General features: G+C 44.5%; 3 protein-coding genes and 2 pseudogenes across 3 annotated transcripts; 4 read left to right on the top strand and 1 right to left on the bottom strand.

Moving 5' to 3' along the window:
* The first annotated feature begins 2,957 nt into the window (after window positions 1–2,957).
* Window positions 2,958–15,897, top strand: LOC140193763 (uncharacterized; annotated as a pseudogene).
* A 942-nt stretch (window positions 15,898–16,839) lies between these two features.
* On the top strand, window positions 16,840–27,360 carry LOC140193764 (uncharacterized; annotated as a pseudogene).
* A 19,213-nt stretch (window positions 27,361–46,573) lies between these two features.
* Window positions 46,574–64,516, bottom strand: LOC140193760 (uncharacterized). Its single transcript, XM_072250929.1, has 3 exons — window positions 64,433–64,516; window positions 56,364–56,528; window positions 46,574–49,467 (listed from the first exon to the last, which is right to left on the bottom strand). Exon 3 carries the CDS (start codon window positions 49,114–49,116, stop codon window positions 48,079–48,081), a length of 1,038 nt encoding a protein of 345 aa, XP_072107030.1. The 5' UTR covers window positions 49,117–49,467; window positions 56,364–56,528; window positions 64,433–64,516; the 3' UTR covers window positions 46,574–48,078.
* A 16,354-nt stretch (window positions 64,517–80,870) lies between these two features.
* On the top strand, window positions 80,871–84,248 carry LOC140193759 (uncharacterized). Its single transcript, XM_072250928.1, has one exon. The coding sequence runs from the start codon at window positions 80,905–80,907 to the stop codon at window positions 82,267–82,269; it is 1,365 nt and encodes a 454-aa protein (XP_072107029.1). The 5' UTR covers window positions 80,871–80,904; the 3' UTR covers window positions 82,270–84,248.
* Window positions 84,249–119,596: 35,348 nt separating this feature from the next.
* LOC140193765 (peptidyl-prolyl cis-trans isomerase-like) lies at window positions 119,597–121,070 on the top strand. Its single transcript, XM_072250932.1, has one exon. It carries the CDS (start codon window positions 119,746–119,748, stop codon window positions 120,247–120,249), a length of 504 nt encoding a protein of 167 aa, XP_072107033.1. The 5' UTR covers window positions 119,597–119,745; the 3' UTR covers window positions 120,250–121,070.
* The last annotated feature ends 23,109 nt before the right edge of the window (window positions 121,071–144,179 follow it).

Raw genomic sequence — 144,179 nt, forward strand, 5'->3', positions numbered from 1 at the left:
CAGTGACCAGGGTTCAGTCCTGGGTGCGATGAGCAGCCGCAAGAACTGGAGAATCTGACAGTGACAGTCCCTCATGAACCTGCAGCTGCCTTCAGTCACCAGATCTGTACATTATAAAAGTACATTGAGCTGATATATGTCAAAACAATAACTGTAACAAAGCATTATGGCTGCAGAGAAAGTGCAGTGCAGATAGACATATGGTGCAGGGTCACGTCGAGTTACATTGTGAGGTCGAGTCCATTTTATCGAACTGGAGACCATTCATTTGGTTTATAACCGCAGACAGGAAGCCGTCCTTAAGCCTGGTGGTTCGCGCTTTAAGGCTTTTGTATCTCTTCCCCGATGGGGGAGCGGGTTTGCAGCAAGAATGTCCAGGTTGTGAGGATCTTTGTGTACATAGCCTGCTTTTCCGAGGCAGGGGAAGTGTAGGAAGAGTCCATGGAGGGGAGGCTTGTTTCTCGGATGTTCTCTGCTCTCCAAAGTTCTCTGCAGTTCCTTGCAGTCATGGGCAGAGCAGCAGCCATACGAAGTCGTGAAGTATCGACAAGAAGCTCAGAGACCTCGGCCTTCACCCTGCCTTGTGTAGCTGGATCCTGGACTTCCTGTCAGATCGCCGGCAGGTGGTAAGAGTGTGCTCCCTCACCTCTGTTTCTCTGACCCTCAGCACACATACCCCACAGCGTTCTCTCCTTGGCCCTCTCTGTGCACCCATGAATTGTGTCGCCACCCACAGCTCCAATCTGCCAATTAAGTTGGCTGAGGACACTACATTAATTGGCCTAATCTCAAATAATAACGAGGCAGCCTGCAGAGAAGAAGTCATCACCCCGACACAGTGGTGTCAAGAAAACAACCTCTCCCTCATGGTGACAAAAACAAAGGAGCTGGTTGTGGACTACAGGAGGAATGGAGACAGGGATCAAATTCAACACTTCCAAGTCTGTTATCGCACATTTTAATTTTGATCATGACAGAATGTACTGTATTTTATATATTGTTAATGACATAAATCATATTTATATATTGCTACTGACAGCGAATCGTATAATTTGTGTTCCGTGTGTTATCTGAATGTACTTGCCTGCGATGCTGCCACAAGTCAGTGTTTCTCTGTGCCTGCACCTTCCCGTACTTGTGCACTTGGCAATAAATTCAACAGGACCTGAGAAATCTCAGTGAGATTTGATTAGTGATGATCATCTTGGCAGCTCGGTAGGTCGAATGTATGAGACAGTACACTGTTAAACTCAAAACACTGAACAGTGGTGATGATCAGAGGGATCTTAGACTCCAAGCTCATCGCTCCCTGAAAGAGACTGCACAGATTGATCGGGTGGTTAAGAAGGCAAATGACGTGGTTGTCTTTATTAGTTGAAGCACTGAGTTGAAAAGTCGGGAAGTTGTGTTGCGGCTGTTGCGAGCCTGCGGTCGGACTGTGACTGTGTCTTTAAGAGCGCCGGAGTGAGGAGGCGGTGCTATGACGTCAGTCACAGGCTGACGGCGCTGACTGTGGATTTAACCATAAGAGAGAGAGAGCGATCTGCAGACAGGCAGTCGGCCAGTCTAAAGAGAGAGAGAGAGAGAGAGGGACTGGAAAAGCTGATAGCTTCAGTTTGTCACAGCTGAGGCTTGGAACTCTCCTATGCTCTTGATCATCGGTACAGGGAACCACAACGAATGTGTGTGGCTATCACTTCGTATAATCCATAGGAGTGAATTTTTGGAATATTTTGGGGGACCGCTTGTGTTAACCCTTGCCTGGGTGTGTTGTGTGGTAACCCCTGGAAGACGGTATTCCTGTGACAGGTCACTTTCGCTGATAACTTGTATGTGGACGGATTCAACGGATAAGAACTTCGAAGACGGCTATTTTGATGTAACGGCCTTTTCTCTACGTTTCACCCTGGATTACAAATATCTCTCTCCCATCATTTATTCCGTGGATTACTGAATTTTCCTACTTTACCATCTGAAGACTCTAAGCTTTGTTCCCTCAGACTCGATAGTTTGGGAGTTATATTTACACATATATACACATAACACTGTAAACTTTCCTTTATTTCGTTAAGTTACTACATTATAAGTAGATACTAGTAAAAATAGTGGATTTAACATCAAAACCAGATTCCAGTGTGAACTGTATTGCTGCTGGTTCGTTTCTAAATCGTTACAGTTCATAACACAGCTTTATAAAACTAGTTAGACCACATCTGGAGTATCTCATACAGTTCTGGTCGCCCCCATTCTCGGAAGGATGTCGGGACTTTGGAGAGGGCGCAGAAGAAGTTTACCAGGATACTGCCTGGATTAGAGGGCATGAGCTGTAACGAGAGGTTGGACACCCAGGGCGGCGCAGGCTGAGGCGAGACTGGAATGACGTTTATAAGATGATGAGAGGAATAGATAGAGTGGACAGACAATATATTTTTCCTGAGGGTTGAAATGTCTAATACATTTAAGGTGAGAGGAGATGTGAGGGGCAAGTTTGTTTATTTCCACAGAGTGATGGGTAGCTGGAATGCTTTGCCTGGGGTGGGGTTGGAGGGTAGGAGGAGGAGGAGGAGGAGGAGAAGGAAGAGAGAGAGAGAGAGAGAGAGAGAGAGACACACACACACACACACACACACACACACACACACACACACACACACACACACACACCGGTCACGTGATCCCGTTCGCCCCTCCCATTTAACCACAGATGGGCAGTATCTGCGCGTCTGTTTCCGAGGCCCCGCCCTCCGGATGATGCAATAATCACTTCGAGCATGCTCACAATGCTGGTTGGGCAGTGTTTTCTTCCCTGCTCAGTGCCGAAGCGGGTCGTCTGCGGATTTGGGAAAGCGTCCTCGCTTTCTCAGTCGGAGACCCGGGCGTCGGGATCACTGTTTGCGGGCCGAAGATGTCACTTTCCCATCTGTGAGTATAGAGACCGATCCCGAGCGGGGAGATCCGATGTTGGCCGTGAGCCCGGAACTGAGGGCCGATTACTCATTTAGTACCCAGTTATCTGGGCTCGTCAAAAATGCGCAGACTTCACTGAATCTGCATTGAACGATTCAAACCAGCAGCCCAGGCTGTCTATTTCCGCAGAATTGAAATGGCAGTCCCGCCAACAGGTCACGTGAGGCTGCTTCCCGCAGATTTGCCCCGCCCTCTGCTGTGCGACGCAAGATCACGTGTTATTGTCTCAAAGACCCAGGATGTGTGGTGATGCTTCGTCCATATTGTGTTGGGAAATCTGATGTTGGCCACTGAGTCCCGTTAACTTCTCCCAACTCGCCTCGATTCCTGAGGCTCCTCGCATTTGTCCTTGAGCATTATGGCTGTTGTGTCTTCTCCCTGACTAGGGTGGGTGAGAAAGAACGTCCCAGGTTGAGGGGATGTTTGATTTCACTGCCTGCTTACCGAGGGACTGGGAAGTCTAGGGGAGAGAATGGTTTCTGTGATGTGCTGATCTGTATCCAAAAGTCTCTGCAGTTCCTCACAGTCACGGGCAGAGTCGTTACCATGCAAGGGGTTGAAGTGTCCTGATGGGAAACTTTCTATGGTGTGCTGATAAAAATTTGGTGAGGGTCAAATTGTAAATGCCAAAGTTCTTATTGTTTGTTCTAACTTCGTCATTTTAAGATCTTTTATATGGTAGTGTTTACTATTAATTCTGTATCTGTGTATTGCTGGAGAACCATCATTGATTCTTCTTGAACTCTTCTCCACCTGGTTCCATTTGCTCATTCCCTGCCCATCTTGTTCAACCTCTGTCCAGTCTCTCTCTCCCCCAACTTCAGTGATGTATATCAACCATCTGGGTCAACCTTGGTCCACCCTGCATTACACCTCTTCAATGATATATATCAGCAATCTTTCTTCTAACACTTGTCTTCATTGTGAGTGTTCTTTTACAGCTTTGGCCTCGCTGAGTTATTTCTGGAATCAGTTTTTGTGAGCTGGAATGCCAAAGGGTCATCAGGTTCCAGTTCTGTTGTGCATTGGTGTGGAGGTGCTAGTTATTGAACTGTGACTGGCTGACACACTGCAGCATTTTACTGGCAGCAAAGAGTACTGGGAGATGTTGGTGCTTGGGCTATAATCCTGTGATTGGCATTCCAGGGATATGGAACTATTGGTGTTTTGGCTTTGACATTGTTCACTGCTTCTACAGATGGGGCTGGGTGGTCATCCTTATGCAATGAAGCAGAAATTTCAAGCAGCTGGACATTGGTTGTGGGGGAATCCCTGACTGCACCACCCAGTCTGAGATGTGGGGATGATGTGTGAGACTCTCGGTGTGGGTAAGTGGCAGGTCCAGCTGTGTGGCTCTGTGAGGTTGGGTCCTGGGATATCACAGTTTTAGATCCAAGTAAAATGGACCCAGGTTTATGAGGTGTTGAACGAATATTTCTGGTCTGGGATCAAATGTTCATATCTGGAGTTCCTTTGGAAGAAATGGCTGTTAATCTGAGGAGCGAATGAGTTTGTATTCCATCCCTCACAAGGAGAGGCTGTGATCAAATGGGCTGTTCTGTGTTTACACCAGTAGAAATAGACCTGGGGGTTCAGTGTTCAAACTGTGTATGGAAATTCCTCCTCACTGTCACCTGTCTGTCAGGCAGTGGAAATCAAACAGGAACTCACGTTGCTGGCAGTCTGCACTAAAAATGGAAAATTGTGAATGCATTCTGACAGAAGATTGTGAACCTGAATTGTTAAATTTGATGCTCTGCCCACAGCAGCTTCTCTCCTGTTGGGCGATTCCGGTGATTCCAGTTTCTTTTTATTACGTTCACCCTGGAATGGTTTACATTTCCTGATTGTCTGTTATACGTGAAAATGTGTTCAGTGTAGTTGTTGCTCACAAGGTTCACATGAGTAATCTCAGAAATGATCAGCTTTATGAATGAGGAGCATTTAACGGGGTGGTGAAAGCAGGTGTGTGGTTAAGTAAACTGACTGAATGCTGAAAAGCCTGGATACAATGGACATGGAGAGGACGTTTCCATTACACGGAGAGTCTGATTTGACAGCACAGTCTCAGAATAAAGAAACTGAGATGAGAAAAATTTCTTCAGCCAAAAGATGGCTGATGCGTGGAATTTGTTGCCACTGAGTGTGGTTGAGGCTGTCATTTGTGTGTATTTAGGGCAAAGATTAATATATTCATGATTGCTAAGTAGCTTCAGGGTTACAGGAGGAAGGCAGGAATATGGTGTTGGAATAAATCTCAGCCATGGTTGAGTGCTGGAGCAAACTCGATGGATCAAATCACCTAATTCTGTTCCTCCATCTCATATCTTACCATGACTGAACGATGAGTCCTTCCTATCCCAAATCAAGTCTTGTGACTTGTCAGGGACAATTACAGATTTGTTCACTGAGATCATTATATTTGTCTTCAATGTTTAGATTTCAGTGAGCAGAAATATTTTGTTCTCCTTTGTATTGTTGACATGCTTCATTATCTTTCATGTTAAAGTTAGACCTGCGGTGAGAGTTTTATTGGAAGAAAAACCCACAACTGGAAGTGAACCATGACTGAAGACGAGGGAACAGCAGCAAGTGAACCAGCCCGAGGACTGAGAGCACAAACTAGAGAGAACCCATCTGACTCAAGGTTTCCATTGATTCACCAGGAGAAAGTTTGGTGAGTCTCATTTACTCAGACACTGGTCCTTTAGACATTACATATCTGTACAAAGTAAGGTAGGGAATAGTTGAGGTGAGAATGAATGTGCCCAGAAATATCAGTTATGCCTCTGTCAGACCCAGTTGCAATCACTCCAGGTCTGGTAATATTCTGTCAGTATCCCAGCTCTTTAAACTCATGCACATTCTCTCAGTGTTTGCTCATTTGAAGAACTTGCATCTTCTGAAGTAGCTTTTGGCCGGTTCTAAGTGTGGAGAGGGAAAGATGGGTGCTTATATTTACTATCTTGCAAAAAGAGGTAATTCTTTGAAATTACTTGCTGCAAACTCACTACCCAAACTCTGGAGAACTCCACGAGGCACAGGGCCTCGACTCCAATAAACAGCTTCCTATCATCATCATCTGCTTCCTATCGTCCAGCTGTTCCCAACAAATATAATTCCTCTCAGTGATCAACTATCAGAATGATTCACTCACTTTTAGATGAACGGGTACCTACACTGTTGGGGTGTTTAGATTGCCGGGAGACAAGGACCACAGGGACGAGAGGTCTTCAGTTAACTGATATGAACCTGTCTTTACCCTGCTGGCAATTCCGGTTTATATCAGTAAAACTGTTGTTTCTGAAAATACAAAACAACGAGACACTGCACTGACTGAACCACCCCAGACCAGATCACTCTGGGAAGTCCTCCTCAGAAACATTGGAGCTTTGTGACCCAACTCGAGACAAGCACCACACTGCCCACTCTACGGACAACATGGCAGAGCAGGGTATCTTGCAGGGGACTTTAAATCACACAATGTTGGTTCATTAATGAAACCCATTAGGTTTCCTTCGCTCACTCCCCGAAATCATTAAAAAACTCCATTAAACAGCTTTCCAGTACAAACATTCACCCATATGTGACGTCATTCTGATGCCCCCACATAAAACCATAAAACATAGGAGCAAAATTAGGCCATTTGGCCCATTGCTCCTGTTCTGCCATTTATTCATGCCTGTTCCAATTTTCCTCATTCCCAGTCTCCTTCCTTCTCCCCATAAACCATCATCAATCAAGAATCTAGGAACCTCTGCCTTTGATATCCATAAGTACTTGGCATTCACAGCATCTCATGACAAAGAATTCCATAGATTCACCACTCTTTGGCTGAAGAAATTCCCCCCATATCCTTTCTAAAAGAATGCCCGCCTATCCCCTTTAATCTGAGGTTGTGTCCTCTGGTCCTGGACTCTCCCAACACAGGAAACATCCTCTCCACATCCACTCCATCAAGGCCATTCACCATTTGATAGGATTCAAAGAAATCATCCTTTATTCCTCTGAATACAGGTCCAGAGCCATCAAATATTCTCATGTGACAGGCCATTCAATTCTGTACTCATTTTCGTAAACCTCCTTTGAACTCTCTCCAGTATTAGCACATCCGTTCTGAGATAAGGGGCCCAAAACTGCTGAGAATAATCCAGGAGCTTTGTGAAGTCTCAACATTACATCCTCACTTTTATATTTAGTTTTGTATTTATATTTTATATTCTTGAACTGAATGCAAATATCATACTTGCCTTCCTCACTAAAGACTGAATGCACAAATTAACCTTTAGGGAATCCTGCACAAGGGCTCCCAAGTCCATTTGCACCTCAGATTTTTTTTGTACATTCTCTCCATTTAGAGAATAGCCAACCCTTTCATTTCTTCTAGCAAAGTGTATAATCATGCACCTCCGGACACAGTATTCCATCTGCCATTTCCTTGCCCATTTTCCTGATCTTTCTCTAGCCTCCCTACTTCTCCAAAATGACCTGTCCTTCCACCTATCTTTAAATTCCCTGCAAACTTTGCAACAAAGCCATCAATTCCATCATCCAAATCATTGGCATATAACATGAAAAGAATTGTTCCCAACATAGACCCCTGTGGAACTCCACTAGGAACCGGTAGCAAGCCAGAAAAGGCTGTCTCTATTCCCACTCGCTTCCTCCTGCCAATCAGTCACTACCTTTTCCCTGTAATAACATAGGCTCAGAGTTTGTTAAGGGTTCTCACGTGTGGCACCTTGTCAAAGGCCTGAAAATCCAAGTACACAACATCAACCAATTCTCCTTTGTCTACCCTGCGTATTATTTCTTCAAAGCATTCCAACAAATTTATCAGACAAGATTTTCCCTTGAGGAAACAATGCTGACTCCGGACTATTTTATCTTGTGCCTCCAAGTACCTCGAACTCACATCCTTAACAATCGACTCCAACATCTTCCCAACCACTGTCAGATTGAGTGGCCTATAGTTTCCTGTTTTCTGCCTCTCTCCCTTCTTAAAGAGAGGAGTGACATTTGCAATATTCCATTCTTCCAGAGCCATTCCTGAATCAAGTGATTCTTGAAGGATCATTACTAATGCCTCCACGATCTCTCTGGCCACCTCTTTCAGAACTGTGGGCATAAACCATCAGGTCCAGGTGACTTATCTGCCTTCAGATCTTCAGTTTCCTGAGAACCTTCTCTTTTGCTGTGGTCCTTTCTGTACAGGTCCCACCTTCACTGGAAGAGAGCCATGGAACAAAAAATCTTACCCCTCTCCTTCCCTCCTCCCACCACAAGCCTGATGTCATGCATGGGTTTGCTACACCAGGGTCTGGCGTCATGTGTATGATTCCTTATGTTAGGGTTCCCCAAACTTCTTTGCACCGTGGACCGGTTTAATATCGGCCGACGGGGGAGGGTGTAGGGGGGATGTTCAAGTTCAACATTGTGTGACAGGGAATGAGGAAAGGTGCAGCTGACTCATATCACCAAATCATATCATTTCCATTCTCTCTGTGTCCTTCATCCTCACTCTCTCTCATCTCCAGTGGTCTGCGTCCCAGTGGTTGGGGACCACTGCCTTACATCTGTGGGTTTGTTTCTCTTGTTTGTGCTGTTTAATATTTTTTATTCCATTCAGACAAGGGAGACACATCCAGATCTGTCACATTCTCTCATTGTGGGTGGGGATTTTTTTCATTGACTCTATTCCACTGTTACAAATTGCCGAAGGGCAGCCAATGTTTCGAGGTATATAGCCCTATTAATGCAAGAAGGAAGCCTTTTCTGTTTTTCTGGGCTTCTCAAACATTTGTACACTTCAGTGAAATCTTCCTCCAGAAGTTCCAGAGGAGAAGCTCAGTCTGTCTAATATTTCCACACAATTAAAGTGGGGAATCGTTTATTATTGTCATGTACCGAGGTTTAATGAAAATCTTGTCTTGCATACCATCCTCTCAGATCAACAAATTACAACAGTAGAAAATAGTAAAACATTAACAGAGTGTAACAAAGCATTATGGTTACAGAGAAAATCCACTGCAGGTGGACATATGGTGCAAGGTCACGTCGACTTACATTATGAAGTGAAGAGTCCATCTTATAATGCTGAGGAATATTCAGTTTGCTTATAACAGCAGAATGGAAAATGTCCCTAGGTCTGGTGGTATGTTTTCTGTTCTTTTGTTTTCATTTATCTTCGACCTGATGGGTGGTTGATAATCGATAATGTCTGGTCTGGAGTTCTGGGAATCTTTAATTATGTTGGCTGATTTACTGAGGCTGCAGGAAGTATAGAGAGAGTATAGAGAGAGGCTTGTTTCCATGATGTGTCCACAGTTCTATTTCTTGAAGTCAAAAGAAGAGAATAGCTGTGCAAAGGTGTGAAGTATCCGGATGGGATACTTTTTATGGTGTAAGCTTAAATTTGCCGGATCAATAACCACACTACAAACAGTTCTTTACTTTATCCTTTTCACCAGTTTATTTGTTCGAACTCAGCCGGCGAGAAGCTCAGAGCCAAGCATCAGAGGGACACAACTCCTCTCCCTCTGGCTGCTCATGATGAATCTCTGTCTAACATGCAGAAACGTTACAGTTATAGAACTAACGAAACAAAGAGCACTTTAGTTCAACTGGTAATCCCACCAAGGCTGTGGAGCAAAACTTAATTTCTTAGATAAGAGAGTCCACTAAATCAGGGTTTTAAATACAAATGAATGTTCTGTCCAATCCTTATTAGTTATTCTCTTTCGTTAGACACTTTGTTCAATTCGTGTCTCATGAGAACTCAACTCTACATAACGTTCCCAAGAGATATCTGTGAGTCGTTAATCTAAACAAGCTGCAAGCAGATTCCTCAGTGAAGGACAAAACAGAAATTTGCACACTATCCAGAACAGAGCACACATAAGTTTGGACTTAGTTTTAACCCATTATTTACAAGAGTCCAAGAATCATTTCTTACATCCCCCAATACCCTTAAAACTTCATCACCAGAGTGTTGTAGCAGATAGTTGCCTTTCTGACTGAAAACCTGTGACTAGTGGTGTGCCACAGTGCAGGATCTGTTGTTGTTTGTCATCTCTATCAGTAACCTGGATGATAGTGTGGTTAACTGGATCAGCAAATTTGTGGATGACACCAGGACTGGTGGTGCAGTGGACAGTGAGGAAGACTATCATGGCTTGCAGTGCGATCTGGACTGCTGGAAAAAATGGTTTGAGAAATGGAAAATGGAATTTAATGCAGACAAGTGTGAGGTGTTGTGCTTTGGTAGGACGTACCAGGGTAGGTCTTACACGGTGACTGGTAGGGCACTGAGAAGTATTGTAGAAGACATGGATATGGGAATACAGGTCTATATTTCACTGAAAATGGTGTCACAGTTCAATAGGGATGGAAAGAAAGATTTTGGCACATCGGCTTTCACAAACGAAAGTGCTAAGTAGAGGAGATGGATGTTATGTTGACATTGTACAAGACATTGGTGAGGCATAATATGGAGTATTGTGTGCAGTTTTCATCACCAACCTACAGGAAAGATGTAAAAGAGTTTGAAAGAGTTCAGAGGAAATTCGCAAGGGTTTTGCCAGGTCTAGAGGTCTTGGGTTATAAGGAGAGATTGAACGGGTCTGGGCTTTATTCCTTGGAATGTAGAGAGTGAGGGGAGATTTGATGGAGGTGTGCCAAAATTATGAGGGTTATAGATGGGGTAAATGCAAGCTGGCTTTTTCCACTGAGATTGGTTGGGACTACAGCCAGGGCCATGGGTTAAGGGTGAAAGGTGACACATTAAGGGGAAAATGAGGGGAAACTTCTTCACACAGACGGTCATCCAGATGTGGAATGAGTAGACAGCCCAACTGTTGCATGCAAGCTCAATTTCAACATTTAGGAGGTTTGTATAGGTCCCTGGATATTCGGGGTACAGGGGTAAACAGTTTAAATAGTTCAACACAAACTAGATGGGCCAAAGGGCCTGTTTCTGTGTTGTACTTTTCTATGACTCTGTGACAAGGTCATGAAATAATACTAATATCAATGTAATTCCTTTTAACAGCTGTGCGGACCAACCATTCATCGGGGCAGGAAATGTTTACATGGCTTTATAACTGTGGCACTTCACATTGACAGTAGATAATAGAAAATCCCAGCTGCAGGTCAACAAAGGCTATTTGTGTGAGAGTGTTTCAGTTACGGTGGGGCCAGGCACCCATGCAGCTCAGTGGGAACAGGGAATATTACCAATGGAGAGTGTTAAACTGAGCCAAGTCACAGATTGGAGATGCAGAAATGTCTGATTCTTATAGAGACAGGAAGAGCTTCAGGAAATTGATGGTCATTCCAGATACCAGCACTGTGCCCAGTTAAAAGATGATTTCTCTCTCCAACTTGTGTTGAACTTTACTGTAACAGTGTGATGCCAGATCACAACTGGACAACTCCAATGATCTAGTCTTAAATGTTGTCCTTCACTCATTGATGGATTTTATAAATCATTTTTCAGGTTAAAAACGACAAGGAATATATCTACGGGAATCTCAAACACAACACACCAGTGTTGCTGTCTCTGTCCAGATATTTAAGAAGTGGAGCAAGGGATTCACTCGATCATCCTTCCTGCTCAGACTGTGGGGAGGGATTTACTCAATCATCTGACTGACTGGCAGGCCTGTCAGTTTACACAGGGGAGAGGCCGTTCACCTTTTCAGACTGTGGGGATTCAAGGTCAATTCATGAAGTTACATCAGCAAGTTCACACTGGGACAAGTCCACTCACCTGTTCTGTGGGTGAGAAGGGATTCAGTTGGTCATCCCAACTGTGGACACACCAGTCAGTTCACACTGGGCAGAGGCTGGTCATCTGCTGAATTTGTGGGGAAAGATTCACTCAGTCATCTGACCTAATGGCTCACCAGCGAGTTCGCACTGGGGAGTGACCGTTCACCTGCTCGGACTGTGGGAAGGGATTCACTCAGTCATCTCATCTACTGAGACACCAGTCAGTTCACACTGGAGAGTGGCCATTCTACTGCTCAGTCTGTGGGAAGGGATTCACTCAGTCACCTGAACTGAAGGTACATCAGAGTTCACACTGGGGAGAGGCCATTCATATGCTCAGACTATGGGAAGAGATTCACAACGTTAGCTACCTTACAAGCACACCAGCGAGTTCACACTGGGGAGAGGCCGTTCACCTGCTCAGTCTGTGGGAAGGGATTCACTCAGTCATCTCAACTGATGGTACATCAGCGAGTTCACACTGGGGAGAGGCCGTTCACCTGCTCAGTCTGTGGGAAGGGATTCACTCAGTCGTCTAAAGTGCTGAGACACCAGTCAGTTCACACTGGGGTGTGGCCATTCACCTGCTCAGAGTGTGGGAAGGGATTCACTGAATCATCCTCCGTACAGAGACACCAGTCAGTTCACACTGGGAAGTGGCAGTTCACCTGCTCAGACTGTGGGAAGGGATTCATTTCGTCATCTCAACTGAAGATACATCAGCGAGTTCACACTGGGGAGAGGCCGTTCACCTGCTCAGACTGTGAGAAGGGATTCATTTTGTCATCCCAACTGAAGGTACATCAAAGAGTTCACAATGGGGAGAGGCCATTCGCCTGCTCAGACTGTGGAAAGAGATTCACTTCGTCATATCACCTACTGAGACATCAGTCAGTTCACACCGGAGAGTGGCCATTCACCTGCTCAGTTTGTGAGAAAGGATTCACTTCATCATATCACCTACAGAAACACCAGTCAGCCCACACAGGGAAATGACTGTTCACCTGCTCAGTCTGTGGAAAGGGATTCACTCATTCAGCTCAACTGAAGTTACATCAGCGAGTTCACACTGGGGAGAGGCCATTCTCCTGCTCTGAATGTGGGAAGCGATTCACTCAGTTATCTAACCTTATGTAACTCTCGCTTCAGCTGGCAGCTTAAAATAGGGGGTGATAGCCCCCCAGCCCAGCAAAACTTAAGAAATCTCATTTGGGTGGATGCTGCGTAATGTGTCCCCTGTTACAAATCAGTACCACGAAATAATAAACAGTACACAATATGTGATTAAATGAATGAGATTTAAAATTCTTACTTTGACTATAGAGTTAGTAAAGAAAACAAAAATAAAGAAAATGGGCCCACTCTCTTCATTCGCATCTTCTCATCTCTCCCCAGCAAAAGACCATGAAATCTCTCTTCCAGACTCACAAGAAAGAACATTTCTGTCATTGGATAGCCCCGCACTCCAAAACCCTGTTATCTCTAGTCGTAACCTAAACATTGCTGCTTCAGAGAAACCATTACCTCAGCAGTGAAACATTAGAGAAAGGCCGTTACATGAGCAGTGAAACCTACAGCGTGTTACACTTGTGACACACGACCGGGTTCACACTGGGAGAAAGTTTCAATAAGCTGCATGCTCGATATTTGTCCATCATTGTTTCTCAAAGCAATTTCGAGAGTGACTGTCGGTGCTGAACTCTGCAATTATTGCTGCTGGTCACCACACCCAGTTCTGCACCCTGGTCACTGGGCATGGGAGGAGTTTCTTCTGCTGCATATTCACCTTTAATGGGACTGGAGTTTAATATTCTGGATCTGAGACAAATAAATCAGTTCCATTTTAAACTCTGTCTCTAGTACTTAATGAATTTATAACATACCTAGTGTACAGTAGAGAGTTGACTCAGGCCGGCTGGACCCTGCCAGTGATTCTGTTCCACAACAGTCCTTTTCAATCCTTCCCTGTTGTTCACCTCTTGCTCTCCCTGTGGTGATGGGTTTCAAACAGTCACCACTCTGTGAGTTAAGAGGTTTCCCTTGAATTTTCTGCAGACTGAAGAAGTCAAGCTGACTGCAGTTCTGTCTGAGATATTCTTTGCCCCTCGTATCTCTGGGCTGAGGAAGAATGACATTGGTAGTTAACCTCCTTAATCATGACTCATTTCCACATTATCGGTCATTTTCCCTGTTTGTAAAGGGTTGTTAGAAAACACCACAGTCCTCTAAAGACATGGGAACAGAATGGGAAACCATCAGTTGGATGTTCAATGGAGCAGGGTCAGAAACCGGAGGTGGGTCTGCACAGGGCAGAGTTTGAGGCTCTGGACGATGGTCAGGGTAAGAATGTACAATGAGGAGAAGGGAATCAGCAGTGGGGCTTGGCAATGTATGTCAGAGTAGCAACATTTGGAAGCTGATTGACAGGGAAAATAATTTGTTTGTCTGACTGATGACACAAACAATGACTATGGTGAGGTGCTCCACTAGTTGAGGAACATGTGTGTGTTGGGAATGGTTTTATCTATTGAGGGAGTTGTTCCTGCTTGTGTATCCTGTAATATTATATCTGAATGGTTATTATGGATTGTCCTGTCTGAAATAATGTATTGATTATCATATAATTTGTAAGATTTTGACTCTAAAACCGGACCAGGCATAACCGTCCATAGTGAAATCCCTGCGATCTGAGCAGACGAGGTGTCAACGAGAAAGCGTCCAAAGACTGGCTCAAAGTTGGAGACGTCTTCCCAGAAACAGAATGTTTCCTTGTCGCAATGCAGGACCAGGTGGTTAAGACAAAGACATCAAAAAATTGGCAGTAAAAAACTAACAAATTCAAGACGATAAAAGTAGAATATATCATGTGAAACCAGAAAATATCCCACACATTACAGTATCCTGCAACAGTTTAATTCAGTCTTACACGGGTACAATCAAGTGACAAACATTTTTCACCAAAATATTGCTTTAACATATAAAATTATGAAACATTCTATGGGTTATTATAAATACAATCCTAATCCAGTTTTGGAGTCTATTACGGCCAATCCATGATTAGAGATGTGGCAACACCTGGAGCCCGTCCGGATCTAATATTACAGGATAATAGGGATAGTCATTCCGAACACACACAACACATGAAAATCAAATAGTGAGAAACAGCAGAAATATGCTAACCTTAAAGAGGAAAATGAAAGGCTATGGTACACGAGCAGGGTATACATTGTCCTATTTGTAATATACACGACTGGCATCATTCCAAAGTCACCACACAACAGCATTAAACAATTCGACCCGCACGACAATATTTATGTAAATCTCCAGACAGCCACAATACACAACACCATCAGAATCGGCCGAGAGTTCCAAGCGATTGAGAAATCAGTGGGCTTGTCCGTGTCCATACCGCGATTTTTATCAGTTTGAGCTGAGATAAAAAATAAAAATAAACATGCGATTCCACTGGAGTGAATGCAGAGGAGAGTCAACACGCAATCTGATCGGATGGAATTTTATTAGAAATCAGGAAGTGAGATGACATTATTTTCCTTGAAGCAGAGCAGGCATCGGAGGTTTCGGTGAAAATTTGCACAATTATGCATGGGTTCTGCGGTGTTAAACATTCCTCCGTAACATCGTTGTCTAATGCGATGGACAAGTGCAAGCTTTACTGTAAGTTCGTGTAGACTGTTGACTTTTTTTTCCACTTCATTCTTATGCAAAAGACGAAAGTAACTAATGAGTTGCATTTTTGCCGATTTGCTCCTGAATGTCCCCAGAACCTGTCTCGCTTTCTCAGACCGAGAAGGGTCTGGCGGTGACGAGAACGGGAATATGGTGGAAAACTGAAAATAAAAGGTAGGATGAGTTTAATAATCGGTAGGAGAGGAGGTGGCGGGGTGCGGGTGTCGGAGACTCTGTTCCTGTGCTGTGTTTCTCTCGGGCTCGAAACCAGATTTACTCTCCCCGCTGCCAATTCCTCCGATGATCATTGGTTCTGTAGAGTCAAGATCGAAAACATTGCAACCGCCGCCGAGAAGAGCTTAGTTATTTTGTTTATTAATTAGTTGAATAATTGACCTGAGCGGATATTTCGTTACGCTGATGAACTGCTCTCTGAACTTGGACTGTTACCCCAAAAATAAAAGTGTTTGTGCAGCAACTTAATATCATCAGCATGTCTCCTGACTGTTCAAATATGTATTCCGAATAGTTGTAATTACTTGGATCCAATCGGGCAATGGTGAAGTAATGAAATTCGGCAACACTCACCGACCACAGGGTGATGAAGCTTCCGGAGATGGTGAGAAGTAAGATCACAGACCTCCTCCTGCTCTCCATCTCCGGGTCACTGCGGTTCTCCGCCTTGCTCTGACCCCTCAGCCCCTTACGGACGCGACTAGTCACTAAAATGTGTCTGACTGTCAGGGCGTTGAACAGTAGTATTAACACGAACGGGTGTGATGGCGTTAGGACGGTAGAAAACCACCGATATCCCCCCCCCCCCCCCCCCCCCGGGATCCGTATCGTGGCCCGGCTTTCGAATACAGTCCCAGTTGATCACTTTCGCGGGACGATATATAAAGAAGTTAGACATATCTTTAAAACAGAGCAGAACGCCGGTTGTTGTCAGAACCACAGCCGCAGTTTTCCCGGTGCAATATTTTATTTTCCACTTCTGGCAACAAATGGCGACAAACCGATCAAATGTAAAAGGGACGGTAAACCAGACCGAACAGTCTGTGACTGCCTCTCCCAGGACAGAGATCACACTGCACACGGGGGTGATGTCCAGGAAAGTCCGGGGAAGTAATAATAACCGACCCGCCACAATATCACCGCAAAAACGATGGTCAGTAATCCGCCGCTGCCGTGGCCACCAGGTAGCGAGTGGTGCGGGTGGAGAGGCCGCACTTTCCCCGGGACAGGATCACCGTCGCCACTAAATTCACTGGGAAACAACAGAGAGAGCGAGTGAGTTGCTGTCTGTCCGCTCCGTGGGTCTCGGGGCAGGGACATGCTGGAAATGGAGAACAGCTCATTCCCGAAGGTTTAAAAACGCGGAAGGCGGCGATCGCCGGCGCCTCAAAGGTGCCGATGCCGGGAGAAACGTTCCGGTCCGGGGCGCTGCACGGAGAGCAGGTTTCGGGAAGGAGGCCGGGAACGCTTTGGAAAATTAGTGTAATTCTCTGTCCATCGGGTTTCTGACTGATATGCAAAGCCGGGAAAGCCTCGGCAACTTTCTCAGCGACAATGATTCCCGCGATCCGGTCACATCTGTTCACATTGTCCGGTACCGCTCAGCCCCGCTGTCTCCGACTTTCCATGGACAGTTTCCAAAGCTCGTTGCAGATTTACTTCCCCCGTTCACAGGCATCGATCTCCTCCTCGGCTTCCGCCCACACGGACCCGGCTCGGCTCGCTTATTTTAAATTCTGCAAGTACTCTTCGCCGCGGCTCCTTCACACTCTGTCAGGGGATCGGATCAAAAAGATCCCGTGTTGGTTTTATTTAATATTCTCTCTGACCCGAATTACTGCAGCGTTACTCTAAATGTTCCAGTGCTGATGGTCCCGAAGCGGAGTGTCGCCTGTAACTTACCCCGTCTGACCTGTATCGGACCCCGCTGTGTCGGCTCTGAACTCCCGCTTCACTCCATCGATATCAGGGCGTGGAAACAAACCCCGGGAAACAAAAACCCACAGACACCCTTATTTAATTTTTCCAAACTCCCGAAACCCTCGGGTCTAATATACAGTTGGTTTCATTTTCAGGATATAAATATACATTTTTTTGTCAATAGTAGACTGAGGAATATTTATTTGGTCCATCAGCCAAATTGTTGACAGTTTGGGAACAACTGGGCTCCAAGCACCGGTCCCTACAACACCGACTGGGACATCTTGCAGGCCCAAGAAGGGTCGTGTTATTCCAGTGGCCACACATTGTAATTTCACGTCCCATTCCCATTCTGATATATCTGTCCACGGCCTCCTGTACTGTCAAGATGAAGCCACACTCAAGTTGCAGGAACAATACCTCATATTCCGTCTGGGTAGCCTCCAACCCTATGGCATGTATATTGACCACTCTAACTTCCGTTCATGCTCCTCTTCCCCTTCACACCCTATCCGTTATTTATGTTTTTAAAATATATTTGTTATTTTCCCCTTTTTTTCTCTCTCTCGTTTTTCTCCCTCTCACTATAACTCCTTGCCTGCTGTCCACCCTCCGGGATTCCCTCCCGCCTTCTCTCTCCCCAGGCTTCTCCTCCCAAGGTCCTCTCCCTCCTCCAGCCTCGTATCCCTTTTGCCAATCAACTTTCCAGCTCTTTGATCCACCCCTCCCCTCCTGTCTTCTCCTGTCATTTTGGATCTTCCCTCTCTCCCTCCTACTTTCAAATCTCTTACTATCTCTTCTTCAGTTTCTCCTGACGAAGGTCTCGGCCCGAAACGTCGACTGTAACTCTTCCTATAGATGCTGCCTGGCCTGCTGCGTTCCACCAGCGTTTTTTTGTGTGTCTTTCTTGTTCCTCCGAATTGTTTTGAGCTGTGAAATTGTTTTTATCAGAAATAACCATGGAGACTGAAATTTTCTGTTGAAATGTTGTCCTTCACCCACTGACGGGCTTTGTAAACTTTTAACAGTGTAGTAAAGTCAAAGGATTTGTGTATGTGAATCACAAACACAACAGCCCGTAAGTTCCGCTGTATCTGTCAGTTCACCAGCGCTTGAATGCCGCCGATCCTTGAATGTGGAGGCGGAGATGCTGGAGAAGACAGCGCCCCACTCGCTACAAGGAGAGCCCGATCACGTGTCCATGTCCGTGATCTGATTGGATACATTGCCATGACGTTGCTAGCAGTGTGATGTCATTCACTGTCTCTCAGTTTGGAAGGGATTCAGTCGGCCGTCGCAGATACACCAACAGCTTCGCACTGGGAAGCGGCCGTTCACCTGCTCCGTGTGTGCGAAAAGACTCATTCAGTTAACCCACCTTGTGTTGCTCCGGTGAGTTCACAATAAATAGAGGACACATTTCTGTCCGGAGTGAGCAAAGAGTTTTACTCAATCATCCCAGCTGCTGCAACATCAGCAACTTCACATCAGGGAGGAAAATCAGTCCTGGGAAAAGCCTCTGGCTATCCACACAACCAATGCCTCTCATTATCTTATACACCTGCATGAATTTCCTGCATGATTTTCTCCAGACGGAATAAGACGATGGGCTCACTGTGGTTTTCACGTTCTTCGGGGCTCCGGACTAAGGCGGTTAAACTCCTCCTTCCCTGCTCTTTTCAACTTTTGGTGTCATTTTCACTAATTTCAAAGGACTGTGCCTCAGACAGCTGGGTTGTTGCAATGCACTGCTAAAGTCTGACAGCAGACTAACGAGTGAATCTTCGATGGAGCAGAGTCAGAAACTCTGTTACCAGCCTGAGTCAGGACTTTGGGGCTCCAGGAAGAGATGGGAACTAGAGTTTACAAGGAGGAGGAGGAAGAGGAATCAGATCAGCAGGATGCGGCTAAAATGAAAGATCAGAAACATTTGGAAACTGGTTGATCGAAAAAAAGTGTTTAATTTCTGCAAAATACTGGTGGAAATCAACAGATCAGGCAGTCAATGCGGAGAAGAATAAATGGGCAGCGTTCAGGCCGAGCCCCTTCAGCATGCATTGGCTGTGTACTCCTCTGCTTAGTTGCTGCCTGAACTGCAGAGTTCCTCCAGCATTTTATGTGTATATGTCTGCATTTCCAGCAACAGCAGAATCTCTTATGTTTTATATCTGCATTTGTAAGAAAGTTCTACTTTGGCATTAAACACGCGGAAAGTTTGCTGATATTAATTGTATTGTTTTAAGGGAGTGCTTTCTGCGTTAAAAGAGGTGCTGAGTTTTCTACACAAAAAAAACTGGGGTTTGTACTTGGACCGGTGCTTGCAGAAACTTTCAATGGCACCGTGATTAACTTGAAAGCTCAGCGTAACAGCTTTCGCTGTCGCTGAAGCACCGATCGAATGCGCAGGCGTCAGGGTTGCAGATGGTCCCGAATATCACGCATGCGCAGTACACAAAAGGCCTCGGATATCGCTGCTGGTAAGTGTTTCTGCGTGCGACCGTTTTCACCACCGACTGAGGGGCAATTGCTGTGAATCCGGACACTATGACCCCGCAATCCCGGGACAGTCCTGTTCTCTTCCCTCTCTCAGCCCCACGATCCCTACCCTGACCCCAGGGAGCTTCCGGCTGATGAGGGAATGGGAGCCGATGGATCTCTCAGACAGAGCTGAGCTCCAGCTGTCTAAGTGCAATGATTAGGAATTTGGAGAAAGGGAACAAAATCTTTTACATCACCAGTTGAGAAAATCACCTTTGTTCTACCTCCAATCACAAACAAGAGAAAATCTGCAGATGCTGGAAATGCAAGCAACACCCATAAATTGCCGGAATTCTGCATTAGTACACTTTTCCATAGATGCTGCCTGGCCTGCTGAGTTCCTCCAGCATTTTGTGTGTGTTGCTTGTTTCACCTCATCTTGTTCTGGACCTTTCTACCCGTGAGGACATGTTTTGACCCATTCACTCTGTGAAGATAATGATATCAAACACCTTTGTCCTGGGCAACAAATAGCTTTCACATCACAAATGTGCCAGACTCCAATGAGACAGACTACTGCGCCTCCCTTTATATTCATTGGCATTACCATCAATGAGTTCACCACATTTGGGGGAGGGTTCAGGGGAAATATTTATGTACAATACAGAAACTGGTGTTACCTGTGTGTATTGCGGTGATGCAAAAGTTGCTGGACAATTTGCAACTGGGAAGAAGTGTAGTGATATGTGGAAATCTGACTTTTTGAAGCGTATTTTAGCAAGCAAAGCACATATGGACAATGTGCAAAAGCTCTGGTGAGAAAATCCTTCATTACCCATTACAGGCCTGCTACATAGGTTGTGTGAGAGTGCAGATGAACTCGATCAAACCCGGAGGAGATCAAAGTTCCTATTGACAGTGATTTGCCAGCTGTTAAAATGAATACCTCTCTGGATAAAATTCACTGTGCACGTTGTCACTGGGTGAAAAATGCACAGTACAAGATTTATGTGCACACTGGTTGTTACAAATTACAGGTGACATTGGTGGGAAGGTGGGGAGACCTCCAGTGTCCCTGATGCCTTCACCTACAAGATGTGCATCCAGCTACAGCTTGTAACCCTTCACTCTAAGGAGTTGGAGCTGGAAATGAATGAATTCTGGATCATCCGGGAGTTTGAGGGGCTGGGCGATAGCTATGACATGAAGAGAGGTGATTTTCACCCAAGGTGCAGGACACAGGAAACTGGGTGAGCATCAGGAAGTGGAATGAGTTTTAATAGCCATCGCAGAGTACTCTTGTGGTCATCCCCCACAACAAGAGGTGGACCACTTTAGAAACTGTTGGGGGGATTACCTGGCAGAGGAAAGTCAAAAGGGTGATAGGGGATTTGTTAGTTAGGGAAACAGAACAAGAGTGGCTAATATCCTAGTGGTAAGGCTTGCTAGTGCTAGTGTGGGGGGAGGGGTGATGTGGTTAACAAAAGTTGTAGGGGGAAAGGGAGCCAGAATGACAGAACAGATATTGGAGAGGGTGAATTAAATTGAATTTATTACATACATCCTTCATATACATGAGGAGTAGAAATCTTTATGTTATGTCTCTGTCTCAATGTGCAATGTGTAATTTATAATAAATAGTTTGTACATAGGACAGTCAATATAACAGAGAAATCAATTAATTAGTCTGATGGCCTGGTGGAAGATGATATTCTGGAGCCTGTTGGTCCTTTTGCTGTGGTACCTTTTCCTGAATGTTAAACAGCAGGAACAGTTTGTAGTTGTGTGATTCAGGTCCCCAATATCCTTTGGGCCCTTTTTACGCACCTGTCTCTGTAAACGTCCTGAATATTGGGATGTTCACATCTACAGATGCGCTGGGCTGTCCGCACCACTCTCTGCAGGTTTCTGCGAATAAGGGAAGTACAGTTCCCATACCAGGCAGTGATGCAGCCAGTCAGGATGCTCTCAATTGTGTCCCTGTAGAATGTTCTTGGGATTTGGGGCTCCACCACAAACTTCTTCATCCATCTGAGGTGAAAGAGGTGCTGTTGTGCTCTTTTCACAACACAGCCAGTATGTACAGACCATGTGAGATCCTTGATGATGTTTATGCCAAGGAATTTAAAGCTGTTCACCCTCTCAACCCCAGATCCACTGATGTCAATCGGGGTTAGCCTGTCTCCATTCCTCCTGTTGTCCACAATCAGCTCCTTTGTTTTTGTGACAATCAGGGAGAGTTTGTTTTCTTGACACCAGTCAGATGTTGTTCAGACGTCACATAGAGTAAGCAATCAAATGTTCGAGCATGGTGCAATGAATGTGCAGAGCTGTGTATATCACAATGCATGAAGCATTGTACGAAATCCAGAGGAGCACAGGACAGGGAATTCTGATATTGTAGCCATTATTGGGACTTGGTTGCATGCAACAGTCTGAGGGATTTAGAGGAACAAATTTGTAGAGAGATCGCAGACCATGCCAAGAAACGAAGGTGGAGTCAGTAAGTGATTTTAACTTTACATATATTGACTGGGACTCCCATACTGTCAAAGGACTAGACGGGGTAGAGTTTGTCAAATGTGCCCTTAGTCAGTATGTAGAATTCCTGATGTAGAAGTGTGCAATGAGCTGTTAGGAAATGATCCAGGGCTGGTGACAGAAGTTAGTGATCATAATGCCATGAAATTCAAAGTAAAGATAAAAAAAAAGGTCTGGACCATGGGTTGAGGTTCTAAATTGCAGAAAGGTCAATCTTGATGGTATCAGAAAGGATCTGACAAGTGTGGTTTGGGACAGGCTGTTTTCTGGCAAAGGAGTACTTGGTAAGTGGGAGGCCTTCAGAAGTGAAATTTTGAGGGTGTAGAGTTTGTATGTGCCTGCCAAAATAAAAGTTGAAAGGTAACTGGTGCAGGGAACTTTGGTTTTCAAGAGATATTGAGGCCCGGGATATTTTGTTCCTCGAAATGCCTCAGACTGTTGGGTGCTACCAAAACTCATTAATCAATATCATAATTCCATGCCCTGAGCCCATCTGACTTTTCTTTAGTCATCTGCTGTAGGTTTCTAAAAGCTTCCCAATAGTTTTTGCTCTATATTTTGCCATCCCTTTGGCTTTTCTGTTGGTTCGGCATCTCATTTCAGCCACGGTTGTGTCCTCCTGCCTTTCCAATGCTTCTTTTGGATGTATCGATCACTCAGCTCCCGAATTGCTCCCAGAAATTCCAGACATTGCTGCTCCATTGTCACTCCTACCTCTACCCTTCCAAACAAGTTTGGCCAGCTTCTCTGTCATAGAAACATGGAGAAGTTCAGTTTGGAAACAGGCTATTTGGCCCATTTAGTCAATGCCAAAAAAACATTTAAGTTGTCTAATGCAGCTACCTGCACCGGGACCATTGCCCTCCATACCCCTACCATCCAGACCCCCATCTGAACTTCTTTGAAATGGTGAAGCTGACCTCATATTCACCACTTGAGCTGGCATTTCATTCCACACACTCACGACCATTTCAGCGAAGAGCTTTTCCAAATATTCCCATTAAATTTTCACCTTCACCACTTCCCCACAACTTCTGGTTGTCATCCCACCGACCTCACTGGAAAAAGCTGCTTGCATTTACCCTATCTATACCCTCATAATTGTGTATACTTCTAACAAATCCTCAAAGCAATGCATAATTTCCTTGTTTATGTTCAGAGCCTTATTCAGATGTATAAGATGATGAGGGGCATTGTTTGTGTGGATAGACAGAGTTTTATTCCCAGGGCTGAAATGGCTAACACGAGGGGCCATAGTTTTAAGGTACTTGGAGATAGATACCGAGGGGATGTCAGGGGTAAGTGTTTTACACAGAGAGTGGTGGTAGTGTGGAATGCACTGCCGGAATTTGTGCGAGAGGGTTTCAGTAACTGTGGGGCCAGGTCACAGATTGGAGATGACAGAAATGCCCCATTCTTACAGAGATAGGAAGAGCATCAGAGAATTTGATGGTCATTACAGATACCAGCACTGTGCCCAGTTAGATGATCTCTCCTTCCAACTTGGGTTGAACTTCACTGTAACAGCGTGATATCAGATCACACCTTGACAACTCAAGTGATGTCATCTGAAATGTCGTCCTACACCCATTGATGGATTTTGTAAATCTTTTTACAGGTTAAAACTGACAAGGAATTTGTCTACGGGAACGTTGAACACAACACGCTAGTTTTGCTGTCTCTGTCCAGATATTTAAGAAGTGGAGCAAAGGATTCACTCCATCATCCTTCCTGCTCAGACTGTGGGGAGGGATTCACTCGCTCATCTGACCGACTGGCACGCCCGTCATCTTACACGGGTGAGTTCCCACTCATCTGCTCAGACAGTGGGAATGGATTCACTCAGTCATTTCAACTGAAGGTACATCAGCAAGTTCACACTGGGCAAGGCCATTCACCTGTTCTGTGTGTGAGAAGGGATTCAGTCAGTCTTCCCACCTGTGGACGCACCAGTCAGTTCTCACTGGGCAGAGGCTGGTCATCTGCTGAATTTGTGGGGAAGGATTCACTCGGTCATCTGACCTAATGGCTCACAAGCGAGTTCACACCGGGGAGGGACGGTTCACCTGCTCGGACTGTGGGAAGGGATTCACTTGCTCATCTAAACTGAAGGTACATCAGCGAGTTCACACTGGGGAGAGGCCATTCACCTGCTCAGACTGTGGGAAGGGATTCACTTGCTCATCTAAACTGAAGGTACATCAGCGAGTTCACACTGGGGAGCGGCCGTTCACCTGCTCAGACTGTGAGAAGAGATTCACTTGCTCATCCCAACTGAAGGTACATCAACGAGTTCACACTGGGGAGAGGCCGTTCACCTGCTCAGACTGTGGGGAGGGATTCACTTTGTCATCTCAGCTACTGAGACACCAGTTAGTTCACACCGGAGAGCTACCATTCACCTGTTCAGACTGTGGGAAAGGATTCACTCGGTTATCTAAACTAAAGGTACATCAGAGAGTTCACACTGGAGAGAGGCCATTCACCTGCTCAGACTGTGGGATGGGATTCACTTGCTCATCTAATCTGAAGATACACCAGTCAGTTCACAGTGGAGAGAGGCCGTTCGCCTGCTCAGACTGTGGGAAGGGATTCACTCGGTCATCTCAACTGAAGATACATCAAAGAGTTCACACTGGAGAGAGACCATTCACATGCTCAGTCTGTGGGAAGGCATTTGCTCGGTCATGTCAACTGAAGGCACATCAGAGAGTTCACACTGGAGAGAGGCCATTTACCTGCTCAGACTGTGGGAAAGGATTCTCTCAGTCATCCACCCTAATATCTCACCAGCGAGTTCACACTGGGGAGCGGCTGTTCACCTGCTCGGACTGTGGGAAAGGATTCACTTCATCATATCAACTGAAGGTGCATCAGCGAATTCACACTGGGGAGAGACCGTTCATCTGCTCAGAGTGTGGGAAAGGATTCAGTCAGTCATCCAACCTACAAGCACACCGGTCAGTTCACACAGGGGAGAGGCCATTCACCTGCTTAGTGTGTGGGAAGAGATTCACTCGGTCATCTAAACTGAAGGCACATCAGAGAGTTCACACTGGGGAGAGGCCATTCACCTGCTCAGACTGTGGGAAGGGATTCATTCAGTCATCCACCCTAATGGCGCACCAGCGAGTTCACACTGGGGAGCGGCCGTTCACCTGCTTGGAATGTGGGAAGGGATTCACTTCATCATCTCAACTGAAGGAACATCAGCGAGTTCACACTGGAGAGAAGCCATTCACCTGCTCAGAGTGTGGGAAAGGATTCACTCAGTCATCCCACCTACAAGCACACCAGTCAGTTCACACTGGGGAGAGGCCGTTCACCTGCTCAGACTGTGGGAAGAGATTTACTTGGTCATCTCAACTGCAGAGACACCAGCAAGTTCACACTGGGTAGAGGCCGTTCCCCTGCTGTGAATGTGGGAAAGGATTCACTCAGTCACCTAACCTTGTGTAACTCTCGCTTCAGCTAGCAGCTTAATATAGGGGGTGATAGCCCCCCCAGCCGAGCCAAACTTAAGAAATCTCGTTTGGGAGGATGCTGCGTGATCTGTCCCCTGTTACCATCAGTACCCTGAAATAACAAACAGACAACAATATGTGATTAAACAATTAAGCTTTATAATTCTTACTTTGACTATATGGTTAGCGAAGAACAAAAAGGGCCCACTCTCTCCATTCGCATCTTCTCATCTCTCGCTGGCAAAAGACCACAAAAATCTCTCTTCCAGACTCACAAGAAAGAACATTTCACTCATTGGATTGCTCCGCACTCCAAAACCCTGTTATCTCTAGTTGTAACCTAAACATTGCTGCTACAGAGAAACCATTACCTCAGCAGTGAAACACTGCACCGAGGCCGTTACATTAGCAGTGAAACCTTACAGCATGTTACACTTGTGACATACTGCTGGGTTCACACTGGGGAGAAAGTTTCAATAAGCTGCATGCTGGATATTTGTCCATCACCATTGCTGAATGCAATTTCGAGACTGACTGTCGGTGCTGAACTCTGTAATTATTGCTGCTGCTCACCACACCCAGTCCTGCACCCTGGTCACTGGGCATGGGAGGAGTTTCTTCTGCTGCATATTCACCTTTAAAGGGACTGCATCTGAGACAAATAAATCAGTTCTATTTTAAACTCTGTGTCAGGGACTTAGTGAATTTATAACTCACCTAGTGTTCAGTAGAGAGTCAGCTCAGGCTGGCTGGACCCTGCCAGTGATTCTGTTCCATGACAGTCCTTTTAAGTCCTCTGCTGTTGTTCATCTCTCGCTCTCCCTGTGGGATGGGTTCCAAACAGTCACCACTCTGTGGGTGAAGAGGTTTCCCTTGAATTTTCTGCAGGCTGAACAAGTCGAGCTGACTGCAGTTCTATCTGAGATATCCTTCGCCTCTCAAATCTCTGGGCTGAGGAAGAATGACATTGGGAGTTAACCTCCTTATTCAGGGCTCATTTCCACATTACATGTCATTTTCTGTGCTTCTAAAGGGTTGTTAGAAAAAACCACTGTCCTCTAAAGTCTGAAATCAGAATGGGAAACCATTAGTTGGATGTTCAACAGAGCAGGGTCAGAAACCAGCGGCAGGTCTGCACAGGGCAGAGTTTGAGGCTCTGGACGATGTTCAGGGTAAGAACGTATGATGAGGAGAAGGGAATCAGCAGCGGGGCGTGGCAATGAATGACAGAGTAGCAACATTTGGAAGCTGATTGACAGAGAAAATAATTTGGTTATCTGACTAGTGACGCAAACAATGCCTGTGGTGAGGTGCTCCATTGGTCGAGGAACGTGTGTGTTGGGAATGGTTTTATCTATTGAGGGAGTTGTTCCCACTTGTTTATCCTGTAATATTATATCTGAATGGTTATTATGGATTGTCCTGTCTGAAATAATGTATTGATTATCATATAATTTGTAAGATTTTGACTCTAAAACCGGACCAGGCTTGAATTTATGGTGCCTTTATGAAGTGATGGAGGGCATTTAAAGCAAGATTTAAATATATACTTAGAAGTTTTATCTGACTGTTGTGTGATTTTTTTTTCATGTGTGTTCTTTCCAAGGTAGTGTTAATCTAAATGGGTTTGAGTGTAAATAGTCTTTTCTAAAGTTATTTACCTTTGAAATGGATTGAAATGGGACAAAGATATTTTCACTTTAAAAAAGCTAATGTTGGTATTGATGAAAGTGTTTATTGCCTTCGTTGTATTTGTTAACTATTGAGCTCTGTTTGGCAAGAGTTTTTTTAAGCCTTGAACTAAATTTTGTCAAAGTTTTTCCCTATTTCGCACTACTTTCTATTTTCTTTGCTTGTTGATATTCCAGATACGTGGGTATCAAGAGTCCCGAGGAAGGGTCTTGGCCTGAAATGTTAATTCCCATCCCTAGATGCTGCCTGACATGCTGAGCACCTCCAGCACTTTGTGTGTAGTTCTCTAGATTTCTAGTATCTGCAGGTCCTCTCGTTTCCCAGATACATTTCTTGTAAGAACAAGCCAGTATTGGGGTTGTGTGTGGCTCTGTTTGTAAAATATTAAATAAAATCATTAGAAAGAGGTGGCATAGGGTTGGAAGGTGTAGAATCTGTGGGTAGAATTAAGGAGCAATAAATGTAAAAAAAAATCCCTGATGGGAATTGTATGGAGACCTCCAAACAGTAGTAAGTGTGCGGTCCACTGATTACACAGGGAGGTAGAAAATGTGTGCCAAAAGGGCAATGTTACAATAGTCATGGGGGATTGTCATGCAGGTGATTAGGAAAATTAGGACGGTGTTGATCTCAAGAGGAGGAATTCCTGGAATGCCTACAAGATGCTTTTTTAGAGCAGCTCGAGTTTGAGCCCACTTGGGGCTCAGCTATTCTGGATTGGTTGTTGTAATGAACTGGTATTAATGAGGTCACTTAAGTTCAAAGAACCCTTAGGGGCAAGTGATCTTAATATTATCAAATTCACCCTGACCTTCAAGAAGGAGAAGCTAAAGTCAGATGTGGAATAAAGTGAATTAGAGATGCATGAGAGAAAAATTGGTCAAAATTGATTTAAAAAGAACACGGGCAGGGATGAAAACAAAGCAGCAATGGCTGGAATTTCTGGAAGCAATTCGGAAGGCACAGGATATATACAAACCCCATTTCCAGAAAAGTTGGGATATTTTCCAAAATGCAATAAAAAACGAAAATCTGTGATATGTTAATTCGCATGAACCTTTATTTAACTGACAAAAGTACCACCGTGAGAGAGTCCAGTTCCATCCCCACAATATCACTCGCCTTACGGAAGAGTTTGTTGATTCTGTTGGTGTCTGCTACCCTCAGCCTGCTGCCCCAGCACACAACAGCAAACATGATAGCACTGGCCACCACTGATACGTAGAACATCCTCAGCATCGTCTGGCAGATGTTAAAGGACCTCAGTCTCCTCAGGAAATAGAGACGGCTCTGACCCTTCTTGTAGACAGCCTCAGTGTTCTTTAACCAGTCCAGTTTATTGTCAATTCATATTCCCAGGTATTTGTAATCCTCCACCATATCCACACTGACCCCCTGGATGGAAACAGGGGTCACCGGTACCTTAGCTCTCCTCAGGTCTACCACCAGCTCCTTAGTCTTTTTCACATTAAGCTGCAGATAATTCTGTTCACACCATGTGACAAAGTTTCCTACTGTAGCCCTGTACTCAGCCTCATCTCCCCTGCTGATGCATCCAAATATGGCAGAGTCATCCGAAAACTTCTGAAGATGACAAGATTCTGTGCAGTAGTTGAAGTCTGAAGTGTAAATGGTGAAGAGAAAGGGAGACAAGACAGTCCTCTGTGGAGCCCCAGTGCTGCTGATCACTCTGTCGGACACACAGTGTTGCAATCACACATACTGTGGTCTGCCAGTCAGGTAGTCAAGAATCCATGATACCAGGGAAGCATCCACCTGCATCACTGTTAGCTTCTCCCCCAGCAGAGCAGGGCGGATGGTGTTGAACACATTGGAGAAGTCAAAAAAACATGACCCTCACAGTGCTCGCTGGCTTGTCCAGGTGGGCGCAGACACGGTTCAGCAGGTAGACGATGGCATCCTCAACTCCTAGTCGGGGCTGGTAGGCGAACTGGAGGGGATTTAAGTGTGGCCTGACCATAGGCCAGAGCAGCTCCAGAACAAGACTCTCCAGGGTCTTCATGATGTGGGAGGTCAATGCCACCGGTCTGTAGTCATTGAGGCCGCTGGGGCGCGGCGTCTTCGGCACAGGGATGAGGCAGGACGTCTTCCACAGTACAGGAACCCTCCAGAGCCTCAAGCTCAGGCTGAATACATGGCAAAGTATTCCACATAGCTGACGGGCACAGGCTTTGAGCACCCTGGTACTGACACCATCCGGTCCTGCAGCCTTGCTTGGGTTGAGACGTTTCAGCTGTCCTCTCACCTGTTCAATCGTGAAGCCCACTGTGGTGGTTTTTTGTGGGGGTGGGGTATGGTCATGACAGCAGGGTGGGGGACTGTGAGGAGGGGTAGGAGGGGAGAGTGGAATATGTGTTGGTTGGGAGCCGAGAACAGATGGCTCTTGTGGGGGATGGGCAGGGGTCACAATGTCAAATGTTAAAGAACAGGTTAAGTTCATTGGCCCTGTCCCCACTGCCTTCAGCTCCTCTGTTGTTAGTTTGCCGGAACCCAGTGATGGTCCTCATCCCCCTCCAGACCTCTCTCATGTTGTTCTGCTGGAGTTTCCACTCAAGCTTCCTCCTGTACATGTCTTTAGCCTCCCTGATCCTGGCTTTCAGGTCCCTCTGTATTGCCCTCAGCTCCTCCCTATTTCCACCTCTAAACACCCTCTTTTTAGCGTTCAGGATGTCCTTAATGTCCTTTGTCACCCATGGCTTGTTATTTGAATAACAAAGGATAGTTCTCGTCAGAACATTGCAGATGGATTGCATAGGTGAGCTAGCCAGTAATATTAAAGAGGATACCAAATTTTTCTTCAAGTATTTCTTCTCTTCTTCATGTGCCTTGTGCGTTATACACATGGGCGAACATGGCTCTCCACCTTGAATGATCCCTCGCAGCGTCAGTGATATCTCGCACACTTAGATCTGTTAGTCCTTTCACAGTGTCCATATATTTTCTTCTTTGCCTTCCTCTACCGTGTTTCCCAGGCACATGGACTTGTAATGTGAGGCATTCTATTTCTGATGACATGGCCCAGGAATTCAAATTTCCTCTTATTTAATGTTCTCATGAAATATCTTTTTGTATGGGCACGTTGGAGTACTGACTCATTAGTTACCCTGTATGATATTTTCAGCATTCTTCTAAGAAACCACATTTCTGTTGCTTCTAAGTTTCTTTGGAGTTCTGGTGTAAATGTCCATGTTTCAGAAGCATACTGCAAGATTGACCAGATGTAACATTTTAGTAGCCTAAGTCTTGTTGTCATAGAAATGTGTCTGTTGGTAAAAATAGGTTTCATTTTTTGGAAGTTGGTTTTGGCAATGGCAATTCTTTTTGTCTCTACTTTACTTCTACCATCTTGTGATATAAAACTACCAAGGTAATTAAAGCTGGTCTTTTGTTCAATCTCTTTGTTTCCTATGTACAATTGGCAGTTGGGAGTATCCTGCTGTTTTGATATTACCATACAGTTTGTTTTTATACAGTTGATGGTTAGACCAGAATCTGCACTTCTTTGGACTACTTTGTCTAGGACGATATGTAGGTTTTCTGCAGCACTTGCTATTAAGGTGGTATCGTCTGCATATCTTATATTGTTGATGTTAATTAACACCTCCAATTTTATCCCATCTAGGTCTTCTATTTCTCTGAGAATCATTTCACTATAGGTATTAAATAATTCTGTTGAGGCAACACATCCCTGTCTAACTCCTCATTGAATTTTAGTCCAACTGCTTATATTACCATCAATTTTCACTACCGCTGTTTGATTCCAATATAAATTTTGAAGCAGTTGTTGGTCCCTTCAGGTACATGCAGTGTAAAAGAGAGGCAGAAGTGGATATCGGACCACTGAAAAATGATGCTGGAGAGGTAGTAATGGGGTGGGGGTGCAAGGTGATGGCAGATAAACCGAATAAGTATTGTACATCACTCTTATCTGTGGAAGACATTGGCAGGAATATGGAAGTCCCAGATGCCAGTGGTCAGAAAGTGTAGTTACTTTGCTCGGGAGAAGGTTCTCAGGAAACAGAGATGGCCTGAAGGTAAATAGGTCACCTGGACCAGATGGTGTACACCCCAGAGATCTGAAAGAGGTGGCTGAAGAGATGTGGAGGCATTAGCAATGATTTTTCAAGAATCGTTAAGGAAATTATATCCTAAGAAGTTTTTTCCTTCACTACTCCCCCTCTCCCAGTTTCACCTATCACCTACCACTTCTTCAACCGCTCTTACCCCCACGCTTCTTCCTCTGACGTCTCATCTTTTTTTTCCCAGTCCTGATGAAGGGTCTTGGCCGAAACATTGACTGCTCACTATTTCCCATATATGATGCCTGGCCTCCTTGGTTCCTCCAGTATTTTGTGTATGTGTTGCTTGGATTTCCAGCATCCACGGATCTTCTCCCGTCCTTGATAAAAACAAAAGCGGGGTCATATAATATAGCAAGAAAATTGTGGGAAGTTAGAGGATTGGGAAGGTTTTACATACCCAACAAGAGACAACTTAAAAAAAAACACACAGGAGAGACAAGATGAAAAATTAAGGTATGTGTGCCAATAATATCAAGTATCCAAAGTTTTTCAGATATATAAAGAGTAAGAGAGAGGCAAGAGCTGATATTGAACCTCTGGAAGATGATGCTGGCGAGTTAGTAATAAAGCAAAGAAACAGCGACTGAATGTAATAAGTATTTTCCGTCAATCTTCACTGTGTAAGACACTAGCAGTATAAGACCATAAGACATAGGAGCAGAATTAGGCCATTCAGCCCCATCAAGTCTGCTCTGCCGTTCTATCACGGCTGATCCCGGTTCTCACTCAACCCCATGCACCTGCCTCCTCGGCATATCCTGTAATGCCCTGACTGATCAGCAAACTATTAGCTTCTGCCTTAAATGTACCCACAGACTTGGCCCCATCGTCGTATGTGTCAGAGAATTCCACAGATTCACTGCTCTCTGACTAAATAAAATCCTCCTTAACTACTCTAAAAGTTTGCTCCTCCGTTTTGAGGATTTAACACCACCCCCACCCGCATTTACTAAACATAGCTCAGTGCAGGAGTACAGGCCCAAGGCTGGCAAACGTTCCGCGTATCTTAACCCCTTCATTCCTGGAATAATCTTCGTACAGGCCCAAGGCTGGCAAACGCTCCGCGTATCTTAACCCCTTCATTCCTGGAATAATCTTCGTACAGGCCCAAGGCTGGCAAACGCTCCGCGTATCTTAACCCCTTCATTCCTGGAATAATCTTCGTACAGGCCCAAGGCTGGCAAACGCTCTGCGTATCTTAACCCCTTCATTCCTGGAATAATCTTCGTACAGGCCCAAGGCTGGCAAATGCTCCGCATATCTTAACCCCTTCATTCCTGGAATAATCTTCTTGAACATCCTCGGGACTCTCTCCAATGACAACACACCTTTTCTGAGATACGGGTCCCAAATACTCTAAGTTCGGCCTAAGTAGCGTCTTATAAAGTGCCAGCATTATCTTCTTGCTCATATATTCTGCTTCAGTTTAAATGCCAGCATTGCATTTGCCGCCGTTACCACAGGCTCAACCTGCATTGAACCTTCTGGAACTCCTGCCCAAGGACTCATATTTCCTTCTGCACTTCTGTTGTTTGAACCTTCTCCCCAATCAGATAATAGTTCACTATTGTTCCCTTTGCCAAAATGCATTATCGTACATTTCCCAATATTGTAATCCATCTGCCAATTTTTTGCCCATTCTTCAAAAGTGTCTGTGTCCTGCTGCAATCGCATTCCTTCCTCAGCACTACCGACGCCTCCACCTATCTCTGTATCATCTGCAAATCTTGCCACAAATCCATCAGTTCCATTATCCACATCACCGACAAACAATGTGAAAAGTAGCAGACCGAATACTGACCCCTGAAGACCACTAGTCACTGCCAGCCAACCGGAAAAGGCTCCTTTTATTCCCACTCGCTGCCTCTTGACTGTCAGCCATTCCTCTATCCATGCCAGTATTTCTTCTGATTATTATCCTGTTAAGTAGTCACACGAGACTGCTTATCAGATGCCTTCTGAAAATCCAAATAACTGATATCCACTGTCTCTCATTTGTCCATCCTGCTTATGACTTCCTCGAAGAACTCTAACAGATTTGTCGGGCAGGATTTCCCTGTACAGACGCTATGCTGGCTTTGGCTTATTTTATCATTAGTCTCCTAGTACCCCGAAAGCTCATCTGTTATAATAGACTCCAACGTTTTCCCAGGCACTGATGTTCGGCTAACTGGACAATAATTTGCTCTCTTCTGCCTTCCTCCCTTCTCAAAGAGTGGATTGACATTTGCAATCTTCCTGTCCTCTGGGACCATGCCAGAGTCAAGTGATTCTTGACAGGTCATGACCAATGCATCTGTTATCTCTTCAGCAACCTCTCTCAGGACTCTGGGATGTAGTCCATCTGATCCAGGCGACTTATCCACTTTAAGAACCTGAGTTTGCCCAGCTCATTTTCCTTTGTAATAGCAATGGCACTCACTCCTGCTTCTGACACTCATGCATCTCAGGCACACTGCCAGTGTCTTCCACAGAGAAGACGGATGCAAAGTACCTATCAAGTTCATCTACCATCTCTTCCCCATTTCTACCTCATGAGCATCATTTTCCAGTGGTCCAATATCAACTCTCGCCTCCCTTTCGCATTTTTATAATGGTTTATATTATTGTCTAGTTTGCCCTCATATTTCACCTTTCCCCTTCATATAGCTTTTTTTTTGCCTGTTGTTGGATTTTAAAAGCTACCCAATTATCTAACTTCCTACTTACTTTTGCTACCTTATATGCACTTTCCTTGGTTTTTGTACAGTCCTTAACTTACGACCATAAGATATAGGAGCAGAATTAGGCCATTTGGCCCATCAAAGCTGCTTTGCCATTTGATCATGACTGATCCCTTCCCATCTCAGCCTCAATCTCCTGCCTTCTCCCCATAACCCCTCATGCCCTGACTAATCAAGGATCTATCAAGCTCTGCCTTAGATATACCCGATGACTTGGCCTCCACTCCCATCTGCGGCGATGAATTCCACAGATTCACCAACCTCTGGCAAAAGAAATTCCTCCTCAGCTCCGTTCTAAATGGGTGCCCCTTGTTTCCATGGGTGCCACCTGGCCTGCTGAGTTCCTCCAGCACTCCGTGCATGCAGCTGAATTTGAGAGCTGGAATATTCATTATCATTGCCTAACATGGCACTCTTCAGTCTTTCAGTCTTTATCTTCCTTCATCAGCCACGGTAGCCTAGCCCTGCTCTACCTGCTGAACCATGTCTACACTCACCTGGACAAGCCAGCGAGCACTGTGAGGGTCATGTTTTTTGACTTCTCCAGTGCGTTCAACACCATCCGCCCTGCTCTGCTGGGGGAGAAGCTGACAGTGATACAGATGGATGCTTCCCTGGGGTCAGGGATTCTTGATTAGCTGACTGGCAGACCACAGTACGTGTGCTTGCAACACTGTGTGTCCGACAGAGTGATCAGCAGCACTGGGGCTCCACAGGGGACTATCTCGTCTCCCTTTCACTTCACCATTTACACCTCGGACTTCAACTACTGCACAGAGTCTTGTCATCTTCAGAAGTTTTCGGATGACTCTGCCATAGTTGGATGCATCAGCAAGGGAGATGAGGCTGAGTACAGGGCTACGGTAGGAAACTTTGTCACATGGTGTGAGCAGAATTATCTGCAGCTTAATGTGAAAAAGACTAAGGAGCTGGTGGTAGACCTGAGGAGATCTAAGGTACCGGTGACCCCTGTGTCCATCCAGGGGGTCAGTGTGGAAATGGTGGGGGATTAAAAATACCTGGGGACATGACCCTCACAGTACTCGTTGGCTTGTCCAGGTGGGTGTAGACATGGTTCAGCAGGTAGACGATGGCATCCTCAACTCCTAGTCGAGGCTAGTAGTGAACTGGAGAGGATCTAAGTGTGGCCTGACCATAGGCCGGAGCAGCTCCAGAACATGTCTCTCCAGGGTCTTCATGATGTGGGAGGTCAATGCCACCGGTCTGTAATCATTGAGGCCGCTGGGGCATGGCGTCTTCGGCACAGGGACGAGACAGGACATCTTCCACAGTACAGGAACCCTCCGGAGCCTCAGGCTCATGTTGAATACATGGCGAAGTACTCCACATAGCTGAGAGGCACAGGCTTTTAGCACCCTGGTACTGACACCATCCGGTCCTGCAGCCTTGCTTGGGTTGAGACGTTTCAGCTGTCTTCTCACCTGTTCAATCGTGAAGCCCGCTGTGGTGGTTTTTTGTGGGGGTGGGGTATGGTCATGACAGCAGGGTGGGGAACTGTGAGGAGGGGTAGGATGGGAGAGTGGAAAATGTGTTGGTTGGGGGCCGACAACAGATGGCTCATGTGGGGGATGGGCAGGGGTCACAATGTCAAATCCGTTAAAGAATAGGATAAGTTCGTTGGCCCTGTCCACACTGCCTTCAGCTCCTCTGTTGCTGGTTTGCCGAAACCTAGTAAAAGGCATTCAAAAGGACATATGGTGCATTGGCCTTTATCAATCGCGGAATTGAATTTAGGAGCCAAGAGGTAATGTTGCAGCTATATAGGACCCTGGTCAGACCCCACTTGGAGTACTGTGCTCAGTCCTGGTTGCCTGACAACAGGAAGGATGTGGAAACCATAGAAAGGGTGCAGAGGAGATTTACAAGGATGTTGCCTGGATTGGGGAGCATGCTCTATGAGAATAGGTTGAGGGAACTTGGCCTTTTCTCCTTGGAGTGACGGAGGAGAGGTTACAGTGGGACTTTGATAGGATGCAAAACTTGGCTGAGAAGTGACAGATGGAGGATGAGAGGTGACCTGATAGGGGTGTACAAGATGATGAGAGGCATTGATTTTGTAGATAGTCAGAGGCTTTTCCGAAGGCTGAAATGGCTACCACAAGAATACACAGGTTTAAGGTCCTGGGGAGTACAGAGGAGATGTCATGGGTAAATTTTTTACTCAGAGGGCAGTGAGTGCATGGAATAGGCTGCCGGCAATGGTGGTGGAGGCGGATATGATAGGGTCTTTTAAGAGACTTTTGGATAGGTACATGGAGCTTAGAAAAACAAAGGGCTATGGGTAACCCTAGTAATTTCTAAGGTAGGGACATGTTCGACAGAACTTTGTGGGCAGAAGGGCTTGTATTGTGTTTTATGTTTCTATGAACATACATTTTGTGTCAGTAACAGATTTGGAAATGTTGGATTTGGTCTCTCAGCCAAATTGTTGACACAGTTTGGGAACAACTGGGCTCCGAGCACCGGTCCCTACAACACCGACTGGGACATCCTGCAGGCCTGGGGAGCGCCTGGTTATTCCTTGTATTTGAACACACAGAGAGCAGGAAGGCCACTCGGCCCTTCCACACCGTCCTGTCATTCAATAAGACCCCGAGCACCCAAACACCTCTCCCATCCCCACTTTTCCCGGACCATTGGCCCCGCTCGCAGGGCAACAGTCTGCCGGTGTTTGCCCCCCAATGTGGTGAATCACCACCACCGTGGGCTCAGACATTTCCACAGATGAGCCCCTCCTGTCCCCACCGGGACAAACATCCTGTCCGCCCCCTCTCTCACCGTCTTCATCCTCTCCCTCCCCGGGGAACCGGCATCAAACCGACGGGCCGAGCGGTCTCCTCCTACCTCTCAGCGATACATCAGACTCCGGCCGCAGGAGACGCTTCACAAACGCCCCAACTTCCCTCGGAGGGAAATGGAAATAAATCAGAAAGCGGACATTTACTTTGGGATTTGTTCCGCTTTAACGGGCAGTCGGTCTGCTGCAGGAGACGGGGTAACGCCCTCTCGGCTGGTCCGCCTCCACTATTGGGTGTAATCAGTGATTGACATCCCATCGCACCAATGGGAATAGCGCAGCTTTGCAATCAATTCAATAATTCCTCTGTTGACTGTTCGGGGGGGGGGGCGGCTCGTGCTCAGTAGCTTAGCCGTTAAACCGAAAAAGCTCGAGCACAGCAGCGCGTGTGTGACGTAAGGCACTGTGCTCGTGACAGCAGATGCCGATACGGGGAGTCCATGGGTGACGTCAGGCGCGTGGGGGAGGGGCTGCTGTGTGACGTCACGTGAGGGGGAGCGCTTCAATTTTAAACACCTTTTGTTGGGTCCGATCTGGAACAACAAAATTAAATTCGGGTTTCATCGGGAGCGGATCCGGTGTTGTGAGATGTGTCCGGCTGTGCCGTGTTGTTGGTGGAGTGGGCAGCGGGGTGTTTGTCTCCGGGCTCTCCTCAGCCCCGGTTTTCACTTTGCGACCGAGCCCGGGCCGTGGATCAATTCCTTGTGGTTCTGCAGGGGGTTTGGGGCGAAGGGACAGTCTGTCTGTCTGTCTGTCTGTCTGTGTGGGTCGGGGTTATGAGTGGGTCCCGGGACAAATTAACTTGTAAACACCGGACCATCTGGTGAATTGGATCAGACAGCTTCGCTCGCCTGTCCTTTCAGGAAACAACACTTCTCTCTTCATATTAATGACTGTCTAAACTTGCTGTGAACAAGATTCTGTGTTACAAGATTGTGAGTTACAGAGTCTAGGACAGCTGTCACCGTCATGGGCTGCGAGTGCAGACAGGGATTGGGGTCACTGAGCTGTGCATCAGAGAAGGACACGGGTTTGTACAGCCTCCTGTGGGGTAGAAATGTCCACACGGTGAATTCGGATCTGCTGGCACAGCGGGAGTCTGAAAGGGAAAGGGAATGGGGAAGGGGCTGAGCAGAGAGTTTTAACAGGGGTGGAGGGGTACAGGAGCTGTCTGATAGATCGTTTTAATTGTTTTTTATAATCTGACAGATGGTGACTGAGAAAGAAGCTTGTTGACGGAGGATACCTGGAGGCGAGCACCAAGTGCCTCTGGTGAAGAGTAAACCTGCAACCTCGAGGACAGTGAGGAAATGGTCGGTGGAGGCTTATGAGCCGCTCCAGGGTCGTTTTGAGGTGACAGACTGGCAGGCACTCTGTGAGCCACATGGAGAGGATATTGATGGGTTCACAGAGTGCATCACTGAATACATGAACTTCTGTGTGGACTGCAATGTTCCGACAAGAACTGTCCTTTGTTATTCAAATAACAACCATGTGTAACAAAGGACATTAAGGACATCCTGAACGCTAAAAAGAGGGCGTTTAGAGATGGAAATAGGGAGGAGCTGAGGGCAATACAGAGGGACCTGAAAGCCAGGATCAGGGAGGCTAAAGACATATACAGGAGGAAGCTTGAGTGGAAACTCCAGCAGAACAACATGAGAGAGGTCTGGAGGGTGATGAGGACCATCACTGGGTTTCGGCAAACTAGCAGCAGAGTAGCTGAAGACAGTGTGGACAGGGCCAATGAACTTAACCTGTTCTTTAACAGATTTGACATTGTGACCACTGCCCATCCCCCACATGAGTCGTCTGTTGTCGGCCCCCAACCAACACATGTTCCACTCTCCCCTCCTACCCCTCCTCACTGTCCCCCACCCTGCTCTCATGACCATACCCTGCCCCAACACGAAACCACCACGGTGGGCTTCACGGCTGAACAGGTGAGAAGACAGCTGAAACATCTCAACCCAAGCAAGGCTGCAGGACCGGATGGTGTCAGCTCCAGGGTGCTCAAAACCTATGCCCCTCAGCTATGTGGAGTACTTTGCCATGTATTCAACCTGAGCCTGAGGCTCCGGAGGGTTCTTGTACTGAGGAAGACGTCCTGCCTCGTTCCTGTGCCAAAGACACCGCGCCCCAGCGGCCTCAATGACTACAGACCGGTGGCATTGACCTCCCACATCATGAAGACCCTGGAGAGACATGTTCTGGAGCTGCTCCAGCCTATGGTCAGGCCACACTTAGACCCCCTCCAGTTCGCCTACCAGCCCCGACTAGGAGTTGAGAATGCCATCGTCTACCTGCTGAATTGTGTTTACGCCCACCTGGACAAGCCAGCGAGCACACTGAGGGTCATGTTTTTTGACTTCTCCAGTGCGTTCAGCACCATCCGCCCTGCTCTGCTGGGGGAGAAGCTGACAGCGATGCAGGTGGATGCTTCCCTGGGATCATGGATTCTTGATTACCTGACTGGCAGAACACAGTACGTGTGCTTGCAACACCGTGCGTCCAACAGTGATCAGCAGCACTGGGGCTCCACGGGGGACTGTCTTGTCTCCCTTTCTCTTCACCATTTACACCTTGGACTTCAACTACTGCACAGAGTCTTGTCATCTTCAGAAGTTTTCGGATGACTCTGCCATAGTTGGATGCATCAGCAAGGGAGTTGAGGCTGAGTACAGGGCTACGGTAGGAACCTTTGTCACATGGTGTGAGCAGAATTATCTGCAGCTTAATGTGAAAAAGACTAAGGAGCTGGTGGTAGACTTGAGGAGAGCTAAGGTACCAGTGACCCCTGTTTCCATCCAGGGGGTCAGTGCGGACATGGTGGAGGATTACAGATACCTGGGGATACGAATTGACAATAAACTGGACTGGTCAAAGAACACTGAGGCTGTCTACAAGAAGGGTCAGAGCCGTCTCTATTTCCTGAGGAGACTGAGGTCCTTTAACATCCGCTGGACGATGCTGAGGATGTTCTACGAGTCTGTGGTGGCCAGTGCTATCATGTTTGCTGTTGTGTGCTGGGGCAGCAGGCTGAGGGTAGCAGACACCAACAGAATCAACAAACTCATTTGTAAGGCCAGTGATGTTGTAGGGATGGAACTGGACTCTCTCACAGTGGTGTCTGAAAAGAGGATGCTGTCTAAGTTGCATGCCATCTTGGTCAATGTCTCCCATCCACTACATAATGTACTGGTTGGGCACAGGAGTACATTCAGCCAGAGAATCATTCCTCCGAGATGCAGCACAGAGCATCATAGGAAGTCATTCCTGCCTGTGGCCATCAAACTTTACAACTCCTCCCTTGGAGGGTCAGACACCCTGAGCCGATAGGCTGGTCCTGGACTTATTTCGTAATTTAATGGCATAATTTACATATTACTGTTTAACTATTTATGATTCTATTACTATTTATTATTTATGGTGCAACTGTAACAAAAACCAATTTCCCCCAGGATCAATAAAGTATGACTATGAATCAGGAATTGAATTGAATTGACTTTATTTCTTACATCCATGAGGAGTAAAAATCTTTACGTTACGTCTCCATGTAAATGTGCAACGTCCAATCATAGTAATTTATAATAGTTTATAATAAATAAAACAGACAATGTAATATAGAGTACACTCAAGTCAGCGTGAGTTCATCAGTCTGACGGCCTGGTGGAAGAAGCTGTCCCGGAGCCTGTTGGTCCTGGCTTTTATGTTGCGGTACCACTTCCCGGATGGTATCAGGAGAGTGACAGTGTTGTGATTTCCTGTGTCACGGGTACAGACAGTCGTCTCAAGTGAGGAGTTTGTGTGGAGATGCAGCTTCCCTGGAGGTGGAGGAAAGAGGACACACCAACAGGTGGAACCAGCTGTGGGAAGACATGGTTTGTCAGGTCTGACGATGAGCTGAATGTACCATAACCTTCAGACTGAATCAGAAAACCATTCTGAGGGTATTTGAAATGTCAGAAGCAGGGGAGATGTGATCACATGTGCAGAGGGCAGGGGTTGTGTCTCCATCAGAGCCTTGGTGAGATGGTTCAAGTTACAATGTGCAGGAATGAAAACACAGTGTTTGGGGCCGGATTTAATCATTGATTCTGACACAGTGAGAGGGTTAGTTTTGCTGTAAGGAAGCAATGTTAATGGAAGATGACACAGGAACTTCATCAATTGCCAGTTGTTTAGCAGAAGTGACCAATTTGTATGTTACCTCGACAGAAACAGATATTCACAGTGGTGACAAAGGGGTTCAGTCTGGTTTAGTTCAGGTTGGAGAGGGGTGAGGGGTTGTGAAATCAATGCCTTGCGGTGCCACCATCGTTAATTTGTCATGTCCGGAGTGGTGGATCACACAGCACGGAAACAGGTCTTTGGCCGGCCATACCTGTTCTGACCATCCACTCACTGTCTACACTGGTTCCATTTATCAGCACTCGGTTCATAGCCGACTGTATCTCGACAGTTTCAATGCTCATCCACTTCGTAATGTTGTGAAGGGACCTGTCTCCACCACCACCTCGGGCAGTGTGTTCCAGATTTCAGCTACCCTCTGAGTGAAAAATCACTTCCTCAGATCCCTCTAAACCTCTTCGTCCTCTGTTTAAATCTGTGCCCTCTGATCAGTGACACCTCTGTCCCAGGATCGTGGCCGACATGGGCATCAGTGAGGCCTTTGACAAGGTTCAGCATGGTAAGTTGCTGTGGAAAGTTAGATCACGTGGGATCCAGGGAGAGCTGGCTGACTGGATGCACAGTTGTCTTGATGGTAGGAAGCAGAGAGTGATGGTGGGAGGCTGTTTATTGGACTCAAGGCCCAGCCCAGTGGGGTTCCCCAGGGTTACAACCATTGCTCTCGTTATTTATTGACATTTAATTATTTAGTGGTCTCAACCACGAGCTGCTCTAAAAAACCATCTTGTAGGCATTCTAGGAATTCCTCCTCTTGAGACCAACACCATTCTAACTTTCCTAATCACCTGCATGAGAATCCCCCATGACTATTGTAACATTGTCCTTTTGGCACGCATTCCCTCATTTCCTATCTCCTATTGTAATTTGAGGCCCAAGTACTTACTACTGTTTGGGGGTCTCTATACGATTCCCATCAGGGATTTTTTTTTACATGTGCTGTTCCTTCATTCTACCTACAGATTCTACACCTTCCAACCCTATGCCACTTCTTTATAATGATTTTATTTAATATTTTACTAATAGATCCACACAACCCCACGACCAGCTTGTTCTTTCAAGAAACATACAAGTATCTGGGAAACAAGAGGACCTGCAGATGCTAGAAATCTAGAGAACTACACACAAAGTGCCGGAGGAGTTCAGCATGTCAGGCAGCATCTATGGATGGGAATCAACATTTCAGGCCAAGACCCTTCATCGGGACTCTTGATATCCATGTATCTGGAAGATCCACAAGCAAAGAAAATAGAAAGTAGTGCGAAATAGGGAAAACCTTTGACAAAATTTAGTTGAAGGCTTTAAAAAACCTGCCAAACAGTTCAATAGTTAACAAATACAACAAAGACAATAAACACTTTTATCAATACCAACATTGATTTTTTTTAATATAAAAAATATCTTGGTCTCATTTCAATCAGTAAAATTTAAAGATAAATAAGAACTGAAATGATATTTACGCTCAAACCCACTTAGATTAACACTACCTTGGACAGGAGCTAGAGAAGTAACACACATGAAAAAAATATCACACAAAGGTCAGATACAATTTCTAAGTATATATTTTCATCAAAAATGAACACGATTCAGCACTCCATGTGTGTTTCTGCAATCGTGATAAGAAATACAGACCAGAAAACTTCAATGAGAGGACAACTCAGAAAAATGAATCATCACTATGGAAGAAAACATTAACCAGTGGAATGAGTACGACCCTCCATGGGAGACATCCCAATGATCTGAGCAGACCAGATGGTGACAAGGAAGCTTCGAGAACCTGACTGAGAGTTGGAGACCTCTTCCCAGAAACAGAGGGGTTCCTTGCAGAAATACAGGACAAGCTGGTTAACAAAAGGAAAAAAAATTGAGAATACATGAAATACACACAAACACGGTGGGAGGAGAAGATGGCGGCACGCCGGCGTGTGCACAGCCCTCCGGTGAAAAATGATATTGTATCTGTTAAATAGGGGCCGTGGACAACTCTGATTTGATGGAGAGGAACGTGAAAGCACAGAGGAACATCTGGAGAAATTTATGAAATGCCCATTTGCTGCTGTCATTACTGTGTGGTCAGGAATCTTTCGGAGGGTAGGCCTCAAAATCCCCGGCGTTGCCTGCTTTTGCCGACCGAGAAGGAGGTCGAATCGTTCGGACAGAGATGGCGCTCAGTACTCAGTGTCAGAGAGCTGATCAGAGCTCGAAGTTTTCGGTTGACTCAGAGTCAGATTGTGGTCGGCATAGCAGGGAGAGTTTTTCTTCCTTCTCTCATCTGCGTGAGATGTGGGACATTTGAGAAACTTTGAACTTTACTGTGCTCACGGATTTCTTCATCAAGTTATGGTATTGTTACACTGTTTGTAACTATATGTTATAATTATGTGGTTTTGTCAGTTTTTTCAGTCTTGGTTTGTCCTGTGTTTTTTGATATCACACTGGAGGAAATAATGTATCATTTCTTAAGGCATGCATTACTAAATGACAATAAAAGAGGACTACATGTCTTCATAATCATATAAAAACAAGGCAGTAAGTTCAGAAAATGCCAAGAGAAACCAGACACAATCCAACACATTCCAGGATCCTGCAGCAGTTTAACTCAATCTGATTACTTGCAAAGGTACAATCAAATGGCAAATAATATTCACAAAAATCTTGCTTTAAAATACAAACTCATGAAGGCCCTCCATCACTTCATAAAGGCATCAGATTTCAAGCCTGACCCAGTTCAGTCAAAATATTACAAATTATATGATAATCAATACATTATTTCAGATAGGACAATCCATAATAACCATCCGGATATAATATTACAGGATAAACAAGCAGGAACAACTCCCTCAATAGATAAAACCATTCCCCACACACACATTCCTCAACCAGTGGAGCACCTCACCACAGGCATTGTTTGTGTGATCAGTCAGACAACTGAAAGATTTTCTCTCTCAATCAGCTTCCAAATGTTGTTACTCTGTCATTCGTTACCACGCCCCACTGCTGATTCCCTTCTCCTCATCATACGTTCTAACCCCGATCCCCATCCAGATCCCCAAAATCTGCCCTGTGCAGACCTGCCTCTGGTTTCTGACCCTGCTTCATTGAACATCCAACGGATGGTTTCCCATTCTGCTTTCAGTCTTTAGAGGACCATGGTGCTTTCTAACAACCCTTTAGAAGCAGGAAAAATGACCCATAATGTGGAAATGAGTCGTCATTACGGAGGTTAATGACCAATGTCATTCTTCCTCAGCCCAGAGATTTCGGGGCGGAGAACATCTCAGACAGAACTGCAGTCAGCTCGACTTCTTCAGTCTGCAGAAAATTCAAGGGAAACCTCTTCACCCACAGAGTGGTGACTGTTTGGAACCCATCACCACAGGGAGAGCGAGAGATGAACAACAGGGGAGGATTTCAAAGGGCCGTTGTGGAACTGAATCACTGGCAGGGTCCAGCCGGCCTGAGTTGACTCTCTACTGTACACTAGGTGTGTTATAAATTCACTAAGTACCGGAAACAGAGTTTAAAATAAACTGATTTGTTTGTCTCAGATCCAGAATATTAAACTCCAGTCCCATTAAAGGTGAATATGCAGCAGAAGAAACTCCTCCCATGCCCAGTGACCAGGGTGCAGAACTGGGTGTGGTGAGCAGCAGCAATAGTTGCAGAGTTCAGCACCGACAGTCACTCTCGAAATTGCATTCAGCAACGGTGATGGACAAATATCCAGCATGCAGCTTATTGAAACTTTCTCCCCAGTGTGAACCCGGTAGTGTGTCACAAGTATAACATACTGTAAGGTTTCACTGCTCATGTAACGGCCTCTCGGCAATGTTTCACTGCTGAGGTAATGGTTTCTCTGTAGCAGCAATATTTAGGTTACGACTGGAGATAACAGGGTTTTGGAGTACGGGGCTATCCAATGACAGAAATGTTCTTCCTTGAGTCTGGAAGAGGGATTTTCGTGGTCTTTTGTTGGGGAGAAATGAGAAGATGCGAATGGAGAGAGTGGGCCCTTTTTCTTTTTCTTTTTGTTTACTTCACTAACCATATAGAACCATAGAACACTACCACACAGAATCAGGCCTTTTGGCCCTTCTTGGCTCTGCTGAACCATTTTTCTGCCTCGTCCCACTGACCTGCACCTGGACCAATTTAGCACATTATCATCCAGATCATTGATATAGATGACAAATAACAATGGACCCAGCACTGATCCCTGTGGCACACCACTAGTCACAGGCCACCACTCAGAGAGCATTCCTCTACTACCACACTCTGGCTTCTTCCATTGAGCCAATGTTTAATCTAATTTACCACCTCTCCATGTATACCTAGCGACTGAATTTTCCTAACTAACCTCCCATGTGGGATCTTGTCAAAGGCCTTACTGAAGTCCATGTACACAATATCCACTGCCTTCCCTTCATCCACTTTCTGGTAACCTCCTCGAAAAACTCTGACAGATTGGTTAAACATGACCTACCACGCACAAAGCCATGTTGACTCTCCCTAATAAGTCCCTGTCTATCCAAATACTTGTAGATCCTTATCTTTTAGTACTCCTTCCAATAACTTACCTACTACCGACGTCAAACTTACCGGCCTATAATTTTCCAGATTACTTTCAGAACCTTTTTTAAACAACGGAACAACATGAGCCACTCTCCAATCCTCCGGCACCTCACTGGTGGATACCAACATTTTAAATATATCTGCCAGGGCCCCTGCAATTTCAACACTAGTCTCCTTCAAGATCCGAGGGAATACCCTGCCAGGTTCTGGGGATTTATCCACTCTAATTTGCCTCAGCAAGCACCTCCTCCTTTTCAATCTGTACAGTTTCCATGATCTCACTACTTGTTTCCCTTAATTCCATAGACTTCATGCCAATTTCCTTAGTAAATACAGACGCAAAAAAAACATTTAAGATCTCCCCCATTTCTTTTGGTTCTACACATAGCCGACCACTCTGATCTTCAAGAGGACCAACTTTATCCCTTACAATCCTTTCACTCTTAATATACCTGTAAAAGCTCTTTGGATTATCCTTCACCTTGACTGCCAAGGCAACCTCATGTCTTCTTTTAGCCCTCCTGATTTCTTTCTTAAGTTTTTTTTGCACTTTTTATACTCCTCTAGCACCTTATTTGCTCCGTTTCCTATACATGTCATACAACTCTCCCTTCTTCTTTATCAGAGCTCCAATATCCTTTGAGAACCAAGGTTCCTTATTCCTATTCACTTTGCCTTTAATCCTGACAGGATCATACAAACTCTGCACTCTCAAAACTTTCTCCTTTGAAGGCTTCCCACTTACCAATCACACCCTTGCCAGAGAACAAACTGTCCCAATCCATGCTTTTTGGATCCTTTCTCATTTCTTCAAATTTCGCCTTTTTCCAGTTTAGAACCTTAAACCGAGTACCAGATCTATCGTTATCCATGATCAAGTTGAAACTAATGGTGTTATGATCACTGGAACCAAAGTGCTCCCCTATACACACTTCCGTCGCCAATCCTAACTCATTTCCGAATGGGAGATCTAATATTGCATCCTCTCTAGTTGGTACCTCCATATATTGATTTAGAAAACTTTCCAGAACACATTTTACAAGCTCTAACCTGTCTAGACCTTTAACAGTATGAGAGACCCAATCAATATGTGGAAAATTAAAATCCCCTCCCACCACAACTTATTTTTGCTTCCTGCAGTTGTCTATCTCTCTGCAGATATGCTCCTCCAAGTCTCGTTGACTACTGGGTGGTCTGTAATACAATCCCACTAATGTGGCCATACCTTGCTTGTTTCTCAGCTCCACCCATATGGACTCAGTAGACAAGCCCTCTAATCTGTCCTGCCTGAGCACTGCTGTAATACTTTCCCTGACTAGCAATACCACGTCCCCACCCTTCATTCCTCTGCCTCTATATGTCTGAAACATCGGAACCCTGGAACATTAAGCTGCCAGTCCTGCCCATCCTGCAGACAAGTTTCACTAATTGCTATAACGTCATAATTCCATGAGCCAATCCACGCCCTCAGCTTGTCAGCCTTCCACACAATACTCCTTGCATTGAAATAGACACACCTCAGAAGATTGTTTTCACCATTCACAACCCTTCTAATTGCGGCTTTGCACGAGCTTTTAACATCATTTATTTTCACTCCCACTCCACTATCTGCTCTGGCACTCTGGTTCCCATCCCCCTGCAAACCTAGTTTAAACCCTCCCCAATAGCACTAACAAACCTCCCCACAAGGATACCAGTCCCCTTGTAGTTCAGGTGTAACCCGTCTCTCTTGTACAGGTCCCACCTGCCCCAGAAGAGATCCCAATGATCCTGAAATCTGAAACCCTGCCCCCTACACCAGTTCCTCAGCCTCAGTCAAAGTAAGAATTATAAAGCTCAATCGTTTAATCATATATTGTGTACTGTTTATTATTTCCGGGTACTGATTTGTAACAGAGGACACATCACACAGCATCCACCCAAACGAGATTTCATAAGTTTGGCCGGGCTGGGGGCTATCACCCCCTATATTAAGCTGCGAGCTGAAGCGAGAGTTACATAAGGTTAGATGACTGAGTGAATCCTTTCCCACATTCACAGCAGGGGAACGGCCTCTCCCCAGTGTGAACTCAGTCATGCACATTTGGTTGATTTGGCTGAGAGATTCTCTTCCCAATGTCTGAGCAGGTGAACGGCCTCTACCCAGTGTGAAGTCGCTGGTGTCTCAGTAGGTGGAATGACCGAGTGAATCCTTTCCCACATTCTGAGCAGGTGAACGGCCTCTCCCCAGCGTGAACTGACTGGTGTCCCTTCAGTTGAGATGACTGAGTGAATCCCTTCCCACACACTGAGCAGGTGAACGGCCTCTCCCCAGTGTGAACTGACTTGTGTACAAGTAGGTGGGATGACCGACTGAATCCCTTCCCACAGTCTGAGCAGGTGAACGGCAGCTCCCCAGTGTGAAATCGCTGATGTCCCTTCAGATGAGATGAGTAAGTGAATCCCTTCCCACAGTCTGAGCAGGTGAACGGCCTCTCCCCAGTGTGAACTTGCTGATGTCCCTTCAGATGAGATGAGTAAGTGAATCCCTTCCCACAGTCCAAGCAGGTGAACGGCAGCTCCCCTGTGTGAACTCGCTGGTGTGCCTTTAGGTTGGATGACCAAGTGAACCCCTTCCCACACACTGAGCAGGTGAATGGCCTCTCCCCAGTGTGAACTCTCTGATGTACCTTCAGTTTAGATGACTGAGTGAATCCCTTCCCACAGTCTGAGCATTTGAACGGCCTCTCCCCAGTATGAACTGACGTGTGTACCAGTAGGTCGGATGACCGAGTGAATCCCTTCCCACAGTCTGAGCAGGTGAACGGCTTCTCACCGGTGTGAAATCGCTGATGTCCCTTCAGTTCAGATGACGAAGTGAATCCCTTCCCACAGTCCGAGCAGGTGAACGGCCGCTCCCCAGTGTGAAATCGCTGATGTATCTTCAGTTGAGATGACGAACTGAATCCCTTCCCACAGTCTGAGCAAGTGAATGGCCTCTCTCCAGTGTGAACTCTCTGATGTAGCTTCAGTTTAGATGAGCAAGTAAATCCCTTCCCACAGTCCGGGCAGGTGAACGGCCGCTCCCCGGTGTGAACTGACTGGTGTCTCAGTAGGGCGGATGACCGAGTGAATCCCTTCCCACAGTCTGAGCAGGTGAACAGCTGCTCTCCAGTGTGAACTCGCTGGTGAGCCATTAGGTCAGATGACCTAGTGAATCCTTCCCCACAAATTCAGCAGATTACCAACATCTGCCCAGTGTGAACTGACTGGTGTGTCCACAGGTGGGAAGACCGACTGAATCCCTTCTCACTCACAGAACAGGTGAAGGGCCTCGTCCCAGTGTGAACTTGCTAATGTACCTTCAGTTGAGATGACCGACTGAATCCATTCCCACAGTCTGAGCCCTGTGTAAAATGACGAGCGTGCCAGTCAGTCAGATGATCGAGTGAATCCCTTGCTCCACTTCTTAAATATCTGGACAGAGACAGCAAAACTAGCGTGTTGTGTTCAAGATTCCCGTAGACAAATTCCCTTTCATTTTTAACCTGTAAAAAGATTTACAAAATCCATCAATGGGTGCAGGACAACATTTCAGATGAGATCACTTGAGCTGTCAAGGTGTGATCTGGCATCACACTGTTACAGTGAAGTTCAACCCAAGTTAGAGCAAGGAATCATCTTCTAACTGCGCACAGTGATGGTATCTGGAATGACCATCAAATTCTCTGATGTTCTTCCTGTCTCTATGAGAATGGGTTCAGAGGAGATCTGAGGGGTAAGTTTTGTTACGCAGAGAGTGCTGAGTGTGTGGAATGGGCTGCTGGCAACGGTGGCAGAGGTGGATACAATAGGGCCTTTTAAGAGACCCCTGGACAGGTATATGGAGCTCAGAAAATTAGAGGTAATTTCTCAGGTATGGACATATTCGGCACAGCTTTGTGGGCCAGAGAGCCCGTGTTATGGGGTAGTTTTTTTTTCTATGTTTCTACCATCCCCAATCTGTGACCTGGCTCAGTTTGACTCTCTCCATTGGTATTATTCCCTCTTCCCACTGAGCTGCATGGGTGCCTGGCCCCACAGTAACTGAAACACTCTCACACGAATAGCCTTTGTTAACATGCAGCTGGAATTTTCTTTTATGTATTATTAACTTAAAGTGCCACAGTTTTAACACCATATAAACAATTCCTGCTGAGATGAATGGTTGGTCCGCACAGCTAGTAAAAGGACTTAAAGTGAGTTTTTGTATTATTTCAGGTTCTTGTCACAGTCATAGAATAATACAATACAGAAACAGGCCCTTTGGCCCACCTGGTTGGTGCCGAGCTACTTAAACTTTCTACTGCCATACCCCTACCATCCAGGTACCTGTACAAACCTCTGAAATGTTCAACTTGAGCTTGCAGGCACCGGGTGTGCTGGCTGCTCATTCCACACCTGCATGACGGTCTGTGTGAAGACGTTTCCCCTCATGTTCCCCTACCCTTTCACCTTTCACCCTTGACCCATGGCCTCTGGTTGTAGCCCACCCAATCCCAGTGGAGAAAGCCAGCTTGCATTTACCCTATCTATGCACCTCTGTCACAATCAAATCTCCCCTCAATCTTCCACATTCCAAGCAATAAAGTCCTGATCTGTTCAATCTTTCCTAATAACCCAAGTCCTCCAGACCTGGCAACATGCTTGTGAATTTTTTCTGAACTCTTTCAACCTCTTTTACATCTTTCCTGTAGGTAGGTGACCACAACTGCAAACAAGACTCCAAATTAGGCCTCACCAATGTCTTCTACAAGTCAACATAACATCCATAGGATCGGAAGAAGCTGCAGAAGATCGTGAACACGGCGCAGCGCATCACACAAACCAATCTTCCGTCCTTGGACTCACTTTACACCGCACACTGTCGGAACAGTGCTGCCGGGATAATCAAGGACACGACCCACCCAGCCAACAGACTTTTCGTCCCTCTTCCCTCCGGGAGAAGGTTCAGGAGCTTGAAGACTCGTACGGCCAGATTTGGGAACAGTTTCTTTCCAACTGTGTTTAACCAACACCCCCGACTCCCCACACTCGCACAAGCCAAACTTACCACTAGAATATTAGACCTCTGCTAGTTTAAATTCCTGAACTAACAAATCCCTTGTCACCGCTTTGACTTTCCTCTGCCAGGTAATTTCCCGACCCCGAGCAGTTTCTAAAGTGGCCCACCTGTTGTTATGCAGGATAGCATCAAGAGTACTCTGCGATGGCTATTTAACCTCATTCCCCTTCCTGACTCTCACCCAGTTTCCTGTGTCCTGCACCTTGAGTGTAACTCACCTCTCTTCATGTTATATCTATCAACCCCTCCAACTCCTGGATGATCCGGAATTCATCCATCTCAAGTTCCAACTCCTTAAAGTGCAGGGTTACAAGCTGCAGCTGGATGCACATCTTGTAGGTCAGTGGTCCCCAGCCACCGGGCCATGGACCGGTACCGGGCCGCGAGGCAACGATATGATTTGGCGATATGAGTCAGCTGCACCCTTCCTCATTCTCTATCATGCCCACTGCTCTGCTGAACTTGCACGCATGAGAGGTCAAACCGCACACGTCATCCATGTCAGCACGGGAAGAAGATCGACTCCTCGAGCTTGCAAATGACGGTGGGCTGAAAAGTACGTTTGACATAACATCTCTGCCGGCATTCCGGATCAAAGTCAAGGCTGAATATCTTGGGATAGCCACGAAAGCACGAAAAACGTTGATTCCATTTCCAACATATCTCTGCAAAGAGGGGTTTTCTGCAATGAATGCAATGAAAACTAAATTGTGGAATAGACTGGACATAAGGAACCCCCTTCGAATATCGCTGTCTCCCATCACCCCTCGATGGCACCGTCTTGTTGCAGGGAAACAAGCCCAGGGCTCCCATTGATTCAGCGATATTGGTGTGTTGCAATGATTTTATATGTTCATACGGGGAAAATATGTGCTGTGTGTTTAATATCCAAACGTTACTTAAAATGTTATGATGACTTACAAGTGACTTATAATTGACTTATCACTATATAACAGTAATATAAAGTAAAAGCTGGAATGATACGATAAATACCCAGCCTATGTAAAGTAGAAATAATGTATGTACAGCATAGTTTCACTGAACAGAATCGCCAAAAACAATTTGTAGAAAAAAAATCGGTACGTACACGCATGCACACACAAGTGCCCGTGCAAGGCTTCATGGTCATTGTAGTCTTTCTCAGAGTAAACACAACTTATTTGACTGCTATCCTTGTCCCTTGGTAACTCTACCCCGCCCCACCCCCAGTCGGCCGGTCCACAAGAGTATTGTCAATAATAAACCAGTCTGCGGTGCAAAAAAGATTGGGAACCCCTGTTGCAGGTGAGGGCATCAAGGACACTGGAGGTCTCCCCACCTTCCCACCAATGTCCCTTCTAATTGGTAATGACCAGTGTGCACAAAAATCTTGTACTGTGCATTTTTTCCACCCAGTGACAAAATGTGCACAGTGAATTTTATATAGAGAGGTATTCATTTTTACAGCTAGCAAATCACTGGCACTAAGAACTTTGATCTCCTTTGGGTTCGATTGGGTTCATCTGCACTCTCACACAACCTATCTCGTAGGCCTGTTAACGGGTAATGAAGGATTTTCTCACAAGAGCCTTTGCACACTGTCCAAGTGCACCCAGTGCTCCTGAACCCCAATCCTCCCAGTGCTCAGATACGGTGGCTGCTCGGGTAAAAGAGATCCACACAGGGAATACTGAGGATTATTCCGAGACAGGGAGGGAAGAATCCAATAAAACCCCAGAGTTAATGGCTCCACAAAGACAATTGCCCACCCAAATGCTGCCCAATCCACGAGCAGGAGGAGGGACAGCCCTCAGTGATTCCTCTGTATGCACCCTGGAAGCCTTAAGAAATGATAATGATCATGAATCAGGCCCCAGATAGAAAAGAAAAACCAGTGCAGTTTGTTCAGTATGTCCACAGTACAACACAAATGTATAAAGTGACACCGCAAGATTTATTCTGTCTCTGCTGCACGATTCTCTGAGCTGAGAAGGGGGAAATGAAAGGCAGAATTGAGATACCAAACCTATCAGGAGTTACCAGTGGGAAACCATAATGAGAATGAACAGACAGACCGGATTATTCAAGCCTTGGAAAGGGCCCTCCGGCAACCTGTAAACATCACTAAAGTACTTGAATGCAAACCTAAGCCTGGGGAATCGGGACCAGACTATTGGGAGCGATTTGTGGCCTGCTACGGCACTTTCACAGGAGACCAAGCCTTTAATGATGGGAATCCGTCTGCCCAGTTTGATGTCTTACTGCTCCAATGCTTACCAACTAAGTTAGCCAACATGATTAAAACAAATAATATGGATTGGCCTGACAGTGAACAAAATCGAATGCGACGAGCTTTGACATACTATTGCGAGCCGACTTTCGAATCCTGATCAACCCCGAAGGGCACTAATATTAAAGGTGAATATGTTCAGCAGGGTGAAGGACGCGAGCAAGCTATATCTGGGGATCAGAAATGGGAACAAAAACCTACCAAGGGACAGGTGGGGACAACAATCCATATAGAAATTGACAAGCAAGGATGCTTCCTACCATGAGTACCACCCCTCGGGAAGAGCCCAATGTAATATTGCAAGTTGCTGGAATTCCAATTCTGTTTATGATTGATATGGGGGCAACCACAACCACTCTCAACCAGGTATCGAAAAATAGTATTGGAAAAGGGATTCCAGCTATCAGATTCTACAATCACTCTGTCTGGGTTTGAAGGCACAGAACGTACGTATTCACGTACCCAGCCACTGAAGGTGGAATTCCAGGGGGACCCAGTGTGTGGTTTCATTTACAGTCACCACCAGTCTGAGGTGTAATCAAGCAGGGAGAGACTTGCTCTAACCATTGTAAGTCAAGATTCTCTGCACAGACAGGATAGCACTCTGGGACCTCTCCGAGGGAAGAAACTGGAGTTCCTTGCCTACACCCTGACGAAACAAGTCCCCAGCACCAAGGGAGACTGGCAAGACTCTGCCGCGGGCCAACTCCGATACTGGAAGGAGTCTGAGGTGAAGACGGGACATCTGGTAAGGCACACTTTTAATATTGACTGAACCCAAGATGTTATACCCCATCTCTGGGCAATTTCAGGCCATGAAGTCGGCCACACCAACTGCTCCCTATCCGGATCACCGTGAGAGAAGGACAGACTCTCCCACCCATTTCGCAACATCCCCTCAATCCCGAGGCAATATTTTATGAGGATGGAAGCTCTTTGTGAATCCAGCACGATATTCTGGCTATGCAATAGTGACGGACAGTGAAATAGTTGAGCAAGCCTCTTTTGAGGCAGCTGCCTCCACCCAGAAGGCTGAGCTGCTTGCTCCGACTCATGCCTGTATCCTTGCAACAGACAAAAGTGCGAACGTTTACACAGATTCCCGTTATGCATTTGGAGTTGTACATAAATAATCTTCCGGAAATTGTACATGACTACGGGCCAACTAACCAAAATTCTCCAAGCATTACATTCGCAGGTATGGCAGGCTTACAAGGAAGAGAACTACCCCACAGAGAGGAGTGACTATCCCACCATAGAACTTGGGAATTTTGTCCTGATCAAGAACTGGAATTGAGGGAAACTCGGACCTCGGTGGAGAGGACCATATCAGGAGTTACTGACCACTCCCACGCTGTGAAACTGAAGGGGCAATCTCAGTGGATACATCAAACAGACAACAAACGTGTTACTGAAGGAACTGAGTAGAAGGACTCTCTTGGACTAAAGGAAAATGTATTGGCTGATAGTGGTGTTCGTGTTTACATCTTTGAGAGGGCTCACCCCAGCATCTGGGGCTCCCATGTTAACACCTTTCTGTCACACCTGTGCCAAACAGGTAGAAGTAGGGGCCTGCTGGGTTTGTGGTGAAATTCCCCAGCATGGTAAAACTATGATTCCAATGTCAGTAATCACGCTCAACCAGACTGAGGAACTCCCAGCCTGGGCTTTCTCAAATATCACCCGGGGAAGTGAGGTGAGGAACTGTGGTCCAGTCAGAGATGACTGTGGCTGTCAGTGTTTTGAGGGATGGTATCTCGGGCCCCCACCAAACAGAACTTCCTATACTGGGAAACATGCATCCTGGCCATACTTGCAGGTGCCCAACAGCGGAGAGGAATAACTGAGACTGAGCGATTTTGGATGATCGCTTTTCTCTCCTATGGAGTAGCCAGGAATTCATGAGAGAGAATCAATTTGGCTACAGCACTTGAGGAGCTGGCCACAATACTGCAGGGGCCCTGACAGAAACACAGGCCCAAGTAACAGAAATATCCACTGAAATGACTGCAATCTGGCAAACAGTCGTACAGAATCGTATGGCTTTAGGTTTTATCCTGGCTGAGAAAGGGGGAACCTGTGCTATTATTTACACAGAATGCTGCACCTATATCCCTCATGAATCTACTAACATTACATCCCTCTCCGAGCACACTGCCAAGGAGATTGACAGCATCAAGGAAGTAGGGCAGGATTTACACGGGTTCACCGAAGGGTCGAAATGGTGGTCTTCGAAGGTCTGTTCGGTAATATGTGGGGCGAGATATTGCATTATGGCCGAATAGTTGTACATATGATTGTTATCATTACTGATGTATACTGTTTTTACCCACTGATAAGTCAATGCTGTACTCGGTTACTTTCTCTGTAAAAAAAATACTGCTTTGTTGATGATGTAATGATGAAAAGGAGGGAATGATAAAGTATGTAAAAGGATTAACACTTCGTTAAACAATAGCAGCTTGTTTTCTGAAAGAAACTGCTGATGATCAACAGATGTGCTGAGCCATGCTGAGCCATATTTCTTCTTGAGGGTCACTAGCTAGGGTTTCAGGATGCTTATCTCCCTGTGCACTCATATGTAGATTTAGGACAGCTTCAGTCTGTTCTGTGTGTGTAAGCCATTATGACTATTTTGTAATTTGTCTTTAGGGGCTGTCATGTAGTAAATAACTTTGGCTCCAGCCTGTCTTGTGTGGGGGGTATCTGGACAGATATACCTGTGGTGTAAGGGGAATTGTTAGTCAGTTACTGGATAGGGCAGGTATAGTCATAGACTGTTCCTGTTTGAGCGACGAACTGAGTAAGCCCCAGGTGCTTGGAAAAATGAGTTTGTACTTATACAGTCTCTGAGTGACTTTAACCGGATTCAACTTCCACAGAATGTGAGTGGTTTTAAAGGGCTGGGCTGCTGGAAACACATTACCAGACCTGGAGTGATTGTAACTGGGTCTGACAGAGGCATAACTGGTACTTCTGGGCACATTCAGTCTCACTCCAACTATTTCCTACCTTCCTTTGTACAGGTATGTAATGCCTAAAGGACCAGTGTTTGAGTAAATGAGACTCACCAAACTTTCTCCTGATGAATCACTGGATCCTCCAAATCAGATGGGTTCTCTCCAGTTAATGCTCAAAATCCTCGGGCTGGTTCAGATGTTGTTGTTCCCTCATTTGAGTCGTGGTTTGCTTCCAGTTGGGGTTTTCTTCCAATGAATCTCTCACCGCAGGTCTAACTGTAACACGAAAGGTAATGAAGCACATTAACAATAAAAAGGAGAACCAAACATTTCTGCTTAATGTTACTAAGAACAAAACTCAGAAAGCTAAACATTGAAGGCAGGTATAATGATCTCAGTGAACAATCTTTTATGTCCCTCACACGTCACAAAACGATATGGCATAAGACATGGTGAGACATAAGAGACAGGAACAGAATTAGGTGATTCAATCCATCTTGTCTGCCCCACCACTCAACCATGGCTGAGTTTTATTCCAACCCCATATTCCTGCCTTCCTCCTGTAACCCTGAAGCTACTTAGCAATCATGAATATATTAATCTCTGTTATAAAATTACTCAAATGGCAGCCTCAACCAACCTCTGCGGCAACCAATTCCACAGATCAGATATCTTTAGGCCAAAAAATTTTCCTCATCTCAGTTTTAAAGGGAAACATTTTTATTCTGAGACTGTGCTGTCAGATCAGACTCTCTGTCTAATGGGGACATCCTCTCCATATCCACTGTGTCCAGGCTTTTCAGCATTCGGTAGGTTTACTTAACCATACATCCCTCCTCCAGCTGCTCGAAATTTCTGCTTCATTGCAGAAGGACGACCATCCATCCCCATCTGTAGAAGCACTAACCAAAGTCAAAGCCAAAACACCAACCGTTCCATATGCCTGGAATGTAGATCACAGGATTATAGCCGAAGCACCAACTCTCCCAGTACTCTTTGCTGCCAGTAAAATGCTGCAGTGTGTCAGCCAGTCACAGTTCAATAACTAGCACCTCCACACCAATGCACAACAGAACTGGAACCTGATGACCCTCTGGCATTCCAGCTAACAAAACCGATTCTGGAAATAACTCAGCAAGGCCAAATGTGCAAAAGAACACTTCACAATGAAGACAAAGGGTAAAAGAAAGATTGCTGATATATAACATTGAGGTGGTGGGATACAGGGTGGACCGAGGTTGACCCAGATGGTTGATGCATACCACTGAAGCGGGCGGCAGGAGACTAAACAGAGGTTGAACAAGATGGGCAGGGATGAGCAGAAGGAACCAGGTGGGAGAAGGGATCAAGGACGATCACTGATACACAGATACTGAATTAATCGCACATAATAAAAGCTCATAAAATGACATAGTTAGAACAAACAATAAGAATTTTGGCATATGCCCTTTGACCCTCACCAAATTTTTATCAACACACCATAGAAAGTTTCCCACCCGGACTCTTCACACTTTGTATGGTAACTACTCTGCCTGTGACTGCGAGGAACAGCAGAGAACTTTGGATACAGATCAGCACATCACAGAAACCATTCTCTCCCCCAAGACTTCCCAGTCCCTCGGTAAAGTAGGCAGTGAAATCAAAGATCCCCAAAACCTGGGACGTTCTCCTTTCTCACCCACTCTAGTCGGGGAGAAGACACAAGATCCATAAAGCTTCAGGACAAATGCGAGGAGCCTCAGGAAATGAGGCGAGTTGGGGGAAGTTAACAGGACTCGGTGGCCAACATCAGATTTCCCCAACGCAACATGGAGGAAGCATCACCACCCATCCGGTGACTGAAGGACACACCATATGAATTTGCGTCACAAAGCGGAGGGTGGGGCAGATCTGCGGCACACAGCCTCACTGAAGCTGTTGGCGGGAATTCTGCGGAAATAGGCAGCCTGGGCTCCTGGTTTGGATCGTTCAATGCAGATTAAGTGAAGTCGACACATTTTTTGAAGAGCCCAGATAACTGGGTACTAAATGAGTAATTGGCTTTCGGTTCAGGGCTCACCGCCAACATCAGATCTCCCCGCTCGGGATCGGTCTCAATACACACCGATGGGAAAGTGATATCTTTGGCCCACAGACAGTGATCCCAACCCCTGGCACCCCGACCCAGGAGGCGAAGACACTTTCCCAATCCTGCAGATGATCCAGTCCAGTCCAGCACTGAGCGGAAAGGAAAACACGGCTCACCCGGAGACTGTGAGCATGCACAAAGGGCTTGTTACATCTGTGGTTAAATGCGACGGGCAAATGGGATCACGTGACTGGTGGGGGTCTCCCATCAACCCAAGCAGAGCATTCCAGCTACTCACTACTCTGTGGAAAGAAACAAACTTGCCGCTCACATCTCCTCTCACCTTAAATGTGTTAGACATTTCAACCTCCAGGAAAAATATATTGTCTGTCCACTCTATCTATTCCTCTCGTAATCTTATAAACGTTCATCCAGTCTCAGCCCAGCCTGCGCCGCTCTGGAGAAAACAACACAAGTTTGTCCAACCTCTCGTTATAGCTCATGCCCTCTAATCTAGACAATATCCTGGTAAACCTCTTTTACACCCTCTACTATTATTCTGACATTTCACATTCTTAAAATAAAGTACTGATCCTAACTGACCTGAGACTGGGAATGTTTTCTTGGATTAAATGTCAGGAATTGTGTAAAACTGAGTATTTGGCTATGGTGTATGTAAACTTCTGACGTCAACAGCAGCCATTAATATAAAAAAGAAAATTTGCTAGCATAGCAAACAGAAAAAATGACAAATTTTCTGTTCTCATTGATGAATCAAAAAGCCTGAGCATTAAGACCGCACAAATAGTTTATTTGAAACGTGATAAGGAAGGTGATCCCCATTTTATGTTTTTAGATCTAATTGAACTGCCTGATCAGAAAGCTGCAACTATTGTTAAGCATCTTTTGAATTGTCTCAAGAACCATGGGTTTGATGACTCTTACTTGAAACAGAACCTTGTAGCATTTGCTAGTAATGGGGCGAATGTAATGCCTGGTGTCAAATCTGGTGTTGCTACAATTCTCAAGGAACATAACCCTGATGTGACAAATTGGCACGGTCTTAATCACAGATTAGAACTTGCAGTAAGTGATTCAGTGAGAGAAGTTCATAGAATGAATCATTTTCAATCATTTATCAACAAATTCTACTCTGTTTACAGCAGATCACCTCTAAATCAAAAGGAACTGTCTGAATGTGCCTCTCAATGAGAACTACAAATTTGCGAAATAGGCCGTGTTCTGGGCACCAGGTGTGTGGCTAGCTCATTTCGAACAGTTTCAGCAGTGTGACAAAATTATGAAGCACTGTGTTTTCATTTTGAAAAAGCAATGAAGAATGAAACAGGATCTGTGAGTGACAGAAAAACCTATGAAGGTCTGTTGAAAAGATTCTTCAGGACAGTTTCTATTGGACTGAGCTCTAACGTATGACACGTTGCATGAACTTGGTTTACTGTCAGAGTGTTTACAGAAACGCACTACTACGACTGTTTATGCAGACAAACTGACCCAATGGATCAGAAGATCACTGCATGGACTGAAAGACCAACCTGGTACAAAAACTCTAGAAGCTCAAGAGGCAGTTGAAAAGGGGAAGTTTGGAGAAATTACCTCAACAACCAACAACAAAATTGTCTCCATTAACTATCGACAATTTCTTGCTCGTCTTATAAACGACTTGCAGCATCTTATTTTCACGGCAACATCCTTGAAAGGTTCTCAAACTTCTAAAGCTCAAAGTATGTATTAATTCCCAGCCAAATGAAATGTGTGTCCTTGATAAAGATAACTGGCCTGCTAAAATACTGCTTAATTTTTTTTTCCAAGTCAAGTCGTATTTTATCATCATTTCGACCATAAACTGCTGGTACAGTACACAGTAAAAACGAGACAACGTTTCTCCAGGATTCTGGTGCTATGTAAAACAACACAAAACTACACTAGACAATGTGAGACAGCAAAGGCTACCCTAGACTACATAAAAACAACATTAAAAAACTGCACTAGACTACAGCCCTGCACAGGACTACATAAAGTGTGCAAAAACAGTGCAGGGCAGTACAATAATTTATAAACAAGACAATAGGCACAGTAGCGGACAAATAACAATATAATAATAAATGATGTGAATGTCAGTCTGGACTCTGGGTATTGAGGAGTCTGATGGCTTGGGGGAAGAAGCTGTTACGCAGTCTTGTCGTGTGAGCCCGGATGCTTCGGTACCTTCTGCCTGATGGAGAATGATGGAGAAGCTGCAATATCATCTCTCTGTAAGAGGTTTAAGCTTTCTTCTTCCTGTGTAATAAATGCCTTCAGAGATTATGTGGAGGATCGTGGACGCTGCATCCCCCAAGATTTACGCCCATTACTGAGCTGTTCACAAGTTATTCCTATTAGTACTGCTGAGTGTGAGAGAGGATTCAGTCACATCAACTTTATAATAACAACAACACAGTCAAGGCCTCTCATAGATCATGTATCAGCACTTATGTTTGTTAAACTACACAGACCTCCTCTAGTTCAGTGGAATCCTGAGCCGTATGTCACAACATGGCTGCAGTACCACAGATCAGATCAGCAGATGACACCAGGACAAGAGTTGCTTCAGACCCACGAACACATATTACACCTGACCCTTTGTGGAAATTATTGTGAAACTTCTCATTGGTGGCATTTGGTAAGTAGGTAATTACTTTTAAATTGGTAAAATACATGATTAGTGTCTTTTTCTTTACTTGCTTGATAATTATATTTTATGATATTTGGGAGTGCAACCGTGTAATACTTTGTCATATTATTAAATTATTATATGTTTTATTGTACCAGTTACACACTGAAATGTACTGATAGGCTATACTATTGTTAATGTTTTAACTATCACTATATTTCTGTGGAGCTCTGGAATTGATATATTTCTTTCATCTTGGTTTACCATTATACCAGCGCCAAAGAAGAAGAATGTGGGCTGCCTTAAGGACTATTGCCCGGTAGCACTTACATCGACAGTGATGAAATGCTTTGGGAGGTTGGTTGTGACTGAAATGAACTCCCGCCTCAGCAAGGACCTGAACCCACTGCAATTTGCCAATCGTCACAATAGGTCAACGGCAGACGCAATCCCCACGGCTCTTCACACGGTTTTAGACCACCTGGACAACACAAGCATCTACGTCAGGCTGCTGTTCATCGACTACAGCTCCGCATTTTATACCATCATTCCCAAATCCTAATTGAGAAGTTGCAGAACCTGGGCCTCTGTAATTGTATTCTCATCTTCCTAACCAGAAGAACATAGTCTGTGCAGATTGGTAATAACATATCCTCTTCGCTGACGATCAACACTGGCGCACCTCAGGGGTGTGTGCTTAGCCCACCGCTCTACTCTCTGTATACACATGACTGTGTGGCTGGGCACAGCTCAAACACCATTTACAAATTTACCGACAATACAACCATTGTTGGTCGAATCTCAGGTGGTGACGAGGGGGCGTACAGGAGTGAGATATGCCAGCTAGTGGAATGGTGCCACAGCAACAACCTGGCACTCAATGTCAGTAAGACGAAAGCGCTGATCATGGACTTCAGGAAGAGTAAGACGGGGGAACACGTACCAATCATCATAAGAGTGATCATAAGTGGAGAGAGTGAGTAGCTTTAAATTCCTGGGCATCAAGATCCCTGAGGATCTAACGTGGTCCCAGCATATCGATGTAGTCATAAAGAAGGTAAGACAGCAGCTGTACTTTATTAGGAGTTTGAAGCGCTTTGGCATGACAACAAACAAGCTCAAAATCCTCTATAGCTGCACTGTGGGGAGCATTTGGACAGGCTGCATCACTGTCTGGTATGGAGGGGCTACTGCACAGAACCGTGAGAAGCTGCAGAAGGTTGTAAATCTAGTCAGCTCCATCTTGGGTACTAGCCTACAAAGTATCCGGACATCTTTAGGAAACGGTGTCTCATAAAGGCAGCATCCATTATAAAGGACCTCCAGCACCCAGGGTATGCCCTTTTCTCACTGTTACCATCAGTCAGGAGATACAGAAGCCTGAAGGCACACACTCAGCGATTCAGGAACAGCTTCTTCCCCTCTGTCATCTGATTCCTGAATGGACTTTGAAAGCTTTGGACACTACCTCACTTTTTAATATACATCATTTCTGTTTTTACACATCTTTAACAATCTATTCAACCAATTTTTTGAGGAAATTACCAGTAGGCTAGACAAGGGAGATGCAGTGGATGTTGTATATTTGGATTTTCAGAAGGCCTTTGACAAGGTGCCACATATGAGGCTGCTTAACAAGATAAGAGCCCATGGAATTACAGGAAAGTTACATACATGGATAGAGCATTGGCTGATTGGCAGGAAACAGAGAGTGGGAATAAAGGGATCCTATTCTGGTTGGCTGCCGGTTACCAGTGGTGTTCCCCAGGGATCAGTGTTGGGGCTGCTTCTTTTTACATTGTACATCAACGATTTGGATTATGGAATAGAGGGCTTTGTGGCTAAGTTTGCTGACGATACGAAGATAGGTGGAAGGGCTGGTAGTGCTGAGGAAACGGAGAGTCTGCAGAGAGACTTGGATAGATTGGAAGAATGGGCAGAGAAGTGGCAAATGAAGTACAATGTTGGAAAGTGTATGGTTATGCACTTTGGCAGAAAAAATAAACAGGCAGACTATTATTTAAATGGGGAAAGAATTCAAAGTTCTGAGATGCAACGGGACTTGGGAGTCCTCGTACAGGATTCCCTTAAAGTTAACCTCCAGGTTGAGTCGGTAGTGAAGAAGGCGAATGCAATGTTGGCATTCATTTCTAGAGGAATAGCGTATAGGAGCAGGGCTGTGATGTTGAAGCTCTATAAGGTGCTGGTGAGACCTCACTTGGAGTACTGTGGGCAGTTTTGGTCTCCTTATTTAAGAAAGGATGTGCTGACGTTGGAGAGGGTACAGAGAAGATTCACTAGAATGATTCCAGGAATGAGAGGGTTAACATATGAGGAACGTTTGTCCGCTCTTGGACTGTATTCCTTGGAGTTTAGAAGAATGAGGGGAGACCTCATAGAAACATTTCGAATGTTAAAGGCATGGACAGAGTGGATGTGGCAAAGTTGTTTCCCATGATGGGGGAGTCTAGTACGAGAGGGCATGACTTCAGGATTGAAGGGCGCCCTTTCAGAACAGAAATGCAAAAAAATTTTTTTAGTCAGAGAGTGGTGAATCTATGGAATTTGTTGCCACGGGCAGCAGTGGAGGCCAAGTCATTGGGTGTCTTTAAGGCAGAGATTGATAGGTATCTGAGTAGCCAGGGCATCAAAGGTTATGGTGAGAAGGTGGGGCAGTGGGACTAAATAGGATAAAATAGATCAGCTCATGATAAAATGGCGGAGCAGACTCGATGGGCCGAATGGCCTACTTCTGCTCCTTTGTCTTATGGTCTTATGGTCTATTCATTATGCATAATAATTTAGTTTTTTATTTATTATGTTTTAATTTATTATCTATGCCAGAATATATATTCATGTATTGCATTCAACTGCTGTTGCTGAGTCAAACAAATTTCACTTCAATTGCCTGTGATAATAAATCTGATTTTGACATAATAAGATATATATATATATATATATATATATATACCACACTCAATTTGTTTACCTATTCATTACTCGAATGGGGCAAGGAGGTTGCCCAGTACATGAAATCAGCAGGTACACAAACTGGGTGAGAGAGGGGATATAGGAAATGGCAAGTATTTTGTCAGCTCCGGCACCTAAAACAATTAGCACTGCACCCCTGCTGAAAGGACATCCCACTTTCTAACAACCGCCCCCTTTCAGGCCTAGGGTCCCACATCTTTCCGACCACTCACCCCACACCCACAGTCCACCCGTAACCTCTACCCACACACAGACAGATCCCCTTCACCCCAAACCCCCTCCCAGCCTGGGAACCACAACTGACTGATCCCACAGCCCGGGCTCGGGCGCAAAGCTAAAACCGGGGCTGCGGGACCGGAGAGCCCGGAGTCTGCAGCCGTCCGGCAGAACTCGGTCCCGGCCCTTTCCAACTGCAGCAAACCCCCGATTTACACAAACTCCATTACTCACCTCCCCGATAGCAGAACCGCCGGCGACAACTGTGCTGGGCACCGGGCCGACGGTCAGCAGGATATTCGCCGCAGCACCACCCGTGGACGGAGGTCCGTGCAGCGCCGCCGGTGGCCGGAGGTTCATGCAGCACCACTGGTGGCCGGAGGTTCATGCAGCGCCACCAGTAGCCGGAGGTCCATGCAGCGCCGCCGGCGGCCGGAGGTCCACGGAGCGCCACGAGTGGCCGGAGGTCCTTGCAGCGCCACTGGTGGCCGGATGCGGGAGGGACAACGGAGAGGTAGATCACAAACACGACAAAGTCTGCAGATGCTGGAAATCCAGAGCAACACAAACAAAATGCTGGCGGAACTCAGCAGTCCGGGCAGCTCCTATCGAAAAGAGTTAACAGTCGACGTTTCCAGTTGAACTGAGGACTGAGATGGAATGAGGGAAATATCTGAATAAAATCGGGGCGGGCGAGGAAATGCCGAGGTGGAAGGTGATAGGTGAAGCCAGGTTGGTGGGAAAGCTCAAGAGCAGAAGAAAATAGAATCTAATAGGAGAGGAGAGTGGAGAATAGGAGAAAGGGATGGAGCAGTGGATCCAGAGAGAAGTGTTCAACAGGTGAGAGGACGTGAAAAGTCAGAGAGGAAGAGAGGGAGTGGGAGGGAGAGGTGAGGGGGAGATTTGTTCATCGGAAGGAGAAATCGATATTCATGCCATCAGGTTGGAGGGTACCCAGACGGAATATGAGGCGCTGATCCTGGACCCTGAGAGTGGCCTCATCTTGGCAGAAGAGGAGGCGATGGGTTGACACGTCGCAACGGGAATGGGAATCGGAATGAAAATGTTTGGACACCGGGAAGTCCCGCTCGGAGCAGATAGTTCAAAGGTTAATTAATTATCAAAGCAGATATCCATAAACAGCTCTGAGTTTTTTTTTTCTTCTCCAGTGAGCCACGGAACAAAGAACATGAAAGTCGTTCAGAGAGAAACATCAAACTCCCACCCAACCCCCGCATAAAAAGGAACAGCATCCCGATCAACAACCCCCAAAACCCACCCCTCCCACAAATGGGAACAATAACATCGATCCCCCAGTAAAAACAACCCGACCCCGCACAACTGCGGAGGAGCCGGTGTCACCGGTGTAGAGGAGCCGCATCGGGAGCAGCGGACACAACGGGCGACCCCGGAAGATTCACAGGTGAAGGGTCGCCTCACCTGGAAGGATGTTTGGACAACGGAGAGAGTTCGGCCGTCCGGCCCTTTCACTGTGACCCCCGAACTCACATCAAACCCGTCCAAACGAATCTGGGTGAACTTTAATGACCAATAAATATAATTCCTCTCTTTGATCAGCTGTCTGAATGATTCCCTGACTCTGAGAGGAAGGGGTATCTATGGTCCACATTGTCAGGGTGTTGAGTTTACCAGGAGACAAAGACTGCAGGGACGGGAGGTTTTCTGGTCACTAATACACTGTGTGTGGACCCCGCTGGCAATTCTGGTGTTGTGACCCGAATCGAGACAAACACCACGCTGCCCACTCCACCAACAACACGGCACAGCCGGACACATAACAGGGGACTTTACATCTCACAACACTGGATTCAGTGATGAAACCCGTGATTAATGTTGTTGTCCCACTGAAATCATAAGAAATGTCCATTCAGGTGTTTTTAAATACAAGCGCTCCCCCACAGGTGACGTCACACATGGTTTCCCCTCGCGCGTAACCGACGTCACACATGAGCTGCTGTGCTCGCGCTGAAACAGTTGAACGGCGGAGCTACCGACCACGAGACCCCTCCACCCACAACCTCCGCTGCGCTGTAGTCATTGGCCCGAGGCGATGTCAATCACTGTTTCCGCCCAATAGCGGAGCCGGACCGACCGAGAGGGCGTTACCCCGTTGATTCTGATCTCTCCGTCAAGGCGGGATAAACCTGAAAGTAAATGTCCGCTTTCTGATTTATTTCCATTTCCCTCCGAGGGAAGTTGGGGCGTTTGTGAAGCGTCTCCTGCGGCCGGAGTCTGATGTATCGCTGAGAGGTAGGAGGAGACCGCTCGGCCCGTCGGTTTGATGCCGGTTCCCCGGGGAGGGAGAGGATGAAGACGGTGAGAGAGGGGGCGGACAGGATGTTTGTCCCGGTGGGGACAGGAGGGGCTCATCTGTGGAAATGTCTGAGCCCACGGTGGTGGTGATTCACCACATTGGGGGGCAAACACCGGCAGACTGTTGCCCTGCAAGCGGGGCCAATGGTCCGGGCAAAGTGACAATTATTTGTGTTTTGTTGAGATTGTACCGGGAATATGGTGTAAAATCCCGCTCCCCACACTAACACGGGTTATACAGACCAAAGAACAAACTGCCGGAGGAACTCAGTGGGTCGGGCAGCATCTGTGGAGGGAAATGGACCGTCAACATTTCGGGCCGAGACCCTCCCTCTGGACTGAGAGGGGACGGGAAATAGTCCGAGAAAAGAGGTGAGGGGTGGGGATGGGGCAAGAGCTGGGGAGTGAGAGGTGGATCCAGGTGAGGGGGAGGTGGGAAGGTGGAAATAGTGACAGGGGTGGGAGGTGAGTGGTTGGGGCAACACGGGGCTGCAGAAGATGGAAATTAATTGCATAGAGGGTTAACAAAGAGTTAGAGAGTATTTGTTATAGAGAGTGCAATGAAGATTCACCAGATCTTCTGCAGCTTCTTTCGATATTTTCCATGGATGCTGCCTGGCCTGCTGAGTTTCTCCAGCATTTTGCATGTGTTGCTTGTTCTGGACCTTTCTACCCCTGAGGACATGTTTTGACTCATTCTCTCTGAGAAGATAATGATATCAAACATCTTTACCATGGGGAAATATTTAGCTTTCATATCACAAATGTGCCCTTCCCTTCATATTCATTGGTATTGACATCAATTAGTTCACCACCGTCAGTCACTTGGGGGAGGGTTCAGGGGAGATATTTACATACGATGGGTGATTGATATGTTCATGGCCTAAGGTAGAAGGAGTCAATCTTAGAAAACCTAGCACATGTATTTTTCAACATAGTCCCATCCTACATTTACACACTTAGTCCAGCAGTCATGGAGGATACGGTCCCTTCTTTGTAGAAGTCGGCGTCTTGGACCTGCAGAAGTAGTTGACAGCAGGGGTGATTGGTAAGTTTGTGGCCTAGGGTAGAAGTTGATGAGTTATTAACTTCAAACTTTCTGTATAATCACTCAAAGAGTTGTGCATGTAATGACAGCTGTATAACATCTCATTCTACCTTAGACCACGAACTTATCAATCACCACTCGTACAATACAGAAACTCCTGTTACCTGTGTTGATTGTGGTGATGCAAAAGTTGCTGGAGAATTTGCAAGTGGGAATAGGTGGAGTGATATTTGGAAATATGATTTTTTAAACGTCATTTGGCAAGCAAATCACATATGGAACGTGTGCAAAAGCTCTGGTGAGAAAATCCTTCAATACCCGTCATAGGCCTGTTATAGGGTTTGTGTGAGTGTGGGGATGAACTTGATCAAACCCAGAGGAGATCAAAGTTCTTATTGATAGTGATTGGCTAGCTATTAAAACGAATAACTCTCTACATAAAATTCACTGTGCACATTTTGTCACTGGGTAAAAAAAATACACAACAAAAGTTTTACATGCGCGCTGGTAATTACAAATTAGAGTGGACATTGGTGGGAAGGTGGGGAGATCTCCAGTGTCCCTGATGCCCTCACCTACAAGATATGTATCCAGCTGCAGCTTGTAACCCTGCACTTTAAGGGATCATCCAGGAGTTGGAGGGGGTGATAGATATGACATGAAGAGAGGTGAGTTACACCCAAGGTGCAGGACACAAGAAACTGGGTGAGAGTCAGGAAGGGGAATGAGGTTCAATAGCCATCGCAGAGTACCCTTGTTGCTATCCCACAATACAACAAGGTGGGGGGGGGGGAGATTACCTGGCAGAGGAAAGTCAAGGCGGTGATAGGGGATTCATTAGTTAGGGGAACAGAACAAGAGGGGACTAATATCCCAGTGGTAAGGCTTGCTAGTGCTGGTGTGGGGAGAGGGGGTGATGTGGTTAATATAAATTGTAGGGGGAATGGGAGCCTGAATGAGAGAACAGATAGTGGAGAGAGTGAATTGAATTGAATTGACTTTATTACATACATCCTTCCTATACATGAGGAGTGGAAATCTTTACGTTACGTCTCCATCTAAATGTGCAATGTGTAATTTATAGTAATTTATAATACATAGTTTGTCCATAGGACAGTCAATATAACATAGAAATGCAATTGTATCAGCATGAATCAATCAGTCTGATGGCTTGGTGGAAGATGATGTCCCGGAGCCTGTTGGTCCTTTTGCTGTGGTCCCTTTTCCTGGCTGATAGCAGCAGGAACAGTTTGTGGTTGTGGTGAATGGGGTCCCCAATATCCTTTAGGCCCTTTTTACACACCTGTCTCTGTAAATGTCCTGAATAGTGGGAAGTTCACATCTACAGATCCCATACCAGGCAGTGATGCAGCCAGTCAGGATGCTCTCAATTGCGTCCCAGTAGAAAGTTCTCAGGATTTGGGGCCCCATCCCAAACTTCTTCAACCATCTGAGGTGAAAGAGGAGCTGTTGTGCTCTTTTCACAACACAGCGGGTATGTACAGACCATGTGAGATCCTTGGTGATGTTTATGCCAAGGAACTTAAAGCTGTTCACCCTCTCAACCCCACATCCATTGATGTCAATGGGGTTAGCCTGTCTCCATTCCTCCTGTCGTCCACAATCAGTTCCTTTGTTTTTGTGACAATGAGGGAGAGGTTGTTTTCTTGACACCAGTCAGATGTTGTTCAGACCTCAGATAGAGTCAGCAATCAAATGGTTGAGCATGGTGCGATGAATGTGCTGAGCTGTGTATATCACAATGCAAGAAGCATCGCAGGAAAGCCAGATGAGCTCAGGACAGGGAATTATTGGTACTTGCTTGCACCCAACAGCCTGAGGGATTTAGAGGAACAAATTTGTAGGGAGATTGCAGACCATGTCAAGAAACAAAGTTTGATTCAGTAAGTGATTTAACTTTCCATATATTGACTGGGACTCCCATGCTGTAAAAGGACTAGATGAGGTAGAGTTTGTCAAATGTGCCCTTAATCAGTACATACAATTCCTGATGTAGAAAGGTGCAATAAGCTGTTAGGAAATGATCCAGGGCTGGTGACAGAAATTAGTGATCATAATGCCATGAGATTCAAAGTGAATATTGGAAAAGAGAGGTCTGGACCAAGGGTTGAGGTTCTAAATTGAAGAAAGGTCAATTTTGATGGTATCAGAAAGGATCTGACAAGTCTGGATTGGAACAGGCTGTTTTCTGGCAAATGAGTACTTTGTAAGTGGGAGGCCTTCAGAAGATGTACAGTTTGTAGGTGCCTGCCAAAATAAAAGTTGAAAGGTAACCGGTGCAGGGAAACTTGGTTTTCAGGCAATATTGAGACCCCAAATATTTTGTTCCTCTAAATGCCTCAGGCTGTTGGGTGCTGCCAAGACTCATTAATGACTACAATATCATAATTTCACGCCCTGAGCTCAGCTGACTTTTTTTTGGGTCATCTTCTGTTGGTTTCTGAAAGCTTTCCAATAGTTTTTTGCTCATTATTTGCCCTCTCTTTGACTTTGATGTTTGCTTTGGCTTCTGATTTCAGCCATGGTTGTCTCCTCCTGCCTTTCCACTGCTTCCACTTTTTTGGGATGTATTGATCACTCAGCTTCTGAATTGCTCCCAGAAACTCCAGCCATTGCTGTTCCGTTGTCACTCCTACCTTTTCTCTTCCAAACAGGTTTATCCAGCGTCTCTGTCATGGAAACCTGAAGTAGTTCAGTACAGAAACAGGCTATTTGACCCATCTAGTCAATGCCGAAAAAACATTTAAGCTGTCTAATGCAACCACTTGCACCGGGACCATCGCCCTCCATACCACTACCATCCAGGTACCTATCAAACTTCTTTTAATGGTGAAATCGAGCTCATGTTCACCACTTGTGCTGACATCTCATTGCATACTCTCACGACCAGTTCAGTAAAGAGCTTTTCCACATGTTCCCATTAAATTTTCACCATCCCCACTTCCCCATGACCTGTGGTTGTAGTCCCACCCAACCCCAGTGGAGAAAGCTGTTTGCATTTACCGTATCTATACCTTCATACTGTTGTGTACGTCTAACAAATCTTCAAAGCAATGTATAATTTCATTGTTTATGTTCAGAGCCTTTTTTAGGTGTATAGCATAATGAGGGGCATTGATGGTGTGGATAGCCGGAGTTTTTTTTTCCCCCAGGGCTGAAATGGCTAACACGAGAGGTCATGGTTTTAAGGTGCCTGGAAATAGATACCAAGGCGATGTCATGGGTATGTTTTATTACACAGAGAGTGGTGGGTGCGTGGAATGCACTGCCAGCAGTGGTTGTCGAGGCAGATACATAGGAGCTTAGAAAAATATCTGGCCATACGCTAGGGAAATTCTAGGCAGTTTCTCGAGTAAGTTACATGGTTGGCACAACATTGTGGGCTGAATGGCCTGGAATATGCTGTAGATTTCTATGTTTTATGTTGAGCAGCAAAATAACTTTGGCTCTTCCACAATCCTCTGATAACTCCCCCATCACTAAGGATGATTTAATTATCTCTGCTGGGGCCCCAACAATTTCTGCACTTGCCTCCCGTAAGGTCCAAGGGAGCACCTTGTCTTGCCCTGGAGATTTATCCACCCTAATCTGCCACAGGATGGCAAACATCTCCTCTTCTTTAATCAGTACATGGTCCACGATTTTAATGCCGCTTTTCCACACTCCCATAGACCCATCTCCTGAGTAAATAGAGACGAAAATAATAATTGAGATCTACCTCATCTACTTTGTTTCCACACGTAGATTGCCATTCTCGTCTTCCAGGGGACCAACTGTGTGCCTTGCAATCCTTTTGCTCTCAATCTATCTCTAGAATCCCTGAGGATTATCCTTCATCTTTTCTGTGAGGGCAATCTCATGCCTTATTTTAGCAATCCTGATTTGTTTCTTACTTGTTCTCTTGCATTTCTTATACTCCATAAGAATCTACCTGCCTATCTCTGTTATGCAACTCCATTTTGTTCTTCACCAGGGTCTCAATATCTCTTGAAAACCAAGAGATACAGTTTCTAACTTTACGTTTTATTCTGACAAGCACATACCCGCATTGTACTCTCAAAATTTCATTTGAAGGCCTCCCATTTACCAAGCACAGTTTTGCCATAAAGCAGCCTGTCCCAGTACGCAGTTGCCAGATCCTAGTGTCATAATTCCAGTGTTGTTCCATGCCGTGAACACATCCGCCTTTTCTACGATGCTCCCTGTATTGAAATATACAGGATTGAGCATATTCACTGCACCATGCTCAACGTTTTCATTCCTGACTTTGTCTGAGGACTGAACAACATATGTCTTCACAACCCCTCCACTATCTGTTCTGTTATTCATGGTTCCATTCCCCCTGCAACTTTAGTTTAACTCCTCCTTCCCCCACCTCCCACCATGCAGCTCTATCACCCCTTTGTGCTTCTTCTCCCAGATCAATAAAAAGGAGGTGCATACCAGGTACAGGCAGATAGGAACAAATAGAAATACAGGAAATTCAAGTGAACACTTATGAAAGAAATAAAAGAAGGCATGAGGTTGCCCCAGCAGACAAGGTGAAGGAGAATCCTCAGGGATTCTGCAGATATGTTAAAAGCAAAAAGATTGCAGGGAAAAAAAATAATCCTCTTCAAGATCAGGATATTAATCCATATGAGGAGACAAAATATATGGGGAGATTTTAAATATTATTTTTGCATCTGTATTTACTCAGGAGATGGTCACAGGGTCTATAGAATTGAGGCAAAGCAGCATCAACTTCATGGACCCTGTACAGATTACAGAGGTGGAGGTGTTTGTTGTCTTAAAGCACATTAGCGTGGATAAATCCCCAGGGCCTGACAAGTTGTTCCCTGGGACTCTGCTGAAGACAAGTGCAGAAATTGTCAGGGCCCAAGCACAGATATATAAATCATCCTTAGTGACAGGTGAGGTACTGGGGGATTGGAGGACAGCCAATGTTGTTCCGCTGTTCAAGAAAGGCTCTGAAAGTAAACTAAGAAATTGTACGTTGGTGAGCTTGACATCAGTAGGGGAAAAGTTTGGAAGGTTATATGCAGGAACTGGATATGTAAGTATTTGGATAGATGTTGACTGATGCAGGATAGGCAACATGGCTTTGTGCATGGTAGTTCATGTCTAACAAATGTCTAACCAACAAGAGTCTCTCGAGGAAATTATGAGGAAAGTGGATGAAGGCAAGGCAGTGGATGTTGTCTACATGGACTTTAGCAAGGCACTTGACAGAGTCTCATATGGGAGGTTGGTCAAGAAGGTTCAGTCATTCAACATTCAAAATGAGATAGTAAATTGAATGAGACACTGTCTTTGGGAGAAGCCAGACTGTGGAAGCAGATGGTTGCCTCTCTGACTGGAAGCCTGTGACTAGTGGTGTGCAATAGGGATCAGTGCTGGATCTGTTGTTGTTTGTCATCTATATCAGTAATCTGGATGATAGTGTGGTTAACTGGATCAGCAAAGTTGTGGATGGCACCGAGATTGGTGGTGTAGTGGACAGCGAGGAAGACTACATGGCTTGCAATACGATCTGGACCCACTGGAAAAATGGGTTGAGGAATGGAAAATGGAAGTTAATGCAGACAAATGTGAGGTGTGGCACATTGGTAGAACCTACCAGGGTAGGTCTTACACAGTGACCAGTAGGGCACTGAGATGTGTTGTAGAAGAAATGAATCTGGGAATACGTAGAACATAGAATAGTACAGCACAGTACAGGCCCTTCAGCCCACAATGTTGTGCTGACCCTTAAACCCTGCATCCCATATAACCCCCCACCTTAAATTCCTCCATATAGCTGTCTAGTAGTCTCTTAAATTTCACTAGTGTATCTGCCTCCACCAATGACTCAGGCAGTGCATTCCACGCACCAACAACTCTGAGTAAAAAACCTTCCTCTGATATCCCCCTTGAACTTCCCACCCCTTACCTTAAAGCCATGTCCTCTTGTATTGAGCAGTGGTACCCTGGGGAAGAGGAGCTGGCTGTCCACTCTATCTATTCCTCTTAATATCTTGTATACCTCTACAGTTCGATAGGGACGGAAAGTAAGATTTTGGCACATTGGTCTTCATAAACTGAAGTACTGAGTGCTGGAGATGGATGTTATGTTGACTTTGTAGAAGACATTGGTGAGGCCTAATTTGGAGTATTGTGTGCAGTTTTGGTCACCAACATAGAGGAAGATGTAGAAGAAAGTTTAACCGAAGGATCAGAGGTGCCACTTCTGATTTTCTCAAAATTTAAGCAAGATATAGCTTGAGAAAACTATTGAAATGTAGTGGGAGGATTGACCTCTTTCCAATTCAGTAAGATATATCTTCTAGCCATTAATGTGAGGAATGCAATCATCCGGCAGGCTGAAGGGGATAAGTAACCCAAAAATTGCAGTAATGGGGTGAGGTTGTAAATCAATGTACAAAACATGTGGAAATAATATCAAAGATATTTTTCCAATATTTATCCAAAAAAGGGCAAGACCAGAGCATATGAGTCAAAGAAGCAACTTCAGAATGACATGTATCACAAATAGGGCTGATATGAGAATAAAAACGAACTAATTTATCTTTAGACACATGAGCCCTATGTACCACCTTAAATTGTATCAATATATGTTTAGCACATAAAGAGGACAGGTTAACTAATTGAAAAATTTCCCCCATTTTTCTGTATGTAAATGAAGTTGAAGTTCACTGTCCCATTCAGTCTTAATTTTATCAGATATACCTGAATTTATTTTCAGAATCAAATCATAAATGCTTGCTATTAAAGCCTTCTGATAAGGATTTAAATCTATTTTTTTTCCCGTGATATCAAATAGATATGAAGTTGGAAATGTAGGTAGCTTGGTATTTTAAAAGTTTCTAATTTGTAAATATCTGAAAAATTGAGATCTAGGCAAATTATATTTATTAGATAACTGTTCAAAAGACATAAAACAGTTATTCAAAAATAAATCACAAAAGCTTAATCTACCCTTCATTTTCCATACCAAAAAAGCTTGATCTATAACAGATGGTTGAAAGAAAAGTTTAGATATAATAGGGCTTGATAAAATAATTTTTTTCAAACCAAAAAATTTACGAAATTGAAACCATATTCGTATCGTGTGCTTAATTATTGGATTAACCATTTGTTTATTTAATTTAGAAAGAACAAATGGAAGAGAAGTCCCGAAAATGGAAGTCAGAGAAAACCCTTGTAAGGATTTACATTCCAGGTTTACCCATTGTGGGGTCAAAGTTATATCCAAATCTTGTGTCCAAAATATTAAATATCCAATATTAATTGCCCAATAGTAAAATCTAAAATTCGGCAATGCTAAACCACCATCCTTTTTAGACTTCTGTAAATATTTTTTACTTAGTCTAGGATTTTTATTTTGCCATATATATGAAGAAATTTTAGAATCTAAAGTATCAAAAAAGGATTTAGAAGTGAAAATTGGTAATGCTTGAAACAAGGATAAAAATTTAGGTAGGACAATATTCTCAATAGCATTAATTCGACCAAGCATTGATAGAAACAATGGGGATCATTTAATAAACAATTGTTTAACCTGATGAATTAAAGGTAAAAAAATGCTTGAATAAATCGTTATGTTTCTTAGTAATTTTAACATCCAGATGAGTAAAGTAATCAGTAACCAATCTGAATGGTGAACATCTATAAATTGGAACCTGCATATTTAAAGGGAAGAGTTCACTCTTATTAAGGTTTAATTTGCAGCCAGAAAAATTACTAAACTGATCAAGCAAAGATATTACTGCCGGAATAGAATTTTCGGGGTTAGAGATATATAATAATAAATCATCAGCATATGTATAATATTATAATAACTTGTGTATAAATAAAATATGTATAAATAACTTATGCATTTCATTCCACCGAGTGATACCAAATACATTAGATGATTCACGAATAGCAATGGCCAAAGGTTCCAAAGCAATATCAAATAACAGTGGACTAAGAGGACAGCCTTGCCTGGTGCCGCGAAACAACTGAGAAAGGGGAGATCTTTGATTATTGGTAAATATCGATGCCAAAGGGGTAAGGCATTAATTTAATCCAAGATATAAATATCGGACTAAAATTTAATTTCTCAAGCGTAGTAAATCAATATGTCCATTCAACTCTGTCAAACGCTTTCTCAGCATCAGGTGAAATGACACATTCTGGAATTCTAGATGAAGGGGTATAAGCAATATTCATTAGTCTCCTAATATTAAAAAATGAATAATGATTTTTAATGAATCCAGTCTGATTAACAGAAATAATTTGAGGCAATACCTTCTCCAGTATAGTTACTACTATTTTAGAAAAAACTCTTGGAATCCACATTCAACAGGGATATAGGCCTATATGATGCACACTCAGTAGGGTCTTTATCTTTTTTAAGAATTAAAGAAACAGTAGCGCCGTAAAAGGATTGTTGTAATTTACCATTAGATAACGCATCCTTAAAAATTCTATAGAGCCAAGGTGAGAGAATATTAGAAAACGATTTAAAATTTTCTACAGTATAACCACCCAAACCAAGTGCTTTACCTGAATTCATTGAAGAAATAGCATTTCTAATTTTATCTTCAGTAATGGGAGCTTCTAATACTAAACGTTCATTGAATGATAATTTTGGGAAATTCAGTTTTCTTAAAAATTACAGGAAATTTTGATTGGTATAGTGAAGTGTAAAATTCTTGAAAGGATTTATTTATCTCATCATGGTCAATGGTCAAGGTACCATCTCTTTTACGAATCTTAAGAATCTGACGTTTGACCAAAGCAGTTTTCAATTGATTGGACAGAAATTTACCAGATTTATCACCATGTACATGGAACTGACTCCTAGTTTTAATTAATTGATTTTCGATCGAGGATGTTAGTAATAAACTATTATTACTAACTTGACTTCGGTTAAATTTGAAGAAACTTGGAGATCATTTATTCAACATTGTCATATGATGTAGTTTGACCTTTTTCAAATCTTTTTTAAATTAAAAATATAAGGATAGTGGAGTGGAGTTGATGACATTAATGATTGTACCTAATGTAATATGTTAGCCCGACTTTTTAGTTTAGTCTAGTTTAGCTTAGCTTAATTTAATGTGTGTCATGGTCCGGTCCGTGGACTCAGGACTCCGGGTCTTACAGCTGTCCCTTGTTTGACTAAATCAAAGGCACCTGATTCCCATCTTTTGGCTTGCAATATAAGTAGCCTTGGCATTGAGTTTTGGCTGCCGGTTTTTCTTGTCAGTTCCCCTTGGAGCAACCTGCTGATGAAACCATTTGTGATCTCTAGGCCTGGTTGGAGGACCAATGCTTCATGGAGCCTTGTTGCCACTTGTAGGAGTAGTCTTAGGATAAGTCCCGGATCTATGTCAATGTTCTGTCATGTTAGTATCGTGTTAAAGATGAGTCCCGGCTTGTCGAAGGACAAGTCCCGGCTCTATGTTGATGTTTAGTTCCCAGTCTGTCTGAGCTCCAAGAAGCCAAGCCCCGCCGATCCCGCAGCCAAGCTCCAAGAAGCCAAGCCCCGACGATCCCGCAGCCTCAAGCCAGGCCCCGCCGATCCCGCAGCCAAGCTCCAAGAAGCCAAGCCCCGCCGATCCCACAGCCAAGCTCCAAGAAGCCAAGCCCCGCTGATCCCACAGCCAAGCTCCAAGAAGCCAAGCCCCGACGATCCCGCAGCCTCAAGCCAGGCCCCGCCGATCCCGCAGCCTCAAGCCAGGCCCCGCCGATCCCGCAGCCAAGCTCCAAGAAGCCAAGCCCCGCCGATCCCGCAGCCAAGCTCCAAGAACCCAAGCCCCGACGATCCCGCAGCCTCAAGCCAGGCCCCGACGATCCCGCAGCCAAGCTCCAAGAAGCCAAGCCCCGCCGATCCCGCAGCCAAGCTCCAAGAAGCCAAGCCCCGACGATCCCGCAGCCTCAAGCCAGGCCCCGACGATCCCGCAGCCTCAAGACCCAAGACCCCAGACCCCAGCCTCAAGCCACATCAAGTCCTTGCCTGGTTCTGGGTCCTTGTCCAGTCTCGGGCTCGGAGTCCAAGCCTTGTCTCCTAGTCCATGGTTCCAAGTCCTGGTCCCGCTTTCCCTAGCCCAAGTTTGCGTTCTTATCCCTACTACTTGCCTGAATTCTGTCACGTCCCTACTCTAGTCAAGTCCTGTTCCTTGTACTTCAGTGTCTGTGTCTTGCATCTGGGTCCGTTCCCAGCACCCCCTTGTGACAGAGCAATCCAGCCCCTCACAGGGCAACAGCAAGACAGCCTGATTTACCCCACTGAGGTGAAGACAAGACATGAACCCCCCCCCCCCCGCCCCCAGGGCAACAGCAAGAAGGCCTGACTTACCCCACAGAGGCAAGGGCAAGAAGAGACAAACACCAAAGAACAACAGACAGCTCTATCTCTGCTCCAGGGTAGCTCCAAGGCTCAGTTCAGCCAGCAACCCCAGCTGGCTACAGAAACAGCCGGATCCCTACCTAGCTCAGAGTGGCTGGCAGCCACACAGCTGGCACGGGAAACAGTCGAATCCATATCGCAAACACTACTCCAACAAGTGGCAACAGGGCTTCATGAAGCAGTGGTCCTCCAACCAGGCCTAGAGATCACAAATGGTTTTATCAGCAGGTTGCTCTAGGGGGGACCAACAAGACAAACCAGCAGACCACACTCAATCCCAAGGCTACATATATTACAAGCCCAAAGATGGGAATCAGGTGCCTTTGATTTAGTCAAACAAGGGACAGCTGTAAGACCCGGAGTCCTGAGTCCACGGACCGGACCATGAACCGGAAAGCGGACTTCACGGACCGGACCACGACAATCCTCCCCTTTTACGGGAGCCTCCGGGCGACTGAAGAGGTTCTCCCGGACTAAGGACAACTAGAGTGGTTGGGTGAGAGGTTTTGGCACTAGGGAATCCTGGATGGCGAGAGTTCATCTCCAATGTCTGTGTCGCTGGGTCCATGGTTGGCTGGTTCCTTCTGTCACAAGGGGGTGCTGGGAACAGACCCAAATGCAAGACACAGACACTGAAGGACAAGGAACAGGACTTGACCAGACTAGGGACGTGACAGGATTCAGGCAAGGAGCAGGAACAAGAACGCAGACTTGGGCAAGGGAAAGCGGGACCAGGACTAGGAACCATGGACTAGGAGACAAGGCTTGGACTCCGAGCCCGAGACTGGACAAGAACCCAGAACCTGGGTCTTGCCTCGGGCTCGGACCCCAGAACCAGGCGAGGACATTACATGGCTTGAGGCTGGGGTCTTCGGTCTTGAGGCTTGGCTGCGGGATCCTTGAGGCTTGGGTTCTTGGAGCTTGGCTGCGGGATCCTCGAGGCTTGGGTTCTTGGAGCTTGCCTGTGGGATCGTCGAGGATCCCGCAGCCAAGCTTCAAGACCCAAGACCCCAGCATGAAGCCAAGCCTCAAGACCCAAGGCCCCAGCCTCAAGACAAGCCTCAAGACCCAAGACCCCAGCCTCATGCCATGTCATGTCCTTGCCTGGTTCTGGGGTCCGAACCCGAGGCAAGACCAAGGTTCTGGGTCCTTGTCCAGTCTCGGGCTCGGAGTCCAAGCCTTGTCTCCTAGTCCATGGCTCCTAGTCCTCGTCCCGCTTTCCCTAGCCCAAGTCTGCGATCTTGCCCTTGCTCCTTTCCTGAATCCTGTCACGTCCCTACTCTAGTCAAGTGCTGTTCCTTGTACATCAGTGTCTGTGTCTTGTATTTCGGTCTGTTCCCAGCACTCCCTTGTGACAGTGTGTTTATTTTTCTTTTCCAGTTTGTTGGTTCTTTTTTAGTTTTTTTTTCATCTATCTTTTACCATGTTCAATTATATTTAGAGTTGGGGAGATCTAACATACTTGCACTATCAGTAATTTTATATTTGCAAATGTTAGCTATTAATAATGTAATCCCATTCTCTGTTTTTCAATACTATTGTTATGTTTAAAATTTTGAAAATTAATAAAAAGACTGGAAATGAAAGTTGAAAGAGTTCAGAGAAAATTCACAAGGATGTTGCCAGGTCTGGAGGACTTGGGTTATAAGGAGAGATTGAACAGGTCAGGGCTTTATTCCTTGGAATGTAGAAGATTGAGGGGAGATTTGATGGAGGTGTACAAAAATTATGAGGGTTATACTTAGATGGGGTAAATGCAGACTGGCTTTTTCCACTGAGATTTGGTAGGAATACACCCAGAGATCCTGGATTAAGGGTGAAAGGTGAAACATTAAGGGGAACATGAGGGGAAACTTCTTCACACAGATGGTCATCCAGGTGTGGAATGAGCAGAGAGCCCAACTAGTGCGTGTGAGCTCCAGTCCAATATTGAAGAGGTTTGTATAGGTACCTGGATGATAGGGGTACGTGAGTTGACAGGTTCAATAGTTCAACACAAACTAAATGTTTCTGTTTTGTACTTTACAATAACTGTGACAAGAAACTGAAATAATACTAATATTCATTTAATTACTTTTAACAGCTGTGCGGACCAACCATTCATCTGGGCAGGAAATGTTCACATGGCTTTAAAACGGTGGCACTTTAAGTTGACAGTAGATAAAAGAAAAAACAGCTGCACTATTTGTGTGAGAGTGTTTCAGTTACTGTGGGGCCAGGCACCCATGCAGCTCAGTGGGAACAGGGAATAATACCAACGGAGAGAGTCAGACTGAGCCAGGTCACAGATTGGAGACAGCAGAAATGCCCCATTCTCATAGAGACAGGAAGAGCATCAGAGAATTTGATGGTCATTCCAGATACCAGCACTGTGCCCATTTAGAAAATGATTTCTCTCTCCAACTTGTGTTGAACCTCACTGTAACAGTGTGATAGCAGATCACACCTTGGCAAATCAAGTGATCTCATCTGAAATGTTGTCCTTCACGCATTGATGGATTTTATAACTTATTTTTTCAGGTGAAAAATGACAAGAAATTTATCTGCGGGAATCTCGAGCACAGCACGCTAGTTTTGCTGCCTCTGTCCACGTGTATAAGAAGTGGAGCAAGGGATTCACTCGATCATCCTTCCTGTTCAGACCGTGAGGAGGGATTCACTCGATCATCTGACTGACTGGCATGCCTGTCAGTTTACACAGGGGAGCAGCCGTTCACCTTTTCAGACTGTGGGGATTCAAGGTCATCTCATGAAGGTACATCAGCAAGTTCACACTGGGAAAAGGCCATTCACCTGTTCTGTGGTGGGTCTTCTCACCTGTGGACACACCAGTCAGTTCACACTGGGCAGAGGCTGGTCATCAGCTGAATTTGTGGGGAAGGATTCACTTGGTCATCTGACCAAATGGCTCACCAGCGGGTTCACACGGGCGAGTGGCCATTCACCTGCCCGGAAGGTGGGAAGGGATTTACTTGCTCTTCTAAACTGAAGGTACATCAGAGAGTTCACACTGGAGAGAGGCCGTTCTCCTGCTCAGACTGTGGGAAGGGATTCAATCAGTCATCCACCCTACTGACTCACCAGCGAGTTCACACTGGAGAGAGGCCATTCATCTGCTTGGACTGTGTGAAGGGATTCAATTCTTCATCTAATCTACAGAGACACCAGCGAGTTCACACTGGAGAGAGACCGTTCACCTGCTTCGACTGTGGGAAGGGATTCACTGAGTCGACTAGCCTACAAGCACACCAGTCAGTTCACACTGGAGAGAGGCCATTCACCTGCTCAGTGTGTGGGAAGGGATTCACTCGATCAGCTCAGCTGAAGGAACATCAGAGAGTTCACACTGGAGAGAGGCCATTCACCTGCTCAGGCTGTGGGAAGGGATTCATTCGGTCATCTGACCTAATGGCACACCAGCGAGTTCACACCAGGGAGCGGCCGTTCGTTTGCTCGGACTGTGGGAAGGGATTCACTTGGTTATCTAATCTGAAGGTACACCAGAGAGTTCACACTGGGGAGAGGCCGTTCACATGCTCAGTCTGTGGGAAGGGATTCAGTCAGGCATCAAACCTGCAAGAGCACCAGAGAATTCACACTGGGGAGCGGCCGTTCACCTGCTCAGACTGTGGGAAGGGATTCACTTGCTCATCCCAACTGAAGGTACATCACAGAGTTCACACTGGGGAGAGGCCATTCACCTGCTCAGACTGTGGGAAAGGATTCAATTCATCATCCCAACTGAAGGTACATCAGAGAGTTCACACTGGGGAGAGGCCGTTCACCTGTTCAGACTGTGGGAAGGGATTCATGCAGTCATCCGAACTAAAGGTACATCAGCGAGTACATACCGGAGAGAGGCCGTTCACCTGCTCAGACTGTGGGAAGGGATTCACTTTGTCATCTAAACTGAAGGTACATGAGCGAGTTCACAACGGAGAGAGGCCATTCACCTGCTCAGACTGTGGGAAGGGATTCACTTTGTCTTCTCACTTACTGAAACACCAGTCACTTCACACCGGGGAGTGGCCATTCACCTGCTCAGTCTGTGGGAAGGGATTCACTGAATCATCCTCCCTACTGAGACACCAGTCAGTTCACATCAGGGAGTGTCCGTGGCCATTCACCTGCTCAGTCTGTGGGCAGGGATTCTCTGAATCATCCTCCCTACAGAGACATCAGTCAGTTCACACTGGGGAGAGGCTGTTCACCTGCTCAGACTTTGGGAAGAGATTCTCTCAGCCAAATCAACCCTATGTGCATCATTGAGTTGATTGAGCTGGAATGAGGCTGTTCACCTGCTCTGAATGTGGGAAGCAATTCACTCAGTTATCTGAACATATGTAACTCTCGCTTAGGCTAGCAGCTTAATATAGGTGGTGATAGCCTCCCAGCCCAATCTTATCTAATTCTACTTTAGTCTGTTTTTTAAGCTTAGCTGAATAAGAAATGATCTGGCCATGCAAAAATGCTTTAAATGTATCCCATATAATTCATTTGGACGTACCCACTATATCATTAAAATGAAAGAATTCTTTTATCTGGGTTTCAATAAAACCAATAAAGTCAGAGTTTTGCAATAATGTCTGAGACATGTGCCATGTGCTATGTTGAGCGGGCAAGAATGACATAAATTCAAAACACAAACTCAAAGGTGCATGATCAGATATAGCAATAGCGTCATTTTCACAATTTTTAACACTAGGCAGGAAGCGGGGATTGATTATAATATAATCAATCCTCGAATATTTTTTGTAAACATGTGAAAAGAAAGAATATTCTCTGTTACCGGGGTGCAGATATCTCCATAATTCGATCAATCCAAAATTGATCAAAAAGGAGTTAATAAGTGACACAGAGTGAGTTGGAAGTCGCTGATTGGTTGAGCTCTTGTCAATCATAGGATTTAAACAACAGTTAAAATCCCCACGCATTATCACATATATTCATTTGAATCAGGCAGTAAAGCAAATATCTTTTCTAAAAAAAGAAGGATCATCTAAGTTAGGACCATACAGATTGACCAAAACAATTTTTCTGTTACAGATCACTCCTTTGACAATTAAAAATCTACCATTCGAATCTGACTCAATATCCTCTTGAATAAATATATTAGATTTAATAAAGATGGACATGCCTTTAGTTTTACTCTGAGAAGTAGAGTGGAACTGCAAACCTCTCCACCATCCAAAAAAAATCTATTTAGATCTCCTGCCCTGATATGTGTCTCTTGAGCAAAAATTATATCAGTTTGGAATCAGTTAATAGTTTTGTCTATTTTTCATTTAATAGGATGATTCCAACCACAAACATTCCAACTTATTACATTAATCCGTTTAAATACCATATTATAATTTTATTATACTTTATACCTGCACAGAGCACATACCAATACGGGATGATCAAAAATGGTGGTGATGAAGAATACAACCACATAGAAAACACCCATGCTCCAGAACCACCCAAGAGGAAAAAAAAACTCCTAATTCTAACCCCACCCACCTCCCTGAAAGCCCCCCAAAAAAAAGGCAAGCAACCTATGATAGCATACGAAGCCAGGGACCGCTCTGTCTGTACAGACTCTTGATGCCCAAATTACTGAAGCCGAAATTCATAAAGCTATTTTTTCAATGCAATCTGGTAAGGCCCCTGGACTTGATGGGTCCTGTAGAATTTTATAAAAAAATTGGAAAATTGCTTTTTCCGGATATATGTTGGAAATGTCTAAGGATTCTGTTTTGAAAGGTGATTTACCCTCTACTTTCTATGAGGCTTCTATTTCTTTAATTCTTAAAAAGGATAAAGATCCTACTGACCGTACTTCATATAGACCTATTTCATTATTGAAAGTCGATGCTAACATTCTGTCAAAGATAATGGCCAATTGGTTAGATAATATTTTGGGTAAAATTATTTTTAAAGATCAAATAGGCTTTATAAAGGGTCGTTTTTCCTTTTCAAATGTTCGGAGACTACTTAACATTATATATTTATCCTCTTTTAAAACTCCACAATGCATCATCTCTTTGGATGCTGAAAAAGCATTTGATCGAGTTGAAATATTTCTTTAATGTTTCAGAGAAATTTGGCTTTGGTGTTAATTTTAATAATTGGTTTGGAACGATATATAAAGCTCCTATTGCTACTGTTGTCAATAACAACTGTAGGTCTCCTTTTTTTCAGATTTCACAGGGGACAAGACAAGGTTGTCCATCAAGTCCTTTGTTATTTACTTTAATATTAGAACCCCTTGGTATTGCTCTTCATGAAGCTAAAAATATTCATGGGATTTTTGTGAATGAGACCATTCATAAGATTTCTCTTTACGCTGACTATTTATTGGTTTATGTATCTAATCCCAAAGAATCTATTCCTGCCTTGCTAAAATTATTCAATAAATTTGGAGATTTTTCAGGATATAAAATAAATGTTAGTAAAAGTGAATAGTTTCCTTTAAATGAACCTGCCTCTATAAATGATAATATTCCTTTCAAAGTCACAGATTCTTTCAGATATTTAGGTGTTATAATCACTAAAAAATATAAGGATCTTTATAAAGCCAATTTTGTTCCTTTGGTAGACTCTATGAAGTATTGATTTAATAGATGGAGTCCACTTACCTTTTCACTTGTCAGTCGTATCCATATAGTTAAAATGATGATTTTCCCAAAATTTTTATATTTATTTCAGAATATCCCTGTTTTATTGACTAAGAAGTTTCTTTGATCAGATTGATTCTATTATTTTAACTTTTATTTGGAATAATAAAAGACCAAGAATTAGTAAATGTCACTTACAAAAGTTGAAAAGGGATGGAGGTCTCACTTTGCCTAATTTAAGAATGTATTACTGGGCTGTTAATGTGTGATACATGTCCTTTTGGTTATATTGGGTTGATAAGAATGATTGGCCAATTTGGGTAGACCTGGAATTGAAAGCTGTGAAACAGTTTTACTGAACCTCATTATTAGGAGTTGCTTTACCTATACAATTCGCTAAAGTTGTTAATTTAATTCCATACCCTGTGATTAAGCATTCATTACACACTTGGCTCCAGTTTTGCAATTTTTGAAAATTTTAATCTTAAAAAATTTAAACTTTGTAGTTTAATTTATCAAAATTACTTTTTTAAGCCTTCTTTGAGTGATCCAATTTTTTTACTTTGGAAAAATAAAGGTTTTTTTTTTTGTTTTTTTAAAGAAGATAGATTGGTGTCTTCTGAACGATTAGTTGATAAATATTATCTTTCATACTCACACTTTTTACAATACCTTCAAGTTAGACATTTCTTACAAAGATATTTAAATAATTTTCCTTGCGTATTGGAGGCTGACCTGTTAGATATTATTATGAGTATGAACCCTTTGACGAAGGGTTTATTGGAAGAAATTATATTTTTTTTATTACAATGGGATAAGTGTTCTTTATTTAAGATTAAACAAGATCGGGAGAAGGAACTCAATTTATCTCTTATGACGAAGGATTGGACACGGATTCTGAAGCTGAACTCTTCTTCAATATACGCTCGTCATTCACTATTCAATTTAAAATTGTACATCGTTACCCTTTGACGAAGGAGAGACTGTCTAAAATATTTCCTAATGTTGATAGTTATTGTGATAGATGTAAAACCGAGACAGCTGTGCTGACACACATGTTTTGGTCTTGTTCTATACAGGAACAGTTCTGGAAGTCAGTTTTTTCGACAATTTCTAAAGCACTTAAAATTAATTTACAACTTAACAAATTAACTGTGCTTTTTGGAATAATTCCTCAAAATATCCGTGGTCTCTCTATATCTGACCAACATGTTATTGCATTTGTTACTTTGATAGCTGGGAGGGCCATTTTGTTGAAGTGGAAGGATACATCAGCTCCCACTTTGTCACAATGGTTCTCTCAAGTGATGCTATGTCTTAGTTTGGAGAAAATTTGAAGTCGAACCTTTGAACCTTTATTTGATTTTGAGAAAAGATGGGATTCATTTGCTCGTTATTATCATTTGAGTTAATTGGTAGATTTCCTCCACGATCTAATTGTAAATTTTGGTATATATTTTTTTTTCTTGCTGGCGGATTGCTGTTTATTTTTAGAAGCTTTTTGTATGACGCATGGCTCCGGGTTGTACACCTAATGGGGTTTCCCCCCACTTTTTCCTGCTGAGTAGGGTTTCTATTTAATATCAACAAAATTTTTCAATCTAGAAAATAATGTTTTTTTCCTTGAGACATTGTAAGTATCGCTTACTTTGATGTACTCGTGTTATTTTTGAATAATATAATAATAATAAAAAGATTTGAAAAGAAAGAAAGAAACTGCCGAGATACAGTCGGCTAAGAGCCAAGTGCTGATAAATGGGACCCGTGTAGAATTGATGAAGTTCCTGTCTCTTTCTCCATTAATGTTTCCTCCTTACGGCAAAACTAACCCTCTCACTGTGTCAGAATCAGTGATTAAATCCGGCCCCAAACACTGTGCTTTCATCCCTGCACATTATAACTTGAACCATCTCACTGAGGGTCTGATGGAGACACAACCCCTGCCCTCTGCACATGTGATCACATCTCCCCTGCTTCTGACATTTCAAATACCCTCAGAATGGTTTTCTGATTCAGTCTGAAGGTTATGGTACATTCAGCTCATCATCAGACCTGACAAACCATGTCTTCCCACAGCTGGTTCCACCTGTTGGTGTGTCCTCTTTCCTCCACCTCCAGAGAAGCTGCATCTCCACACAAACTCCTCACTTGAGATGAATGTCTGTACCCGTGACACAGGAAATCACATCACTGTCACTCTCCTGATACCATCCGGGAAGCGGTACCGCAACATAAAAGCCATGACCAACAGGCTCCGGGACAGCTTCTTCCACCAGGCCGTCAGACTGATGAACTCACGCTGATTTGAGTGTGCTCTATATTACATTGTCTGTTTTATTTATTGTAAACTATTATAAATTACTATGATTGCACGTTGCACATTTAGGTGGAGACGTAATGTGAAGATTTTTACCCCTGATGGATATAAGAAATAAAGTCAATTCAATTCAATTCCTGATTCCGTATCTGAGCTGCTCGCCTCCGGGTATCCTCCGTCAACAAGCTTCTTCCTCAGTCACCATCTGTCAGATTATAAAAAACAATTAAAACGATCTATCAGACAGCTCCTGTACCCCTCCACCCCTGTTAAAACTCTCTGCTCAGCCCCTTCCCTATTCCCTTTCCCTTTCAGACTCCCGATGTGCCAGCAGATCCGAATTCACCGTGTGGACATTTCTACCCCACAGGAGGCTGTACAAACCCGTGTCCTTCTCTGATGCACAGCTCAGTGACCCCAATCCCTGTCTGCACTCGCAGCCCATGACGGTGACAGCTGTCCTAGACTCTGTAACTCACAATCTTGTAACACAGAATCTTGTTCACAGCAAGTTTAGACAGTCATTAATATGAAGAGAGAATTGTTGTTTCCTGAAAGGACAGGCGAGCGAAGCTGTCTGATCCAATTCACCAAATGGTCCGGTGTTTACAAGTTAATTTGTCCCGGGACCCACACCCACACCCACACCCACTCATAACCCCGACCCACACAGACAGACAGACAGACAGACAGACTGTCCCTTCGCCCCAAACCCCCTGCAGAACCACAAGGAATTGATCCACGGCCCGGGCTCGGTCGCAAAGTGAAAACCGGGGCTGAGGAGAGCCCGGAGACAAACACCCCGCTGCCCACTCCACCAACAACACGGCACAGCCGGACACATCTCACAACACCGGATCCGCTCCCGATGAAAGCCGAATTTAATTTTGTTGTTCCAGATCGGACCCAACAAAAGGTGTTTTAAAATTGAAGCGCTCCCCCCTCACGTGACGTCACACAACAGCCCCTCCCACGCGCCTGACGTCACCCATGGTCTCCCCGTATCTGCATCTGCTGTCACGAGCACGGTGCCTTACGTCACACACGCGCTGCTGTGCTCGAGCTTTTTCGGTTTAACGGCTGAGCTACTCAGCACGAGCCACGCCCCCTCCCCGAACAGTCAACTGAGGAATTGAACTGATTGCAGAGCTGCGCTATTCCCATTGGTGCGAAGCGATGTCAATCACTGGTTACACCCAATAGTGGAGGCGGACCAGCCGAGAGGGCGTTACCCCGACTTCTGCTGCAGGAGCGAACTGCCCGTTAAAGCGGAAGAAAGCCGAAAGTAAATGTCCGCTTTCTGATTTATTTCCATTTCCCTCCGAGGGAAGTTGGGGCGTTTGTGAAGCGTCTCCTGCGGCCGGAGTCTGATGTATCGCTGAGAGGTAGGAGGAGACCGCTCGGCCCGTCGGTTTGATGCCGGTTCCCCGGGGAGGGAGAGGATGAAGACGGTGAGAGAGGGGGCGGACAGGATGTTTGTCCCGGTGGGGACAGGAGGGGCTCATCTGTGGAAATGTCTGAGCCCACGGTGGTGGCGATTCACCACATTGGGGGGCAAACACCGGCAGACTGTTGCCCTGCAAGCGGAGCCAATGGTCCGGGCAAAGTGGGGATGGGAGTCGCGTTGGGGGCCCGGGTGGACCGGTCCGAGGTTTTATTGAATGACAGGACGGTGTGGAGGGGCCGAGAGGCCTGCTCCTGTTCCTGGTCTCTGTGTGTTCAAATACAAGGAATAACCAGACCCTTCCCGGGCCTGCAGGATGTCCCAGTCGGTGTTGTAGGAACCGGTGCTCGGAGTCCAGTTGTTCCCAAACTGTGTCAGCCATTTGGCTGAGAGACCAAATCCAACATTTCCAAATCTGTTACTGACACAAAATGTATGTTCATAGAAACATAGAAAACCTACAGCACAATTCAGACCCTTCAGCCCACAAAGCTGTGCCGAACATGTCCTTACCTTAAAATTACCTAGGTTTACCCATAGCCCTCTAATTTGCTCAGCTCCCTGTACCTATTCAAAAGTCTCTTTAAAGACCCTTTCATATCCGCTTCCACCACCATTGCCGGCAGCCCATTCCACACACTCACCACTCTCTGAGTAAAATACTTACCCCTGACAATCTCCTCTGTCCCTACTCCCCAGCACCTTAAACCTGTGTACTCTTGTGATAGCAATTTCAGCCCTCGGAAAAGCCTCTGACAATCCACATGATCAATGCCTCTCATCATCTTGTACACCCCTATCATGTCACCTCTCATCCTCCAGCTTGAACTCCATCTGTCACTTCTCAGCCAAGTTTTGCATCCTATCAAAGTCCCGCTGTAACCTCTCCTCCGTCGCTCCAAGGAGAAGAGGCCGAGTTCACTCAACCTATTCTCATACAGCATGCTCCCCAATCCAGGCAACATCCTTGTAAATCTCCTCTGCACCCTTTCTATGGTTTCCACATCCTTCCTGTAGTGAGGCAACCAGAACTGAGCTCAGTACTCCAAGTGGGGCCTAACCAGGGTCCTATATAGCTGCAGCATTACCTCTCAGCTCCTAAACTCAATTCCACGATTGATAAAGGCCAATGCACCATATGCCTTTTTAACCACAGAGTCAACGTGCGTAGCAGCTTTGCGTGTCCTATAGACTCGGACCCCAAGGTCCCTCTGATCCTCGACACTGCCAAGAGTCTTACCATTAATACTATATTCTGCCATAATATTTGACCTACCAAAATGTACATAGAAACACTTATCTGGGGTTAACTCCATCTGCCACTTTACAGCCCAGTTTTGCACCCTATCAATGTCCGATGTAACCTCTGACAGGCCTCCACACTATTCACAACACCCCCAACCTTTGTGTCATCAGCAAATTTACTAACCCATCGCTCCACTTCCTCATCCAGGTCATTTATAAAAAGAGTAGGGGTCACAGAACAGATCCCTGAGGCACAGCATGCCTCCTTACTTTCTCAGTGAGCCTATCATGGGGTACCTTGTTAAAGATCATCTGAAGATCCAAGCAAAACAACATCCACTGGCTCTGCTTTATCTATCCTGCCTGTTATTTCCTCAAAGTATTCCAAGACATTTGTCAGACATAATTTCCTCCAAAGGAGTCCTGCTGAGTTTGCCCTACTTCATCAGGCGTCCCCAACTACAGTACCCAAAAAACTCACCCATAATACACACTATCACCTTCCTGACCACTGTGGTCAGCCGAACTGTCCTATAACTCCTTTATTCTGCCTCCCTCTCTTAAAGAGTGGAGTGACATTTGTACTTTCTAGTCTACCAGAACCGTTCCCAAATCTAGTGATTCTTGATGCATTTTAAGAGAAAACTAAGGGGGAAATTATTCATTCAGAGGCAGGGACAGTGTGCAACGAGCTGCCAGAGCAAGTGGCAGGGATGATTTCAACCTTTAAGAGAAGTTTCCTTTGGTCCATGGATGAGAAGGATATGGAGGGCTATGGTCCAGGTGGAAGTTGTTGGAACTCGGCAGATTAATGCTTTGGCACAGACTAGATTGGCCGAATGGCATTTTCCTGTGTTGTGGTGTTCTATAACTCTAATAACTTCACAATCTCTTCAGCTATCTCTTTCTGAATCCCGGAGTGTTCACGTTCTTGTCCAGGAGCCTTATCTACCTTCAGGCCTTTCAGCTTCCGAAACACCTTCTCTCCTGGGTAAAAGCATGTAACCTCACTTCTGCCCCAGTTACTCCCAAATGGTTGGCATTTATGTAATAAATTTAATGACACAATTGTAGTGGGTTACTTCAATCTGTAGGACAATTGGGAAAGTCAGCTTTGTGTCAGATCGGAAGAGAGGGAATGTATCAAATTCCTACGAAAGGGCTTTTTAGAGCTGCTGATGGTTGAGCCTACTCGGGGAACTACAATCTTTGATTGGGTATTGTGTAATAACCCAGATCTTATTAGGAAGGTTAATGTAAAGGAACCATTAGAAGGCAGGGACAATAATATGATTCAATTCCTACTGCAATTTCTGAGGGAGAAGCAGAGGTCACATGCGTAGTATTGCAATGGAACAAAGGGAATTACAGAGGCATGAGAGAGGTGATTCCCCAGGTGGATTGGAGAAGGATACTCGTGGGGATGATACCAGAGCAGAAATGGCTGACGTTTCTGAGAATAGTTCATAATGTACAGGATGGATGTGTCCCGATGAAGTAGCTCTCAAACAGCGGGGCTAGGCTACTGTGGCTGACAAAGGAAGTTAAGGACTGTATAAATGTGAAGGAAAGTGCATATAAGGTAGCAAAAGTGAGTAGGAAGTTAGATAATTGGGTAGCTTTTAAAATCCAAAACAGGCAACGAAAAATAGATAAGAATGCTAAAGGTAAAATATATGGGCAAACTAGACAATAATATAAACTAGTTATAAAAATGCGAAAGGGAGGCGAGAGTTGATATTGGACCGCTGGAAAGTGATGCTCATGAGGTAGACATGGGGAAGAGATGGTAGATGAACTTGATAGGGACTTTGCTTCCGTCTTCTCTGTGGAAGACACTAGCAGTGTGCCAGAGATCCGTGAGTGTCAGGGAGGAGGAGTGAGTGCCATTGCTATTACAAAGGAAAATGAGCTGGGCAAACTCAGGTTCTTAAAGTGGATAAGTCACCTGGACCAGATGGACTACATCCCAGAGTCCTGAGAGAGGTTGCTGAAGAGATAACAGATGCATTGGTCATGACCTGTCAAGAATCACTTGACTCTGGCATGGTCCCAGAGGACAGGAAGATTGCAAATGTCAATCCACTCTTTGAAAACGGAGGAAGGCAAAAGAAAGCAAATTATAGTCCAGTTAGCCTAACCTCGGTGGCTGGGAAAGTGTTGGAGTCTATTATAACAGATGAGGTTTTGGGCTACAAGTAGACTAATGATAAAATAAGTCAAAGCCAGCATAGCTTCTGTACAGGGAAATATTGCCTGATCAGTCAGGGCAGTACAGAATATATCAAGGAGGCAGGTGCATGGGGTTGAGTCTGAACAATGATCAGCCATGATAGAATGGCGGAGCAGACTCGATGGGGCTGAATGGCCTAACTCTGCTCCTATATTTTATCGTCTTATACTGCTTGTGTTTTACACAGTGAAGATTGACACAAAATACTTATTACATTTGGCTGCTATTTCTTTGCTCTATTACTAACTCGCCAGCATCATCTTCCAGCGGTTCAGTATCAGCTCGTGCCTCCCTTTTACTCTTTATGTATCTGAAAAAGAAATTTTGATGCTTGATATTATTGGCTCACTTACCTGAATTTTTCATCTTGTCTCTCCTGTGTGTTTTTTTCAGTAGTCTCCTGCTGGTTATTTAAAAGCTTTCCAATCCTCCAACTTCCCACTATTTTCTTGCTATTTTATATGACCCCACTTTTGTTTTTATCAAAACAGGAGAAAATCTGTGGATGCTGGAAATCCAGGCAACACATACACAAAATGCTGGAGGAACCTAGGAGGCCAGACAGCATATATGGGAAATAGTAAACAGTTGACGTTTAGGTCAGAGACCCTTCATCAGGACAGGGAAAAAAAGATGAGATGTCAGAGGAAGAAGTGTGGGGGTGAGAGGGGTGGAAGAAGTTGGAGGTGATAGGTGAAACTGGGAGAGGGCGAGTAGTGAAGGGAAAAACTTTCTAGGATATCATTTCCTTAACGATTCTCGAAAGATCATTTCCAATGCCTCCACATCTCTTCAGCCACCACTTTCATATCTCTGGGGTGTACACCATCTGGTCCAGGTGATTTATTTACCTTCAGACCATCTCTGTTTCCCAAGAACCTTCTCCCGAGTAACGTAACTTTACACATTCTGACCACTGACATCTGGGACTTTCATATTCCTGCCAGTGTCTCCGACAGATAAGAGTGATGTACAATACTTATTCAGTTCATCTGCCATCATCTTGCACCTCCACCCCATTACTAACTCTCCAGCATCATTTTTCAGTGGTCTGACATGCACTTCCGCCTGTCTTTTACACTATATGTAGCTGAAGAAAAATTTGGTATCCTTTTTAATACTACTGCCTAGCTCACCTATGTATTCCATCTTCCCCTTCTTATTTATTTTAGTTGCATTCTGTTGGTTTTTAAAAGCTTCCCAATCCTCTAACTTCCTGGTAATTTTTGCTCTCTGCACTCTCTTTGGTATTTATGTTGTCTTTGGTTTCTCTTATCAGCCACGGTTTTGTCACCTCACCTTTAGAATACTATTTCCTCTTTGTGATGTATATATCCTGTGCCTTCTGAATTGCTTCCAGAAATTCCAGCCATTGCTGCTCTGTTCTCATCCCTGCCCATGTGCTTTTCAAATCAATTTTGATCTTTTATTTTCTTATGCCTCTCTAATTCTCCTTATTGCACATCTGACATTGGCTTCTCCTTCTCTAATGTCAGGGTGAATTTGATCACATTAAGATCACTTTCCCTTAAGGGTTCTTTGAACTGAAGTGACCTAATTAATTCAGGTTCATTACAACACCCAATCCAGAATAGCTGATCCCCAAGTGGGCTCAAACTCGAGCTGCTCTAAAAAAGCATCTTGTAGGCATTCCAGGAATTCCTCCTCTTGAGACCAACACCATCCTAATTTTCCTAATCACCTGCATGACAATCCCTCATGACGATTGTAACATTGCCCTTTTGGCACGCATTTTCTACCTCCCTGTGTAATCTGTGGACCGCATACTTACTACTGTTTGGAGGTCTCCATACAATTCCCATCAGGGACTTTTTTTTTTACATTTATTGTTCCTTAATTCTACCCACAGATTCTACACCTTCCAACTTTAATTTTACCAGAAGAGCCACACAACCCCACTACCAGCTTGTTCTTTCAAGAGGCATGTAAGTATCTGGGAAACAAGAGGACCTGCAGATGTTAGAAATCTAAAGAACTACACAAAGTGCTGGAGGAGCTCAGCATGTCAGGCAGCATCTATGGACAAAATTTAGTTCAAGGTTGAAAAAAAAACTGCCAAACAGAGCTTAATAGTTAACAAACACAACAAAGGCAAGAATCACTACTGTAGCCTACTGACTCTCACAGCTATCTGGACTATTCCTCTTCTCACCCTGTCTCTTGAAAAAATGCCATCCCCTTCTCGCAATTCCTCCATCTCCGCTGCATCTGCTCTCAGGATGAGGCTTTTCATTCCAGGACGCGGGAGATGTCCTCCTTTTTTAAAGAAAGGGGCTTCCCTTCTTCCACTATCAACTCTGCTCTCAAACATATCTCTCCCAATTCACGCACATCTGGTCTCACTCTATCCTCCCGCCACCTCACTAGGAATAGGGTTCCCCTTGTCCCCACCTACCACCCCACCAGCTTCTGGGTCCAACATATAATTCTCCATAACTTCCGCCACCTCCAACGGGATTCCACCACTAAGCACATCTTTCCCTCCCCCCCCCGCTGCTTTCCACAGGGATCATTCCCTACGTGACTCCCTTGTCCATTCATCCCCCCTATCCCTCCCCACTGATCTCCCTCCTGGCACTTATCCTTGTAAGCGGAACAAGTGCTACACATGCCCTTACACTTCCTCCCTCACCACCATTCAGGGCCCCAGACAGTCCTTCCAGGTGAGGCGACACTTCACCTGTGAGTCGGCTGGGGTGATATACTGCGTCCGGTGCTCCCGATGTGGCCTTTTATATATTGGCAAGACCCGACGCAGACTGGGAGATCATTTCGCTGAACACCTACGCTCTGTCCGCCAGAGAAAGCAGGATCTCCCGGTGGCCACGCATTTTATTCCACGTCCCATTCCCATTCTGATATGTCTATCCATGGCCTCCTCTACTGTAAAGATGAAGCCACACTCAGATTGAAGGAACAACACCTTATATTGTCTATTTTCTATTGTCTATTCCATCTGGGTAGCCTCCAACCTGATGGCATGCACATTGACTTCTCAAACTTCCACTAATGCTCCACTTCCCCCTCGTACCCCATCCGTTATTTATTTATATACACACATCTTTTTTTCTCTCTCCTTTTTTCCCTCTGTCCTTCTGACTATACCCCTTGCCCATCCTCTGGGCTCCTCCCCCCTTCTTTCTCCCTAGGCCTCCTGTCCCATGATCCGCTCATATCCCTTTTGCCAATCACCTGTCCAGCTCTTGGCTCCATCCCTCCCCCCTCCTGTCTTCTCCTATCATTTTGGATCTCCCCCTCCCCCTCCCACTTTCAAATCTCTTACTAGCTCTTCTTTCAGTTAGTCCTGACGAAGGGTCACGGCCCAAAACGTCGACTGTACCTCTTCCTAGAGATGCTGCCTGGCCTGCTGCGTTCACCAGCAACTTTGATGTGTGTTGTTTGAAATTCCAGCATCTGCAGATTTCCTCGTGTTTGCACGAAGAACTTGCATCAATACAGTACTGACATTGGCTATTTTTTATCAAAATATCTTGGTCCCATTTCAATCAGTAAAATTTACAAAGATAAATAAGAACTTTAGAAAACTTTAGAAAAAACCATTTATACTCAAACTCACTTCGATTAACCAATTGCCCACTATTGAGAACATCTACCATAAACGCTGCCTGGGGAGGACGAAAAGCATTATCAGGAATGCATCTCACCCTAACCATGGACTTTTTACTCTCCTCCCATCCGGTAAGCGCTACAGGAGCCTCCGCTCCTGCACCAGCAGGCACAGGAAGAGCTTCTTCCCTGAGGCTGTGACACTGCTGAACTTCTCATCACAGTGCTAAGCAGTATTGCATCTGTATTGTACTGCCTCAGTACTTTTATATTTGTGTGCTGTAGCACTTTTTTTTATTAGCAGTTATTTTGTAAATAACGCTATTCTTTGCATTTCTGGTCAGATGCTAAATGCATTTCATTGGTTTTGTATCTGTACTCGGCACAGTGACAATAAAATTGGATCTGATCTAATCTAACCTAATCTACCTTGGACAGAAGGAGAATGAGGAATAACACACATGAAAAAAGAAATCACACAAAAGTCAGATAAAACTTCTAAGTATATATAATCTTTCATCAAAATGAACAGGATTCAGCACTCCAGGTGTGTGTATGCCATCGTGATAAGAAATACAGACCAGAAAACTTCAATGAGAGGCCAACTCAGAAAAATGAATCATCACTATGGAAGAAGACGTTAACCAGTGGAATGAGTATGACCCTCGATGGGAGACATCCCAATGATCTGAGCAGTCAAGATGTTGACAAGGAAGCATTGAGCACCTGACTGAGAGTTGGAGACCTCTTCCCAGAAACAGAGGGGTTCCTTGCAGAAATACAAGGTGGTTAACAAAAGGAAAAAAAAATACATGAAATACAAACAATCAAGGCAGCAAGTGCAGAAAATGCCAAGAGAAACTAAACACAATATAACACATTCCAGGATCCTGCAGCAGTTTAACTCAATCTGATTACTTACAAAGTTACAGTCAAGTGGCAAATGTCATTCACCAAACTCTTGCTTTAAAATACAAACTCATGATTGACGCCCATAACTTCATTGAGGCACCATAAATTCAAGCTTACATAGAAACATAGAAAATAGGTGAAGGAGTAGGCCATTCGGCCCTTCGATCCTGCACCACCATTCAGTAGGATCATGGCTGATCATACAACTCAGAACCCTGTACCAGCCTTCCCTCCATACCCCCTGATCCCTTTAGCCACAAGGGCCATATCTAACTCCCTCTTAAATATAGCCAATGAACCGGCCTCAACTGTTTCCTGTGGCAGAGAATTCCACAGATTCACCACTCTCTGTGTGAAGAAGTTTTTCCTAACCTCGGTCCTAAAAGGCTTCCCCTCTATCCTCAAACTGTGACCCCTCGTTCTGGACTTCCCCAACATCGGGAACAATCTTCCTGCATCTAGCCTATCCAATCCCTTTAGGATTTTATATGTTTCAATCAGATTCCCCATCAATCTTCTAAATTCCGATGAGTATAAGCCTTGTCGACCCTGCCTTTCATCATATGAAAGTCCTGCCATCCCAGGAATCAATCTGGTGAACCTTCTTTGTACTCCCCCTATGGCAAGGATGTCTTTCCTCAGATTAGGGGACCAAAACTGCACACAATACTCCAGGTGTGGTCTCACCAAGGCCTTGTACAACTGCAGTAGTACCTCCCTGCTCCTGTACTCTAATCCTCTTGCTATAAATGCCAGCATACCATTCACCTTTTTCACCACCTGCTGTATCTGCTTGATCCAGCCAGAGACAGAACCTCACAATTTATATGACAGTAAATACATTATTACAGATAGGATAATCTAAAATAACCATCTGGATATAATATTACAGGATAAACAAGCAGGAACAACTCCCTCAATAGATATAACCATTCCCAACACACACGTGCCTCGACCAGTGGAGCATCTCACCACAGGCATTGTTTGTGTCATCGGTCAGACAACCAAATTATTTTCTCTGCCAATTAGCTTCCAAATGTTGCTACTCTGTCACTCGTTGCCATACCCCGCTACTGATTTCCTTCTCCTCATCATACATTCTTACCCCGACCATCGTCCTGAGCCCCAATCTCTGCCCTGTGCAGACCTGCCTCTGGTTCCTGACCCTGCTCTGTTGAACATCCAACTAATGGTTTCCCATTCTGCTTTCAGTCTTTAGAGGACAGTGGTGTTTTCGAACAACCCTTTAAGAAGTAGGGAAAATGACACACAATGTGGAAATGAGCCCTGAATAAGGAGATGCCAATGGCATTCTTCCTCAGCCCTGAGACTTGAGGGGGGAAGAACATCTCAGACAGAACAACTTCTTCGGTCTGCAGTAAATTCAAGGGAAACCTCTTCACCCACAGAATGGTGACTGTTTGGAACCCATCACCACAGGGAGAGCAAGAGGGGAACAACAGGGGAGGATTTAAAAGGACTGTCATGGAACAGAATTACTGGCAGGGTCCAGATGGCCTGAGTCGACTCTCTACTGTAAACTAGGTGTGTTATAAATTCATTAAGTACTGGAGACAGAGTTTAAAATAGAACTGATTTATTTGTCACAGATGCAGAATATTAAACTCCAGTTCCATTAAAGGTGAATATGCAGCAGAAGAAACTCCTCCCATGCCCAGTGACCAGGGTGCAGAACTGGGTGTGGTGAGCAGCAGCAATAATTGCAGAGTTCAGCACCGACAGTCACTCTCGAAATTGAATCAGCAACAGTGATGGACAAATATCCAGCATGAAGCTTATTGAAACTTTCTCCCCAGTGTGAACCCGGTAGTGCGTCACAAGTGTAACACGATGTAAGTTTCACTGCTAATGTAATGGCCTCTCTGTAATGTTTCACTGCTGAGGTGATGGTTTCTCTGGAGCAGCAATGTGAAATGAAATGAAATATCTTCATTGTCATTGCATAGTACAATTTGACATGCACCAATACAGCGAAAAAGAGTTTGCAACTCTCATACTCAATGCTATAAAACAAATAAAATGAATAAACAATAAATAAAATCAAGTAACCAGCCAGTACAAGCAATGTCCAGCAGTACAAAAACACAACTCAGATGCATAACAGCCATAAAACCAGTATTAAAGTAGCAATATAACACATTTATGGATGATGCTTGGCCAAATTAGTTCAGAGCAATTATAGCTCTGGGGCAAAAGCTATTTTTCAGTCTGGAAGTGCGGGGCATAGAAAGTCTTATAATGTCTGCCAGATGGAAGAAGCTCAAACAGATGATTGCATGGGTGTGTATTGTCCTTACAGATGCTTGTAGCTTTCCTTAGGCAGCGAGAGCTGTAGGTGTTCTTCAGGGCTGGGAGCTGTGTCCCGATGATCTTCTGTGCACTAGAGATGACCCACGCAAGTGCTTTAGACCAGCTTTCTTCAGCTTCCTGAGGAAAAACAAGGGACTAGGTTACGAATAGAAATAACAGGGTTTTGGAGTTCAGGGCTATCCAATGACAGAAATATTCTTCCTTGTGAGTCTGGAACAGAGATTTTCGTGGTCTTTTGTTGGGGAGAGATGAGACAATGCGAATGGAGAGAGTGGGCCCTTTTTCTTTCTTTTTGTTTACTTCACTCGCCATATAGTCAAAGTAAGAATTATAAAACTCAATCATTTATTCACATCTTGTGTACCATTTGTTATATCAGGTTACTAATTTGTAACGGGTACAAATCACGCAGCATCCACCCAAACAAGATTTCTTAAGTTTGGCCGGGCTGGGGGGCTATCACCCCCTATATTAAGCTGCTAGCCAAAGCGCGAGTTACATAAGGTTACATTACTGAGTGATTTGCTTCCCACATTCAGAGCAGGTGAACGGCCTCTCCTCAGTCTGAACTCAATGATGCACATTTGGTTGATTTGGCTGAGAGTATCTCTCCCTTTCTTTATTAATCTTTTTATTGATTTAAAAAGCACATATATACAAACACGAGAATTATGTCAAATATAAATATCAATAGCAATACAAACAGACATTATCAAGATCATACATAGTATTAAACTAATTAGTATATAATAAAAAAGGAAAACAGCTAATTCTCTTATCAATTCATAAAGAGAGAAAAAATGTTTAATTTTTTAAAATGAAAAGCAAAAGAAAACACCCACAGCTCTATATAAAAAAAAGGTGGTGGTGGGGGAGAAGGACTGGGCAGTCCATTCTGAGGACACGACCAATAAAAAGGAAAGAGTTCCTGATCAAATCTAAAACTTTGAAAATAAATAGTTGGAAGAGTTATAAATCAAATCAAATGAAAATATTGAATAAAAGGTCGCCAGATTTGCTCAAATTTAAAAGATGTATCAAGTGTCTGACTTCTTATTTTCTCTAAGCTTATACAGGACGTAATGGCGGAAAGCCAATAAAAGACAGTAGGTGGATTAGAATCCTTACACTTCAATAAAATGGTTCTCCTAGCCAATAAAGTTGAAAAGGCTATCATACATTGACTGGAAACAGGAATATTTCCTGCTTCTGATGGGATAATCCCAAAGATTGCCGTAGGTAAATTAGATTGTAGGTTCAGATCCAAGACTTTTGGTAGCATTTTAAAAATGTCTCTCCAAAAATTATCTAGCTTTACGCAAGACCAAAACTTATGAGTTAAAGTGGCCACCTCAGTATTACATCTCTCACAAATAGGATTGATGTTGGAAAAAATACATGCTAGTTTATCCTTTGACATATGGGCCCGATGCATTACCTTGAATTGTATCAAGGAATGGCGGGCACAAATAGATGAGTTATTAACAAAATGAAAAAATTTACTCCATTGATTACCTAAAAATGACTCTTGAAATTTCAATTCCCAAGCATGTTTAATTTTATCATTAGGTATCATTCGTGAATTCAATAACCGTTTATAAATTATAGCTATCAACCCTTTTTGAAGTGGTTTAAGCTGAAAGAAAGCATCTGTCATATTAGTTGGATAAGTAGAAGGGTAATTTGTCAGCATACCACGTAAAAAAAAATCCTAATTTGTAAATATCTAAAAAAGTGTACATTAGATAAGTCATATTTATCCACTAACTGAGAAAAAGACACTAAACAATCCCCTAAAAACAAATCTGAAAAAGTTGTTATTCCCCTGGTTTTCCAAGTTAAAAAGGCCTTATCCAAAAGTTTAAAACAATAATTGAAATGGATATTACTAGAGAGAACAAAATTATTTAACTCAAAAAAATCTATGAAACCAAATCCAAATTCTTAATGTATGTTTAATAATGGGATTAAAGTCTTGTCTACTAATCTTAGAAAACAAAAAGGGAAGGGGAGCTCCCAGTAAAGAGGCCAAAGAGAACCCCTTTACTGAGTTTTCCTCCAAATCCAACCATGAAGGATATTCATGTATGTCTGAATAATGAATCCAAAAAGTAATATATTGAATATAATAATTCTAAAATTTGGCAAAGCCATACCACCATCCTTTTTTAATTTCTGCAATAAGGGTTTACTCAAGCTAGGATTTTTATTATTCCAAATATAAGATAAGATTATAGAGTCTATTCTGTCAAAAAACGTTTTAGGAACAAAGGAAGGAACAGCCTGAAATATATCTAAGAATTTCGGTAGAACTATCATTTTAATAGTATTAATTTGACCTATTAATGATAATGTCACAAGTGACCATTTAGAAAGCATTTGTTGAGTGTAATAAATTAATGGAAGAAAATTATATTTATACAGGTCCTTAAAATTTTTAGTAATTTTATTACCAAGTAAAGTAATTTTTTAGCAATACTAAAGGGTACTTGATGATATTGATCTGAGTAATTATTAATGGGAAATAACTCACTTTTACGTAAATTTAATTTATATCTAGAAAAACTACTGAATTCAGGAAATATAGATAACATAGAAGGAATAGATTTCCTAGGATCTAAAATATAAACTAACAGGTCATCTGCATACAACGAAGCCTTGTGTACTTTGTCCCCTCTCTTAATAACCTGAACAGTATTGGAATCTCTAACAGCAATAGCAAGGGGTTCTAAAGCCAAGTTAAATAATAAACCGCTAAGAGGACATCCCTGCTGAGTACCTCTGTTTAATCTAAAGTAAGGAGATTTTTGATTATTAGTTATAACCGCAGCCATAGGGACTTGATAGATCAATTTGATCCAGGAAATAAATCACAGTCCAGAATTAAATTTTCCAAAACCTCAAATAAGTAAGACCACTCCACCCTATCAAAGGCTTTCTCTGCATCAAGAGAAACAACACATTCAGATTCTTTAGATGGAGAAGAGTGAATAATGTTTAATAATCTTCAGATGTTAAAATGTGAATATCCATTTTTAATAAATCCAGTTTGATCATTGGAAACAACACTAGGTAAAATACTCTCAAGTCTGTTAGTCAAGATCTTAGAAAGAATTTTAAAATCCACGTTCAGTAGAGCTATTGGTCTGTAGGAAACACATTCAGATAAATCTTTTTCTTTTTTAGGAATTAATAAGATTGATGCTTCATAAAAAGTTTTCGGGAGATTCCCAGAGGATATAGATTCAGTGAAAATTTGACATAAATGAGGTGTAAGTATTTCAGTGAAAGTCTTATAAAATTCCACTGTGTATCCATCTGGTCCCAGAGCCGTACCTGGTTGGGAAGAGGACATAGCCCTTGCTATTTCCTCTTGTTTAATAGGTGCATCTAATGTATTCATATCTTGGATAGAAATTTTATGTATATTCAATTTTTGCAAAAAGTTATTCACAAAAGAAATATTGTCTGAAAATTCAGATTTATAAAGGTTAGAGTAGAAATCCATAAATACCTTATTAATTTCATAAGGAGCTACCATTTCAGTTCTATCAGGTCTTTGTATTTTCAGGATCTGTCTTCTAGCCATATTTGCTTTTAATTGACCAGCCAATAATTTGCCTGACCTGTCCCCATGTATATAAAATTGGCTTTTAGATTTAAGAAGTTGTTACTCAATGGGAAAGTCAAAAGCAAATCATGCTGTGTTTGGAGTTCCACCCTTTCCTTAAAGAGATCTTCACTAGGCATTACTGAATACACCTTATCTATTTCTTTAATCCTATTAGTAATCACTAAAAGTTCCGCCTTGGTTTTCCTTCTTAAACCTACTGAGTATGAAATCATCTGACCCTAAAAAAGATTTCATCGAATCCCAAATAACCAAATTTGACATTCCTTCAGTTGTATTTAATTCAAAAAATAGAGAAATTTGCTCTTTAATAAAATTTACAAAGGTTGAATCTTGTACCAATGCAACATTAAATCTCCACTGTGGTATCTTCAGAATATTATCAGAAAACATCGAAGTTAGTTTCATGGGGGCATGATCCGACAACGCAATAGCATCATATGCACAATCAGCGACAGAGGACACCAATCGCGTGTCCAGCAAAATATAATCAATTCTTGAGTATTTATGGTATACATGTGGAAAAAAAAGAAAAATCCTTATCTTTAGGATGCCTAAATCTCCAAATATCGACCAAACCGCATTCTAATAAATAAGTATTAATACAAGTCACAGATTTATTAGGAAGTGACGAATTGGTGGACGATCTGTCAATCAACTGATTGAGACAGCCCATAATCAACTGATATTCCTTTAAATTCGGCAGCACAGAAGATAACTTCTTAAAAAATTCAGGGCCATCTATAATTAGGTGCATAAACACACACCAAACCCACTTCTGACCACATAACAGACCAGTAACAATTAAATATCTTCCAATTAAGTCAGTGACAGTATTAAAATGTACAAAATGGATTTTAGAATGAATACAAATAGATACCCCTCTTATTTTATTTACCGATAAAGAATGAAATAAGGTCCTTTCCAATACTTAAAAAAAACTATTTTCATCCTGCCTACGGATATGAGTCTCCTGCACAAAAACAATATCCTCTTAAAAATCTTTCTGTGCTTAATAGGTTGACTCATACCGTTCAGATTCTAAGATATTATACTAATTTTATTAAGATCCATATTTAAAGTGTAATTTAAAATTGTCTAAAGAAAGCTAATGCGCAGGCACAAACTAAATCTGAAGAAAGGACAAAGCATGACTTGATCAGAAAGAAAAGCAAGATAATTGACAAAAAAAACCTATCAGGATTGCCCAGTCCAAAAAAAAATTAATGTAATAGATCCACCCCCCTCCCCCGGAAACTGTCCACTAGGCAGACAGCATGCTACTCAAACCCTTGGCCCCCGTCTCCAATTAGCAGCCACTGCTTACAAAGTAATACGTTACCATCACCAAACAGACACAATAAAGGGTACATAAAAAAAAACAAGTTCCAAATCTTTTCATATTATGTCTACCAATAGATAACACCTAACTAAAACAGCCATCTTAAATTCATTTAAAATACTTAACCATGTATTCAAAAAAAGATAAATCCAACCAACTAATATACTACAACTAATGTTAAAGACTGACAATTAAGTAAATAATAAGTAAAAAATAAGTAAATAAATATATAAAATCCAAAACTATATTAACTATTAAAGCAAACAACAGAAGATCTAAGTCAACCAAGTCCATGTCTGGGCACTCATAAAACGAGGAGCAGACTTTCATTGAAGCCATTACAAACAGCTCCCAGATAAGGATTAACTTTTGAAATTGTTTATGAAATAAGCTTAAACTCCTTTAAAATTTTCCAACCGTCTTCTGGGCAGTCAATCTGTTTTGGACGAGTGTTAGGTGGAGTAATTATCAGACAAGCCAAATAGCGCAGAGAGGAATGACAGTTAAATCTTAAAAAGTTCAGCCATGACTTCCCAATATTTGATTCTATCAGCATAAATCTCTGTGGTGAAATCTTCAACTATATGAATCTTTATATCGTTATAAATTAGCTCATCCCTTTTCCTTGCATCCTGAAGAATAGCTTCTTTGGTTGTAAAATAATGGAAAAACTATCACAGGACGTGGTTTCATTTTGGCTGAAGGCTTAGGACGTCGAATTCGGTGGGCTCTATCCAGTATCAAACAGGCTTCAAGAATGTCACTAAAAAGTAAATATAACACGTTCAAAAAGAACTTTAATGGCTTCTCTTCCCAAAGTCTGAGCAGGCGATTGGCCTCTATCCAGTGTGAACTTGCTGGTGTCTCTGCAGTTGAGATGACCGAGTAAATCCCTTCCCACACACTGAGCAGGTGAATGGCCGCTCCTCGAAGTGAACTGACTGGTGTGCCATGAGGGATGATGACTGAGTGAATCCCTTCCCACAGTCTGAGCAGGTGAATGGCCTCTCTCCAGTGTGAATTCACTGATGTACCTTCAGATTAGATGAGCAAGTGAATCCCTTCCCACAGTCTGAGCAGGTGAACGGCTGCTCACTGGTGTGAACTCGCTGGTTAGCCAATAGGTCAGATGACCGAGTGAATCCTTCTCCACAAATTCAGCAGATGACCAGCCTCTGTGCAGTGTGAACCGACTGGTGTGTCCACAGGTGGGAAGACCAACTGAATCCCTTCTCACACACAGAACAGATGAACAGCCTTGCCCAGTGTGAACTTGCTGATGTACCTTCAGTTGAAATGACCGACTGAATCCCTGCCCACAGTCTGAGCAGGAGGAATGATCGAGTGAATCCCTTGCTCCACTTTTTCAGTATCTGGACAGAGACAGCAAAACTGGTGTGCTGTGTTCGAGATTCCCGTAGACAAATTCTTTGTCATTTTTAACCTGTAAAAAGATGTACAAAATCCATCAATGAGTGCAGGACAACATTTCAAATGAGTTGCAAATGGCATCTGGCATGAAGTTCAACTCAAGTTGGAGAGAGAAATCATCTTCTAACTATGCACAGTGCTGGTCTAGGACCATAACTAAATCATTATGCATAATGAATAGACCATAAGACAAAGGAGCAGAAGTCGGCCATTTGGTCCATCGAGTCTGCTCCGCCATTTTATCATGAGCTGATCCATTCTCCCATTTAGTCCCACTCCCCCGCCTTCTCACCATAACCTTTGATGTCCTGGCTACTCAGATACCTATCAATCTCTGCCTTAAATACACCCAATGACTTGGCCTCCACTGCTGCCCATGGCAACAAATTCCAGATTCACCACCCTCTGACTAAAAAAAATTCTTCGCATCTCTGTTCTGAAAAGGCGCCCTTCAATCCTTAAGTCATGCCCTCTCGTACTAGACTCCCCTATCATGGGAAACAACTTTGCCACATCCACTCTGTCCATGCCTTTTAACATTCGAAATGTTTCTCTGAGGTCTCCCCTCATTCTTCTAAACTCTAAGGAATACAGTCCAAGAGCGGACAAACGTTCCTCATATGTTAACCCTCTCACTCCCTGAATCATTCCAGTGAATCTTCTCTGTACCCTCTCCAACATCAGCACATCCTTTCTTAAATAAGGAGACCAAAACTGCCCACAGTACTACAAGTGAGGTCTCACCAGCACCTTATGGAGCCTCAACATCACATCCCTGCTCCTATACTCTATTCCTCTAGAAATGAATGCCAACATTGCATTCACCTTCTTCACCACCGACTCAACCTGGAGGTTAACCTTAAGGGTAGCCTGTACAAGGACTCCCAAGTCCCGTTGTATCTCAGAACTTTGAATTCTCTCCCCGTTTAAATAATAGTCTGCCCGTTTATTTCTTCTGCCAAAGTGCATAACCATACACTTTCCAACATTGTACTTTATTTGCCACTTCTTTGCCCATTCTTCCAATCTATCCAAGTCTCTCTGCAGACTCTCCGTTGCCTCTGCACTACCGGTCCCTCCACCTATCTTTGTATCATCAGCAAACTTAGCCACAAAGCCCTCTATTCCATAATCCAAATTATTGATGTACAATGTAAAAAGAAGCGGTCCCAACACGGACCCCTGTGGAAAACCACTGGTAACCGCAGCCAACCAGAATAGGATCCCTTTATTCCCACTCTGTTTCCTACCAATCAGCCAACACTCTATCCACGTATGTAACTTTCCCGTAATTCCATGGGCTCTTATCTTAAGTAGCCTCGTGTGGCACCTTGTCAAAGGCTTTCTGAAAATCCAAATATACGACCTCCACTGCATCTCCCTTGTGTAGCCTACTTGTAATTTCCTCAAAAAATTGTTATAGGTTTGTCAGGCAGGATTTTCCTTTAAGGAAGCCATGCTGAGTTCTGCCTATCTTGTCATATGCCTCCAGGTACTCTGTAACCTCATCCTTGACAACTGACTCCAACAACTCCCCAACCACCGATGTCAAACTAACAGGTGTATAATTTCCTTTTTGCTTCCTTGCCCCCTTCTTAAATAGCGGAGTGACATTTGCAATCTTCCAGTCCTCCGGAACCATGTCAGAATCTATCGACTTTTGAAAGATCATTGCTAATGCCTCCGCAATCTCCACAGCTACTTCCTTCAGAACACGCGGGTGCATTCCACCTGGTCCGGGAGATTTATATACCTTTAGACCATTCAGCTTCCTGAGTACTTTCTCTGTCGTAATTGTGACTGCGCACACTTCTCTTCCCTGCCACCCTTGAATGTCCAGTATACTGATGTCTTCCTCAGTGAAGACTGATGCAAAATACTCATTCGGTTCCTCCACCATCTCCTTATCTCCCATTACAATTTCTCCAGCATCATTTTCTATCGGTCCTATATCTACTATCACCTGTCTTTTACTCTTTATATACTTGAAAAAGCTTTCAGTATCGTCTTTGATATTATTTGTTAGCTTCCTTTCATAGTTAATCTTTTCCCTCTTAATGACCTTCTTAGTATCCTTTTGTAAGCTTATAAAAACTTTCCAATCCTCTGTCTTCCCACTAATTTTTACTTCCTTGTATGCCCCCTCCATTGCTTTAACTTTGGCTTTGACTTCTCTTGTCAACCATTGTTGCTTCCTCTTTCCATTCCAAAATTTCTTTTTTGGAATATACCTGTCTTGCACCTTCCTCATTTCTCGCATAAACTTCAGCCACTGCTGCTCTGCCATCTTTCCCGCCAGTGTCCCTTTCCAGTCAACTTTAGCCAGTTCCTCTCTCATGTCACTGTAATTTCCTTTACTCCACTGAAATACCGACATATCAGATTTCGGCTTCTTTTTCAAATTTCACAGTGAACTCAATCATGTTATGATCACTGCCTCCTAAGGGCTCCTTCACCTCAATCTCTCCAATCACCTCCGGTTCATTACACAATACCCAATCCAGTACATCCGATCCCCTAGTGGGCTCAACAACAAGCTGTTCTAAAAAGCCATCTCGCAGACATTCTACAAATTCTCTCTCTTGAGATCCAGTGCCGACCTGATTTTCCCTATCCACTCGCATGTTAAAATCCCCAACAATTATCATAACACCGCCCTTCTGACAAGCCTTTTCTATTTCCTGTTGTAATTTCTAGTCCACATCACTGTAGCTGTTTGGAGGCCTATAAATAACTGCCATCAGGGTCCTTTTACCCCTGCGATTTCTTAGCTCAACCCATAAAGATTCTGCACCTTCCAATCATATACCACCTCTTTCTAATGATTTAATATCATTTCTTACCAATAAAGGCACGCCTCCCCCTCTGCCTACCTTCCTATCCTTCTGATACACCGTGTATCCTTGGACGTTCAGCTCCCAGAGACATGCATCCTTTAGCCACGTCTCTGTGATGGCCACAATATCATACCTGGTACTAGAATGACCAACAAATTCTCTGATGCTCCTCCTGTCTCTATAAGAATGGAGCATTTCTGTCATCTCCAGTCTGTGAACTGACTCAGTTTGATTCTCTCCATTGATATTATTCCCTGTTTCCACTGAGCTGCATGGGTGCCTGGCCCCACAGTAACTGAAACACTCTCACACAAATAGCCGGCAGTGCATTCCATGCACCCAAGACTCGCTGTGTAAAAAAAAAACTTACCCCTGACATCCCCTTGGTATCTATTTCCAAGCACCTTAAAACTATGTCCCCTCGTTTTAGCAATTTCAGCCCTGGGAAAAAAACCTCTGGCTATCCACACGATCAATGCCCCTCATCATCTTATATACCTAAAAATGGCTCTAAAGATAAACAAGGAAATTATACATTGCTTTAAGGATTTGTTAGAAGTATACAAAATTATGAGGGTATAGATAGGGTAAATGCAAGCAGCTTTTTCCACTGGGGTTGGGTGGGATGACAACCAGAGGTCATGCGTAAGTGGGGGAGGTGAAAATTTAACGGGAATATTTGGAAAAGCTCTGTACTGAAATGGTCATAAGAATGTGGAATGAGATGCCAGCACAAGTGGTAAATATGAGCTCAGTTTCACCACTTAAAATACATTTGGACGGGAGCCTGGATGGTAGGGGTATGGAGGGCAATGGTCCTTGTGCAGGTAGTTGCATTAGACAGCTTAAATGTTTTTTCGGCATTGATTAGTTGGGCCAAATACCCTGTTTCCGTACTGAACTTCTCCATGTTTCTATGGCAGACTTGTTTGGAAGGGAAAAGGTAGGAATGATAGTGGAGCAGCAATGGCTGGAGTTTCTGGGAGCAATTTGAGAGCTGAGTGATTGATACATCCCAAAGAAGTGGAAGCATTGGAAAGGCAGGAAGACGCAACCGTGGCTGAAATGAGAAGCCAAAGTCAACGTAAAATCCAAAGAGAGGGCAAACAAAAGAACAAAAACTATTGGGAAACTTTTAGAAATCAACAGACGATGATTTAAAAAGAAAGTCAGATGAGCTCAGGGCATGGAATTATGATATTGTAGTCATTAATGAGTCTTGATAGGACCCAACAGACTGAGCCATTTGGAGGAACAAAATATAAGGGGCCTCAATATCTCTTGAAAACCAAGGTTCCCTACACCAGTTACCTTTCAATTTTTATTTTTGCAGGCTCATACGAACTTTACACCCCAAAATTTCACTTCTGAATGCCTCCCACTTACCAAGTACCATTTCAAGTTCCAACTCCTTAAAGTACAGGATTACAAGCTGCAGCTGGATGCACATCTTGTAGGTGAGGGCATCAGAGACACTGGAGGTCTCCCCACCTTCCCATCAATGTCCCCTCTAATTTGTAATGACCAGTGTGCACATAAACCTTGTACTGTGCATTTTTTACCCAGTGACAAATTGAATTTTATATAGCGAAGTAGTCATTTTAACAGCTAGCAAATACTGTCAAAAAGAACTTTGATCTCCTCTGGGTTTGATCGAGTTCATCTGCACTCTCACACAACCTATGTAGCAGGCCTGTAATGGGTAAATGAAGGATTTTCTCACCAGAGCTTTTGTACATTTTCCATACGTGATTTGCTTCCTAAATTATGCTTCAAAAAGGCAGATTTCCAAATATCACTCAGGTAACACCAGTTTCTGTACTGTACATAAATATTTCCCCTGAACCCTCCCCCAGGTGACTGACGGTGGTGAACTCATTGATGGCAATGCCAATGAATATGAAGGGAAGGGCTGTATTCTGTCTCGTTGGAGTCTGGCTCATTTGTGGTGTGAAAGCTACTTGTTGCCCAGGGCAAAGTTGTTTGATGTCATGATGTACGCACAGAGAATAGGTCAAAAACTGCTGGAGGAACTCAGCAGGCCAGGCAGCATCAATGGAAAAGAGTACTAATGCTGAATTCATCCAGCATTTTCTGCGCGTTGCTTGAATTTCCAGCATCTGCAGATTTTCTCTTGTTTGTGATTGGAAGTAGAACAAAGGTGATTTTCTCACCTGCTGATGTAAAAGATTTTGTTCCCTTTCTCCGAGTTCCTAATCCTTGCATTTGGAAAGCTAGAGCTCAGCTATGTCTTGAGAGATCCATCGGTTCCCATTCCCTCATCAGCCGGAAGCTCCCCGGAACCTGTGTACGGATCGTGGGGCTGAGAGAGAGGGACGAGAGCAGGATTGTGCCCGGATTGCTAGCCATGGAGTCCGCAGCTGACAGCAATTGACCCTCAGTAGGTGTTGGAAAACTGCCCGGAGAAATGCTCTTACCTACAGTCGGTTGTTTGAGGTCTTTTGTATACTGCGCGCATGCGCGATTTTCGGGACCGTCCGCAACCCTGACGCCTCCGCATTTGATCGGTGCTTCAGCGACGGCGAATATTTTAACACAGGGCTTTATGGGTAATCACGGTGCCATTAAAGATTACTGCCAGCCCTGGTTCCACATCCATACCTCAGTTTTTTTTGTGTGTAGAGAAAAATCAGCAGCTGTTTTAACGTAGAAGCCGGTTCCCATAAAATCATGCATTCTGTGTATCGAATGCCAAAGTACAATCCTCTTGCAAATGCAGATATAAAACACAAGAGATTCTGCAGTTGCTGGAAATACAGGGACGCACCCACATAAAATGCTGGAGGAACTCTGCAGTTCAGGCAGCAACTAAGCAGAGAAGTACACAGTCTGGGCATGCTGAAGGGGCTCGGTCTAAACGTTGTTTATTTATTCCTCTCCACATTTGCTGCCTGATCTGTTGATTACCACCAGTAATTTGCAGAAATTACCACATTTTTTCGAACAACCAGTTTCCAAATGTTTCTGATTTTTCATATGTAGGCAGATTATGCTGGTCTGATTCCTATTCTTCCTCCTTATAAACTCCAGACCCCATCTCTCTCTCTCTGGAGCCTCAAAGCCCTGACTCAGGCTGGCAACTCCGGTTTCTGACTGCCCTATCAAACATTCACTTGCTAGTCTGCTGTCAGGCTTCAGAGGCACATTCCAACAACCCAGCTGTCTGAGGCAGAGTCCTTTGAAACTAGCTGGTGCATTCAGAATTGGCTTTTGTCAGCAGAAGGTAGATGATAATTACGCGTATGATCAGTGGTGACGTGCAGGGATCTGTTCTGTGATCCCCTGTTTTTAGTTTTTTAAATAGATGATTTGTTTGAGGAAGTGGAAGGGTGGAATTTGTAAGTTTGCAGATGATATGGAGATTGCTAGAGTTGTGGTTAATATAGAAGATTGTCGTAGCTTACAACAGGACATCGACAGGATGCGGAACAGGGATGAAAAGTGCCAGATGGGGTTCAACATGGAAAAGTGTAGAGTGATTCTCTTTGGAAGGATGAATTTGATGGTTCTTCCTCCCTCCACTGACCTGTATGTCACCCTTGGGCGAGGCATTGCTCCTACTTAGCACAACCCCTCCCGCCACCCCGATCAGGGTGATGTGAAGCCATGGGATCTTATGAGTAGCCAGCGCGTGTCACAAGTTCTGCTAATGTGTCCACTGACACCGGGCAGTCTGTCTCTGAAGAGTACTGATAACGGCTGTCTCTGACCAGTACTGATAACGGCTGTCTCTGAAGAGTACTGATAACGGCTGTCTCTGACCAGTACTGATAACGGCTGTCTCTGAACAGTACTGATAACGGCTGTCTCTGAGCAGTACTGATAATGGCTGTCTCTGACCAGTACTGATAACGGCTGTCTCTGACCAGTACTGATAACGGCTGTCTCTGAAGAGTACTGATAACGGCTGTCTCTGAGCAGTACTGATAATGGCTGTCTCTGACCAGTACTGATAACGGCTGTCTCTGAACAGTACTGACAACGGCTGTCTCTGAAGAGTACTGATAACGGCTGTCTCTGAACAGTACTGATAATCCCAACATCTTGAAAAGACACTGCCCAGAAAGCAGCAATGGCAAACCACCGCAGTAGAAAAATTGCTGAGCAATCAGTCATGGAAAGGCCACAACCACCTACATCATGTGACACAGCACATGGCGAACGAACGGACAAATATAAACTGGGACCTGCTGACTGTAAGTGATTTAGATGTAGAATTTGTTAGCCGCATCTTAATGCAACATGTGTATTGTCCAACAAGCGGAAGGCCTGTACTGCATCGGGGGTTGGGTAATGAGCCCAGCCAGCAGACTGAACAGTGAACAGAACACCTCCAAACCCTGTCACTATTTCCAACTTCCCACCTGCCCCCTCAGCTGGATCCACGTCTCACTCCCCAGCTCTTGCCCCATCCCCACCCCTCACCTCTCTTCTCTGACTATTTCCCATCCATTCTCAGTCCAGAGGGAGGGTCTCGGCCCGAAATGTTGACGGTCCATTTCCCTCCACAGATGCTGCCCGACCCACTGAGTTCCTCCGGCAGTTTGTTCTTTGGTCTGTATAACCCGTGTTAGTGTGGGGAGCGGGATTTTACACCATATTCCCGGTACAATCTCAACAAATCCCAAATGATTGTCACTTTTCCCGGACCATTGGCCCCGCTTGCAGGACAACAGTCTGCCGGTGTTTGCCCCCCAATGTGGTGAAGTCCACTGCTCGCCACCACTGTGGGCACAGACATTTCCACAGATGAGCCCCTCCTGCCCCCACCGGAACAAACATCCTGTCCGTCCCCTCTCTCACCATCTTCATCCTTCCAATAAAATCCTCCCCCTGCCATCTTCTGCTGGGATCCCTCCTTCCCAACCAGGGGAGCCGGAATCGCCAATGGGCCGAGTGGTCTCCTCCCACTTCTCAGTGAAGGATCAGGCTCCGGCCACAGAAGACACTTCACTAACTTTCTCCAAAAATGTACTTTATTCAGAAATACTACAAAATAAAGTTATTTACAAAAAAAAATTGTTGACTGAGTCTTTAGTCAATAGTTATTTACAATAAATCATGCATTGACTCTCAGTCCTTGTTCAAAATAAAGACGTTTACAATATATCATTCGTTGACTCTCAAACCTTAGTCAAAAATAAAACTTATTTACAATAAAAAGCCAGGCGTTGACTCTCATTCCTTTATTGAAGTTCCATTACAGTCAATACCTTTCTCCATTTCTAGCCACTCCTGTGACACGATGTTGATTCAACTATCCATACTGCTGATGAGGTGTACACTGCCCACCCGACCCTCCCACTCCCACAGGTGACGAATCTTAAACTGTGGCCCTTCCCCACCGGGCCCTTGCGGTGGCTGCACCGAGTTTCAGTGCGTCCCTCAGCACGTACTCCTGCAGCCGAGAATGTGTCAGTCGGCAGCATTCTCCCACGGACATCTCCATGTGCTGGTAGATCATCAAGTTTCGGGCCGACCAAAGAACGTCTTTCACCGAGTTGATGTTCTGCCAGCAGCACCGGATGTTGGTCTCCCTGTGCATCCCCAAGAGCAGCCCATAAATCAGGGATCCTCGGTTACTCAGTTGTTGGGCATGAGTCTCGATACCGTCCCTTCCATCCTGCTCCACACCCTCTCTGTGAACTCAGTGTACAAGATGTGGTTCACAGACTCCTCCTCATTGCAGTCCTCCCATGGGCAACGGGGTGTGAAGACGACGTCCCGGGCGTACAGGAGGGCTCTAACTGGGAGGGCCCCTCTCACCGCCAGCCAGGCGAGGTCCTGGTGCCTGTTGGTGAGGTCTGGCGATGAGGCATTTTGCCAGATGAACTGGACGGTCTGCTCAGGGAACCACCCCACTGTGTCCATCACGTCCTTCTCCCGCAGGGCTTGCAGGACATTACGTGCTGACCACTGCCTGGTGGCCCTGTGGTCAAAGGCAGGGGACCCCAACCTTTCTGGCACCGCAGACCGGTTTAATATTGACAATATTCTTGCGGACCGGCCGGCCGGGGGCACCTCTGTGCGCGTGCATGATGTGTGCATGCGTGTATGTGGCGATTCTTTTCTACAAATCGTGTTTGGCGATTCTGTTCAGTGAAACTACACTGTACATACATTATTTCTACTTTATATAGGCTGTGTATTTATCATATCATTCCTGCTTTTACTATATGTTACTGTTATTTTAGGTTTTAAGTGTTATTTGGTATGATTTGTTAGGTTATTTTTTTGGGTCTGGAAACGCTCAATTTTTTTTTCCATATAAATTAATGGTAATTGTTTCTTTGGCGTAAAGTATTTCGGCACGAAAAAGTATTTTATGTAATTCAAATACAATTCGCCCAAATAAAAGGCCACAAATTGGAAGTACAATCTGAGCTGTTTTTTCTCCAAACGATTTAGTAGGTAGATCTTGCCTTTCACTGAGGTCGAGGTAGGGGATCTTGGGCTTAAAAAGGTTGGTGACCACTACTTTAAACCATCGCACACCCAACACAGCCATGGGCATTTCCCAAATATCACAAACCATTCAATAATAACCAGGGTTGAACCCTGCCCAAAATCTTCTTACTGCAGAACCAAAACGGTCTGTTCAATCACCAGACTTGCCGAGGTCAAAACACCATTAAATGAATTTGAGGTAAACTGCAGGGGAATGGGAGAAAAAAAATAAATTCAGCTGGAACCCCTACCACCTTCCCTTAGCATACACATCGAACAAATAGACCCATGGTCTGCAGCACTCCCATTGATTCAGATGTTGCTCTGAAGAGCAAAGCTCTAGTTCCAAAGTTTCGGTGACATGTGGGGAAATGTTCAAGCTTGATGGGCAGCCTCCTCCCACATGGGCTAATGAATCTCAAAACTGTTTAACCGTATCCAACAAATGCTCACCATCAGATAGCATGGAGATGACTGCAGTTATTGAAGAATGTGCACATCTCAGCCTGTTACGTTGCTAGAAATGCTTTGCACACTGAGCAAAGAGAACAAAGATACAGAAACGATCACTGACTCAAGACCCATTCAGCTTTTCATCATTGTCAACTGGTACGAATATTGTTGCTGAGGGCTTGAGTATAGTTCTAAAAATAAAAGAGAAGAATAACATAGCAAAGACGAGTGGGAGGCCGGAGGATTGGGAAACGTTTAAAGAGCAACAGAAGGTAAATAAAAAAGCAATATGTGGAGGAAAAAAATGAGGTATGAAGGTAAACTAGCCAAGAATATAAAGGAGGATAGTAAAAAGCTTCTTTAGGTATGTGAAAAGGAAAAAAAAAATAGTTAAGACCAAAATTGGGCCCTTGAAGACAGAAGCGGGTGAATTTATTATGGGGAACAAGGGAATGGCAGATGAGTTGAACAGGTACTTTGGATCTGTCTTCACTAGGGAAGACACAAACAATCTCCCAGATGTAATAGTGGCCAAAAGAACTAGGGTAATGGATGAATTGAAGGAAATTTATATTAGGCAAGAAATGATGTTGGACAGGCTGTTGGGTCTGAAAGCTGATAAGTCCCCAGGACCTGATGGTCTGCATCCCAGGGTACTTAAGGAGGTGGCTTTAGAAATCGTGGAAGCATTGGTAATCATTTTCCAATGTTCTATAGATTCAGGATCAGTTCCTGTGGATTGGAGGGTGGCTAATGTTGTCCCGCTCTTCAAGAAGGGAGGAAGAGAGAAAACAGGAAACTATAGACCGGTTAGTCTGATTTCGGTGGTGGAAAAGATGCTGGAGTCAACTATAAAAGATGAAATTACAACACATCTGGATAGTAGTAACAGGTTGGTCCGAGTCAGCATGGATTTACAAAGGGGAAATCGTGCTTGACTAATCTTCTGGAATTTTTTGAGGATGTAACTATGAAAATGGACAAGGGAGAGCCAGTGGATGTAGTGTACCTGGACTTTCAGAAAGCCTTTGATGAAGTCCCACACAGGAGATTAGTGGGCAAAATTAGGGCACATGGTATTGGGGGCAGAGTACTGACATGAATTGAAAATTGGCTGGCTGACAGAAAACAAAGTAGCGATTAACGGGTCCCTTTCGGAATGGCAGGCGGTCACCAGTGGGGTACCACAGGGTTCAGTGCTGGGACCGCAGCTGTTTACAATATATATTAATGATTTAGATGAGGGAATTAAAAGTAACATTAGCAAATTTGCCGATGACACAAAGCTGGGTGGCAGTGTGAAATGTGAGGAGGATGTTATGAGAATGCAGGGTGACTTGGACAAGCTGGGTGATAGGGCAGATGCAGCTTAATGTGGATAAATGTGAGGTTAAACACTTTAGTGGTAAGAAAAGGAAGGCAGATTATTATCTAAATGGAGTCAAGTTAGGAAAAGGGGAAACACAACGAGATCTAGGTGTTGTTGTATATCAGTCACTGAGAGCAAGCACGCAAGTACAGCAGGCACTGACAAAAGCAAATAGCATGCTGGCCTTCATAACAAGGGGAATTGAGTATAAGAGCAAAGAGGTCCTTCTGCAGCTCTACAGGGCCCTGGTGAGACCACACCTGGAGTACTGTGTGCAGTTTTGGTCTCCAATTTGAGGAAGGACATTCTTGCTATTGAGGGAGTGCAGCGTAGGTTCACAAGGTTAATTCCCTGGATGGCGGGACTGTCATATGTTGAAAGATTGGAGCGGCTGGGTTTGCATACTCTGGAATTTAGAAGGCTGAGAGGGGATCTTATTGAAACATATAAGATTATTAAGGGATTGGACACGCTGCAGGCAGGAAGCATGTTCCCGCTGATGGGTGAGTCCAGAACCAGAGGCCACAGTTTAAGAATTAGAACAGAGTTGAGGAAAAATTTTTCCACCCAGAGAGTGGTGGATGTATGGAATGCTCTGCCCCAGAAGGCTGTGGAGGCCAAGTCTCTGGATGCTTTCAAGAAAGAGATGGATAGAGCTCTTAATGATGGTGGAATCAAAGGGTATGGGGATAAGGCAGGAACTGGGTACTGATCGTGGATGATCAGCCATGATCACAGTGAATGGCGGTGCTGGCTCGAAGGGCCGAATGGCCTACTCCTGCACCTATTGTCTAAATGTCTCAAATGCTGTGAATAAGGCATAACGATACCCAATTTTTGTTCTATTACACAATAAAAGTGAAGAGATTTGCATCCTTATACCTTGGTCATCAAGTAACAGAGTCTCTGGTTTGATGTCCCTGTGTGTAATTCCATTGCTGTGAAGATATTCCTGAAAGTAGGCAAAGACAAATATAAATCAGGTATTCTGAATTTACATCTTTTTCTAATTCTCCAAGCCCACAAAATATCAATCGTAGAAATGGAACAGATTTCTGGCAGAATTAGTGACACTAATAAGTCAGATACAATTGCTGGACAATCGGTTCAGAGAATATTTTGTGACTTAATCTGGGTGCACACTAGGCTTCCAGTGCCGATATGAAAGTTGAGTATGAAGGCTGGCCTGGAAGAATGATGAAACTTCTGAAGATGCTTTGGGAGGTCACCCATCCATGAACAGCATTTTACTGTCAAAGGGAACTATGGTGAGCTCCAAAATTGATCTCATTTGAAAATTGGGACAAAGCACTGTTAACCTCCTTACTGCTGGTTATAGTGCTAGTTCAATTCTGGCAGACAAAGCTCTTCGAGAGCAAACATGGGCAGGTCAATCCATCTATGATCATGCTCAGTAATGTACGTCGAAATAGAGAAAACTGCTGCTGCACGTCATAAACACTCACTTAAAACAAAGGGATAAATGATGAGGAGCACTTACCACTCCTGCTATCAGCTGCTGGAAAAACCCATCAGCATCTGCCTCGGGCATCCCCACGTCAGGCTCTGTGGGAAGGCAGATCACATTAATCAAAGGCTGAACTTGGGATCAGTTCGCAAATCATTAATATTGTCTGAAATTATGTCATTTTACATCATGCTTAAATTTAATCTCAAATCCCAGGCCTCATTTCACTCAGGTGCCCAAGTAGATGGATTCTCCAACGTGCCAATTGTACCCTATGATCAAATACAAAACAGTTGTGTACATTGCAAAACTTCTGAATGATCCATTGAGTTAAATGCATCAGAAACAGAGCATGAGCCAAATGGCTCTTCATCCCTGCTTCCCCATGCAATAAGATCATTATTGATCTGGTTTTGGCCTCTACACCACTTTCCAACTCTCTCTCTGCACCTGTAGATTTCCATGTAGTTCATATGCCTACAATATATTGTATATTCTACGGCTCTACCATAACTCTTAACGTGGAGAATTCCAAAGGATCACAACCTGCAGAAGAAATTCGTCTTCATCTCCTGATCAATGGGAAACCAATTACTCAAACTACATCCCATTTTCTCGATATCCTCACTTGGAGAAACATCGTCTCAGCATCTTGTCTGACAACACCCTCAGAATCTTGCTTCAGTAAGATCACTTCTCATTGCTCCCTACACGCTCACCCCTCGCCCCCATACGTGAATCCCCTGATTCAAGTATGTCCTTTATTAAAGACGAGATCTCAACTGTACACAGAACGCCAGGTGTTGTCTCACGAGCTCCCAATAAAGTTGCTACAAAATATCCTTACCCTTGTATTCCATAACCCTTACAATAAAGGCCAAAATTCCATTGGCCTTTCTGCATATTTGTTTAACCTACACACCCTTTTTGTGTGCTAGAGATTGAGTTTGCACTGCAACATTCTCTAAACACCTCTCTATTTAACAATCAGTTTTGTCTTTCTTCTTTCCAGAGCAGGCAGGCAACTTCATATTTTGTTCAATATTATATTTCAAAGGCCACTTTCCTGCTCATCCACTTAACCTGTGCTCATCACGTTGCAGGCTCACCTGATAAGCCACTTATCTTTATATTTTCAACAAATTTGAGAACATACATCCGGTCTCTTCAGATTACAACCAATGCATCCACTATCTCTGATGCCACTCATTTGTAAAGATACAAATTTGTCCTGTACTTTTTCACTGATAAAAATAAAAAAAATCTCTCTCCCTACAGACCTTTGCAATCTGTTATTACTTTCATTATTTAGAATCTGTACCTTCTCATTCCCAATTTTACAATGAGCCTCAAAAACCAACATTACTTTTGGCTTTTTGCTTGTATTTCTGTAAAAACCCCATCAATATTTTTAATAATTTACTCATGTGTCCCACATTCTTTACAATTTTTGTGGCATACCTTGTAGTTTTAAACTTTCCCAGTCCTCTTGACTACCATCAATTAATTAATCCTCATTACAACGTATATTATTTCAAAGATATAGCATCCTAACTTCCTTGGGAATTCTCCACAGATGGTGCACCCTTTTCGTGGGGCGTTTCTTCCTCCAGACTTTTGCTGTAAGTTAAGAAATACCTCCTTAAATGAGTGCTTGCACTGACATCAGACGCTAGAGAGGGCGGGCGGAACAGTTCGACAGGACTATCAGCTGAGAGGAGGAGTATTCATACAAACCAGGTCCGCCTCTCTCATTTGGTTGGTGAAATATCAGCTATTTTACACGATCAGCTATATTCGAAAAGAGCTTTCGCGACGAGGGAGAAAAAGACAACTTCTGTCAAAGATTGAGAGAAATTACACCAAACCTACTTCAAACGTTGGAGAGAAGTAGGATAAATCGGTGTCCTGTAGACAGTCGGTCTAACTTAATAGAGGGAAGACTAGCAGGATCCGAAAGGGTCCGGACAGTTGTGGGTATCGCTTCTCCGCTTTTTGGCTGCATCGTCGCACAGTGACAAAGGCAGTGTACAGCTTGCCGCTTGCGTTTTTCTCCGACCTCGGAAACTGCAGAACCATGGCCGGCAAAAACCCCGAGGTTTTTATGGACATCTCTATTCGGGATAAACCCCAGGGTCGCCTAGTGATGGAGCTAAGACCAGATATTGTCCCAAAGACTGCAGAAAACTTCCGTGCATTATGCACAGGCGAGAAGGGTTTCGGTTACAAAGGCTCAACGTTCCACAGAATCATTCCTGGCTTCATGTGCCAGGGTGGCGACTTCACAAAACATGACGGCACTGGAGGCAAGTCCATCTATGGGGAGAAGTTTAAAGATGAGAATTTTCAGCTGAAGCACACGGGGCCAGGCATCCTGTCCATGGCCAATGCTGGACCAAATACAAATGGTTCACAGTTCTTCATATGCGTCACAAGGAGCAGCTGGTTGGATGGGAAACATGTTGTGTTTGGATCTGTGGTAGAAGGAATGGATGTGGTAAAGAAGATGGAGAGATGTGGCACCATGAATGGAACACCAAAAGCCACGGTTAAAATCACTGAGTGTGGGCAGTTGACCTAAAGTATTTGAATTTGGAATTGTACTGTTTAAATAAAGTGTGATTGTTTGGAACTCCAAAAAAAAAACACAAAAAAAAACGTCCGGTGCTGCTGGCAGATCAGCTCGGTGAAAGACGCTCTTTGGTCGGCCCGAAACTTGATGATCTACCAGATGTCCAGTGTAGACAGGAAAACCTGGATCAGGGGTCGATGGACCGGACCGTGAACCGGAATACCGTCTTTATGGACCGGACGATGACAACATATTTTGGTCTTGTTCTATACAGGAACAGTACTGGATGTCAGTTTTTTCGACAATTTCTAAAGCACTTAAAATTAATTTACAATTTAGCAAATTAACTGTACTTTTTGGAATAATTCCTCAAAATATCCGTGATATCTCTATGTCTGACCATCATGTTATTGCATTTGTTACATTGATAGCTAGGAGGGTCATTTTGTTGAAGTGGAAGGATACATCAGCTCCCACTTTGTCGCAATGGTTCTCTCAAGTGATGCTATGTCTTAGTTTGGAGAAAATTAGAAGTCGAACCTTTGAACCTTTATTTGATTTTGAGAAAAGATGGGGTTCATTTGCTCGTTATTATCATTTGAGTTAATTGATAGATTTCCTCCATGATCTAATTGTAAATTTTTGGTATATATTTTTTTTCTTGCTGGCGGTTTGATGTTTATTTTTAGAGGCTTTTTGTATGACGTATGGCTCCGGGTTGAACACCTAATGGGGTTTTATCCCAGATTTTCTGCTTAGTAGTTTTTTTTTTAATTATCAGCAACATTTTTCAATCTTTAAAATAATGTTTTTTTCCTCTAGACATTGTGTTGCTTACTTTGATGTACTCGTGTTATTTTTGAATAATATAATAATAATAAAAAGATTTGAAAAGAAAAAAGAAAGAAACTGCTGAGATACAGTCGGCTAAGAGCCAAGTGCTGATAAATGGGACCCGTGTAGAATTGATGAAGTTCCTGTCTCTTTCTCCATTAATGTTTCCTCCTTACAGCAGAACTAACCCTCTCACTGTGTCAGAATCAGTGATTAAATCCGGCCCCAAACACTGTGCTTTCATCCCTGCACATTATAACTTGAACCATCTCACTGAGGGTCTGATGGAGACACAACCCCTGCCCTCTGCACGTGTGATCACATCTCCCCTGCTTCTGACATTTCAAATACCCTCAGAATGGTTTTCTGATTCAGTCTGAAGGTTATGGTACATTCAGCTCATCATCAGACCTGACAAACCATGTCTTCCCACAGCTGGTTCCACCTGTTGGTGTGTCCTCTTTCCTCCACCTCCAGAGAAGCTGCATCTCCACACAAACTCCTCACTTGAGACGACTGTCTGTACCCGTGACACAGAAAATCACAACACTGTCATTCTCCTGATACCATCCGGGAAGCGGTACCGCAACATAAAAGCCATGACCAACAGGCTCCGGGACAGCTTCTTCCACCAGGCCGTCAGACTGATTAACTCACGCTGATCTGAGTGTCCTCTATATTACATTGTCTGTTTTATTTATTATAAATTACTATGATTACACGTTGCACATTTAGATGGAGACGTAACGTAAAGATTTTTACTCCTCATGGATGTAAGAAATAAAGTCAATGCAATTCAATTCCTGATTCCGTATCTGAGCTGCTCGCCTCCGGATATCCTCCGTCAACGAGCTCCTTCCTCAGTCACCATCTGTGAGATTATAAAAAACAATTAAAAACGATCTATCAGACAGCTCCTGTACCCCTCCACCCCTGTTAAAACTCTCTGCTCAGCCCCTTCCCTATTCCCTTTCCCTTTCAGACTCCCGATGTGCCAGCAGATCCGAATTCACCGTGTGGACATTTCTACCCCACAGGAGGCTGTACAAACCCGTGTCCTTCTCTGATGCACAGCTCAGTGACCCCAATCCCTGTCTGCACTCGCAGCCCATGACGGTGACAGCTGTCCTAGACTCTGTAACTCACAATCTTGTAACACAGAATCTTGTTCACAGCAAGTTTAGACAGTCATTAATATGAAGAGAGAATTGTTGTTTCCTGAAAGGACAGGCGAGCGAAGCTGTCTGATCCAATTCACCAGATGGTCCGGTGTTTACAAGTTAATGTGTCCCGGGACCCACTCATAACCCCGACCCACACAGACAGACAGACAGACAGACAGACTGTCCCTTCGCCCCAAACCCCCTGCAGAACCACAAGGAATTGATCCACGGCCCGGGCTCGGTCGCAAAGTGAAAACCGGAGCTGAGGAGAGCCCGGAGACAAACACCCCGCTGCCCACTCCACCAACAAGACGGCACAGCCGGACACATCTCACAACACCGGATCCGCTCCCGATGAAACCCGAATTTAATTTTGTTGTTCCAGATCGGACCCAACAAAAGGTGTTTTAAAACTGAAGCTCTCCCCTCACGTTACATCACACAGCAGCCCCTCCTGCACGCGCCTGACGTCACCCATGGTCTCCCCGTATCTGCATCTCCTGTCACGAGCACGGTGCCTTACGTCACACACGCGCTGCTGTGCTCGAGCTTTTTCGGTTTAACGGCTGAGCTACTGAGCGCGAGGCACGCCCACCACCCGAACAGTCAACAGAGGAATTGAATTGATTGCAGAGCTGCGCTATTCCCATTGGTGCGAAGCGATGTCAATCACTGTTACACCCAATAGTGGAGGCGGACCAGCCGAGAGGGCGTTACCCCGACTTCTGCTGCAGGAGCGAACTGCCCGTTAAAGCGGAAGAAAGCCGAAAGTAAATGTCCGCTTTCTGATTTATTTCCATTTCCCTCCGAGGGAAGTTGAGGCGTTTGTGAAGCGTCTCCTGCGGCCGGAGTCTGATGTATCGCTGAGAGGTAGGAGGAGACCGCTCGGCCCGTCGGTTTGATGCCGGTTCCCCGGGGAGGGAGAGGATGAAGACGGTGAGAGAGGGGGCGGACAGGATGTTTGTCCCGGTGGGGACAGGAGGGGCTCATCTGTGGAAATGTCTGAGCCCACGGTGGTGGCGATTCACCACATTGGGGGGCAAACACCGGCAGACTGTTGCCCTGCAAGCGGGGCCAATGGTCCGGGCAAAGTGACAATTATTTGTGTTTTGTTGAGATTGTACCGGGAATATGGTGTAAAATCCCGCTCCCCACACTAACACGGGTTATACAGACCAAAGAACAAACTGCCGGAGGAACTCAGTGGGTCGGGCAGCATCTGTGGAGGGAAATGGACCGTCAACATTTCGGGCCGAGACCCTCCCTCTGGACTGAGAGTGGACGGGAAATAGTCCGAGAAAAGAGGTGAGGGGTGGGGATGGGGCAAGAGCTGGGGAGTGAGAGGTGGATCCAGGTGAGGGGGAGGTGGGAATCTACTGTTTGAGAATCTTCAGAAAACTCCCATCAGGGTCTTTTCACCATTGCTGTTCCTTAGTTCTACCCACAATGACTCAACATCATCCAACCGTATGTCACCTCTTTCTAATGATTTGATTTTATTTTTTCCCAACAGAGCCACAGCACCCTCTTTCCCTGCCTGCGTGTCCTTTCGATAAACATACCAGTATCTGGGACACGAGATATTGTAGATGCTGGATGTCTGGAGCAATACACACAAAGTGCTGGAGGAGCTCAGCAAGTCAGGCAGCATCTATGGATGAGAAACAACGTTTTGGCCAAGACCCTTCATCAGGACTCTTGACACCCAGCTATCTGGAATACCAAAAAACAATGACAATAGAAAAATACTGCAAAAAGGAAAACTTTTAACAACATTTGCTTCACGGCTTAAGAACATTTACCAAGCAGACATCCATGGTATAACAAATAGAACAGAGAAAATAGAAATCTACAGCACATTACAGGCTCTTTGTCCCACTATACTCTGCCTGCCACGTAACCTACTCTAGAAGCTGCCTAGAATTTTCCTACCGCAATGTCCTTTATTTTTCTAAGCTCCATGTATATATCTAAGAGTCTCTTAAAAGATCGCATTGTATGCACCTCTACCCTCTCATCCTGCAGTGCATTCCATGCACCTACCATGCTCTTTGTGAAAAAATTACCTCTGACACACATTAGAAATGTGTGCAATAAAGGAACAGCAGTTATTATGGGTGACTTCAATCTACATGTAGATTGGGTGAACCAAATTGGTAAAGGTGCTGAGGAAGAGGATTTCTTGGAATGTATGCGGGATGGTTTTTTGAACCAACATGTCGAGGAACCGACTAGAGAGCAGGCTATTCTGGACTGGGTTTTGAGCAATGAGGAAGGGTTAATTAGCAATCTTGTCGTGAGAGGTCCCTTGGGTAAGAGTGACCATAATATGGTGGAATTCTTCATTAAGATGGAGACTGACATAGTTAGTTCAGAAACAAAGGTTCTGAACTTAAAGAGGGGTAACTTTGAAGGTATGAGACGTGAATTAGCTAAGATAGACTGGCAAATGACACAAAGGATTGACGGTGGATATGCAATGGCAAGCATTTAAAGGTTGCATGGATGAACTGCAACAAATGTTCATCCCAGTTTGGCAAAAGAATAAATCAAGGAAGGTAGTGCACCCGTGGCTGACAAGGGAAATTAGGGATAGTATCAATTCCAAAGAAGAAACATACAAATTAGCCAGAGAAAGTGGCTCACTTGAGGACTGGGAGAAATTCAGAGTTCAGCAGAGGAGGACAAAGGGCTTAATTAGGAAGAGGAAAAAAGATTATGAGAGAAAACTGGCAGGCAACATAAAAACGGACTGTAAAAGCTTTTATAGATATGTAAAAAGGAAAAGACTGGTAAAAACAAATGTAGGTCCCCTGCAGACAGAAACAGGTGAATTGATTATGGGGAGCAAGGACATGGCAGACCAATTGAATAATTACTTTGGTTCTGTCTTCACTAAGGAGGACATAAATAATCTTCCAGAAATAGTAGGGGACAGAGGGTCCAGTGAGATGGAGGAACTGAGCGAAATACATGTTAGTAGGGAAGTGGTGTTAGGTAAATTGAAGGGATTGAAGGCAGATAAATCCCCAGGGCCAGATGGTCTGCATCCCAGGGTGCTTAAGGAAGTAGCCCAAGAAATAGTGGATGCATTAGTGATAATTTTTCAAAACTCGTTAGATTCTGGACTACTTCCTGAGGATTGGAGGGTGGCTAATGTAACTCCACTTTTTAAAAAAGGAGGGAGAGAGAAACCGGAGAATTATAGACCAGTTAGCCTAACGTCGGTGGTGGGGAAACTGCTGGAGTCAGTTATCAAGGATGTGATAACAGCACATTTGGAAAGCGGTGAAATGATCGGACAAAGTCAGCATGGATTTGTGAAAGGAAACTCATGTCTGACGAATCTCATAGAATTTTTTGAGGATGTAACTAGTAGAGTGGATAGGGGAGAACCAGTGGATGTGGTATATTTGGATTTTCAGAGGGCTTTTGACAAGGTCCCACACAGGAGATTAGTGTGCAAACTTAAAGCACATGGTATTGGGGGTAAGGTATAGGTGTGGGTGGAGAGTTGGTTAGCAGACAGGAAGCAAAGAGTGGCAATAAACGGGACCTTTTCAGAATGGCAGGCAGTGACTAGTGGGGTACCGCAAGGCTCAGTGCTGGGACCCCAGTTGTTTACAATATATATTAATGACTTGGATGAGGGAATTAAATGCAGCATCTCCAAGTTTGCGGATGACACGAAGCTGGGTGGCAGTGTTAGCTGTGAGGAGGATGCTAAGAGGATGCAGGGTGACTTGGATAGGTTGGGTGAGTGGGCAAATTCATGGCAGATGCAATTTAATGTGGATAAATGTGAAGTTATCCACTTTGGTGGCAAAAATAGGAAAACAGATTATTATCTGAATGGTGGCCGATTAGGAAAAGGGGAGGTGCAACGAGACCTGGGTGTCATTATACACCAGTCATTGAAAGTGGGCATGCAGGTACAGCAGGCGGTGAAAAAGGCGAATGGTATGCTGGCATTTATAGCGAGAGGATTTGAGTACAGGAGCAGGGAGGTACTACTGCAGTTGTACAAGGGCTTGGTGAGACCACACCTGGAGTATTGTGTGCAGTTTTGGTCCCCTAATCTGAGGAAAGACATCCTTGCCATAGAGGGAGTACACAGAAGGTTCACCAGATTGATTCCTGGGATGGCAGGACTTTCATATGAAGAAAGACTGGATGAACTGGGCTTGCACTTGTTGGAATTTAGAAGATTGAGGGAGGATCTGATTGAAACGTATAAGATCCTAAAGGGATTGGACAGGCTAGATGCAGGAAGATTGTTCCCGATGTTGGGAAAGTCCAGAACGAGGGGTCACAGTTTGAGGATAGAGGGGAAGCCTTTTAGGACCGAGATTAGGAAAAACTTCTTCACACAGAGAGTGGTGAATCTGTGGAATTCTCTGCCACAGTAAACAGTTGAGGCCAGTTCATTGGCTATATTTAAGAGGGAGTTAGATATGGCCCTTGTGGCTACGGGGGTCAGGGGGTATGGAGGGAAAGCTGGGGCGGTGTTCTGAGTTGGATGATCAGCCATGATCATAATAAATGGCGGTGCAGGCTCGAAGGGCCGAATGGCCTACTCCTGCACCTATTTTCTATGTTTCTATGTTTAATGGCTTTACTTCCCAAAGTCTGAGCAGGCGATTGGCCTCTATCCAGTGTGAACTCGCTGGTGTCTCTGCAGTTGAGATTACCGAGTGAATCCCTTCCCACACACCGAGCAGATGAACGGCCGCTCCCCTATGTGAACTCGCTGGTGTGCCATGAGGGATGATGACTGAGTGAATCCCTTCCCACAGTCTGAACCGGTGAATGGCCTCTCCCCAGTGTGAACTCGCTGATGTACCTTCAGTTGGGATGATGAATTGAATCCTTTCCCACAGTCCGAGCAGGTGAATGGCCTCTCTCCAGTGTGAACTGACTTGTGTAGCAGTAGGTCGGATGACCGAGTGAATCCCTTCCCGCAGTCTGAACAGGTGAACGGCCTCTCTCCGGTGTGAATTCACTGATGTACCTTCAGTTGGGATGACTGAGTGAATCCCTTCCCACACTCTGAGCAGGTGAATGGCCTCTCCCCAGTGTGAACTCGCTGATGTACCTTCAGTTGAAATGAATGAGTTTATCCCTTCCCACAGTCTGAGCAGGTGAATGGCCGCTTCCCAGTGTGAACAGACCAGTGTGCTTGTAGGCTGGATGACTGAGTGAATCCTTTCCCACACTCTGAGCAGGTGAATGGCCTCCCCCCAGTGTGAACTCGCTGATGTACCTTCAGATTAGATGAGCAAGTGAATCCCTTCCCACAGTCCGAGCAGGTGAACGGCCTGTCCCCAGTGTGAACCTGCTGGTGTGCCATTAGAGTGAATGACTGAGTGAATCCACTCCCACAGTCTGAGCAGGTGAATTGCCTCTCTCCAGTGTGAACTGACTTGTGTAGCAGTAGGTCGGATGACCGAGTGAATCTCTTCCCGCAGTCTGAACAGGTGAACGGCCTCTCTCCGGTGTGAATTCACTGATGTACCTTCAGTTGGGATGACTGAGTGAAAAACCTTCCCACAGTCCGAGCAGGTGAACGGCCTGTCCCCAGTGTGAACCTGCTGGTGTGCCATTAGAGTGAATGACTGAGTGAATCCACTCCCACAGTCTGAGCAGGTGAATTGCCTCTCTCCAGTGTGAACTGACTTGTGTAGCAGTAGGTCGGATGACCGAGTGAATCTCTTCCCGCAGTCTGAACAGGTGAACGGCCTCTCTCCGGTGTGAATTCACTGATGTACCTTCAGTTGGGATGACTGAGTGAAAAACCTTCCCACAGTCCGAGCAGGTGAATGGCCGCTCCCCAGTGTGAACTCGCTGGTGTATCATTAAGGTGGATGAGCAAGTGAATCCCTTCCCACAGTCTGAGCAGGTGAACGGCTGCTCACTGGTGTGAACTCGCTGGTGAGCCATTAGGTCAGATGACCGAATAAATCCTTCTCCACAAATTCAGCAGATGACCAGCCTCTGTGCAGTGTGAACTGACTGGTGTGTCCACAGGTGGGAAGACTGACTGAATCCTTTCTCACACACAGAACAGGTGAATGGCCTTGCTCAGTGTGTACTTGCTGACGTACCTTCAGTTGAGATGGGCGAGTGAATCCATTTCCACTGTCTGAGCAGGAGGAATGATCGAGTGAATCCGTTGCTCCACTTTTTCAGTATCTGGACAGAGACAGCAACACTGGTGTGTTGTGTTCGAGATTCCCGTAGACAAATTCTTTGTCATTTTTAACCTGTAAAAAGATGTACAAAATCCATCAATGAGTGCAGGACAACATTTCAAATGAGTTGCAAGGTGGGATCTGGCATCACACTTACAGTTAAGTTCAACCCAAGTTGGAGAGAGAAATCATCTTCTAACCGTGCAGTGCTGGAATAAGACCATAAGACCACAAGACAAAGGAGCAGAAGTCAGCCATTCGGCCCATCGAGTCTGCTCCGCCATTATATAATGAGCTGATCCATTCTCCCATTTAGTCCCAGTCACCATAACCGTTGATGCCCTGGCTACTCAGATACCTATCAATCTCTGCCTTAAATACACCCAATGACTTGGCCTCCACTGCTGCCCGTGGCAACAAATTCCATAGATTCACCACCCTCTGACTAAAAAAATTTCTTCGCATTTCTGTTCTGAATGGGTGCCCTTCAATCCTTAAGTCATGCCCTCTCGTACTAGACTTCCCCATCATGGGAAACAACTTTGCCACATCCACTCTGTCCATGCCTTTCAACATTCGAAATGTTTCTCTGAGGTCTCCCCTCATTCTTCTAAACTCTAAGGAATACAGTCCAAGAACGGACAAATGTTCCTCATATGTTAACCCTCTCATTCCTGAAATCATTCTAGTGAATCTTCTCTGTACCCTCTCCAACGTCAGCACATCCTTTCTTAAATAAGGAGACCAAAACTGCCCACAGTACTCCAAGTGAGGTCTCACCAGCGCCTTATAGAGCCTCAACATCACATCCCTGCTTCTATACTCTATTCCTCTAGAAATGAATGCCAACATTGCATTCGCCTTCTTCGCCACCGACTCAACCTGGAGGTTAACCTTAAGGGTAGCCTGTACGAGGACTCCCAAGTCCCACTGTATCTCAGAATTTTGAATTCTCTCCCCGTTTATTTCTTCTGCCAAAGTGCATAACCATACACTTTCCAACATTGTATTTTATTTGCCACTTCTTTGCCCATTCTTCCAATCTATCCAAGTCTCTCTGCAGACTCTCCATTTCCTCAGCACTACCGGCCCCTCCACCTATCTTTGTATCGTCAGCAAACTTAGCCACAAAGCCATCTATTCCATAATCCAAATCATTGATGTACAATGTAAAAAGAAGCGGCCCCAACACGGACCCCTGTGGAACACCACTGGTAATCGGCAGTCAACCAGAATAGGATCCCTTTATTCCCACTCTCTGTTTCCTGCCAATCAGCCAACGCTCTATCCACGTATGTAACTTTCCCGTAATTCCATGGGCTCTTATCTTGTTATCATTTGTGGCACCTTGTCAAAGGCCTTCTGAAAATCCAAATATACAACATCCACTGCATCTCCCTTGTCTAGCCTACTGGTAATTTCCTCAAAAAATTGTAATAGGTTTGTCAGGCAGGATTTTCCTTTAAGGAATCCATGCTGAGTTCTGCCTATCTTGTCATATGCCTGCAGGTACTCTGTAACCTCATCCTTGACAATCGACTCCAACAACTTCCCAATCACTGATGTCATACTAACAGGTCTATAATTTCTTTTTTGCTTCCTTGCCCCCTTCTTAAATAGCGGAGTGACATTTGCAATCTTCCAGTCCTCCGGAACCATGCCAGCATCTACCGACTTTTGAAAGATCATTGCTAATGCCTCCGGAATCTCCACAGCTACTTCCTACAGAACACGCGGGTGCATTCTGTCTGGTCTGGGAGATTTACCTACCTTTAGAATATTCAGCTTCCTGAGTACTTTCTCTGTCGTAATTGTGACTGCGCACACTTCTCTTACCTGCCACCCTTGAGTGTCCGGTATACTGCTGATGTCTTCCTCAGAGAAGACTGATGCAAAATATTCATTCAGTTCTTCCACCATCTCCTTATCTCCCATTACAATTTCTCCAGCATAATTTTCTATCGGTCCTATATCTACTCTCACCTGTCTTTTACTCTTTATATACTTGAAAAAGCTTTCAGTATCGTCTTTGATATTATTTGTTAGCTTCCTTTCATAGTTAATCTTTTCCCTCTTAATGACCTTCTTAGTATCCTTTTGTAAGCTTATAAAAACTTTCCAATCCTCTGTCTTCCCACTAATTTTTACTTCCTTGTATGCCCCCTCCATTGCTTTAACTTTGGCTTTGACTTCTCTTGTCAAACATTGTTGCTTCCTCTTTCCATTCCAAAATTTCTTTTTTGGAATATACCTGTCTTGCACCTTCCTCATTTCTCGCATAAACTTCAACCACTGCTGCTCTGCCATCTTTCCCGCCAGTGTCCCTTTCCAGTCAACTTTAGCCAGTTCCTCTCTCATGTCACTGTAATTTCCTTTACTCCACTGAAATACCGACATATCAGATTTCGGCTTCTTTTTCTAATTTCACAGTGAACTCAATCATGTTATGATAACTGCCTCCTAAGGGTTCCTTCACCTCAATCTCTCCAATCACCTCCGGTTCATTACACAATACCCAATCCAGTACATCCGATCCCCTAGTGGGCTCAACAACAAGCTGTTCTAAAAAGCCATCTCGCAGACATTCTACAAATTCTCTCTCTTGAGATCCAGTGCCGACCTGATTTTCCCTATCCACTCGCATGTTAAAATCCCCAACAATTATCATAACACCGCCCTTCTGACAAGCCTTTTCTATTTCCTGTTGTAATTTCTAGTCCACATCACTGTAGCTGTTTGGAGGCCTATAAATAACTGCCATCAGGGTCCTTTTACCCCTGCGATTTCTTAGCTCAACCCATAAAGATTCTGCACCTTCCAATCATATACCACCTCTTTCTAATGATTTAATATCATTTCTTACCAATAAAGGCACGCCTCCCCCTCTGCCTACCTTCCTATCCTTCTGATACACCGTGTATCCTTGGACGTTCAGCTCCCAGAGACATGCATCCTTTAGCCACGTCTCTGTGATGGCCACAATATCATACCTGGTACTAGAATGGCCAACAAATTCTCTGATGCTCCTCCTGTCTCTATAAGAATGGAGCATTTCTGTCATCTCCAGTCTGTGAACTGACTCAGTTTGATTCTCTCCATTGGTATTATTCCCTGTTTCCACTGAGCTGCATGGGTGCCTGGCCCCACAGTAACTGAAACACTCTCACACAAATAGCCGGCAGTGCATTCCATGCACCCAAGACTCGCTGTGTAAAAAAAAAACTTACCCCTGACATCCCCTTGGTATCTATTTCCAAGCACCTTAAAACTATGTCCCCTCGTTTTAGCAATTTCAGCCCTGGGAAAAAAACCTCTGGCTATCCACACGATCAATGCCCCTCATCATCTTATATACCTAAAAATGGCTCTAAAGATAAACAAGGAAATTATACATTGCTTTAAGGATTTGTTAGAAGTATACAAAATTATGAGGGTATAGATAGGGTAAATGCAAGCAGCTTTTTCCACTGAGGTTGGGTGGGATGACAACCAGAGGTCATGGGTAAGTGGCGAAGGTGAAAATTTAACGGGAATATTTGGAAAATCTCTGTACTGAAATGGTCATAAGAATGTGGAATGAGATGCCAGCACAAGTGGTAAATTTGAGCTCAGTTTCACCATTTAAAATACATTTGGACGGGAGCCTGGATGGTAGGGGTATGGAGGGCAATGGTCCTTGTGCAGGTAGTTGCATTAGACAGCTTAAATGTTTTTTCGGCATTGATTAGTTGGGCCAAATACCCTGTTTCCGTACTGAACTTCTCCATGTTTCTATGGCAGACTTGTTTGGAAGGGAAAAGGTAGGAATGACAGTGGAGCAGCAATGGCTGGAGTTTCTGGGAGCAATTTGAGAGCTGAGTGATTGATACATCCCAAAGAAGTGGAAGCATTGGAAAGGCAGGAAGACGCAACCGTGGCTGAAATGAGAAGCCAAAGTCAACGTAAAATCCAAAGAGAGGGCAAACAAAAGAACAAAAACTATTGGGAAGCTTTTAGAAATCAACAGACGATGATTTAAAAAGAAAGTCAGATGAGCTCAGGGCATGGAATTATGATATTGTAGTCATTAATGAGTCTTGATAGGACCCAACAGACTGAGCCATTTGGAGGAACAAAATATAAGGGGCCTCAATATCTCTTGAAAACCAAGGTTCCCTACACCAGTTACCTTTCAATTTTTATTTTTGCAGGCTCAGACGAACTTTACAACCCAAAATTTCACTTCTGAATGCCTCCCACTTACCAAATACCATTTCAAGTTCCAACTCCTTAAAGTACAGGATTACAAGCTGCAGCTGGATGCACATCTTGTAGGTGAGGGCATCAGAGACACTGGAGGTCTCCCCACCTTCCCATCAATGTCCCCTCTAATTTGTAATGACCAGTGTGCACACAAATCTTGTACTGTGCATTTTTTACCCAGTGACAAATTGAATTTTATATAGCGAGGTAGTCATTTTAACAGCTAGCAAATACTGTCAAAAAGAACTTTGATCTTCTCTGAGTTTGATCGAGTTCATCTGCACTCTCACACAACCTATGTAGCAGGCCTGTAATGGGTAATGAAGGATTTTCTCACCAGAGCTTTTGCACATTTTCCATACGTGATTTGCTTCCTAAATTATGCTTTAAAAAGGCAGATTTCCAAATATCACTCAGGTAACACCAGTTTCTGTATTGTACATAAATATTTCCCCTGAACCCTCCCCCAGGTGACTGACGGTGGTGAACTCATTGATGGCAATGCCAATGAATCTGAAGGGAAGGGCTGTATTCTGTCTCATTGGAGTCTGGCTCATTTGTGGTGTGAAAGCTACTTGTTGCCCAGGGCAAAGTTGTTTGATGTCATTATGTACGCACAGAGAATAGGTCAAAAACTGCTGGAGGATCTCAGCAGGCCAGGCAGCATCTATGGATAAGAGTACTAATGCTGAATTCATCCAGCATTTTCTGCGCGTTGCTTGAATTTCCAGCATCTGCAGATTTTCTCTTGTTTGTGATTGGAAGTAGAACAAAGGTGATTTTCTCACCTGCTGATGTAAAAGATTTTGTTCCCTTTCTCCGAGTTCCTAATTCTTGCATTTAGAAAGCTGGAGCTCAGCTCTGTCTTGAGAGATCCATCGGTTCCCATTCCCTCATCAGCCGGAAGCTCCCCGGGGCCCGTGTACGGATCGTGGGGCTGAGAGAGAGGGACGAGAGCAGGATTGTGCCCGGATTGCTAGCCATGGAGTCCGCAGCTGACAGCAATTGACCCTCAGTAGGCGTTGGAAAACCGCCCGGAGAAATGCTCTCACCTGCAGTCGATTGTTTGAAGTCTTTTGTATACTGCGCGCATGCGCGATTTTCGGGACCATCCGCAATCCTGACGCCTCCGCATTTGATCGGTGCTTCAGCGACGGCGAATATTTTAGCACAGGGCTTTATGGGTAATCACGGTGCCATTAAAGATTACTGCCAGCCCTGGTTCCACATCCATACCTCAGTTTTTTTTGTGTGTAGAGAAAAATCAGCAGCTGTTTCAACGTAGAAGCCGGTTCCCATAAATAATATACTCAATATCTACATGCATTCTGTGTATCGAATGCCAAAGTACAATCCTCTTGCAAATGCAGATATAAAACACAAGAGATTCTGCAGTTGCTGGAAATGCAGGGACGCACACACATAAAATGCTGGAGGAACTCTGCAGTTCAGGCAGCAACTGAGCAGAGAAGTACAGAGACTGGGCATGCTGAAGGGGCTCGGTCTAAACTTTGTTTATTTATTCCTCTCCACATTTGCTGCCTGATCTGTTGATTACCACCAGTAATTTGCAGAAATTACCACATTTTTTCGAACAACCAGTTTCCAAATGTTTCTGATTTTTCATATGTAGGCAGATTATGCTGGTCTGATTCCTATTCTTCCTCCTTATAAACTCCAGACCCCATCTCTCTCTCTCTCTGGAGCCTCAAAGCCCTGACTCAGGCTGGCAACTCCGGTTTCTGACTGCTCTATCAAACATTCACTTGCTAGTCTGCTGTCAGACTTCAGAGGCACATTCCAACAACCCAGCTGTCTGAGGCAGAGTCCTTTAAAACGAGCTGGTGCATTCAGAATTGGCTTTTGTCAGCAGAAGGTAGATGATAATTATGCGTATGATCAGTGGTGACGTGCAGGGATCTGTTCTGTGATCCCCTGTTTTTAGTTTTTTAAATAGATGATTTGTTTGAGGAAGTGGAAGCGTGGAATTTGTAAGTTTGCAGATGATATGGAGATTACTAGAGTTGTGGTTAATATAGAAGATTGTTGTAGCTTACAACAGGACATCGACAGGATGCGGAACAGGGATGAAAAGTGCCAGATGGGGTTCAACATGGAAAAGTGTGGAGTGATTCACTTTGGAAGGATGAATTTGATGGTTCTTCCTCCCTCCACTGACCTGTATGTCACCCTTGGGCGAGGCATTGCTCCTACTTAGCACAACCCCTCCCGCCACCCCGATCAGGGTGATGTGAAGCCATGGGATCTTATGAGTAGCCAGCGCGTGTCACAAGTTCTGCTAATGTGACCACTGACACCGGGCAGTCTGTCTCTGAACAGTACTGATAACGGCTGTCTCTGACCAGTACTGATAACAGCTGTCTCTGAAGAGTACTGATAACGGCTGTCTCTGAAGAGTACTGATAACGGCTGTCTCTGAAGAGTACTGATAACGGCTGTCTCTGAAGAGTACTGATAACGGCTGTCTCTGAAGAGTACTGATAACGGCTGTCTCTGAACAGTACTGATAACGGCTGTCTCTAAACAGTACTGATAACGGCTGTCTCTGAACAGTACTGATAACGGCTGTCTCTGACCAGTACTGATAACGGCTGTCTCTGACCAGTACTGATAACGGCTGTCTCTGAACAGTACTGACAACGGCTGTCTCTGAACAGTACTGATAATCCCAACATCTTGAAAAGACACTGACCAGAAAGCAGCAATGGCAAACCAGCTCAGTAGAAAAATTGCTGAGCAATCAGTCATGGAAAGGCCACAACCACCTACATCATGTGACACGGCACATGGCGAACGAACGGACAAATATAAACTGGGACCTGCTGACTGTAAGTGATTTAGATGTAGAATTTATTAGGCGCATCTTAATGCAACATGTGTATTGTCCAACAAGCGGAAGGCCTGTACTGCATCGGGGGTTGGGTAATGAGCCCAGCCAGCAGACTGAACAGTGAACAGAGCACCTCCCACCCTGTCACTATTTCCACCTTCCCACCTCCCCCTCACCTGGATCCACCTCTCACTCCCCAGCTCTTGCCCCATCCCCACCCCTGACCTCTTTTCTTGGACTATTTCCCGTCCACTCTCAGTCCAGAGGGAGGGTCTCTTTTACAATAAAAAGCCAGGCATTGACTCTCATTCCTTTATCGAAGTTCCATTACAGTCTATACCTTTCTCCATTTCTAGCCACTCCTGTGACATGATGTTGATTCAACTATCCATACTGCTGATGAGGTGTACACTGCCCACCCGACCCTCCCACTCCCACGGGTGACGAACCTTAAACTGTGGCCCTTCCCCACCGGGCCCTTGCGGTGGCTGCACCGAGTTTCAGTGCGTCCCTCAGCACGTACTCCTGCAGCCGAGAATGTGTCAGTCGGCAGCATTCTCCCATGGACATCTCCATGTGCTGGTAGGCCACAAAGTTTCGGGCCGACCAAAGAGCGTCTTTCACCGAGTTGATGATCTGCCAGCAGCACCGGATGTTGGTCTCCCTGTGCGTCCCCAAGAGCAGCCCATAAATCAGGGATCCTCGGTTACTCAGCTGCTGGGCATGAGTCTCGATACCGTCCTGTCCATCCTGCTCCACACCCTCTCTGCGAACTCAGTGTACAAGATGTGGTTCACAGACTCCTCCTCATTGCAGTCCTCCCGTGAGCAGCAGGGTGCGGAGACGACGCTCCGGGCGTACAGGAGGGATCTGACTGGGAGGGCCCCTCTCACCGCCAGCCAGGCGAGGTCCTGGTGCCTGTTGGCGATGAGGCATTTTGCCAGATGAACTGGACGGTCTGCTCAGGGAACCACCCCACTGTGTCCATCACGTCCTTCTCCCGCGGAGCCTGCAGGACACTACATGCCGACCACTGCCTGGTGGCCCTGTGGTCAAAGGCGTTCTCCTGGAAGAACTTCTCTACGTAGGACAGGTATGCCGGCAATGACCAGCTGGCAGAAGGCAGATTATTATCAAAATGGAGTCAAGTTAGGAAAAGGGGAAACACAATGAGATCTAGGTGTTCTTGTACATCAGTCACTGAAAGCAAGCATGCTAGTACAGCAGGCAGTGAAAAAAGCTAATAGCATGCTGGCCTTCATAACAAGGGGAATTGAGTATAAGAGCAAAGAGGTTCTTCTGCAGCTCTACAGGGCCCTGGTGAGACCACACCTGGAGTACTGTGTGCAGTTTTGGTCTCCAAGTTTGAGGAAGGACATTCTTGCTATATTGAGGGAGTGCAGCGTAGGCTCACAAGGTTAATTCCTGGGATGGCGGGACTGTCATATGTTGAAAGATTGGAGCAACTGGGCTTGTATACTCTGGAATTTAGAAAGCTGAGAGGGGATCTTATTGAAACATATAAGATTATTAAGGGATTGGACACGCTGGAGACAGGAAGCATGTTCCCGCTGATGGGTGAGTCCAGAACCAGAGGCCACAGTTTAAGAATTAGGGTAGGCCATTTACAACGGAGTTGAGGAAAATCTTTTTCCACCCAGAGAGTGGTGGATATATGGAATGCTCTGCCCCAGAAGGCTGTGGAGGCCAAGTCTCTGGATGCTTTCAAAAAAGAGATGGATAGAGCTCTTAAAGATAGTGGAATCAAAGGTTATGGGGATAAGGCAGGAACTGGGTACTGATAGTGGATGATCAGCCATGATCACAGTGAATGGTGGTGCTGGCTCGAAGGGCCGAATGGCCTACGCCTGCACCTATTGTCTAAATGTCTGAAATGCTGTGAAGAAGGCCTAACAATACCCAATTTTTGTTCTATTACACAATAAAAATGAAGAGATTTGCATCTTTATACCTTGGTCATCAAGTAACAGAGTCTCTGGCTTGATGCCCCTGTGTGTAATTCCATTGCTGTGAAGATATTCCTGAAAGTAGGCAAAGACAAATATAAATCAGGTATTCTGAACTTACATCTTTTTCTAATTCTCCAAGCCCACAAAATATCAATCGTAGAAATGGAACAGATTTCTGGCAGAATTAGTGACACTAATAAGTCAGATACAATTGCTGGACAATCGGTTCAGAGAATATTTTGTGACTTAATCTGGGTGCACACTAGACTTCCAGTGCCGATATGAAAGTTGAGTATGAAGGCTGGCCTGGAAGAATGATGAAGCTTCTGAAGATGCTTTGGGAGGTCACCCATCCATGAACAGCATTTTGCTGTCAAAGGGAACTATGGTGAGCTCCAAAATTGATCTCATTTGAAAATTGGGACAAAGCACTGTTAACCTCCTTACTGCTGGTTATAGTGCTAGTTCAATTCTGGCAGACAAAGCTCTTCGAGAGCAAACATGGGCAGGTCAATCCATCTATGATCATGCTCAGTAATGCACGTCGAAATAGAGAAAACTGCTGCTGCACGTCATAAACACTCACTTAAAACAAAGGGATAAATGATGAGGAGCACTTACCACTCCAGCTATCAGCTGCTGGAAAAACCCATCAGCATCTGCCTCGGGCATCCCCACGTCAGGCTCTGTGGGAAGGCAGATCACATTAATCAAAGGCTGAACTTGGGATCAGTTCGCAAATCATTAATATTGTCTGAAATTATGTCATTTTACATCATGCTTAAATTTAATCTCAAATCCCAGGCCTCATTTCACTCAGGTGCCCAAGTAGATGGATTCTCCAACATGCCCTATTTAGACCACAGACCAAAAAACCTAGGACAACTGAAGCAGCTTACATACTGAACTTTAAAGCCTGTCCTACTTTGTCCCCGTAACATCTGGAAATGTATTATGTACAACTTCAGATGTTCCATTTCTCCCAGAATTTAGTTTTCTGGGTGTTCTATAGGGAGAATGTCTGGGAGTGGATGCCAGCTTTTTCCAGCTCAGGACACAAAGGTGCAGTTACTAAAGAACCCACACAAGTATATCTGTAAAAGTGACAGCAACAGTATAACCAAAATTATTAAAATTAGCCAATCCGTATACAAAATATCTTTAACCCTTTCCCCCCTCACCCCAAACTTCTCCATTTTAAACCCTAAGTTTAAGCACAGATCCTACCTACTCTATCAAAGAGCTCTCCTCCACTGCAATACTCCAAAACCAAGTATTGGATATGGGCCTCGACGATGCCCATAAAAGCCGACAGTTTTTTCATGGTTCAACATCTTATTGATGCAGATTTCTCTCTTGATGTTATCAGGGTAGTCACGAGCATGTGTGGTGTCCACTTTCTTCACTGTCACTGCTTCCTCTGTTCATCGACTAATTGCCAGTTGTACCCTGTGATCAAATACAAAACCGTTGTCTACATTGCAAAACTTCTGAATGCTCCATTGAGTTAAATGTATCAGAAACAGAGCATGAGCCAAATGGCTCTTCATCCCCGCTTCCCCATGCAATAAGATCATTATTGATCTGGTTTTGGCCTCAACACCACTTTCCAACTCTCTCTCTGCACCTGTAGATTTCCATGTAGTTCATATGCCTGCAATATATTGTATATTCTATGGCTCTACCACAACTCTTAAAGTGGAGAATTCCAAAGGATCACAACCTGCAGAAGAAATTCCTCTTCAGCTCCTGATCAATGGGAAACCAGTTACTCAAACTATATCCCATTTTCTCGATATCCTCACTTGGAGAAACAACCTCTCAGCATCTTGTCTGACAACACCCTCAGAATCTTGCTTCAGTAAGATCACCTCTCATTCTTCCCTACTCGCTCACCCCTCACCCCCATACGTGAATCCCGATTCAAATATATCCTTCCTTAAAGACGAGATCTAAACTGTACACAGATCGCCAGGTGTTGTCTCACGAGCTCCCAATAAATTTGCTACATAACATCCTTACCTTTGTTTTCCATAATCCTTACGATAACCTACACACCACTCTTGTGTGCTAGAGATTGAGTTTGCACTGCAACATTCTCTAATCACCTCTCTATTTAACCATCAAGTTTTTCATTCTTCCTTCCAGGGCAGGCAGGCAACTTCATATTTTGTTCTACGCTATATTTCAAAGGCCACCTTTCTGCTCGTTCACTTAACCTGTGCTTATCACGTCGCAGGCTCGTGTACTCTGCATCACCGGATAAGCCAGGTTGGAAACGGTATTCTCACTGTTAGAACCAAATACCAAATTCATCTATCTGCATTTTAAAGCAATAGTCAAACACTGATTTCAGCTAACAGTAGAAGTGAATTCAGGAATTTGCTGCACATCAGCTTTTAAACATCTTAATGGGAACTGAACGTACAACAAACCTGCCCTTTCTGTAACATTTTTTTTTACAAAAGGCCAAAATGAAATAAAGCGATACAACATACGGAGGATGGAAACACGAGGAAATCTGCGGATGCTGGAAGTTCAAGCAACACACACAAAAATTGCTGATGAACGCAGCAGGCCAGGCAGCATCTATAGGAGGAGGTACAGTCGACGTTTCAGGCTGAGACCCTATGTCAGGACTAACTGAAAGAAGAGATAGTAAGACATTATCCATTAGGCCACACGGTTGTGTTATTTGCGAAAGGCCGAGGGGGGAAATGGGGAACATGCTGACTGCTGCGAGGAGTTTCCACGTGTGAAATGGTTTCCTGACCAAGATAAAAGTACTCACATGCAGGGATTTCATCCCAGGTGAACATTCGACCATTGTTGCTAATATCTCTCCATTCATTCTTGCTTTGGGATGTTCTCTTAAATTCAATATTCTCTTTCTGTCACACAGAAAGGAACTCTAAAAGGCACACACCACTATCTTTTGCGGCTGCGTTATATTGTGGGATTGGAATAAGTGAAAATGGTCCACCACATTAAATACATTATTGATAGAGTGAACTCGATCTCTTTTTTAGGTATTTCAGCCGTTGGTCTGGTATTACAGAAACAAGCAGCCACGTGAATGTAAGCAACACACATAAAAGTTGAAACGTCGACTGCACCTCTTCCTAGAGATGCTGCCTGGCCTGCTGCGTTCACCAGCAACTTTTATGTGTGTTGCTTCAATTTCCAGCATCTGCAGAATTCCTGTTGTTTGCCATGTGAATGTGTCGGGTAAGCGTTAGGATGTTCAGATCTGCGGCTGCGCACAGCCGGGTGTGCCCTTCAGCGCGTCATAATGTGGTAGCTATCGGATTATTGCATTTGCCCAAAACACGGAAAATCGTCATTCTCGAACCAGATGGCAAATTCTTATAATATCTGTTTACGAAATCGAGCAATATGATAACAAAGCTATTGAAATTTTATTTAATACAACATAAATTTATCTCATTTTACAAAACATTCACAGTTTCTCCGAGTTACAGAGCACGGATTCCATACTTATGCCACAGCAAGTCAATAGCGTTTACGGTGCCTGCATTAGTTATTTCCATGTTTCCCGTGTTTGGCACAAATCTCTCTAAACTTTTCTTATCCACGTCCATGAATTCTGGTAAGCACGGCAAGCAAAGTTAATTGACATAGAATCTGAACACAAATGTTTTGACGATAAGTAGAGTCTGTAAGTGCTCTGAAGAAATTGAGAACTTAGAAACAAGAGAGAGTAGAGCAGATGAGGTGGCTGAGAGGTTAAGGCGATGGACTGCTAATCCATTGTGCTCTGCACGGCTGGGTTCGAATCCCATCCTCGTCGCGACATGTTTATCTGGGAGTCTCTTTGTTGAATCTGTCACTTTAAAACATCCAAGCTCCAACTTCTGTCACAGGGACGCCAGACGGTTTGTTATATAAGTCATGAAAAACAACATTCATCATTAGTTTACCGCCAAATTTGGCCTCAATGCCACAAGATATACTGTAGGAGCAGGATTAGGCTATTCATCTCATCGATGTTTCTCCGCTATTCCATCATGGCTGAGGCCTCACCTTGGGTATTGTGAACAGTTTTGGGTCCCTCGTCTCAGAAAATATGTACTAGCTTTGGAGAGAATCAAGAGGAAATTCACCAGGATGATTCCAGGAATGAAAGGGTTATCATACGAGAAACATTTGATGGCTCTGGGACTGTACTCGCTAGAATTTAGAAGGATGGGAGGGGGATCTAATTGAAACTATTCAAATGTTGAAAGAACTAGACAGAGTAGATGTGGAAAAGATGATTCCCATGGTGGGGGAGTCTAGGACAAGAGGGCACAGCGTCAGGATAGAGGGGCGCCCTTTCAAAACAGAGATGCGTAGAGATATCTTCAGCCAAAGGGTGGTGAATTTGTGGTATATATTGCCACATCCAGCTGTGGAGGCCAGGTCGATGGGTGTACTTAAGGCAGAGATTGGTAGGTTTCTGATTGGACATGGCATCAAAGGATACGGGGAGAAGGATGGAGACTGGAGTTCATGAGGAAAGGAAAAAAGGATCAGCCATGATTGAATGGCGGAGCAGACTCGATGGGCCAGATGGCCTAATTCTGCTCCTATGTCTTATAGTCCTGTGGTCATACATATTATCAGTCTCAACCCATTTCCCTTGCCTTCTCCTCGTCACATTTGACAACCTCATTACCTGTCCACCTCCTCAACCGCGGCTTTAAGTATGCCCAATTACTTGTCATTCACGGCTACCCGTGGCAATAAATTCCACAAACCCATAACTTCAAGCTACAGAATCTGCTTCTCTAAAGGGACGTCCTTATCTGAGGTTGTGCCTTCTGGCCCTCGACTCTAGCACTACATCAAAAACCTCTCCAGGTCCTTTCTAACTCGACCTGTCAATATTCGAAAGATTTCAATGAGATCCCCGACTCATTCTTCCAAATTCCAGCGACCAAAGCCCACGGTCTTAAATATTCCTCATACATAACTCTTTTATTCCGGGCATCATTATCGTGACGGCCCTCTGGACTCTGTCCAATGCCGGCACATCCGTCTTAGATAAGGACCCGAACCGTTCACCATATTCCAACTGCGGCCCCACCGAAACCTTATAAAGGCTCAGCATTACATATCTGTTTTTATTTTCTAGTTCTCTCGAAATAAATGCTGACACTGCATTTACCTTTCTTATATCTGTCTCAAACTGACAATTAACCTCTAGAGAATCCCGCACTAGGCCTCTGAACTCCTGTTACACCTCTTCTTTTCTGATTTGTCCCGATCAGAAAATAGTCATAATCAGAAAAAAGGGATACGAGAGGATCATGGGACAGGAGGTCCGGGAAGAAAGACAAGGGGGGGGGGGTTGTATCCCTTTTGCCTATCACCTGTCCAGCTCTTGGCTCCATCCCTCCTCCTCCTGTCTTCTCCTATCATTTTGGATCTCCCCCTCCCCCTCCAACTTTCAAATCCCTTACTCACTCTTCCTTCAGTTAGTCCTGACGAAGGGTCTCGGCCTGAAACATCGACTGCACCTCTTCCTAGAGATGCTGCCTGGCCTGCTGCGTTCACCAGCAACTTTGATGTGTGTTGCTTGAATTTCCAGCATCTGCAGAATTCCTGTTGTTTGCGTTTTTTAAAATCTACGTTTGAATTGTCTGCAAATTTGGCCGCAAAAGCACCAGTTTCATCAACCGGATTCATTGACATATGATGCCCTAATTCTGACTAGTCCCCTTTATTCTCACTGTCTGCCTCCACCCAGTCAGCCATTCGTCTATCTATGGCGGTATCTTTACTGTATTATGAGGAACGTTTATCTTTTTTAGCAGACTCCTGTGCTTCACTTTGTCAACGACCTTCTGAAAATCCAAGTAAACAACATTCAGTGACTCTCCTTTGTTTATTCTGCTCCAATTTATCTCTCAATATGTTTCGTTCCGCACTCCACAGACCCTCGATGGACAAGGGAGGGAACTGCTGCAGGCAGGCACAAGAGAGGGCGCGCTGAGGTCATAGTTCAGCTGTGGAAAATGCCTGAGAGGTCAAACACCCTGCTCTGAATTCAATAAAACAGCAGCCAGACCTGAGAAATAAGTGACCCAGTGAGTTTAATGTCGCTAGTCTTTCCATCACTTACTGAAGAGATGTATCTATCAGTTAAGTATGATGGATGCAAATTCATCCGCGGGAAATGGCCGTGATGTCATATGATTGGTGCTGTGATTTGGTTACCTACTGTTTCCAGTAAGAACGGTCATCTGAAGGGGAAGGGCGCGCCTATGTTGCTGTCGCCTTTGACCGGTAGTTATCTCTGGGAAGTGTAATCTCGGCACAGCTGCTACTTTGCCGATTGCTGTAATGGTGCAACTGGGTGCAACTGTTGAAGACAGTTTTATTATCGGGCTGACTCTGAGACCAGTGCGGCTCCAGGCAGCTGGGTCAAAGTTAAAACCAGGAGAGGGAAAATGTCTCGTGTTCAAAAGGGGAAAAAAATGAAAAATGTGTAATAGTTCATGATATTTCACAGCGTCCTTCCTTCTGCTGCCTCTGAGTAATACCTCCACAGCGGTCTTCGTCCTGAGCTGTGACTGGAGTTTATAGTGTGACAACAAACTGGTCCCAAGCTGAAGAATAAATCGAAGCGCCGACACCAACCGAATCGAACCAACTGCAGGTTGCAATTCCTCTCTGCAGTAGA

This window comes from Mobula birostris, unplaced genomic scaffold, assembly GCF_030028105.1.
Source record: "Mobula birostris isolate sMobBir1 unplaced genomic scaffold, sMobBir1.hap1 scaffold_826, whole genome shotgun sequence".
Classification (NCBI taxonomy): Eukaryota; Metazoa; Chordata; class Chondrichthyes; order Myliobatiformes; family Myliobatidae; genus Mobula; species Mobula birostris.

Coding starts and splice junctions, on each gene's coding strand:
- LOC140193760 (XM_072250929.1), bottom strand. CDS start 49,116: ATGGCTCACCAGCGAGTTCACACTGGAGAGCAGCTGTTCACCTGCTCA.
- LOC140193759 (XM_072250928.1), top strand. CDS start 80,905: ATGGCTCACCAGCGGGTTCACACGGGCGAGTGGCCATTCACCTGCCCG.
- LOC140193765 (XM_072250932.1), top strand. CDS start 119,746: ATGGCCGGCAAAAACCCCGAGGTTTTTATGGACATCTCTATTCGGGAT.